Source organism: Phodopus roborovskii, unplaced genomic scaffold (genome assembly GCF_943737965.1).
Source record: "Phodopus roborovskii unplaced genomic scaffold, PHOROB, whole genome shotgun sequence".
Taxonomy (NCBI): Eukaryota; Metazoa; Chordata; class Mammalia; order Rodentia; family Cricetidae; genus Phodopus; species Phodopus roborovskii.
The window spans coordinates 5,344,547-5,488,725 of record NW_026126583.1 but is presented as its reverse complement, the minus strand read 5'-3'; the positions used below and the strand labels follow the sequence as shown (position 1 = coordinate 5,488,725).

General features: G+C 41.2%; 1 protein-coding gene across 1 annotated transcript; it reads left to right on the top strand.

Moving 5' to 3' along the window:
- The first annotated feature begins 34,934 nt into the window (after positions 1-34,934).
- Positions 34,935-96,157, top strand: Cdh20 (cadherin 20). The gene is made up of 11 exons (XM_051203912.1): positions 34,935-35,206; positions 44,042-44,336; positions 44,854-44,973; positions 47,206-47,373; positions 51,461-51,648; positions 56,238-56,491; positions 67,595-67,731; positions 73,045-73,166; positions 78,127-78,244; positions 85,003-85,254; positions 95,634-96,157. The coding sequence occupies exons 1-11, from the start codon at positions 34,961-34,963 to the stop codon at positions 96,155-96,157; spliced, it is 2,424 nt and encodes an 807-aa protein (XP_051059869.1). The 5' UTR covers positions 34,935-34,960.
- The last annotated feature ends 48,022 nt before the right edge of the window (positions 96,158-144,179 follow it).

Genomic DNA, 144,179 nt, shown 5'->3' with positions numbered 1-144,179 from the left:
ACACACACATATATATTTTCGAAACAAAGCTCCCACACTGAAAGTTGTTCATGAGTCAGTAGGCCCACCGTCAAAACATGCTAGATTCACTGCTTACAATCATCTGGTGAGAAAGTGATCCACAACGGTTTGGGGTAGAACATTATTTTCAGCTGTGTGGCTTTTGCTTATGCTGCATTTCTTTAACTCTGTGAAGCTGTGTTACTGTGCCTGTCTAAGACACCTGGTGGTCCCAATAAAGAGCTGAACAGCCAATAGCGAGGCAGGAGGAAGGATAGGTGAGGCTGGCAAGCAGAGAGTATAAACTGAAGGAGGATGGAGGAAGAGGAGGAGCAAGGAGAAAAGAAGGGAAGGAGGAACTCAGGGGCTAACCATCCAGCTACACAGCAATCCACCATGGAGTGAGAGTAAGAGTTACAGAAACAAGAGAACAGGAAAAGCCCAGAGGCAAAAGGTACACTGGATAATAAAAGTTAAGGAAAACTGGCAAGAAACAAGCCAAGCTAAGGCCAGGTACTCATAACTAGCACTCATAACTAAGAATAAGCCTGTGTGTGTGATTCATTTAGGAGCTGGGTGGCAGGCATCCCCCAAAAGAGTTCACAAAGCCAAAAGAGAGAAAAATATCTCACATTAATATTTCGAATCAAAAACATCTTAGATGGTATCTTCACCTACATCGGGCCACCGCGCAGCTCCTTCTCTTTCAAAGGCAGCTGGCTAGGACTCAGCTCTGCCAAATGGCAGACAAGCAGCTGTCTCTATAGTGCTGCATACAGCAGGACAGCCTCCCTCAGGATGGAGAAATCCTACTACAAAGCTCAGTGTTAATAGACCCAATGGGTCCTTCAGGGTTAGCCAGATGCTGAGGGGTCCATATACAGGAATTTACCTTGAAGGTACACCATGCATAAGCATCTAGGAGCAGAAGTCAGGCTTGAAAATACATTTGAAGTAAGGAAGGCAAATTAGCCTGGAAGTTGTGTTTGTTGTGTGGGAAGGTGATGGCAGAGTAAATCTTCTAAATTTAAGTATATTTTATGTTAATTGCAGAAAGTACATAGATGTGTAGCTTTAAATCTCACCCATGGGGAGCTGGCTTTCGGCTTGTTGGTTTCTTTTATTATGCTCTCAAATGACTCCATTCCTTGTTTGTATTTACTGGGGAAGCACAGATCTATTTCTGAATAGGTTTACAACTTTAAGTGTTTTAAGAAAGTTCTTTTTAATAGCAGCTAGTTAATTGTACCATGATGGCTCCTAAGTGGAACGTTGTATCTATTGGTCTTAAGTGCTGATCTGGATAGAACATGTTCAGCAGTGCTACTATAATCTTTTTCATTTAAAGCATATGGGAAGCTGAAAATTAAATATGCCTCAATCTACTGCCCCACTGCTACATAAAGACTAATGAAAGTCTATCACTTCCAATGAAGTGCAGGTCAGTGTAGGACGATGTCTTCCTTCTCTTGAGTCAGTTGCAAATGTGTTCTGTGCAGCAGGGAGGTTCTGTGTGCACTTAAGAGAGGAGGCATTTGAAGTAGAAGGACAAAGGAAGTGTGACAGCCCTGGGTGAGTGACTAGTATTCAAAGGGAATCCCAGCAGCCCAGCCCATGTGGGAAATAGCCAGAATCACTTTCCTTGTTGATGTGACCTAATTTGTGACAAGAGGCAACCTGAAGGAAGAAGGTTTATTTTGGTACAGTTCACGGAGGTGCGGACAGATGGCAGAAGGAGCAGCTGTATGCTATGCCTATGTGGCTGCTTGCTTGCACCTCACTGGATCAGAAAGCAGAGAACAGGCAGGAAATGCAGCCGGGGCGGGCTCTGAACCTAAAGGATCAACTCCAGTGACTCACTTCCCCCAGCTGGGCCTTGGCTTTTAAAGGTTTCACAGCCTCCCAAAATAGCACCAGCAGCTGAGGAGCAAGTGTTTAACACAGAGCCTGGGGACCAAACCCCAGCGTCCGGAAATGAGCAAGTATAGACAGAAGGACTAACCAAGCAAATAGGCCTGAACTACAGTAGTCACGCTAGCCCTGTGTGCTCACCACAGCCTCCACCATCTGACAGCATTTGTGAGCTCAAACTGCTTCTTGGAAATACAAATGCTGAAGGCCCATCCCAGGCTAACACTGACCTAATAAAAACCCGCATGTTAACAAGAATCTGTAGGTTTTGCACATGAAGTCTGAGGGACTCAGCAACACCACCCCACAACCTTACTGGAATGAAGAGAGAGCCCTATTTAGCCCCAGGGAGTGCCTAGGAATGTGGTGGCAGCCCTTCACCTCAGGGGAGGGTGATGCTATAGGGATACTGCAGTGGAAGACTGTGATTTGAAAGACCCAAATCAACTCTTATCTGGGGCCTGGAGCAGGGGAGAACAGAAGGAGGACCAAGTATTGCACACTCCATCCCAGCTCACTGTGGCAAAGAAAAGCTCTCCTTGGACTCTTTACTTTCTTCCCTGTGTGATGTTATTGGATTGGATTTCTTTTCTTCTAGAGGACACACTGGTTTCAAAAGCAATGACCTAAATTCCCGCTTCTACCCAGACACTTTCCATTTGGCAGCCCAAAGCAGGGTTTGCACAGACTGAGCTCACAGCTCGCTGAATGGGATTAGAATTTTGAGTTTGAAATTCTACAGGCATTTTAGAGTCAAGAGAAAGTTTAGGGAAATAAATCAACAAACACAGGTGACCTTGTTATAATTCTGCTACAAAATGCCCATGGCAGAGCCAATATGGAATAAGCTCTTTCTTCTGGGTACCCTGTAACTTGTCTTCCTGACACTGGGTTCAAAACAACAGATTTTATGCTAAATTTCAGCTAAGTCAAATGATAAAAATAAGTACACAAAAACACAAAATACTTGTAATTTAACTGAAGGGGCAGATATAAACAGTAGTGTAACCGTGTATAAATAAAGGGGACACCTGTACTAGCTTTCACCTGCAGGACAGGTCATTCTGTTTCCTCTGCTCCTCACTGCATGCCAACCATCTCTTCTGCAGGGGACACCAGCTAGGGCTTTTTAATGCAGTTCAAATTCTGAGACAATCTATCTGGAGATGTGTCAGATGCTGAGGTTGAGGATTCGGTCTTAGAAACTGCTAACCCTTACCTCAGGTGCTAACTGTGTGTTCCAGGATGCCTTCCATGCTTGTAACCCTCCAGTCAGGGATCTCAACACCCCTCCCCTTCACCAGATTTGACCAATTTGCTCCATGCTGTATAGGAAAGAAACGCTGTTTAAAAGAAAGGAAGGAAGGAAGGAAGGAAGGAAGGAAGGAAGGAAGGAAGGAAAGAAAGAAAGACAAGAAAAGGTATTTAAGAACACAAGAGTAGAGATGATTATGGTGGGGTAAAAAGAAAAGGGGTGTGGCATTGCCATGTAGTCCTTTCACTCTCTGGTCCAGCTGTGCCCTGAATTCTTTAAGATTCTGTAGAGACTTCATTGGGAAAGCACAAGAGAATCATAGATAACCATGTGGAAAGATAATAAGGACAATAAGAGAACAGTCTTGTCCTAGGAGGGACTAGCGTCCCTGATTAGCAATTTTCCCAGTGACAAGAAGTAGCCCAAAACTTCACCAAAATAGCCAACTTTATTCTCTTTCTGCTCCATTTGCCCTTAAAAAACAAGGAGTAGTTGGTAGTCAAGCTAAAGTAAGCTACACAATTAGTATTTCATAAAATATCTATTAGAAAAAATAAAGAGGTACCGAGGGCCTGCCTGTGGTGGCAACCAATAAGAGGAACTAACAACTGGAGACTGTAAGTGGGCAGGGTGGCCATGTCCCACAAGCCCAGCCCTCCAGAAGTGAAGGCGGGAGACTCTCAAGTCTGAGGCAAGCTTGGGCTGCATTCCAAGGTCAGATTTTCAAACAGTAGGAGTGGGCTGTAGAGGGTGATGGTGGAGTGCTGTCCTGGCATGTGAAGGACCACAGGTTTAAGATGCAATGCCAGGAGGGAAGATCCTTGATGTTTGACAGAAACACTTCTGCCTGACTGGCCTGGGACTCAAGGAAGCAAGATATGGTTAAGTTCAAAAGCTTCATCAAGGCAAGAAGATAGAGGCTTTAGTGCCAAAGCCATTTACTCTATAAATATACCAATAACTTACTGTGACATGAGTCATTCTAGATAACATGTGAATTGTTAGATAGCATAATGCATACTAAGCTGCACACCATTCCTGACTGAACATAGTAAACTGTCCTTCTGGTTCCAGATATGTGCAAGTTTAAATAGATCACCAACTTCCCAGATGGAACCTTCCATCTTCCCCATGTGCTGCTCTCACTGCCTTCTTCCTGATTGGCTCCTTCTCTGTTCATTGTGAGCTTTCTAACTTTCGCCAACTGGTCTTGACACCTGTCTATCATCCTAGGAACCAATAGAGCTCCAGGCTAATTGACACCTGTCTATCATCCTAGGAACCAATAGAGCTCCAGGTTAATTACAAGCATGTTCCTGGGAGTGGAGTCATAATTATTATCAGACTTTTGTCAGTTCCCTAGCCCACAAATATAACATGTAATACTGTCAATTATGAGATGGCAGGAACTTTCAATAAACCTGCTTGTGGTTTATATGGAAAGGGTGGGTGAGAGGGCTCTTGACTTCCTACCATCACCTTTATGAGGTGGTGTGTCACAAGAGCAGATAAGACCCAAACTGGAGTTGTCAAAGATCCTTTTATCATATTCCTTCAAAATTCAAAGGATTTGCTTTGATTCTGCCTACTATTATAAACGTGCCCACTCAAACACTGGAGTGTGGGCTGCCTTGCCAACCCTCTCCCCCCTAGTGAAATGCATATGAGACAGCATGTAGAAGAGGCTGTATCTACTCAGACAGCATGAGCTGTAGCTCAGTGGTACAGCGCTTGCCTCACCAATGCAATGTCAATAATCAGTACCGCAGGGGATTTTTTTAATTAAAACATCGGGCTGGAGATGTGCAGCAGAGGCCGACGTCTCTTGTTTCTCTTACACAGGACCAGAGTTTGGGTACTTGGTGGCTCACAACCACATGTAATTCCAGTTTAGGGGTTCTCATGCACTCTTCCAGCCTCTGTAAACACCCATAGTCACTTGTGTATAAGCACACACAAACACTTGCAATAATAAACTAAATCTTTTAAAAAGTAAAAAAAAAAAATACTTTAAAAGAAATGCAAACTCCTAAGGCAAAGATCAGGAATGAAATGGGTACCCTACCAAGAGAGAAAGAGAGTTAGTTATCAATCCTCAGGAAGGCCCTGCAAAATAACCCTTCCCTTTTCCACCAGCACAGACCCCAGAGACTCCCTTGATATGAAAGACATTAACATATGTAAAGCAGGCAGCATGGAGCCCAGCATATATTAGAGATTCAATAAATATTAGTTCCCAGCCCTATTAAAAAGAACAGGAGCTACAGTGTTTGTATGGCTCTTTGGCCATTACCATTGTGTAGCACAGTGAGAAGTGTGTGCATAATTAAATATGTACCACTATGGTAATTTTGGTTTTTAATTTTATCGATAACATCATTATACACATTATGTAAGCTCAGAGTAATTTTTGCTTATGTAGCATGGCTACCCGTTCATAACTTTACAAAGAAAAAAAGTCACATCTGAGAGAAAAGCAGTGTAATAACTTTCTGGAGTATGAATAGTTCCTTCTATCTAAGGCCCAGTGGATTCACCTCTCTCTGGCCTGGACTTTTTCCAATATCTCATTTATACATTTTTCTCCTCTGCCCCCATTTAAAACAGTAAAAAATAAAAATAAAGAAGCCTTCCTTTGTCACTGCCAGCAAAAAACAAAAAAATCTCCAGAAGCCTCCTCTTCCATCTGTTTCTGGCTGCCTTGATGCACTGTGTAATTCAGCCTTCCAGTCAGAACAAGGTGCTCACTATAGGAGCTGATGGGCCCCTGCCAGAGCAATGCTTCATTCAAAATCATTGATCAAAACACTGGCTGGAAGTGAATGTGGACTGTCACTCAAAGCCATAAGAAGCTGAAAGCAACCACACCCATTTACCAATATCTGAGACTAGAAGGAAACATTAGCATCAGATTGAAAAATAGCCAGACCCCTCAAACTTGAAAGCAGACATTAAGGAACAATCCCAGAGCTGAAATTGGCATTGAGCTTATGGAAAAAAAAAAAAAAAAAAAAAAAAAAAAAACAGGTAGAATTCTCCACCATGGTCCAGGTGGGAAGTTTTCTTATATTTTAAACCCAGGAAGGCATAAACAATAATTTAAAATAAATATTCTATGTATTTCCTACTGTTTAATAATCATCTTGACTCATAACTAATGTCAGAAAGTAACAATATCAACACATGGACTCTATCAATGCAAAGTAACCTGTGTAACATATAACGCTGTCAATCAATTCTCTAGGTCAAACCTGGGGAGCGTGTGTATGTGTGCATAATTATCTACACATCCATGTAGTTGTGTGCATGCATGCAGATGTACATGTTCTTGTGCTGGTAGAGTCCAAAGGTCAATATTGGTTGTCTTCCTCAATTGGTTACAATCTTTTTAGAGACTGAGAGTTTCCCTGAAACTAACTCATCAATTCATCCAGGCTAGCTGGTGGCCAAGGAGCTTGAATAGTCCACCTGTCCCTGCCTCCTGGCACTGGGATTGCAGATGGAAGCCACAATGCCCAGCTTTCAGCATGGATACAGGATTTCATATCCAGGCCCCCATGCTTGGGCGGCAGACCTACTGAACAAGTCATGTCCTTGGGCCATAGTTCTCATCACAGAATTCACAGGGGTTAGGAGATAAACTCGGTGGCCTGGCCTGGTTATCCAAGAATATCACTTGATACTATTTTAGTTGAAATGTAAATAGAAAATAGGCTCATTCTCAATAAAAAAAAAAAGTAGCACCATATATATTTCTGCAGCCACTAAGAGCAAAAAAAAAAAAAAAAAAAAAAAACCAAAGCAAAACAAAACAAAACAAACAAACAGCATTAGATCTACTCAATCTACTCATTGCAGTCATTCCCTGGCCCCTGTGATTCCCCAGTCCTAGTTTGACATGTGAGAATGAAAGTCCCATTTCTGTTTGCATGGGCATGTGTGCATGTGCAGGTGTGTGAGCATGAATGTGGGTGTACAGGCCACAGGTTGGAATTGAGTATATTCTCCAACTACCCTTCACCTTGTTTTTTGAGACAGAATACTTGACTGAATCAGGAGTATACTGTTTGAGCGAGGCTGATAGATCTGATGGAGGTCCATGTTGGTTGAGGGGGGCTGATGATGGTCACTGAGTTCCAAGCATCAGCCAGTACTGTCTGCCCTGGGCTAGGATCGTCTGCATACACAGTCAATCTGGATTTTCACATGCTTGCTGGATATGCACACTTAGATTTGCACATCAAATATTTTTACTAACTTAGCCATGGTCCTCAGCCCACACTCACCATTTCTAATTAAGACAGCCATGTTGCCCACATGGTTGTGTGGGCCTTTACCACATATTTCGAAACACACTAAAGAAAAAAACTAGAAATTATGGTAGTAAGAACCCTGTAGTTGGCTAGAGTTACAGGGTGGCAAAAATGAATAGATATTCTAATCTCCAAACAATTTTAAATTTTAACTGTAGTATCTTACAAATAAAGTAATTCTTAACTCTAAAAAAAAATAATGACCTCGACTGGAAAGTCACAAATTCACCAAGTAAATGTTAATAGCTTGCTTTAAAATTAACCATGTAGGGCTGGCTTAGACAATCTGACTTCAAATCTCAGGAAGGAGGGAAATGACTTTCACAAGTTGTCCTCTGACCACCTCAGACACACCATAGACATGCACATATGAACTCATTCACAAGTACACACATACTCACATGCATGCACGCACACGCACACACACAGGAACATACACACAGACACACACACACACACACTAACACTGTAATGAGAAAAGAAGATTTGACAGCATGGGAGACTAAAGTACTAGGAACACATATGGAGGAAGATGACTGTGAAGACAAACTCCTCAGCATCCTCAAACCTCATTCTCCAGAAACCCTTGGGACACCATCAGATATGGACTGTGTCCTGGGAAGCAGGTATAGTGCACATACAAGCAATATAAATCTAAAAGTACACATATTTATTAGCAGAAACTTGCAGTTTATTGCCACTGTGTGAATAGTAATCATTACATTTTTAAAAATAGATGCAGATGTAATATTTATGAGGTAAATAATTCTAAGTGATTTCAGAGTTCCCTTTCAAACAACAATAACCACCCACTCTATCTATGTCGTGAATGCTCAAAGTTCTTTTCTATCATTTACAATGGAAACGTATTTCTTTACAATAGTACACACTGTACATTTCCTTTAAAAAGAAATTCTTTCCATGGCACGATATTCTGGCCACATACAGTAGCAGAATATGTTGTTTGTGATGTCATCGCTGTTTTCTTATGTCTACCTGGCTTAATTCAACTCATTAATAAAGGTCTTCAAAACAACCCAGGGGTTGAGAAGAGGGATCAATTCTATGGAAATCTTGAGACAATACTTTCCATAGATCTACAACTTCCATTGCTCAAGTATTGATTTCAGGGAGCTTATGCTCTCTCGAGCTGACTTTGAGCACAGTGGCCAAAGCAATTCCTAGCCTCTGAGGCAGGAGGCTCAACTCAGACCCCCAAAGGCCTAGAAGTTGGGCAGTGAAACTATCTGCTGTCCCTTGACCCCTCCCGCTACTTACTCCACTCCTTCACTCTTATTCTGCAAAGAACAGACACCATAATCCTCATTGAGTGTGCCGATTTCACCCATTCCAAAACTTGTTCTGACTTGAAGAAGAGGCAGAATCCACTGTTAGCAAGAAGACTGCTGCGGGAGGCCATCCTTTAGCAAGGCAAAGATATGCTGAGTAGGGACCCCCCCCAAAAAAAGTCTCTGTACATAGTGGTGAGTCCATCACAAAAACAGTCTCAGCAGGGTTCTTATGTGAAGTCTACTTCCTAGTCTATCACCAGAGAAACACACACATGAGGCACAACTCCCCCCCCCCCATCCTCCTGAGAACATTAAAGTCACAGTGGAGGATAAGTTTGCGGCATTTGGGGTTTTCATTTCTTAAAAGAAAGTCAGAGATAGTATCCATGTGACAGTCAAGATAAAACTTTGTAGCCTAAAGTGAAAGAGATTCTATTTCCCATTCCTACCCAACAAAGGCAGAGCTTACAACATTAACAGTATTGAGAAAACCACCATTGTTGACCAATACCTGACATGAAATTCTATTTTAGAAGATCCAAACACATGACAGAAAGATCTAGACAATTGTGGAGAACGTTGTGAATCATGGCTTACGCCCTTAGGTTATTGTATTTCCTATTCTGGGGTAGACTGTAGTTTCCACTGCATCTACCGTGTTCAACACACTACACTGGGCTTTAGCAGTTTGTGAGATAATTTCACACATGCAACAACCGTACATTTCTGTGTACTGAAAAACTCTGAGCCACAGGAAAAATTAAGTCACGTTCTTCCAACCACAACAGTAGAGGCTAAGCTGGAGTACTCCTGAAGCCAGAGCCTTGGGTGCCTGCCTTTCTACCACTAACAGTCAAAGCTCTTGGAATGTGACAGTGATCTAGACACAGAGCTTACGCAATGACTTGGGTCATGGCTTATTTCTTCCATTGTGCAGGTGTGAAAGAGATGAAATATTTGTCCGTGATCATGAAGCCTGTGAAGAAAGTAGAAGTTATAGCATAACAATCCAGCTGAAGGCAGCCTGACCAGGATTATGTGTTAGCCTACCCCAACATCCACCCCATCTGTGATCTGCTACAGCACAGGTACGGGGAGGGGGAGGGGAGAGGATATTGCAGCAATGGCACGTCTAGGAAGAGTCCCAGTGAGGGCCCAGTGTCAATGTCAATAGTGTAGCAGAGACTAAGGGCGTCAGACACACCAGTGACTCATTACGGTGAACACCTGTGTGTAAACATGGATAGAGGGGTGGGGTTTACTGTGTGACCCACTATGTCACACTACAGCTTCCATGAGCTTTTCCCTTTATTCCTCTCTTTTCATTTTTCCCTGTTTTTAATCTTAAATTTTACATTGTTTTATTTGGAGTGGAGGGGAGAAGTTGCAAGGGCAGAGGATGGATGTGAGTGGATGGAAGATGAATGGGATCAGGATACATGATGTGAAAGGTATAAAGAATAAATTTAAAAAGAAAGTTTAAAAAAAGCTGCACATCAAACCAAGTTCATGTCTCTTCCTTGCCACTACTCTTATTATTAATCAATACCGACTCAACTGCATTTGCAAGAGCAGTGTCATCTGACGAGCACTCTGTGGAGCACAAGAGAAACTGAATGAGCTCACAGCTTTCACTCTAGGCAGAGACTGCAGCCCTAAGGGTAGCCAGGGTCCTCAGATCCTCCCTTCTTCCCAAACAGCCCATTTCCCTTACAGCTTATAAGGATTCCAGACTTTGACATATGCTAAGGACATTGTGAGGAAGCTCCTTTTCGGCTTATATGTGGAGGGTGTGTGCGTGCATGCATGTGTTCATGTGTGTGTGCTTATGGGTGACACTAGTGGAATTCCTCAAGAAGCCAGGTTTGCATGACTCCACATTTTGCAATATCCCCTTAAAATGTGCTAATAAAAGGGTGGGGAAGGAAATAGTATTAATTTGATCCCCTGTTTTCCTTCATGCCTTCTACAGAGAAAAAACCACTTCCCTTCAAACAATTGCAGCACACCACCCCAAACCAAACACCTCATCCCTCTGAGGGGAAAAAAATCCCAAGAAAACTGTGGTAATTGCCTCCAAACCCGGGGCTTTATATGCAAAGTCGTTATGACATTCACAGAGCTGGGAGGAACAGCAACAGGGCTGTGCTTCTGGAAAGATGAAGCCAATTTCAGAATTCAATTTTCAAAAGGAAATGCCATGTTTGTTTCATGTCAGCCTCTGCTTCAGATCACAACAACAGAAAAGAAAAAACAAAGAAAAAACCTAAACCATTAGTATGGCTGGCTACTTGCAAGCCGAGCAGAGGGCAGATGGAAAGCCTTTTCGTTGGCTGGAGCCCTGTCTTGTCTGTCCCCATCACTCTGGAAGCAGCTGAGCAAACCTCACTCCTGTTGAATGAGAACTAACACTTACGTACACTTCCAAATATTTATATAAATAACACTATTTTAAAAACACAGACTGGCTGTCATGCAGACAGGTGGTCTGGCCGGCTGCCTTAGCAGTTCTGATATGGGCTTGCTGCCCAGTTGGGCAGAAGCCTAGCTTCCTCTCCCCTCCACTCCACTCCCCTCCCAATCATCCTGGAGTAACACAGTGCACAATCACATTTGCACATGTGACCCTCATGCTGATGCAATCTTTCACTAAAGTGGGAGAATTCTGGAAGGGAGCCTGTGGCATGTTGTAGATAAAAGCAATCTTTAGAGTATAGATGTATATAGATGTCAAAGACGAAACCACCCAAACTGATACAGCTCCCTGTGCTTACATTTGCATATAGGTGCATTACTGTTTCCAGCTACCTTGTATACATACAGAATTAGTGAAAGAAAACATGTAGCTGGGGTCCAGGAGATGCTCGGTGCCCTGTGCCCAGAATGAGGCCTTGAGTTTAGATGGTGATGCCCCACATAAAAAGCTAACATGACTTCAAATATCTGTAATAGAAATCAAAACAAGCTTGCTGGCTAGCTAATAACCATCACTAGAAAATAAATGGAAAGTCATTAAGTAAGACATCCCCACATCAACCTCTGGCTTCCACAGATACATGAATTGTGTGTTCCTTCATATATTCATGATATATACCTCATACATTACAAGAAGGGCAACCCCATACCCACCATAAGTACACATATACATAACTATGTACCAAGCACACACACACACACACACACACAATGTATATGTATATGTATATGTATATGCATATTGAGTTTCTTTGGTCTAGATTCAGAGTCCTTACCAAAGATTGTTTTTATCACTGCTACCTGGTGGAAAGCATTTGAGTTTTATGTTTGCTTGTCTTAATTACATTCAAACAACACAAGCACCAGCCCAGTGCATTACTTTGTGCTCCCCTTGCTGGATAGCTATGTGTTTTTCAAGCTGGATATTCAGATATTCAGGGCATATGGGGACAAGGCTGAGTTAGCTCAGTGATGACAGAGGTCATTGCTCACCAGGCCTGCAAATAATCCACCCTCCAACTGTCATCTACAGTGCAGCTGGACAGGGATGCATCAATCTGTTTCTATACTGCATTGTCACTGGTCAAGAATGGCCTGTTCTCTTAAGCCTCTATGCTTTCCAACTGAAAGCAGAAAGGAGAGATGTGCCTGAGTTATGTCAATTATCACAAAGTTCCTGCTGGGATGCAGTCCCTGCCCTTGGGTGCAGAAGCACCCAGTGTTTGGAAGAAGACCCTGCTTTTCTTCCAGAGTGCCCAGGCACATATCCACGAACAGACAGAGATGCCTGTCCACTCATATCTTAATGGGAAGCAGAGAGAAGGACCTGAGAGACTACAGGGCGGTTGAAAGACTGTCAAGCAAAACTGGATTAAATGGGATAAAGTCATAATGTTGCCAGAAAGGCAGGCAACAATTGTGAACATAGGAAAGTAAATCATCTATAAAATGTTGATACTGTTTTATATATGTTTTCATACTATTCAGCTAAATTATCCTTTATGATTAAAGAAGGGGGGGGGGAGTTACTGTTATGACTCTGAAATGTGATCCTGGGGGTTTATACTTGGAGTTTGGCTCTTTTTCTCCCTCCCTCTCTCTCTCTCCCCTCTCTCTTCTCCCCCTCTCCCCCTCTCTCTCTCTGCTCTTGCTCTCTCTCCCTTCCTCCTTTCCCTCCCTCCCTCCCTCCCTCTCTCTCCACCACCACCACTCCCTCCCCACTCAGGCACAGCTGCACATTAATTCAACCAAATTAAACTGTTAGGATGAAATACCACCGAAATGCATTCTAAAGTGTAATTCCTCTGAAACAAGTATGTGACTTTATTAAAAAAAAAAAAAAAAAAAAAAAAAAAAAAAAACAAGTACCCATCAAAAGGTGAAAGAAATATATTACATTATGATGAAAACGAGGTCATTTAGGAAAAGGCTGAAATAGCACTCTTTTTGAAATGGCATAGGGAGGCTTTTCCAACACACGAAAAGGGTGACTTTTTCTTCTGTGCTCACAGCAGAAGGGAGGTGTTTGTTTGCAGATAAGGTCATGTCCTATCCTAGGCCTAGGAACTCACCCTTCTCTGGAGCCTGATGCCCTTATCTTTCACACTTTCAACCATACTCAGTGATCATTTTCTGTCCACTCTGCTGTCGTCTAGAAAAACAACTGACAACTGACAAGGAGTAATCTCACAGTGATATCTTAAAGAGATATCAAATAAAGTCTCCAAGCAAAAGTCACTTATTTGAAAGAAAATGAAATGAACTGGGGGGGGGGGTGTCAGTTTTAAAATCTGTTCTCAGTTGCTTTTCTTTGGCCATAATGAAAACAGAGGATGAGATTACAGATTCAACAACATATACTTTTTCAACTATAAAAAATAAATTACACAGTGGCTGAATCATTAGAGAATGGATAGATGAATGAATGAATGAATGAATGAATGAATGAATGAATGAATGAAAGAATGAATGATCCCTCTGGCCTTACAGAGCTCCCCACACAGAAGCAAAAAGGAAAAGGTTCAGATATATAGCCCTCTATGAGATTCTTGGGGAAAAGTGAACTATAATCCCCACTGAAATTAATCTTATGACAATTAAGAGACTGTTTGTTGGAGCATTAGCAGCCTTAGGCAATCTCAACAAGCCCATTCCTGGCTGCTGGTAATGACAGATTTCTCAGTGAGTATTATTTAATTAAAAATAATTTGAAAGAGCAGTTCAGCTAAGAAACTACATTTACTTACTGGAAACACTAAGTAATGGTAAGTGGAAAAGACATGTCATTTGTTAGTCTACTCTGTTATCTTTCTGAAATACATCACTATCCTATAGGTGTCTACACTAGATGATTTTTCAGCTGTCTGTGAGGTCATCATGCCCAAAGAACTTTAGCCCTCACTGTACAATGCTGTCAATAGTCCTTAGCAGTTGGATTGTGTTAAGAAATCCCCTGAGGCTTCAACTGTTCAAGGCCAGCATCCTTTGTCCTTCCCCTCTCTAGACAAGGACATTGCCAGCTCCGTTTGCTTGTATGTCCTGCTCCCTCCCACCCCCATCCATCATTTGCTGTTGACCACCCCCCCCAGAAGTGATGTCCTTTGTTCTAGCTCCATTCTCAAGTCTGTAAGGTTGCATCAGCTACTTGGTGGCTAGCTGGGTCTAAATCACAAGCCTGACCCAGAAAAACCCACCCAGATTCCATGACACTGACTGCAGGAAAGCAAAACCTGCCTGCCCTGTTAGAAGTCACTGCACTAAATTCCCTGCATCCAAAAGCATCTTTCAGAGTTGACTATAATTTAAAGACTAATTTTAAACTGGCAAGGGATGGACTACCCTAAGTTGCTCTGACATCCAGTGGGAACAGGCAGCAGGAGATGAACTCCACAACTGCAGCAACAACCTTGGGGAAAATGCAAAATTAGAACAAATTCACTTTCTGGAAGGAAAAGTAAGTTACTCAAATTTTCATCTCAACAGTGATTTCTATGACAAAACTCACAAACTGTTCAAGATTAGTCAGTGAAATAGAGAGTGTCTTGAGTAACAAATCTGTCTGTTTTCTTGAGTTCTTTATATATTTTGGATATCAGTCCTTTGTCAGGTGTGGGGTTGCTGAAGATCTTTTTCCATTCTGTAAGCTATTGTTTTCTTATTGACTGTATCGTTTGCCTTTCAGAAGCTTGTCAATTTCAGTGGCCTTTGGTTCCTTTGGTAGCCAAACAAAGCAATTTAAAAATAATTAATTTAATTAATAATTAAAATTATTGGGTGGCTGCTAATTGTAGTCACTGGAATCTATTAAAATTCCTGCCAGAGATGATCTTTATATCTTTATCTTGATGTGATCTGTGATTGACTAAAAATTGAGCTGGATAAGAAACATGGTTGTTAACCAAAACAGATTTTCCTCATAGGATTCTGAAGCCAAGCCTGAAATTTAGTCAGGTCCTGCTTGTGTTTGAGAGCAGCTTAGGGTGGGGTGCATGTACCAAGAGCACAGGCTACCACTGTGGATTAAAACAGAGTGCAGCAGCAGAGAATTCTTCTCTTTGATTCTTCTGAGTCCAAAGTAGCTTTCACTCAAATACTATCAAAGGCATCTGATTAAACTCTTCTCCAAGCAGGGTTCTGTGGTAAGGCATACTTTATCATACAGAGTATAATCAGACTAATAAATGCCTTATTTTGGAACAACTTGTGGAAATAGAATTTTACCTCTTTCTTTAATTCTAATTTAAGGCCACTAGCCAATTCCATTATTTAAACTGACTACTCAGAGTGGAATCTATTTGACTCATCAGGATGTATTTCCCATTAATAAGGCTTTCGTTTTTGCTCCATTCTTTAACCTCTATTTACTTTTAACAATTAGCAGAGAAACATTTGCAAAATCTTTCTCCCTAAAGTGGATCAAGGGGTTTCATTCCTGTTAAATGGTTCTTAGCCTTAGAGTCTGATAACAAAACCTGTGCTTCTGCAAGTTTCCTGAGCGATGCCTTCCTCTAGGCAAGATGAAAAGGACTGTAAGGAGACGAGACAATAAACATACTTTTCATATTTTCTATTCCAAAGAAACCCCAGTTCTTTTCCTGACATTTTAACTGCCAGTGCAGCTTCCACTGGTAACACTGAACATCTTTGTGGCACTATTATATGGTATTTACATATCAGAAAGAGAGAAAATGCCAGCATCAAAGCTGACTATAATTCCCTAATAGCAATCACTGTTCCACTCCAAGGAGCTAGCAATCCTGTCCTTGCCTGTGCGGTGTACGAAGTGTCTTCAATCATCAGGTTGTTAGGGGAAAATTTTTTTTTTCTGTTTAACTGACACTTTACAGCAAGGGCAAAACTAATTATGACTGAAATTTTTAAAAGGATGGATAATTCTTTTTGCCGCGAGCTTGAAACTCACCATTTCTCCTGAGCAAATGTGAGTGAAATGTTATCAGTGCTGACTGCTGTGAGCGCACCCTTGGCTCCTGGGGTTGAGGAGCACCTGAGGCCTCTGTATCTCCATCACTTGCCTATGACTGGCCTTCCCTTTCAGTTGGTGGAAAACATCCCTCTAGTCAGTGCAGCTACTGTCATCCCCTTGCCCAGGAAAGGGCAGGATATTTCTTCATCTTTCTGGGTCAACAGTGCTTCACAGAAAAGCTGTCTTCTAAATATCCACTGCTCTGAGAAGATTGTGGCCCTGTTCCTGTTGCCTAAAATGTGTCTGTCTTCTGTGATGCTATTTTTAAAAACAAATGGACATCACTACTACCTTTTCTTCCCTTTTCTGGGTTGCTTCAGTTTCATCGTTAGGATTTCAAGCTCCTTCCCTCCCCAAGCCCAGGTAAGTTGTGTGAAGAGATTGACACAGTGGTGAGCATCGCAGTATCACTGTCCCACTACTGGTCCCCAAAAGCACCTCTTTCAATACTGCTACGGAAATGACAAGGGCTTCTCTGAAATGGCAATTCATATTGCCAAATTACTGTTCACTTTGTTTTTAAATCTATTCCAAGTTTTATTAAATTCTTGTTTGGTGCTGATAGCCTACTAATTCTGACGATGGAGTGGGGGAGCCCAATGTTGTCATCGGGAATTCACAGGCTAGTAGGGAAGGCAAATCACACATGTGGGCATGCTGATACAAGGGACAGTGTCATATGGAACAGAGCATAGGCCTGGGGATAAACAAATGTTCTGTGGAAGAGACATTGGCAAGAAGAGAGGGGCTAGGCAAGCATTTATGTTTAAGCAAAAGACTGCAGGCGTTAAAATAGTTTGTAGCAGAACAGAGCAAGGACAGGAGGTGAGAGACAATGGCTGACTCCAGGAGTCACATTGCAGGGTTCCTTTATCGTCTGGTCAAGGAACTCAGATTTGATCAGTTATGAAATGAGGAGCCATTAGAGAAACTGTGGGCAATGAGTAGCCAATAAAGAAGAGTAGATTAGGCAGCGACACTAATGAGGAAGCTCATAGTGCTCAAGGTCTGAGGTGTAAAGCATGGCCAGAGAGATGGTACATCTGGAAAGGTGCTTGCTACCAAGCCTCACAACCTGAGTTCAATCTGAATGGCATGGGTGGATGTTGTGTGTGCACAGATTTGTACATACATACATACATACATACATACACACACACACACACACACACACACACACACACACACACACACACACAGAGTAAGTGTAATTAAAGAAAAACTGAAAACACAAGAGTTACTGTCAGGCAGAGATAGAGACAAAAGACACCTCTGATAGAAACTTAGAGGGTACCCTTGACAGAATGTGTCAGGTCTAAATAATCAGACATGGTGAGAGATGGAAATAGCATGAATCAAATTCTAATTTCTATATTTACACTTGGATGGCTGAAATTGCCATTCCTCAGGCTGTGTAAATAGAACCAGTGGGCCACAGAACAACAACAACAAAAACAAACAAACAAACAAAAAAGGAGTTCAATGGGAAAGAAATGATGTACAGTATAAAGCGCCAAGCCTGTATTTGTACAATGATGTAATGGTTACTTTTCTCACTGTTGTGGTAAGATATACCTAACAAAAACAACTGGAGGGCAGGGGTTTACTTTGGCTAGAAGGGGTATAAGTAGAGAACACATAGTCACAGGAGGATGAAGCTACTAGTCACATTGTGTCCTCAGTCAGGAAGCAGACAATGATAAACATTCCACTCACTCTCTTCCTTTTAACCAGTCTAGGACCACAACCCTTAGCATGGTCACAGTAAAGGTGGGTCAACTAATAAACTAATCTCGCTACAGGCATGCCCAGAGACCAACCTAATCTGGCTAATTCTAGATCCTGTCAAATTGGTAGCCAATACTAACCATCACAAATGAGTTCTGGTTTATAGAGGTTACTTGCTGTGTTTTATTAGATTTATCATTACTGTAAATCTCCTGATACTTCTCAAAGACCCAGGTGTGAAGCACAGGCTACATGGTTTCCTCTGATTGCCTTTACTTGTTTTACTCTAGTAAACTCTCAATGTGTAGGAAGCTTGGCTTCCCATGTCCTTAGATGTGAGTGACTATGAAGTATTTGGGACAGACTTACTCCTTTCTGCTGCTTCTGGCTGTCACACTCTAGAAAGAGAGCCACTGAGAGCAACTCTTCAGTCCTTCAGAGCTGGAGTCAGATCTCATAATCTCTCATTTGTCATGCCTGAATGAAAGCTAGCAAAGAACTCCTTCATGTACACCCATCTCTGTCACAACACAAACAGAAATTAGACCAATCTAACATAATTATGTCCCTATTCCTGTCAATGCATGAATCTGCCTTTTCTTTGTGAAAATTAGCATTATTATTTTAAAATTACAGGAAATTCTTCTGCATTGAACTCTTGATCCTGAATAGCCTGAATTATATCCCATGTGTGGCGGAATATGTTTTCTGAAGTTTGCAACAACATTTGTCACTCACAAACTCTCTGGAACATTTGTATGCTTTCATTGAGAGTTGGAGTCTCTTTTCCTCACCTTGGCCATGGTTTTCTAAGGGCTCATAACCAGAAGAATGCAATGGGTGTGAAGGCACTGTGAGGTCACTAGTATAGGGTGGCGCATCTGCTTTGAGAATAGGCACATTCACATGAAATCCTTAATCTCAGTGCCTTCCCAGAAGCCATCATGCTATGAAGAATCCCAAATCAGTTCCTGTGAAAATCATATACTCTAGTTCTAAATGAGACTGAACAGGGGTAGAGGATGGAGAGAGGGAAGGAGAGAGAGAGAGTGCATGAGTGTGTGTGTGTGTGTGTGAGAGAGAGAGAGAGAGAGAGAGAGAGAGAGAGAGGAGGGAGGAGAGAGAGAGAGAGAGGGAGGGAGGGAGAGGGAGATTTGCCCAGAACCCTCAACTATAACAGACCCCAAAGCTCCGGATTCAGGTACCATTTGGCTGCAGATGGCCATGAAAGCTCACACTAGAGTCATTCAAGCAAGACCCACCCAGATTCATGACCCAACAGAACCACAAGACATAATAAGATGCTTATTTCTGTTTGGAGTTTCAGGTTTGAGTGTGTTTTGTTTTGCAATAACAGTCAGAAAGTGGGCTTAGTGCCAAAAAGGTCCAGAACAAGTTCAAATGATGGAGCCCGAGTGGACCAGATCTCGCTTCCCTCACCCCTTGTTGATTATACTTTCAGTCCTTAATTTGGTCCCTGTGCTAGTTGATAACCTTGTGACCCAAACCAGGCTCCATTCAGCCTCAAATGACTAGGAAATCTTTTACTCACACAGTTCTCACTCCTCGTGGTGCTGGCCACTCCAACTTCTCTTAAAAGAAGCTCATTTAGGGCCATTTTATCTTGGGTCATTTGAGAAAAACTTATTTAGATTAATTTTTTAACAGGAGACTTGCCAAAGAAGGGTAAAAAATTCTCTATACTCAATGATCCTATCAGGAGTTAATTAAGCCACATTTTGGAGATGGAAGGAATTCCAACTCACATGTTCAGAATCCATGTTAAGGCTCCTTTATATACTTGAAAGGTGCTTTTAGTTGCCAAGGTAAAGACCACCACTGGGAATAAAAATAGCCCAGAAAATGAAGACATTTCACAATCATTACTCCTTGAGTTTGTTGTCTTATACTTTTATTGACAGGTTATAACTGCAGCAGCTTGTAGGTCAATCAGTAACTTTTCATATTCATATTGCTGGATATGTTTTGGGGGGACATATTCAAGACACAGTGATATCAAAAGGAAAAATATTGAATTGTAGTTGTTGTGGTTTCATTCTTTTGCCATAAGAAATATGGGGAGATCATAAAGCAGTATGGGGGAGAAAAGGGTATACTTGTTTGCACTTCTGACCCATAGTCCGTCAGTGAGGGCAATCAGGATAGAAATTCAAGCACAAACTTGAAGCAGAACCCATGGAGGAATCCTACTTGCTAAGTCACTCACACTCATGTTCCTTTATCATTCTTATACAACCTAAGACCACCTACCTGCTTAAGAAATAAGTCACCCACAGTAGGATGATTTCCTCTACATCAATTAACAATGAAGACCATTAGTCACTGCAGGTAATGATCACTGCTGGTCTTAGACCTGTTAATACTAACATAATGATCCACTGTATTATTTCACTATAAAGTATCTCTATAAGATAGTCTCCTAGTTTCTCACAGAAGTATGAAGTGGCTAACTTTCTGTCCCTCTAACCAAAGGTTCTTATAACAGTATGTTAAGAAGTTGATGAAAATGATGCTTTTCAAACAGTTTGTAAAATAATTTTAACATTCCTTCAAAGACCAAATATCTCATCAAAAATATTTTGACCATCTACTGTTGTATGTCTTGGCTGTTTCCATTTTTGTGCTTTAATAAGAATCCTATAATAAACATAGATATAAATAATATAGGTATCATAATTCCTTAGGATCAATTACATAGTCATTCAAAAGTCATAATACATGGTGTGGTGAAAAATTATCTTCCAGAAAGTTCATTTCAATAGGTACTTCTGTGTAAAGAATATAAGTTATATATATATATATATATATATATATATATATATATACACGCACACACACACACACACACATATATATATGTATGTATGTGTGTGTATGTATGTATGTTAACCTATGTTTTCATGTTTGCCAGCATAATAGGTTGAAATATGGCATCACTGCTGTATTCTTCAACATTCAGGGTTTGTGAAAATCAAATCTGTTTCACTTACAGATTCATTGGTCATCTCATTTTATCTATGCATCTCTGCTTTCTATTCTAGTGATCAACACTTTAACACAAAACATAAGGAAGTCTTCATAGGTGAGGAAAAGTATATCCTTTTTCTCTCACACCTCTCTAAAAATCATTTAATAATTTTCTATTAACTTTGGTAATGAGAGTTACACAAACTGTTTTGTTCTATTTTTACTCTACTGACCTGTATGTGTACTTTTTCCCATTTCAATATTCAGTACATGAGGAACAGATAATTAGTGGACGTCAAATGACTACTTGTTAACTTTTATTTAACTTATAGTTGACTAGCACAGCTGAAAGTGTCTTTCTTGCCATACAAATTAAAGTGGAGCTTACAAAATGTAAATACCAATAAAAGAAGAGGCAATTTTAAAAAACAGGAAAACAAAACGATATTGCAGCAGTTGTTAAAGAGAATTGAGATTGTCTATTCAATTCTGAAAGCCTCATATACATCACTGATCTTACAAAATCACAACTGAAAGATAGCACAGAGCCAGTAAGATGGCTCAGTGAGCAAAGGTGCCAATTGCCAAACCCAGCAACATGAGTTCAATCCCTAGCATTTCTCACACTGAAGGCCTTAAACATTTCTGATCAGAAGCAAGGAATCAATTGCCAAAGCTCTTGGCTTCCTTGCCTTGTCTTGTGATAATGTGTGCTAATGTTGCACTGTCTTTGGTTGCCTTTGCCCCTTAAGATATGCACTAATTGTCCTGGTAAGAACTGGTATTAAAAGGCTGGACAACTAGCTCAGTGATAGAGCATCTGTCTAGCAAGTGCAAGGCCCTGGGTTCCATCGCCAGCAATACAAGATAAATGTAAATACATAAATGAACGTGAAAATACAAATTTTATTGGATTAGAAACATGAAAGGCAGAAATAATACCAAGCTGTTAAATACATTTTCACAGTTGAAAAATTAATCGGCACTATATTATTTGTATCCAATATTACACTGTCAATGGCACATGAATAAAGAATAGTAACTATGTGACAAGCTCATGTAGTATATATTTAAAAAAAGATAAGTGATTACAATACAGAATGAAGCTGTGAATGAGAACATACAAAGAGCTTTAAGAAGACAACAGAGAGGGGAACACTGGGAAAAATAATTTTAAATTATTTAAATAACTAAGTTATTTAAATAATAGTAAGAAGAAGAACCTATAAGATTGCATGATAACCTGCAACAGCCTTTTAAAGGTCATTAGACTCCATCCAGGTTTATAACATTAAGAAAACTTTCCAACTCTTACTTTGAGAGGCAGAACTAAGCCTGACCTTAAACCAAGATTCTAGAATATGTATCATATTCCACAAAAAATCTTTTTATAAAATCATACATTGGACATTTTTTATTTCAATTCAACAAGTAAATAATAAACACCAATTAAGGCTTTATTTTTATTTACTTTTTAGTTTTGCTTTTTAAATTCTTATTACATGTATGGGTGCAGGCATGCCTGGGTGGGGTGGGGCACTTCCAAGTGTGGATATGCATATGCATACCACAGTTCACAAGTCAGAGGGCCTACAGTGCATGGGAGTCTGTTCTGTCATAGCCTTTTGGGTCCAGGGATATCCAGCTCAAGTTGCCAGGCTTAGCAGCAAGCCATTTCAGGCAATGAGCCACTTGTCCACCCTTTGTTTTATTTTCTTTAGGGAGTAGGTCATTGTTTTTCATCTTAGAGACATCAATAATTGTTTCCATGTCGTTTCTTGCATACTAGAGAAAGGAGAGCTAAATGCTGTTCCAGTATGAGAGAGAGAATGCATAGAAGGAACAGCATTGAACAAGCAAGTCCAAAGTGTCTGGCTAAGGTGAAGCTGAAATTTCAGAAAAGCACCCCTAAGGAAGCCACTTGTCACACAGGCAGCCGAGCTTTGGGAAGCTGGGTCAAGGTTAGAGCTCAGGGAGACCCAAGGTGTGCTCTCAGTGACAAGCGCTTACATGACTTATGCCCAAAGCTACTTTGAAGTGTTGGACTAGAGAGAAAAGGAAATTTCTTGCCTCTTAAAATAATCAGACAAGAAATGATGAGTCTTTTATCCTGAAGTCTAATTCATTATCTTGTCTCTAATGAGTGACTCCTCCCCACTTCCTGCCATAGACCAGCACAGAGGCACAGGTGTCTTCTCCCACACTGGCCTTTAGTGGGAAAGTCCTGGAGAGTCTGTCTCCTACAGGACCAGTGTCTAAAGATGCCCTTTCCAGCTTCTCCTAGCCTTCTAGCTGGTTCTCTTGCCTCCTTGCCAATAGCCTTTCTACAGTTTTTGCTCACTGTAGTGTTGGCATGTCAGAGCCTTGGCTTGTTCGCTATAAACACATCTCTATGTTGGAAACACATCAATCCATTTCCAATAGTAGTGCCGTGTGCCCGATTTCCTGCAGCATATCTCATTACACTCTTATTTACTTATTTGTTGATGCATATGTGTGGTACACAGCATATATGTATATGTGTTCTCGTGAACATGTGTGGATTCATACGGAGGCTAGAGGTCAATGGCAGATGTCTTCCTCAATTGCTCTCTACTTTAATTACCTAGGTAGATGTCTCATGGAGCCTGAAGCTCACTAAGTCACCCAGTCTAGCTAGCCAGCTTGTTCCAGGGAACCCACCTTCCCCTCCCAGCACTAGAGTTACAGACAGACTGCCATGTCCTCCCTCATTTATGAGTATAGTGAGGATCTGAACACGTCAGGATTGCACAGTAAGGGCTTTGCCCAAAAAGCCATCTTTCCAGTGCTTATTACTCACTAAAATGGGCTCTGTGCTCTAAGAAATTATACTATTCTTCTCTTGACGCCTTAAACAACACATCTGGCTCAGAGTTTTCTTTACCTGAAAGGTCCATGTGTGTCCTTCAAGACCCAGTCATAATCTCCCCTAAAACCTTCTGTTCCTCATAAAAATCACATCTCCTTCTTCTGACAGGCCAAGCATTTTGCATCCAAGGACCTGTAGCCCTTGTCCCAGTCAGCTCTGTGATAAGTACACGATGGGCTGAGCATGCTGGGAGCAACTCCTGAAGAAGGATCCCAGCTCATCCTTTTCCTAGCTGAGGCTCACCAGCAGTGTCTGTTTGCAAGTCTGTAAAACTGACCCCTGCACACCACTGTTGGTTTCTTTGAAGAGCAGGGAAACGAAAATGTATCCACCGAGTTCTTGAAAAATGAAATGACAAGATGAATGTAAATGCCGTAGCCCAGCCTGGCAGAAGAGAAGCGCTCCCTGATGTCACCTGTTGTTCATGATGCTGCTGATGGCTGTAACACTGGTGTTACTGCTAATAATGCTGCTATGTCTGGTTTTATTCCTACTATTTCTACCTTTAGTATTAATGGCAGCTCCTCCCCCTAACTGTAAACTTCTTAAAGTAGACAAAGCAAAAAACCATTGATTGAGCACCTGTGGTTTTCAGGTACAAGCTTAACCATCTGTCAGACATTATGACAAGAACATCACACTTATTTTCTTAGTGCAAAGGCCTAAGAAAGTCCATGACTATTTCATCTGTATATGACAAACTCAGACTCAGGGAGTTTAGGTCATTGCTCAAAATTATACAAATACTAAGCCGTGAATCTATTTTTTTTTTCTGGCTCATCATTCATTCTCTGAGTAAATGTATTCTATAGTAAAGTCTTACATCTTAACCTTGGGTCAGCAGTGGTGGCCCCTGCCTGTAACTCCAGCGCTCTAGATTCCTAGCATCCTCCAGAGATATCAGGCATGCTCTGGGTCCATGGTGAGACTCTATCTCAAAAGACAAATGAACAAACTTCAATTAGATAACTAATTTATCTGTGCTCAAAATTCTTTTCCCTACCGGTAAATTGTTATGGCCCCTCCACATTAACTTTAACTGTCCACTTGGCACAGCTTAGAGTCACCTGAGTAGGGCAGTTCAGTGAGGGACAGCCCAGATCAGACTGGCCTGTGGAACTGTCTGTGGAGGATTGTTAATTTATGTCACAGTGCCCAGTCCACTATGGACAGCATCATTCCCTGGGGAGGCAGGCTTGAGCTGAGTCTAAAAGCCAAGTATAAGGCAGCCTTCAAGCTAGCCAGCAAACAGCAAGCAGCAAGCAGCAAGCAGCAAGCAGCAAGCAGCAAGCAGCAACCACCACCATTCCTGTTGTGCTTCTTTGGCTGTGAAGTAACACTGTGTGTAACTGTCCCTAATGTCCTGCTTGAGTCCTTGTGCTGAATTTCCAAGGATGGACTGTCACTGTAGGCTGAAAGAAACTCCTCTAAGTGCCTTTTGACCATGGTATTTGTCACAGCATCACAATGAAACAAAAATGTCCTCAATGTCAAAGAGCAGAGGGAAACACTGAGTAGGTCAGTTGCTTGCAACTTTTTTCTTTGCTTTATTGTTTTCTTTTATTTCAGACTTTATGTAACCCTGAACTCACTACATAGACCAGGCTGGCCATATACTTGTCTCTTACCTCTGCCTCCAGAATACTGGAATTACTGATATGTGCTACCACAACTGTCCTCAACTCATTTTCAAAGAACTTTAATCAATAATTCTAAATACATGTTTTTAATAAACAATCACAAATTTAACACAATTATTATTGTTTAATAAGATGAGACATTACTGAGCATGTGGGACAAGTCTCAAAAATCAAAAGTGATCATTCTTGTCTGACTGTAGTCAGAGAAATTGCCCATGGACTGGGATGCGGTTTCATTAGCTTGATTAAAAGTGAAAGGCAAAGGAAGGAAGGGTAAAGAAGGTCAAATCTTCTTGACTCCATGAGGATTAAAACACTTACTAGCTACTGAGTGTGGAAGGACCAGCAGAAATCTATTTGTTGGGCTTATAGGCACTGAAAGGGAAGAAGGGTATCCTCGACTGCATTAACTGTTTATGATGTAGAAAAAAAGCTGGGAAGGCTTGGGCAGGAACACTAGCAGCAGGATTCCAGAAGTGGGAATGCCATGATTCATGACCAAGGGAGGGGAGCCAGGTCAATGTGCTCTTATGATGGGGCCAACTACAGCTTTCAAATCCAGCTCTTAGTTAAATCATTCAAGCTTGCTGTTCTTCTGTTTCTCTATTCCTGTCACCCACCCACCCCACACACAAGTACACACTCATATACTGTTTTAGTTAGGGGTTTTGCTATAAAGAAACACCATGACCACAAAAACTCTAATAAAAGATAACACTTTACTAGGTCTAGCATACAGTTCAGAGGTTTAGTCAATGTCATCATTGTGAGAAGCATGGTGGCATGCAGGCAGACATGGTGTCAGAGAAGGAGCTTGGAGTTATACATCTTGACCTTTGGAGAGAAGAAAGAAACTGGCATACACTAGGGCTGGCTTGAACTTCTGACATCTCAGACTCTGCCCCCAGACCTCCTCCCACAATGTCACACCTACTCCAGCAAGACCACATCTGCCTATAGTGCCAATCCCCATGAATCTGTGGGGCCATTTTCTTTCAAACTATCACATTTCATTCCCTGGCCCCCATAGACTTATGGCTATATAATCAAAATGCATTTAGTCCCTCTTCAAAAGTCCCCATAGTCTATAATAATGTCAACCTTGTCTGCAAGTCCAAAGTTCAAAGCCTCTTCTAAGATTCATATAATGTAATCCCCCATTAAATCAAAAAGGAAACACAATGGCCCAGGATATATATTACTATTCCAAAATCATGGAGAGGGAACATAGTAGGGACCAAAACAAATCTGAAAACCAGCTGGGCAAACTCCCAATTCAACATCTGAAGCCAAACACTCTTCACATCGCCAACCCCTCTCAGCTTTGCTGACTGCAACACACTTCCTTCTCTTTTGCTGGTCTACCCCCAGTTGGCAGCTTTTCTTGACAGGTAACCCACTGCCCTGGAATCTCCAACAACTTGGGGTCTCCAACACAATCCAGACTTCACGTTCACAGCTTCATGCAGTGGCCTCCATGCGGGGACACCCCTGACATATGCCTGACCTCAGCAGTTTTCTTTAGTTGCAGGGAGACATTCTATAACCCCTTCCTTCTATCATTGATGCTGAAACCAGAAACATGAGGCTAATGCTGCCAAGTTCTCTTGCCACTGGGGCTAAAACATGGCCCTTTGTTCAATTACATCATCTCCAGCTTTCTGTTTCCAATGGTGTCCTTCTTTGTCTAAGCTGGGCCATCCTGAAACTTGCTCTGTAGACCAGGCTGGCCTCAAACTCAGATCTGCCTGCCTCTGCCACCAGAGTGCTAGGATTAAAAATGTGTGCTACCAAAACTGACCCTAAACTTTTCACACACTGGAAGCTTGGCTGGGTGGAGTCTTGCCCTGAGGCCACCACTGCTTTATTCCATCTAACATAAGGGTTTTCTTCAATCTGTTTATCTGCTCATCTCCTTGAACACAGGATTGGCTCCTTTCTACTTCCTGAAGCCCCTTTTCTCCTTCAACTGTACACTGTGTATTTTTCCTTGCTCAGCTTGCTCCTTTTCATAATAGATCTGCATAATAGCCACACAACAGAGTCAATACTAGGCTGCTCTGAAATTTTTTTTCCCTGCTGACGCTGTTAATCCAAAATTCTTCAGTTTATCCTCATGCAGGGGGAAAAAAGTAGCAAAAAAAAAAAAAAGAATCACTAGGTCACATACAAATATTCTTTTCCTCTGAAACCTCTTGATCTAGTCCCCCACAGTTCAATTCACCCTCAGCCACCATCTTCCATGTTCCTAAGAGGATGGTCTACTAAGCCTAAGCCTCACTTAAAGCATTCAACTATTTTTCTAATGCAAAATCCCAAAATCCACATTCCTCCAAACAAAAGCATGATCTGGCCTATCACAGCAATATCCCAGTCACTGGTACCAACTTCTGTTTTAGTTACAGATTCTATTGTAGACATAGTTTCCTCTTAGCTGGCTGCCCACAATAATGACTCAATGACTTCAAAGATCGGCCTATAGCTTAGGCTTGTTCCTAACTAGCTCTGATAACTTAAATTAACCCCTTTTTATTAATCTACATTTCATCACATAGCATTAACCTCTTTTCCATCTTGTATCTCCTCCTTCCTCTTTGGCTGGCTGGTTACACCACCTTCTTCTTCGCAACATTCTCTCCCTGTCCAGAAGTCCTGCCTATACCTCCTGCCTAGCTGTTGGCTGTTCAGATTTTTATTACACCAATCATAGCAATACATTTGCACACAGTGTACATAATATCCCACAACATTCTACTGCTTTGAAAAGACACCATGACCATAGAAACTCTCATAAAGGAAAATAACATGTTACCATTTAACTCTTATAAAGGAAAACATTAGGGCTGGCTTACAGTTCACAGGTTTAGTTCATTAGTAACATGGTGGGCAGCCTGGTGGCATGAAGGAGGAGCTAAAGGTTCTACATCTTGACCTTCACACAGCTGGAAGAGATGGAAACACACTAGAGCTGGATTGAGCCTCTAAGACCTCAAAGGCCACCTCTAATTACTTACCTCCAGCAACAAGGACACATTTCCAGAGAGTGCCATTCCCTATGGGGCCATTTTCATTCAAACTACCACATGGCCTCAGCGACACATTCTTTATAAAATCAAAGCCTACTCCTAACCTTCAGGTAAGCGCTCCTATGCTTTCTCCCTACCACATCAATCCCACAGGTCTGTGTGTGAACTTCTCAGTCACATTTGCATAGACTGGTTTGGCTGTAGGGAAAATGGAGAAAGCTAGAAGCCTAGAAGCCTAGGAAGAGAAAGAGAAGTGATAACAGTCTGAACCAACACCAGGAGTACTTACATAATGTGTAACCAAAATTAGAAGATGCAAGCATGCTGCCTACTCACCCCGAGAAATTCCAGGGTTAACTGGGTATCTGCTGGTTTCTTTTTCTGTTCATTTTTTTAATGCCTCAATTCTGTATACACCATCAGTTTAACAACCATTTCCTTGAGGGGTAAAAGAGGAAAATATGTCCACATACTGGTTTTAAGACCCAGCCCATCTTAGAAATGTTAACTGGCGAAAATGAGGTGTTGTGGGGCAGGAAAGGACTATAGGGGTGATAATAGAGTTAAACATCCAGTAAGTCTTGACCATGGAAGTCCTGTATCCATTAAGAATTAAGGGATTCACCCTCTAAATCAATTGAGCAGACCTCATATGAACACACAGAGACTAAAGCAGCAAGCCCAGGGCCGACACAGATCTGCACCAGGTCCTCTGTGTATATATCATGGCTTGTGGTACTCCTGAGTGTGTGAATGGATGGGTCTCTTGATTCTTGTGCCTTCTCTAGGGCTCCTTTCCTTCTGCAGGATAGCCTTGAACAACTTTGATGGGGTGGGATGTGTTTTATCTTTTATATTGTTTTGTTTCTGTCTCTTAGAAGCCTGTTCTTTTATAATGAGAGACAGAACAGGAGAAGAGATCAGGATGGGAGGGGGAGAGGAACTGGGAGGAGTGGGAGGGACTAATCAGGACATACTGTATGAGAAAATATTCTGTTTTTAATAAAGGGGGAGACTGCAGGTTCAATAACAGAGGACTTGAAATAGGTTGTTGAGTTCAATGTCATGAATGCTGGAGTTCTTACTTACCTAATGGCTACTGGTAAAGAAAGGTATGAGCGGATCCCCTACAGATACTGGAAGTGCCTTCTGGGCGCACAACTCTCTTTTCTCAGTATTTGAAATCATGCCATCCATCCTTCTCCAAATGGATTCCCAAGGTGGCAAACAGATTGAGGAATGTCCAAATATGATTGACAAACTTACTGAAAATATTTTCTTTGTGGAATTCCATTAAGGAGCTATTGTTTGTATATTGTGGTTAAATATATGATCACCATATGAGCATTTCAGTTATATCTGTCTCAGGGACCACACATGTCATTTTCTGGAAATCCTGTAGTTCATACTAAAGGAGCCTGACTCCTCAGCCTCTCAAGAGACCCTTGATTGAGACAGGGAACAGTATGGGACTCTATGCTACGTCCTGATTTATTGAGAGGCACCTTATGGCATACTGTCATGTTTCATTGTGATCTCTAAGATCTCCATGAAGTTCCTCTTCCCTTGTTTGCTTTCAAGAGCATTTTTGAAACTCATGAGTCAGAGTTGTTTCAAAAGAAGTACGGAAACCTAAAGACAGCAATACTGAATGAAAAAAGGAAATAATAAAGGAAGGACATGACTGCTCGTAGGTATTGTAGAGGAGGAAGTTTGTAGATCAAAGGAAGAACATAGCCAAAGGCAGGGCCATCTAGTAGAGTCTAGAGTGAAGATGACCCTGCGCCAGGCACATGAGGAAAGAGAGGAGAGAAAGAGGCAGGAGAATGAAGCATAGATGAAAAGGGGAAAGGGGGCTAGGACACCAAAATGGCTAAATTATTTAGGGAAGGGCAATGGGGGGGAGAGAAGCTCTGCTTCTCAACTGGAGAAGTTTAAGGTAGGGGCATGGTATGCCTGCCATACCCTCCAACAGGTAGGAACTGATGGACACTGAGAGAACATGGTTATCGGGTCCACTTTGATACGTTTATAGACACCTTAGTTAGACATTTGTTCCAGGGTTGAGACCTAAGACCCCAGACTTTTTGTTGATAATAAATGATAAGGAGAAATTCAGTCTTTTCTTTGACTACTTCCAACTGACACTGTGGAATTGTTGTTGGGTACCCAAGAAAGCTGAAATGCTGGCCAAGCCCAGAGGAGCAAGCTGTTTCCCTAGCTGTCCAGGTGTTGTGGGACAATCTGGGGTAGGAAAGTGCAGGCCATGTTGGAGCAGTTTGTGAGGCTGGATTACCACCCAAGGTTAGCTGTTTTGAAGTCCTTTGGGATGTAGAAGCCTAGGCTGGTTGAAAATTCCATCAGAGGTACCAAAGGCTGGTGAGTTTGGAATAGTTTGCAATCCTTAGTTGATTATAAATCTACTGGGACCGATATACATTAGACAGAAGGTAAAGTTAAAGAGTTTAGGGGAAAAATTATCTTTGGTATACATTCAAAACTCCCAGGCCCTTTATCCTAGTAGTATGAGGAGGGAAGCCCCAAGACCAGGGAAGAGAGAGGGATCCCACCCTCAGGACAGGGAGGTGGAGAAACTTTGGGATTCTTATCTGGAATCCATTTGACTGCAAAAGGTAGATCCAAGATGACTGCCTGAAGTTTAGATGATTTTTTTATGTTTACAAACAATAAAAAATAAAAATCTTAGATACTTTAGCAAATACCGCCATCAACACATACTTAACCTCTTCACTGAAGGCATTACACCAGCAAATCAGCGCCCAAACACCCTCCCTTCCCACAGAAAGCCTCTAACAGTCAGCAACGTCTGCAGAGACCTCGTTGGAGGCTCTCTGAGCAGCACTGCCATTTCCATGAAAAGCTCAGGAAGACTGGAATAATGAGGAGAGAAATCAGAGGAAAACCATAAAAGCCAGTTCATTTCGAGGAGAAAGCAGTAACCACCCTCCGATCTACATTTTAAATATCACAACGAATTTAAGTAACGAAATAAACAATTCACTGAGAACACACTTTGAGCACAACTTTAATTTCCTCCTACTGTGATCATTACCAAGCTGTTTGCTTTCTTTCAGAAGAGTATGGGGTGGGGAACTTTTTAAAGATTCATTAAATGCAGAAGTCAATTTCCACTAATGTAGCTTTCATGTGGCATGGGTATTCTAAGAGCAGACCTGTGTATAGATATTCATGTCAGCATCTTCATTTATATGAACAGTAAGTAGTCTCAAACAAGCAATCTATTCATTTTCTTTTCAAAAAAATATGTATGTGAAAACCATATTATTTATAATAGCAAAATGGTGAATAAGTCTAATATGACTGGTTTTCCATTCTTTTGTAGAAAACAACTCTAGTTGTGATAAGAACAAGTATTACTATTGTACAGCCTGGTTTTTAGTTTCTGAAAATTTCGGCAGGGAGTATGTGTCATGTGTTTTACCCCTAGGAAACGGAAACAATATGCTTTCCATCATCCGTCACTAGCCAGTTCCTTAACACAGAGGAGTCTACAGGCATGGAAATCTTTATTGACTGAATCTGAGAGCACCCAGGGACTACCTGCTTTCATAGTCACAGAGGGCCCCACACACCCTAGATACCCCACAGTCACTTTTGTGCATATACAGTGAAAGGAGAGAAAAAGAACTTTTACTCATTTGTAGGGGTACCAACTAGGCAACAGGGGAGATAAAAGCTGAGGCACCTGAACTGCCTACAAAATATCCATCACAATACTTCCACTCGGTTTTTTTTTCCTTGAACTCTTCAGATCATACATTTAGGTAAGGACAGGAGAGATTAATTGGCAAGAATACCTGGCTGGTTAATGAGAGATGGAAGAATATAATGGTCACTTCTTAAACTCCTGCAACATTCCCTCAATCTTGCTCTGTCCATGACATTTAATCAGTGGGAGCAGAGTCGGGACCTTTAAACATGCATTACACATGTATACATGCACACTCAATCCAAAGCAATAAGGGTGCTAGGGAGAAATCTTGTATGAAGTACAGACATTAGCCAAAATGCACATATATATGCACACACATAAAGCACATTATATGTTGATAATACTATCTCTAATAAAAGAACTCTCTTTGTCATTACAGAGTTTTCTAGTAGCTGTCCCTTTAGTAAATATCTTCATAAGGAAAAGCCATGAATAGTTACTGTACAATTGTACTGAGCCAGAATCTTCTATCAAATAGTACTCACCACACATTAGAGATCAGTGTGGTTATCTATGGTACAAACCTTGGAGGATTTTATTCCCAGTTGTACCCATGAAATATGTTTTATGCTTGTCTTCATTATTTTCACACATGACCCAGGCAATTTATGTGATTCAAGAAATGCCAGCAGTCATTTTTGTCATTAGCCTGCATTATCCCATCATCTCCTCAAGAGCCCTGCTGAGTAGACAGGAGAATTACTGTGCCTGCTTAACAGATAAGGAAATTAAATGGGGGGGGGCACTCACAGTCAGTCAGCAGAGCTCTATCACTGTCTTGATAACTTGAGGTAGACAAGTCAGAGGCAAAAAGAGAACCAGAAACTGAACTGTCTGAATGAAACTGTTTGTCTTGGGGAAACTCTAAGTGCCCCTGTGTCTAGATAATGCATAGACCATTCATATTTTTTTTATGGTTTGCCAAGCATGGTAATCCGGCTATCAGTTTTGTGGGGTTAAAACCCTCTACTCACCTTATGTCCCCAAGACAGAATTCTGGGCATCAGCAATCTTGTCCATCAGTCTACTTCCCCATTGAAGATCCTCCTTCTGAAACACCTCCCCTTAGACGGGAACTAGAAAAAAGGAGTATCTGGTTTCTGTTGCTGAATCCATGGAGAGAAAGAACTGCTACTATCTGGGAACTCACTTTCTACCACAAGTGAATCAGCCTAAATAAGGCACACATAGCTCATGTTTTCCATATAACACACTGTCTTTACAGTCAGAACTCAGAAGAGGCACCCTGTTCTGTTACAAAACCAGTTTCCCCAGACTTCTCCTCTTCATCATCTCTCACTTATGCAACTTCTCCCTGGCTGAAATGACACTGTATGAATGATCCTATGGAACCTTTTTGTGCATCTCAGTGGTATTAGAGAGGATGCTAAAACCTGTCCTGAAGATGACAGGTGGAAAGTGGGACATGAGGTAGCATGAGAGCATTCTTTCTAAGTCACTCGCAGAGCAGAATAAGGATCACTGTTCAGTTGTTGTACTGATCTGAAGCCATTGGGTGCACACACTTGTTCTCGGGCATGGCAGCAGTTTTTCAAGTTATCCATGAAAACATTAGGCCCACAGAATGCACTTCCCTTTCTCTGATGAGTAGCCTGAGTGCAATGCTACAACTTCATCAAACCCAGTCATGGAAGGGAAGAAAAGGTTGATGAGGTCAGAGCCCAGCAGTGAGGTCACAGGTTAAGGCTGACTCCACAGCCACAGAAGAAGTGTGGCTGATGAAAAGGTGTTTGCCAGGTAGAAGTTAACAATCCTTTGCCTAAATGAGTCTTTCGGGTCAGGAAAGGAAATCTATTAGATCAACTCTTAGCTTACTCACAGCGGCATATGACTAATAGCACTTTAAAGTCCCCTGTGAAGGACATAATGATTAACTGGCCATTCACATCCTAGAAAGGTCACATTAGCAGCCCCTATCAGCACTTCACAGCTGAAGCAGTAGAGTGTGAAACTTGATTCTTCTGAGTTCAGAGAATGATAAAAGTCAGAATGGTCCATGGCTGCTTAAAAATGAAGCCCAAGATTCATAGTATCATCAATAGCAGGGACAGGTATAAGGTAACTGTCAGTGGCAAAAGAAAAAGAACTCTATTTTTTTTCCTATTTTTAATAAGTCAAGAAAAGCAGTTGAGCTAATGGAAAATGTTAGTTGGTAGATATAAATTTTAGAAGTGAATGCTATTCTGAAAAGTTCAGGAGGTTTTCTGATTTTAAAGAACATACTACTAAGTTTTCAAGCCAATCAATAACACAGTCTAGCCCTAAATGTAAGCTACTACTGAGAAGAAGGGTTTTTTGTTTTGTTTGTTTGTTTGTTTGTTTTCTTTTTACTGGTTTTATTGTCTCAGAATCAAGATCCAAATGTTTTGGGCTGATTATAGCAAGATGCATTATCTTTTTATAGTCAAATATTATTTATAAGGAGACATTTCTTAAGGGATAAACAGCTGACTGACTGAGCAGAAAACAAAATATTCTGGAAAACTTGCAAGCAGTCCCCAGGAAGAAATGTCCTGACAGTGTTTTCCCTAACTTACAGGCCTTCAGCTCCAAGCAGATTGACTTGAATGGGGACCTCCTTTGGAAAGCCATGAATCTCCAATAACCTGAGGTGTGGCTTGCTTTATCTGGAAACTACTCAACTCCAGTAGTCCTACTTGACTTGTGGAACCCTTGCAAGCCCATGTGGACTACGGGTAGAATGAGCAATGCAAAGAGCCGGCTTGGACTTGGCACATCCTTGTACTTCTGGGCACTGATGGACCTTACAAACACCGTTCTCTCCAGTACTGCAATGCCAGGAGTTGAACTAGAAACACCCTTCTCAGACAGGGCACAGTCACATCAGCGAAGCAAGAGGAGCTGGGTTTGGAATCAATTTTTCGTGCTGGAAGAGTATACTGGGACTGACCCTTTGTATGTTGGCAAGGTGAGTAAGTTATGCCCAGTAGAAAGAGACATTTCCAGGGCATCTGATAACAAAATTGGGTATTAATGTGAACTGAATATGAATGATCACGTGGTCCGAGGTCCAGGATGCTAATAGGATGTTAGTTGTTAGCTGATCACTAGCTAAAATACAGCTCTGCTTTGGGAGAGAAATTCAGAGGGAAGACTCCTTTGCTACGCCTCTATTCGGTGGGAAAAAACACAAGCGTGTGTGTGTGTGTGTGTGTGTGTGTGTGTGTGTGTGTGTGTGTGGCACACGCGCGCCATTTCTAAGTGTCTAAAGCATTTTTATCATTCTAGCTTGAGACCTAAGTTTACTGAAAATCAACAACAGAAGGAAAAAACAACCTTCTTTCAAAATGTCTAAGTATGACTGCTTTGGGGTTAGAGACAATCAATTAATATATTTATAAGTCCCATATTCAAAGTTCCTTAATTTATCATCGTTTCATTTTTAATCCTAGCTTTCTCTTCTGTTTGCCTTATTTGAATGTTAATCAGAGATCATCTTATGAAATTAGCCAAGGGAGAGAAAAGGAGACAAAAGATTAATTAGAAGATAAAGAATTCATTCAAATGATAACTGAAACACCTGTTTAGCACCAAAGCTATGTTTCAGATATAAACACATGTGGTTCTATGCCCAGTCCTGCCAGGAGTTTCCAGGGAGCACTTTGAACCAAAGTGTTCAATAACTCAACAGTTATCTACTCCCTTACTTTTTAAAGATTCTTTTAATGCTTAAGATTTGCTTTTGTGTGTGTGTGTGTGTGTGCATGCACGCACACGTGCGCATGCCCATGTGTGCGTGCATGCATGCACACCCATGAGCCGTCTGAATGCAATAAGCCAGAGAGAGCATTGAATCCCCTGCAGCTGAAGTTACAGCCAGTTGTAAACACAATGAGAAGTAAACTCAGATCCTCTCCAAAACTGGTAAGAACAAACTGCTGAGCCATCTTTCCATCCCCTTCTTCCCTTTCCCAGTCCAGGTACCCATTCCTGTTCCCATCACGATTATGATGCTGTTTCCACCACTGCTCAGAACTTCCGTACTGCTTGCTTAGAGTTTGTGTTCTATGAAAATTCCCAGTCATAGCCTTGGGCACTACCAATCTCCTTCTGGACTATCTCAACACCAGTGTCCATCACAATATGGTTTCAGGTTCAACTGCTGGCCTTGTGCCAGCTGACATCATCACTAGTAAACTGATTTGCTTCACCCCACACCATTTCTGCCTCCTAGCAGATTTGCTGTGTTTGCTTATGTGCTGTTTTTTCTTTGCCTTAAAAGTTTATCTCAGTGCATTGGAAGACCTCTTTTGCCATAATTGCTTCCTTACTCTGGTTTGAGACTATGAAATGGTTGTTAGGACAAAGTTCAATGTCCCTCAAGATTTGCTTGTTTTTCTTTTATGTGAATAGGAAGATTACGTGCCTGCCTGTATTCACATGCACGGTATGTGTGCAGTGGCTACAGAGACCAGAAAAGGGTGTCAGATCCCCCAGAACTGGAGTTACAAGAGGGTGTGAGCTGTCTGTTGGGTGCTGGAAACTAAACCTGGGTACTCTACAAGACCAACAAGTGCTCTTAACTCCCGGTTCTCTCTCCATTCTCATGCAGTCATCTCTGGGTCAATAAAAACAAAACTTCCATCTCTGTCTAAAACAACTCTATAAGGCTTAGATTCATAAATCCTAGGGAGTATGTGGTATCTTTGTGTTTATGATCCATGAGCCTAACTAAATATAGTATATCTCTTAAGAAACTCTTATCTTTTCAAATTTCTCTTACCCAATCGTTCTTCTCTGGTAGGAGAATGGCTCTGGGGGTAAAGTATCTGCAATGTAAATGTGAAGGCCTTAGCTGGAGTCCCTGGAACCCATGTAAATCTAATGAAGTACATTTGCAATCCCAGTACCCCTACAGCCTGATGGGAGGTAGAAGCAGGAGACTTTCTGAAGTGGCCAGCCGTCAGAGCATACACAGTGACCAACACCATAGAAGATTCTTTGTCTCAAACAAAGTAGAAAGAGGTTTTCCTCTGACCCTACTATATCATGCAATGTATAAATAAGCATGGCCACATTCACACATGCATATATAAGCACACATATACGTAAACTTCACAGTACAAACACATGCACACGCCCCAACAATTTAACAGCATCTTTTTCTCTTAACACTCTTCCTTCTCTCCACATAAAATTCTGTTGTTCCTGTGCCAAAATAAATCCCAAACCCTTCATCTCTCCAGTCTGTACCTCCACCATTATCTTTCACCTGAGCAAATGCCAGCCTGGTTTCCCAACCACTCTCCTCATATCCACCTGCACCTCCAACATATGACGTGTGACCTTTGTGAAAAAGCAATCAGATTGCATCACCCACCACTCAACCTAAACTCTCTTCCATGTCTTTGCATTAAAGTGGAAGGAGGCCGTACAAGTGTTCCCCTGTAGCCTGCTGACCCACCTGCCTCTGAGGTCCCTGCAGGCACATGCTATTCTCTGTTTGGTTCTTATGTTCTAGCAACATGGCTTTTCACAGTTCCCGCAATTCACAAGGTGTCAATGGATAATACCCCTACAGTGAAATGCCAATTCAATCCCCTTGACTCTTCCATAGTGTGTACCATTTCATCTGCCTGTGCTCCTGTGGACCCCAAGCTTTCCTGGGCACTCCTCTAGGGTAGAACCCTATGTAAGAGTCTATCATCACCTAGGTCTGGGGGGATGCTCTTCCCAGAGGATCCAAGTTCAGTTCCTAGGAATCATATTAGGTGGTTCATGGATACCCATCACTCCAGCTCTGGGCGATCTGATACCTATTCAGGCACTATATCTATATGTATATCTATATCTATATCTTTATGAAATAACAAATAATTTTTAAGCCTCTTACCAATGCTTGTTTCACAGCAGTTCTCACAGCCTACAATATTTTTGACTTACTTGTTTAGTATCTGAAGCTTCTAACTAGACTAGATGGTCCATGAGAGCAAGAATTTCACTGTTCTCATTTTATCCTCAACACTAAAATTGTCACTTGACACACAAAAGCTGGGTAACCAGATGTTTAGTGATAGTGAATGGGTAAATAAATAACCACCTCACAGTATATATGGTAAGGATTCCATAAACTGAAGCACATAAAGTACTTAGCACAGTACCTTTACTCATTGTGACTTGAGCACTTAATAGTAACAATAGCGTTACAGATTCATTCAGAGAGTGAGGCACCTCTATGCCATGCTTAATACTGCTACAAATCCCCAGCCTTCAGGTTCTCCTTCATCTTCTTTACCCTTTCTGTACAATTAATCACCACAGATAGAAGTATTTCCTTGCCAGTTGCTCTGGGATTCACTTATTCCTCTCTGTGTTTCTTCATTAGCATGATTCTCTGCTCCTTAAGGTCAGATTAACTGAGTAGGCACCACCAAGTCTCCCTGGAGAATGATTCCTCTGGGGAAATTTGTCCCTTGAAAGCACCTACTCCAGTATGCCAACCTTCTGAATCAACATGTGATTCAATAACATCCTCTTCATCAGACTCTCTCACACTTTCAGAGATCAAGGACAAGAAGCCTTCTTCTAGCGTCTACCCATCACTTAACACTCTGGTGTGTGTTTATGCTACTGTCCTGACAGGTACATCCAATGGCTACCTCTCTAAAGGGGCATTCAAATTCCCCAGGGTCTACTCTAAAAATTACTTATATAATGAACATTTCTTCAGTCTATTCAGAGTTCTTAAGACATCCAACACCTTGACAGTTGTAAAACAGTAGGTATCTGTGGTTATTACTAAAACACATTTAAGAAAATAACATACTAATATTCAGTAATTATTATATATACTAATATAATCTAGGGCTGCCTTGCCTCTATTTGAAGATAGAAATTGGAGTGCTATTTTCTAATCTTGTCCATATTACCTCCCAGACTCAGTACAAAAGTGTCTAAAACAAGAGTACAGAAGGAAAATGCCAATTAATATTGTAGTGGACTACCCTAGTTCATTCAGCCACATTCACAAGAAGCAGACCATTATAAAGGCTATGAGGTAAATGTAACGTAAGGAACTAGGCTTGGGGGAATGGATTCCATTAACCATCCAGGTCTCACTAGAGATAAGTGAAGTGCAGCTCTCCATAGCACTTACTTTTGCCTCACAGTCATGGGTTTCCTTTCCCTGAACTCTGAAAATAGCTGGCCAGCAACTTAAAATTTAGCCATGGCAACAGGGGACAAGTACAATAGTATCAGGAACCTAAAGACTTGCTTCCTCAACACTCACTGATGCTGGGCAGTATGTAAATGTGCTATAGCCTCTAAGAGTAAGCATGCTCCCACATCCCCAGGACACATTCACATGCCACACAAGTCACCTGTCCCAGTCAGCACACTAGGGTTTACACCATACTGTTGTATCACTCTGCACACAGGTGCTTAAACATTCATCCGTCTACTTTCCTCCTCTACTTTAAAGAGCATCTTTCGCTATCTTTACAGCAGAGAGAGTCAGCTTGTCACCTAAAGCCCTGGACAATGTCTGTTTAGGGAGCCTGTCTAGTGTTTGCTTATTTCAAGAAGGAATATGGCAATAGTGATCAGCTTTAATCAGTATGGCCTTATACAATCCCCACCAGGCTTCCCGGGATTATGGCAGTGTCCAGGGAAAGCTCCATTATATTAACACATACAAGGAGGGGTACGGACAGATACACTTGGGCAGGGGACCTGTAGTGACTAGTCATGCAGAGGCTAAGGATTACAGGGCCACTGTCTAACAACAATTAGAATCACTCAGTGCCTTTCTAGAATATCACTGAACACGCAGAAACTTCACTGCCAAAGGCTCTGAGAAACATCTGTTCCCAAAATCCTAAATCAATTGAGTATTTTTTTTTTTGTCATGTACTTCCCAGCATTCATTCCTATACTGGTTAATAACTTAAGGGCTGGATTTGTAGGTATAAGAGATATCCATTTATCTGTCTAGAAGATTTCTAGAGGAAAGATGTCTTCCCAGAACATACTTAAGTGCTGTAACTGAAGTTCACTTAGTGTTAGCTGGAATAAATATGAATAAAGGTAAAACATTTTAATACCATTTTTCCAAGTGCCTTAGAGAAGAACTTTGCATGTCCTCTTTTGCAATTTTTACAACCAAATGGATATTCTGTGGCTCACAAACTCAAATTATCCATGTACATTTCTTTGTTGACTTTAAGTTTCCTAAAGTGTCCCTCACCTCCATAGTCACCTGTCCAAGATCTACATTGTGATGGAGCTGGGAATTCTCTTTTTCCAGCTGGATTGTACCAAAGAAAATGTAGGAGGCTAGAGGGAGATGAGACTTGTTCTTTTATTTTACCATCAGTTGGTCTAGCTTGGAGGCTTTTACAAACATTCATCCTTATCAGGCCCCCTTAGGAATACTGGCACTAAATAAAATAACTCTCTGTTTCAGAGAAGGTAGTTCCCAGACTTACTTAGTAAGGAGGGCTCATCCAAGCCCCTAAAACCATACCTAAGCAATACTCTCTTCTCTTTCAGGCCCAGCCTGAAGAGGGCCTCCCACATTCAGATGCTGGAAACCCCTAACTTCTTCCCCTAACCTGTCACTCCTGTTGGAAGATTCCCTGGCCACTTCCCAGAGTCACTGCAGATCTGATACCCCAGTGTCTCCTCATCCTTTACTGTTATTAAAATAACTGGTAGAGGACTTGTCTCCAGAGAAGATCTTGAAGACATACAATTATATTCCTCAAAAATCAGTTCTGTCAGCCCATCTCATAGTTAATATGTCTCCTGTTCATGAAAGGTCCTTCCTACTTCCCTGTAGGAGCCCCTCTCCCACACCTTTATATTCTAGTCTGCTTTCTGTTGCTATGATAAAACACCATGATCAAAAGAAATCACCTGAGGAAAATTTATCCCATATTATGCTTCCAGGTACCAATCCTTCACTGTGGGAAGTCAAGGCAGAAACTCAATGAAGAGCAGAGGCATTAGCCATGGAGGAAAGCTGCTTACAAGCTTGTTCTCCAGTTCCAGTTCAGTTACTTTTCTTATATAGCCCAGGCCCACCACCACCAAGGGGTGGTACCACTAGTGGTTGGCTGGGTCTTCCTGCAAGAGTCAGCAATCAAGACAATGTCCCCAGAGATATGCCTATAGGTTATCCGATGGAGACAGTTCTTCAACTGAGGTTCATTCTTCTCAGAATGTCCAGTTGACAACAAAGCTAGTCAGGACACCCAGAAGCAACCTGAAAAATATTATCCCTTAAAAGAAGGTAATGGTCACGTAAAGTTCCTGCCAAAGCTTTAGCCTGAACCTGTACAATCTGCTACAGGCCAGGGCACATACCTGGATGACTGCATAGCCTTGACCTCCAGAGAACTGTCTACATAGGTTGCTCAATATCTTCTCATATGGAGGGAAGTAGACAAGGGATATGAGCTTCAGCACCAACTCCAATAGACCTTAGCCAGCCTCATCAACCTCAGGAGGCATGGTTGCCCATCAGCAGTGTGAGCTTTGCTTTATGTTGTTTATTATGCCTGTTCTAAAGGCAAGCCAATTACATTTGCCCTGTGATGGTATCAGTGTACTTAATGTGTCAAGCTCTGTGACCAATATTACTTGTCATAACTTAATCTGTTTTATTGCATGCCAAAGGCCACATGCCTTATAGTTATATATGTAAATATACATATGTACAGTTTTTTAATCTCATGATTTAAGGAGCTCCTGCAACTTTTCTCTTTGTCCTCCCATGGTGCTGGGGAGCATATTTCCAGTGGGAATAGTCTTTATTTCTTTGTGCCCAGTTCCAAAGTAAATGTCTTTTACTTCTACACAATAAGTGCTGGGCTTTTTTCCCTTGCTCTTTAAACTGCATAAAAAGAAGATGTTAGTGATAATAGTGTATATGGAATAAAGAAATGTGATACTGTCATATTCTATATAGAATACTTTTGAGCAGAAAGAAATCCAAAGCATTTTGGGGGTGATTTTATTCTTTTATTTCCCTATTGTAGATAAGACACACTTTCATTCCCTAGGCAGCATGACTTGGCCAGGAATAAGTTTGAGTTAGCTCAAAACCAGTTCCAACCTCTAAAGCCATCCCTGCCTGAGGAGACTGTGACTATACTTTCAGGTGTGCCCTGAGTGTCCCTCCACATTAATCCTCAGAGGAGCAGCACAGGGCCCCTCCAAGGCTTCAGGGGCCCTAGCTATTGTGCTCCTCATCATGACAAGGTCTCTAGCTCTAGCAAGGTTTTACTTCTGGAGTGTTGAAGGGAGCAGATAAGAGCTGGGCATGTTAATATCCCTTTAATATCCCTTTCTCTCAGCAGGTATGTCATCACCATAATTGTCCCCTTTTATAGCTTTCCTACTATGAGAAAGGAACATTGCTCTGTACTTTACATACATTAATCTCTAATGATCCCAGTAAGCCTGAGAATAGATGCTAGTCTCCATTTATAATATGAGGAAATTGGGGGTTACAGACAGTATATTTACTCATGACAAGGCCACTTAGTTGATAATTGACACAGGTCATATGCACATCTATTGGGCTTGCAGCATTAAGCCTAACAATTGTTGTCTGCTTTATGATTGAGTCTTTGGTGCTGAAGTATACAAGTGCTGAAACTTAGGCAGCAGCAGAGTTAGCAGTGCTTGCCAAACTTAATGATTTTGCTGATTCTTTTGAGAGAGGCCTAGAGGATAACACAAACTCTCAGCATTCTTGCTGTCCATACACAATAATAAAGACAGATATATTTCTAGGCTGAGGTAAAATGGTGCTCCCAGATGTTTTTGGAGAAATCGTTACAAAAGAGTATGAGAAGATGGGGCTGGAAAGACAGCTCAATGGTTAAGAACACCAGCTGCTCTTCCAAAAGTCACTGGTTTGATTATTAGTACACACAGTAGCTCCCAGCCACCTGTAATATCAGTCCTAGTATATCAGATGCTCTTTTCTGGTATTTGCAGGCATATAAGCAGTGCAGAGACACAGACATAGGCAAAACACACATACACATAAAAATAAAATAATTTTTTTAAATTGAGAAAAATACAGTCAGATGAGCAGAGAAGCAAGTACCTAGTGCAACCATCCACACATGAATTGTAGTGACTGAATTAAATTCAAGAATGAGTCCTACCAAAAGAGGAACACTGTTGTAACACACACACACACACACACACACACACACACACACACACACACACACAATCAGCACTTAAAGCTCACTTGATACCTGAAACATAAACCAACACAGTCCTAACTAGGAAACAAGGAGGTAGGGGGGTCTCAGAACTTGAAGCTTTGCAGGAGTCTATGAAAGTCACATTCTACTTCCTATATATAAAGGCCTTTACCAATAAGTTTAGTGTGTGTGTGTGTGTGTGTGTGTGTGTGTGTTTACATATATGGGCACATGTGTAGAAGGCAAAGGACACTTTTTAGAAGTCTGTTCTCTCCTTTCATTATGGGGTCCCAGGAATGAAATGTAAATCATCAGGCATCTTGAGGTCCTTGGTCTTAGTGGTGTCATGAGTCACTTCATCATCTTTTAAGCCAATTTGAACTTTCATAAAATTTATGGCATTCCAGAAGTTAACCTATTCCTGTTAGTTAACTCTTTACAGAAAGATTTTCTAAACACTGAGGTAGAAAGAACATTCCTATGTAAAGGGAGGTCTTATCCGTACAAAAGTAAAGAAAATTTATTCCCAATACCTGTGCAAATCCATAATGACATTTCAGTGCTTTTGTCCCCAGCTTCACTCAGATATGGACAGGGGAGATGGATCCATCAAATACATCCTTTCAGGAGAAGGAGCAGGCATCGTGTTTACTATTGACGACACTACTGGAGACATCCATGCCATTCAGAGGCTGGACCGGGAGGAAAGAGCCCAATATACTTTAAGGGCTCAAGCCCTAGATAGGCGGACAGGCCGGCCAATGGAGCCAGAGTCAGAGTTCATCATCAAAATCCAAGATATCAATGACAATGAGCCCAAGTTTCTGGATGGACCTTACCTTGCCACTGTGCCAGAAATGTCTCCAGTAGGTAAGGTGGGGATACTCTGATTTCTTACAAACAGTAGATGCATTGTAGGAGATCCTACTATGTACACAGAGAAGAAAATGTGCAGAAATCATAAAAATGAAACCAAAATGATTACCACTCCTTCAGCATGTAGGAAGCTTTGTAGATATTGGAAACAGCCACATTAAGCAATAATAAATCTTCCAGCATCTTCGAATCATGATTACTTAAGAATAAACTATGAACTAGATGGGTGATAGATCCTATCTGATTGTTTAAGGTAAACAGCGGCTGTTACCAATGAACAGAGAAGACCACATAGGCAGTGTTGCTTTCACTGGTTACTAGAACCTTAAACACAAATAACTGTCATCCTCATTTTATAACAAGATAGACGTTATAGAAGATGATCTAGAAAGGGAACTCTCCCAGAGAAGCAAGCATAACATCTGCAAAATGTTTTAAGGCTGACCGATAAGGATTATACTGGCTTTTTATAACTGGGCTTGAACAGATTTCTTCCACTTCTCTCCCTCAGGTACCTCTGTTATCCAAGTGACAGCCACAGATGCTGATGATCCAACCTATGGCAACAGTGCCCGAGTCGTGTACAGCATTCTCCAGGGCCAGCCATATTTTTCTGTGGACTCCAAAACAGGTACATAGTGCAAGAGTCAACTCAGAGGTGATTGCTTATTCAATAATCCTCGTGTTTCCTACTTAGGGCGGACCCAACTCTTCTTTTCAAAGACTCTATAGTATTACACAGAGAAGACTGTCACAATGTGTAGGATTGGGAGAGCTCATTATAACTGTCAGGGGCATGAGACAGTGTGTGTGTGTGTGCATGGATTGCTGAGAAACACGAAAGACCTACCTACAGAGAAGTCTCCTCACTACCTCCCCCAAACTCCCATGTCTATATATGTTTAGGTTTAAGGTCTTCTATAACTCCAGCAAGACCAAAGAAGTTTGCCCCATCACCTGGGCTTCTTCTAAAGCTAGAATCTCAGAGCCTTCAGCTGACCATCAGGATTCATTCAGATGAGGAAAGTAGGAAGCTAAGTGCTAACCAGTTCCTGTGATCACTGATATGTCCCTGATGTTATCTCTGCTGAGCCAACCCTTGTTAAGCAAAAGGCAAGGCCAGAGGGGATGGCAGCTGGGGGTAGTTGGCAAGGAGAACAAAACTGATAAGAAGTAACAAGGCAGAAAAGGAGAGACTGCAGAGCCTGGCGGCTTTGCTTGTTTCCGCCGGCTTTGGCTACAGGATTCATGTGCTTTATCCCGCCAAGGGAAACCACTTTAGTCCCTGTATTGGGCAGAGTAACCACTGTATCATTGTTGCCTTCCATTTGTGCCAGCATCTCTCCTCCTCTAAGCACTTTCACACACATTACCATTTTTAACCTCTCAAGGAAAATATATAGGAAGGATTACTGCTCCCACTTTACACAGGGAAAAAAGCCCTAAGACAAGGAACTTGAGCAAAGAAACAATCACAAAGGTAAAGTCACTGAGGAACAGTCAAAGTCACCTTTTTATTTGAAAGAAAAGAAATACATCTCTATCATTACTAACCTGAGAGAATTTTTTTCCTGTCTATCCTCAAGGTAGCCAGGCATTTGGAAAATGGTATCATAAAGGTAGAAAGTGAGAGAGTATAAATTAGTGGGAGGAAAGAGAAAAGATCACAGTTAGAGAAGTCAATAAAACAGAAGCTTCAATAATCCCCCTTTCGGGGGTGGGGGAAGGAGGAAGAATGAAGGGTTGCCTGCAGGGAAGAAAACAACAGGCAGGAACAGGGTCGCATGTCCTTCGTATCCTCTGAAGGACTTTACATTATTCTGACAATGCCCATGAGGGCCATCTATAGTGTTAAGGTCAAAAATACATGAAAAGATTGTCATTGCTTTGGCCAAGAGGCATTTACAAGAAGAAAATGCTGCACATTTCATTTTAGAATGGTATCGGTGACTTGGTACATACATCATAGGAGGAAACTCAGGGAGGGTGGGTGCTGTCCCCACATGCTTGAGTTTCCATGCAAAATGCCAGTTTAACCAGAACCTGTAACAACAAGCCTTTAACCTTCCCCTCAAGTATATGAAAGCCAGATTTTCTAAGCTGAAGGTTTAAAAAAGGAGATCAGAATCTACATTACTATGAATCTCCTTTAGACCCCTCTTCTTAGATGAAATCTGGATACCACACCCTCCAAGCTGCTTCTACTCAGAACTGTATGAGGAAGTTAATTTTTTGTGCACAGTAAAAATAAGCAATACACATCGAGTCTCTCTGACCCTCTGTACTTAAGGAACTCAGTAAGGCACAGAAGTAAGCAGAAGCAAACAAAGCAGAGAATGTAAACAAAAGGGGAGTCTAATCAAGTCTCATCCCTACTTCCAGGTATAGGGAAGCAGGGAAACCATACTAGGAGCCAGTGTCTAAAGAGTCATTCACACTGCAAGGGCGTTAGTGCTGAAGGCTGAAGGAGCAGGGGAATTACCTAAAGTTACAGATTTGTAGACATACAAAGCTTTCTTTTCTGTACTCAAAGCCCAGGTAAAAAGACAGAGCAGTCTACAATCGCCATAGACTACACATCCTGGAGTCCATAAGAAAACCACTGCTGCCCCCTCCTGTTCGGTCTCAGCAATGTTGCCAAGGACGCAGCCTCTGGGCTCTTCCTGATGGGTGCCTATTTCTTGGCCCTTTGTTTCACACAGTGCCTTCCTGAAGATGGGATTTTAACCACAAGTTTAATAAACACAGGCGATGTGCATCTCGGTGTTAGATATTAACAATACACAAGGGAGACAATTACAGACAAATCCTCAGAAAACTAGCTTTGTGGTTTTGCTTTTCATAAACAATTCCTATCCTGCAGGTGTAATCAGAACAGCACTCATGAACATGGACAGAGAAGCCAAAGAATACTATGAAGTAATTATCCAAGCCAAGGACATGGGAGGACAGCTTGGAGGATTAGCTGGGACCACAACAGTCAACGTCACCCTCTCAGATGTCAATGATAACCCACCCCGCTTTCCCCAGAGTAAGTACCAACCACAACACACCTCTCAGAGCAGAGGGACCACCCTTACTGAGGTTCAGATGTAAGGTCAGATTGTATTAAAAATCATTTACTTATACCTTCTTGTGTTACAGCCATCTTCTCAGCACTGAATCAATGCTTCTCGACCCTTTTATTTTCACTATTTCATTCCTGTTAAATCTTTTTAGACTTTCCCCCCGTTTTTTTAACCTGGTGGCCCCATTGCCCACCTGTACAAAGTTGAATACTATGAATAATATTTGTCAGATAGGGTTAAACTTTCATGGGCCATGAATCACCATAATGCGTAAAATTTGTTTTTAACCACTAACTCTCCATCAAGTCCTCATTGAAGATAATTTTTGGAATAGGAAAGAGTCCAGAACACGTTTCCTGAAACAGTCACATCTGTAGCTGAACAGACAGGCCACCATCTGAACACATTAACCAAGCAATATACAAGTAGGTGCCAAGTAGTACATAACCTATAAGGACACCAGGCATGGGACACAAGGTACGAACCCCTGCCTCTCAAGCTTCAAATCCACCCAAGGAGCACATGTCCTGCTCATAGAGGAAAAGTGTTTGGTGTGCCACCTGGAAGTTCATAAATTGTGAGAATTAAATAGATTCCTATGTTGGTTCATGCTACACCTTGGAAAGACTAAGTAACGTATCATGGAATGGTTTGTGAAATTGCATGTGAGTTTTCTTCTTGGTCTCAACAAGTAAAAATGAAAGAAGTTTTCACTTAATGAGACTTAAACAGAAAACTGAAGAATAGAAAGGATTTGCACTGGCAGAAAAGGGAGCATGCCAAGATAAAGAAGCCATATTCATTCAAGCACTATCAATTTGAGATACTATCTAGGGATGCAATATACAGTCCTGTGCAAAGCCAACAAAATCTTTGCCACATCAGAGGTCATATGAGTTGGAAGTTGAATGCAATAAGAATATATACATATATACCATAAGATATATATATGTGTGTGTGTGTGTGTATATATATATATATATATATATATATATATATATATAGAGAGAGAGAGAGAGAGAGAGAGAGAGAGAGAGAGGGGGGGAGCAGGAATAAATAAAAATCATGGACTCTTGACTCTCAATCTCCTGGCTAGAGGGACCACAGCTGACAACATATTTTAATCTGGGTGCAGGGAGCAGGGCTGAACTGCTGACAGAAAAGAGGATGCATAATGGAACTGGTGGCAGGCAGGGGAAGACAAATTCAGATCTGAATATGAAGTGACAACAAAACAATCAGGTTGAATGTCCTTAAGGAGTGGAGATGTGACTTTGAAAAGTGAGGAGTCAAGACAGCAGGTACAATTCCAGGTTGAACACTTACCCAGGAAAAGGGGAAACAAACAGAAATGAAAACAGAGCTGAGGGGTAACTACATGCCAGGGATGCTGGTACTCATTTGTAATCCCATGCTGGGATGATAGAAAAGAGTGGATCCCTGGGACTCCCTGCTCACATTCTAAACATAACTAGCAAGTTCCAGAAAAGTGAGAAGCCCTCTCTCAAAACATGGTGAAAGGCACCTAAGGAACAACACATACAGTTTACTTCTGGCGTCTACGTGCAAGTATACACACATGCACACAAGAGTGCACGTGTGAGCACACACACACACACACACACACAAACCTAAAGTATAAGCAGAATGAAGCCAGACTATTAGCTGAATAGCTTGCATTTTGAACTAGGCAGATCAAAATGACTTTTTTTTTTAATTTCAATCACATAAAGAAGATTCAAATAGTCATGTGCAACTGGTATACACAAAGTCACCATGGCCATTTATGAAACAAAAATGGCAGAATATCAGGCAAGTATTTTACAAGCAATTAAAGTGATGAAGTTATTAAGCTACTAGTCCACCAATCAGGATGCCATACATCAAGAAATAGTTGTGAACTTCCCTACGGAGTGATTGGTGTAACTTTACTGATCCTGGGTTCCATTTTAGTTCACAAATGTCAAATGTTGTGCACACTATATGAACACTGTGGGTAGCTGAATATTTTGAATTACTGGACTTTTCAAATTTGACACTAAATGGATATCCCTGACTAAGGTGGATGGAGAAGCAGAACATCCAAGGTATCCCAAAGCTCAAACATTTAGAGATCTGAACACTTGTAGTCAAGTCTCATGTCCCTGCAAATATGGAAGTTTGTCTAGAATGTGACACAATACAATGACGGGGCCTTTAGTCTTACCCCAAATCAAAATGCTAACACCATTCTAACACATCCACCTTGAGTAGTCTCTGTTTCAAATTTAGTGATAATCAAAACTTAGGATGAAATAAAATATGGAATGTATTTCATAGAAGACAGAATGGAACCATATGAAATAATTTATGTTTCTAAACATTCACCCATTAACCCTGTTTCCACTACAATATAGTACTTTTGCACTTTTCAAAAGAAATTAACTCATCTTTAAATATTTCTCCATTTACTTGTAATAGCTAAATTTGAATGATTCCATTTTTCCTTAATCTCACCTTGACTTAAATGTTTCTACTCTACTATTCTTTCTATTCCCTATAGCAGAAATTCCATTCAGCTTCTTTTTCACAAATGTTTTCATAACTAGCTGTGGGATACTGACAAAATGGCGTGCCTTCTCTTTTTGTTGAACAAGCTTAATCGCCTTTAACTAAACTATATGTAAAATAATACTACGATCTCAAGATATGATTTCTAATACCATGTAGAAATTCTAACACATGCTAAAATTATAACTGTGCTCAAACTTATAGCACAGCTTTCCTTCTGTGGAAAAGATTATAGGTAGATGCACATTTTTCTTAAATTTTTTTGGGGAAAAGAGTAATCCATTGAGAACTTAGCATGGCACAGTACAGAGTCCATGGCTCATACTTATAAGGCACAAACATTGCTTCTTCTCTGTCGAACATAGAGTACAGTAAGCTGTCAGTCTCCCACAATCCTGCTGAGATAGCATCTCCTGGGTTTCACTCAGGCTTCCTTATAGTTTACAATGTATAATTTAAAAAAAAAAGGGCTATTGAGATGGCCCAATAGTTAAGTGTGCTTCCTGTTCTTGCAGAAAACCCAGGCTCAGGTCCTAATACCACATCAAGCCACTCACAACCCACCACTGTAACTCCAGCTCCAAGGGATCTGATGTCCTCTGTACCCTTCAAGACTCTGAATGCACATTATGCACACAAATTCATGCAGTCACACACACATACACATACAAATTGATTAATTTAAAATGAGACCACGATCATACTGAAAATGTGTGTGATTTTTGTTAGTCAGCCAGCCTGTGACTAATAAAGCAAGGATATCAAAAAGATGAGTCCTAAAAATTGTTAGTTCTCAAATACACAACTTCACAGAGGTGAAAACAAATAAACCAACAAAAAAGATTAATTATGAGTCAGAGCATCAAATCAAAAAGGAAGACATTGCCAACACTGAGATTCTTCTATGTGCGGGATCTGGCTTGGGTGTTTGGCTTAAGAACTAGAACAAAATGCCCATGCAGAGGCATCCAGATAGTCTCAGCTATGAAAATCATGCTGATGGACCACATGGGGAGCTCAAAGGGCTTTCTCTCTGTTTCTCCTCTATGCTTGTTGGCCTCCATCCACTCTGGGCCATTGGCCACAGGGATGGGACCACAGCACACAGGCCAGGACATAAATGAAAATTAGGATATTTGAAATTTGATAGAATAAATGTGCTTTGTGATCCCATGCTTCCCAGGAAAAACATGACATTTGGAGAAATGTCACCATTCATGTGGCATACTAAAAACAAAGGAGAAATGTGCTTTTTCCTGCACTGAATGAAGAATGACACAATGAGCATTCCACCATTACCCTGTCTTAATCTTGGGCTCAGTAGAACTGTTAGACTCCTCCTTATTAACATTTAGCACAGTCCATAGGCCGGAGGGCTGCTTTAGCTTTGATTTATGAAACACATAAAAAGTTTTGCATGGCATGCCTGATACCATGTGATAACAAGACATGTTTTTAGTGGCAGATTATCAAGAATGTATGTTCCTGCTTTCTTCACAGAACATTATCAGATGAGTGTGCTGGAATCAGCTCCAATTAGCTCCACTGTGGGAAGAGTGTTTGCCAAGGACTTGGATGAAGGGATCAATGCAGAGATGAAATATACTATTGTGGATGGAGATGGTGCAGACACTTTTGATATTAATACAGATCCAAATTTCCAAGTTGGCATCATAACTGTGAAGAAGGTAATCCAGTTTCCTTTTCCAAATCATTTTCAAGTGTACTTTGCACATAAAATGCTAGTGAAGGGTGGTTATATATTAAGATATGTTTTATTTTAAGTCCCCTAATAAAGTCTCTTTCCTGAACTAATGAGATGGCTCAGCAGGTAAAAGGAATTTCCACAAAAGTCTGACAACCTAGAGCCCACATTGCTAGAAGACAGTCAGCTCCCAAAAGTTTTCCTCTTAACCTCCACACTGCAACATGGCATGAGTAAAGCCATATTCAGACGAATCACATCACACACACACACACACACATGCGCACACGCACACTCACGCATGCGAATTTAAAATAACTCTTCCTCATTAGCTTAATAAATGCCTCTTATTGCTTGGGCTTACATGCAAGAACACTGGCTGTGGCATTATTTTATAGAAAAGGTTATTAAAAATGTATTGCAATAAGCCACTTCTACTTAGCCACTTAAAACTGCTATAGCTTGATGCTCTAATGTTGTTAATGACTTAATCAATATTTGAGTCTCACATCTTTGCATCAGTTTACCATAAATAGCTAAACGAGCTATAATCTTATTATGAATCAATAAATAAAATATAGCATTTTTAATTGCTTTTTGAAGCCCCATACATGCAAATGAAACTTGGGAAAGTTTTATCAAACATAAAACATCTTTTTTCCATCTCAAAGCACCAAGTTCCCTAAAGGGAAATGTCTATTCTCTATATGCCAGAAAGAGCATACAGATCAATTTAATGAATGGAAGGTAAACTTTTCCTATTTTAATTTTCTTTTATTCTTGTATGTGAAACATATGTATGTACGTGGGACATGTGTTTATGCACATGCGCATTTGTGAAGATGTGTGTGGAAGAAAGAGGTTGATTAGTGAGCCCTGAAAATCCTCCTATCTTTGTTTCCTTAGCACAGGGATAGAGACATGCAATTGACTTGGCTTTTACATGGGTACGTGGGATCCAACTCAGGCCTTCACCCTTGTATAGCAAGTACTGTTGTTGCTGAGCCATCTCCTAACCCAGATTGAACTTTTGTAAAACTGAATTTATGGCATAAGGAGCTGGATCAGTGGATAAAGCATGAAGACCAGAGATCCCCAGAACCACCTTAAAATGTGGGCAGTTGTGGCGGTCTATGTTTAATCCCACCACAGGATTTTAAAAAGACACAGGAACCTGGGGATCCATGTTCAGTGAGAGACCTTGCCTTACTAAATATAGAACAGAGTAATTAAAGGAACATGCCTTCATACGCACATAAACATGCCTACCCATATGCATGCATACTACACACAGAAATAAATCGAATCTGATGCCTTACAAATTAATATCTAATTTAAAACATTAATTTATAAAACATTGATTTCTTTTCTAAACAAAATCTTAACCTGCTGCCTTTCTGGTGCCCTTGCCCAAGCAGTTTCTCACAGCTAGTGCACATGGTAAGACTCCTCAATCTACCCACTACTGCACCCCATGACCCTTCCCAAGCAGCCACTCACAGAGCCACTGGCCACTCGACATGCCACCTGCCCGGGGACTTTCCTTGAGAAGCCACACACCCAATTTGTTCTTGGTAAGATCTCCTTAGCCCTACACAGAGACCTTATCCAAGCTGCCACATAGGGGGCCTGTGGTAGTAACCTCCCTTGTCCTCAACACTACCCTCCACCTGCCTGGGACAATACCCAAACAGCAGCATGTGTGGCTGGTGAGACCCTAGGACCTTAGGTAGTCACTAAACTGGAATCCCTTCCTACCTCTTCACTCACAAATCAACACCAAATGTCCAAAGGCCTGAACTCCAGAAACCTCCTACCTGATCCAAAGACAGCCAAGTCAGGGTCACAGCAAAAATACAGCATAGTAAACAAAGAGACATAAGCAAATTCCTCCAACCAGAAATCTTCATGTCCAGCACACAATGCCTTGAAACAGTATAAAATGCTAAGACTGACTTAAGAATCCTCAAACTCATTTATATAATTGAAACATTATAATTTACTATTTTTAAAAATTAACAATATATGCTAATTTTACAGAGTGACTAAAAACAATCCCAATTTGTTACATGGGAAAGGGTTAAAAATGTCTTCCTACTATGTATTTTGTTTCAACTCATGACATAACACTAACCACAAAAAAATGCCCAAAGATTTAAATAATTTTTTTCTTGAATGCAAAAGTCACATATCCAAAAAATTAATCATAAAACAGTACATCTATTAATGATACAATATGAATAAACTAAAAATGTCTTTTTCTTTACCTCCCTTATCAGGAAAAGATTGGGCATTGCAAGCCAGAACCATGTCTCTCAATGTCATTATCCAAACAGAATCCATGTTCAATCAAAACCTACATAAATTTTTCTTAGGCTGTTTAAATTCTTTTTCTGAACATATGAGCTGCCAGACAATATAATTAAGAGCAAAGACCAATAAGTTGGATCGATGGACTGGTCACATATAGTAAACACTTTAAAGGCTATTGACTGTTAAATCCATATGTCTGGAACAACTCCCAGATGTCTAATCTACACCCATCATCTTCCTTTGTCATTAATAATGTCATATAAAATTGAAACAAAAGTTGTGCTTTTGATTTATTTCCCTTAGGTCTATTATTTGTCTAAAAAGCACATATTTTTTTTTCAAAAAAAATTAAGCTGAATTGAAAGAATTGGGTCTTCATACAACCATGCTGATTGCTACACAGGACATGTGTCATTTTGCTTTTAAGTAATCAGTCAATTGATTTTCAGTCTCTTAAATGCTTGAAATATGTAATTTTCAGAGTGTTCTTTGTTCTGTGGTAGCATGATCTTGTGCCATTTTCTAGTCTTCAGCTTAGCTTCCATCTGCCAGCAAAAAAATAAGTAATTGTAGAGAGTCCTTTCTCCTCTGAGGCAGGTCACAAAACATATAAATTCTATATTTCTCAAATTTTAATAGGCTATGGATTACAATTGTCATCACTATTTCATATACCCTTTACAAAGTTCCAACTGTATGTTATGCAGAGCTGTACTTGTAATTATCTGAAGAGCTCTTCAAGACACAGTTGGACATATTTGCCTCACCTGTATCAGGTCCACTCCCTGCTGGTGCTTCAGTACCCTTTATTTTCCTGAGCAGCAAACTCCAGTGTCTGCAGCATCAAGCCTGTGCAGATCCAGACTCGCACGCAGTGCTAATGCCTGTCACTGCATATGGTTTGCATGGGCACTAACAACAGAGCTCATCATTGGCTAAGCACCTGGCAGTTATGATGTAACATTGATAAGAAAACAACTGTACTCTGAAAGTATAAGACACAATGAGAACCTATACCCCAGGAAAAGATATTAACACCAAACCCTTACATGCCATCATGTAAATGCTAACACATAAAAAGAGGGCTTGTGTCACTACTTAATGCAATAAGACTTTTTTACTACATTTTGGGTCTTTGGCCTTGCTACACACTGGCGGAATAAAAACCTATCCAGTCTTTGCTTTTTGACCTCGAAATTTTGTAACAAAAAAATGACCCTCCCTACATGGGTGCTATGACCAGAACGTGGGTCCTCTGGAAGGCAGCAATCACTCTTAACCACTGAACCATCTCTCTTCTCTCCCAATTTTATATTTGATAATATGGAATCATAACAGATAAAACTGATTTCTTAACACTGAACCCTGGTCAAAGGATTTTGGGTCAGATCACATTTGGGCCAGCATCTTAACTAACACTATGTAACCAAATCACCTTAGTCCTGTCTTCTGAGCTTTCTGGATTCAAAGTTAGATGTCGGACAGGCTTTTAAAGTGAAGTTTAAACGGGAACATCTATGATAAACCAAATACAAAAGTTGATATGGCATAGTGTGATGAGAATGCTTGTGAGGCACGCAACACATTTCCTTAGAAAGAATCACTGTCGCTTTGAAGTCAAAAAAAAAATCTACTAATTTTTAGCTAGCATACAAAATGATGGGTTTCACTAAGAAATTTTTGTGCATTTCCATGTCATTTTATCTTGCTCATACTCATTCCGCCACCACTCTCTCTCATCCCTCCTCCTCCCTCACTAGCCCTGTTTCTCCCCCAAAACAATTCACCTCAAAAAAGAAAAAACATAAGAAGAAAACAGAAAAATCAAAAGCCTAATCACATGCACATCCTAGGACAGAACACAAGCTCGGTCTTAATCGCCCAACATCTTTCCAAGGGAGAAACACCTCTGAACAAAAGGGCCACCAGCAGCCATCTTGTGCACCTGGGACAGAAGGGATCTCAGGAAACAAAATTTTCTTTTTAAAATTAGATGGGACAAAGGAAGTTCCCCAAACTTTCTTTCCAGACCATGTTGAGTAAAGTTAAACTAGTGAAAATTGAGCTTACCAGACATATTCCTTCCTTTTTAACCTTTTTAATCTGATGTTGTCACCAAGAACTTCAGAACAAGACAAAGTGTCCCCCATTTTTACTTTGTTTCTCTTTTTTCCATTTCAATGAATTTGGGGGTTGTCAATTAATCCCCAGGATTACATGCATGCTACCTGCTGACCATTTTTCCTCATTGCCTTTCAGCCCCTGAGTTTTGAAAGCAAGAAAAGCTACACTCTGAAGGTGGAAGGAGCCAACCCTCACCTAGAGATGCGTTTTCTGAACCTTGGTCCATTTCAGGACACGACAACAGTGCACATCAGTGTGGAGGATGTGGATGAGGCCCCTGTGTTTGAACCTGGCTTTTATTTTGTGGAGGTGCCTGAGGATGTGACGATCGGAACAACCATACAGATCATTTCCGCCAAGGACCCAGATGTGACCAACAACTCAATCAGGTTTCCCCATAGATTTCACTTTGTCCTTATTTCCTGGAATTTTCCTTTACCATTATAGAAAGTGCTGGTGTTTTTACCCTTGTTTCTTCCCTTTTAAATCCCATTTCTGAAACTTGTTTTCTGAGATTTTTTTGTTGTTGTTCAAACATGACAACATCATGTAATTGGAAATTTAAGTGTTGTTATATCCTAAACTCATGTTCATTTAGCTCAGATGTGCAAATACACACACCCTTAATTCTCAATCAGGGCTTTGCTGTCACATGGGACTCTTATCAGTCTGCTGATTTTGGGGTCTGTCCTGGGAAATGAAGGCTCTAAAGCCAGAATCTCTGGTCTTCACTCACAAAGTGCTCATCATATCAGCCTCCAAGCTTTACCAAGGCAAAAGTTGCCCAGATACTACCATAGGTCCTAGAGCAGAGATGCAAATAGCCTGAGAGCAGACCCGCCATCACTCAACAGCCAGTCACACACAAAGGCCAAACCTCCAACACCACTCCTCTTTTCAAGCTTCACTAGCATCCTTTGTTAGCATACAAAGAAATGGGTTTGCTGTGGCATTTTTATGTCTTTATACATTGTTTATTCACCTCCCTCCACAATGACCTTTACCCCATTTTCTGGTTCCCTTCTTCCTCCACAAATACTCATCCTTTATGCTTTCACATCACAGGGATTCCATTATCCCATTTTCCCTTCCTTTAAGATATCTTTTCACTCTGGTCCCATTTCTATTTCACGTGACACACACACACACACACACACACACACACACACACACACACACACACATGCACGCATGCACACATACACGCGTGTGCACGTATACAAACTTAAATCTAGACTCCACAATACCACATATATGATAAAACATGATGAGTCTGGTTTATCTTGCACAGCATGCTGTCCTATTCCAACAACTTTCCTGAAAATGCCTTGATTTCAATTTTCTTTATTCACTTACTCTTTATCTACTCATCTGTGGATAGGTGTATAGGCTGGTCCCACAATTTAAGCAGCGATAAACACAGTTGTGCAAGTATTTCTGCTGCCTGTTTGAGTCCTTTGGGTGAATAACTAGAAGAGATACAGCTGGGTCACATGGTAGTTCTATTTTTGGTTTCGAAGGGACCCCCACACTGACTTCCATAGTAGCAGTAGCAGACTCCATTTCTACCAGCAATGTCTAAGGAATCTTATTATTTCCCTGCATCCCCACCAGTGTTTTATCTTGTTTTCTAGAGATGAGATGCAATGTCAAAACAGTTATAATTTGCTTTCTCTGATGGTTAAGAGTATTGAGCACATTTCCAAACAGTTATTGCCTACTTTTATTTATTTCTTCTTTTCAGAACTGTCAGTTCAGTTTATTAGCCCATTTTCCAACTTGAATGATTTGTAGGGAGCACCAATGTTTAATTTTTGCAGTTCTCTGTGTATTCTCAGCACTGATCTCCTGTCTGATGTATGGTTAGAGCAGATTTTTTCCTTTCCATGTAGCATGCTTTGCAGAAGCTGCTTGGCTTCATGCAATCATATTGGTCAGTTCTCAGAATTATGTCCTGTTTTGTTGGATCCCTTTCTAAAATGAGCTTTCCTATACCTGTATCTTGAAATACACTGCCTGTATTTTCCACCAGCAGTTTCAAAATTTCAGGCCCTATGTTAAGATCTATGTTTGATCCATTTGATGCTCTTTTTTTGTAAGGAGTGAGAGACATGACTCCAGCTTCATCGTTCAGTGTGTAGAAATCCAGTTTTCTTAGCATCATTTGTTGAAGAGCTTGTGTTTTTTCCAATATATGATACTGAAAACTTTTTTTGAAAATGAGGTAGCTATATCTGTTTGTGTTTATTTCTGGGTTCTACTTTGTACTGCATAGGTCTAGCATGATTATTTTGTTACTATGGCTCTTTAGTATAATTTAAGATTGGGAATTGTGATACCTCCAACACTGCTCTTTAGTATCGCTTTCCCTATTTAGGAGTCTTTGCTTTTATTAGCATATGTTATACATAACTGCATAGTAACAGGCTTCAATGAGCTGTTTTATAATGTACATGATGTATTTTTATCACACTCATTTCCTGTTACCCTCTCTTGCCCTCTTCCCTTCTCACTGGTCCTCTTCTCCTTCCCAACTCGCCCCACTTCTTGTGGTATTTTTGTTTGTTTGTTTGTTTGCTTAGTCCATTAGTCACTTGGTGTCAGAGGTTTTCTCTGGTTTGGGAGTACCCGATGAGTTTTATGAGAGTTGCTTACTGGAACACAGGCATCTCACTAGTTAGTGGTCAAACCTCTGAAGAAAAATGTTTCTCCTTACCCCAACAATCATTAAACTGCTTCTTGATTTGTAGAGAGAGGTGTGGCCTCATGAACCCTCATGAACCACTTCCATGGTATGATGTAGACAGTTTCAATCTTCAGCAAGTAATCATAGCTGCTGTCACTCAAGGATGCAATAGCCATACCATGCGTAGAGGTCAACATTGCTCAATACTTCATCATATCTTCCAGCTCTTAAAATCCTCCTGTCTACCTCTTCCTTAGTGTTCCCTTTGCTTTGGAGAGTACACAAAGATGCTTTCTTATGGCTGAATATTCAACAATCATGTGCTGTCCTCATTTTGACCTGGTATGAGCCCCTGTAGTTACCACAGCAGCTGAAAGCAGCTCCAATCTGTGGGCATAAATATTTTGCTTTAGGAGGCAGAGGCCGGTAGGTCTCTGTGCATTCCAGGACAGTCTGATCTACAAAGTGAGTTCTAGGAGAGCCAGAGCTACACAGAGAAACCATGTCTCAAAAAAAAACAAAACCAAACAAACCAACAAAACATTTGCTTCTACAGCTCTGTGAAGAGCATAATTGAAATTCTGATGGAGCTTACATAGGGTCTTAGATCTCTCCCTGTATTATGACCATTTTAAGGATACTAATTCCACCAATCTGAATATTTTCCACCTTCTAATATCTTCTTCAGTTTCCTTCCTCATTATTTCAGAGTTTTCATGGTAAGGATCTTTAACTTCTCCTAGTATAGTTTTAGTCCTGGGTATTTTTTAAGTGGTTGTGAATGGAAATTTTCCCTTGCTTTCTTCATCAAAAACTTTATTACTAATGTATAGAAAGACTACTGATTTTTGTATTTTGAAAATCACTCACATTCTTTCACATGTATTAGCCTTTGACAATTTCATGTTTAAAGCAAATGGAAAAGACTAAGTTTAAGGTCAGTGGCTTTGATGACAGACAGATTGGCCAGAGAATCCTCCATTCTACACACAGCCCCCCATCTCTGTCCCTCCAAAGAATGCCTCACTATTGAAGATTCCAACTGAGATGCTTCTACCTCAAGGCTAAAGAAGTACTCTTAGAACCTCAGCTGTTTCCAGTCAACTCTGGAAGCAAGTGCAAACAGCTGGTAGATAGGTTGACACTTCAACCTCCCCAAGCCACTGCCAAGCCTATGAAGCCAGATTCACAAACAATCAGAATTCCAAGGCTGTTTGAGGCCATCTGTCACATTAATTGTTGAAAGACACACCGTGAAATGAATCTGGATCCTCGGTACAGATAAAACATTTTGAACACACCCCCATTTATCAAAAGCCTTTTCTGTCACCTGGCTGCTTCCCTAATCTGATGCAGTTTTGTATTTAATGAAAATGTGCTTTTGGAGTTTAACAAGAATGGTTTTCTTCAGAGAATAACTCTACCAGGGGAAAACCTGCTCCCTCTGACTAACTAGTAAACACATTACATGTTCAGGCATCAAAATGGCTAAAAGTGATTTTAGTTCATTAATTTTTTTTAAAAAAATAAGTTCTTCTGAATTATAAAAACTTAATAAATTTATATTTCAACCTTAGTCTATGCTGTAAGAAAACATAAGTGAAGCCATAATGTCCCCATGACAATAACAACAAAATGGAACAGATGTATCATAAATTTCTATTTTCAGAAAAACATGATTATATATTCTATGATGAGGACTTGTTGATTATATATCTATTATTTTATGAGATAGTAGTTAGTTTCCATGTCAAAGAAGGTAATGTGGGACTACTGTACAGAATAAAGCCTCATGGAGAGAAATAAAACAAGCATAAATATAAATGAAAGCAGATCCAAGTTCTAAAATAAAATATGGACTGGATAGTATATTTCCCAGGTTCTGACTGTGGAACTCTGTGTAATAACCACTGGAAACAAGGTCTGATTGGGAGTGACACTAATGAGTAACAAATAAATCAAGAGACTGAATGCATTCAAATACACACACAGACACATACACTCACACATGTACACACTCACATACACACACACCCTCACAAGATATATCTGGGATTAAATACTACATCCATTATCTCAAGACATCTCAGTGGGAGCAGTGCTGAGAGAAAACCATTCATGGTTCAAGATTCATTTTTGACTGCAGCAAAATGAGACAAACAAGACGAGGGAACCTGTCTGGCTAACAGAAAACAGCACTTCAGACGGGCCCTTTGAAGACAACCCTCAGTGTGCCAGGGTTCTAAGGAAGCCCCTGGATGTTCCAAAGAGCCTAGACAGAATGAATACAAGGACACACAGGCTGAGGCTAAAGCAGTGTCCACTGGCTGTTGGGAGGCAGAAAACTGGCAAACACAAGGTTCCAGACATAGAGTAAGAAGACAGGTGTCACATACACAATTTCCCCTCTGACTTTTGTAGCAAATAATAGAGTTCACACTGGCAGATACAAAGATCTTGACGTGGTGCCATCCCAAACAACACAGAATGGCCTCTAGGTCCACAAAGAACATGAGGGCCCTAGGTTCTCAGAGACCTCAAAGGGCAAGTATTGAAAATTCAACTCTGTGGCTCTTACTTACTAAAATATCTGGGATTACTTTCCTACTAATAGCTCTCCACAGCAAATCCTCATTGTTTATATAAAAGTTAATTTGAGGAGCTGGAGAGATGGCCCAGCAGTTAAGAGCTCTTGTTGAGTCATCATGAGCACCAGAGTTCAGACTCCATCACCCATGAAACAATTTATCTATAGGCATCCTGCAAATGCTTGTTATCTCCAGTTCCCAATGGATCTGACCCCCCCTTCATGAACACACATATGTACACCTGCACACAAGTGTACAAGCACACACAGACCAACAAACACAAAACATGATTTTTAAATAAAACTGTTTTTAAAATAATTTGTATATTACATTAGGTAGCTAACTCGTGCATTTTTGTTATAAATATTTAATGATTTGGATTAGTAAAAGCAAAATGCATACTAAATATCCTCCAAAAAACTACAGATTAAAGGCCATTTAACATTTTCAGAAGATTATTAGGACTTCTATAATATTCTTTCTAAAAGGGTGAAACTGTGCTAAGATATAAGCACTGGGAATCCCCCAAAGCACTGTAAATTTAGTTATTTGCATATGAACACTACAATGCTTATAACCCTTCTATCATTGATAAATACTCAAACAATAATAATAATAATAATAATAATAATAATAATAAACAACTCCAGTTAGGAGGATAGTAAGCAGTTTAGCAATGAAAAGTGCCTTCTGCTAGTATGAAAACAGCCTGACCTCCTGTGCCATCCTGGGTGTGTGTGAATCCAGTAAGCCTGCACAAGACAGAGAATGTCCTCATCCAAGCAGACAAACAAGGTCAGTACTATCTGCTCAAGGCAGCTTTGCATGTGTGTGTTAAGCATATTCTGCTCATAGTAGGTGAGAATGTTACAGATGGAAACAGGGAAACCACATATAGGATTCACTACTAGGTCCCAATTTCCTTGTTTTCCATCTGTATCTGTACTTTCAATTTGTTCTCTTGCACCCTGGAAATTGGCCCAGTGCCCCATTCAGAGAAATGAAAGCCATTATTCCCTCACTGTGGCCTCGCTTGGGAAATTGAAAAGGGGATTCTACTTGATGAGAGATGCTCCCTAAGGCAGACTCCTGCTGTGTCAACCAGGCAGTGCTGTCAGGGGTCCTGTGAGTTGGTTATTTCTGTCACTCCATTTCCCACACCATCTGTGGTATTTGCTGCGGTGAGGTATGTTTCTGGTTCCTCATGAGCTATTCTCCCCCAGCAATATGCTTACAGCCTGGAGAGCTGCCATTGGGGTTACGCTCTGTGGACCAAATGTGGGGCTTTTCTCACATCTAAGAACTGATAGATTAGACTATCATTAGCCAACCAGTACTTCTATTCCCTTAAAGAAAGTTCAACTCTTAAAGTAGCTGATGAACTTTGAAGCCAAGTTACAGGTATACTCAGAAGAAAATAGAACAGTCCAACTCATTTTAGATGAATCTTGTAAGGCCATGGGTGTTTTTATTTAAAAGTTAACCATTTGTTACCATTCCTCATCTTGAAGAGGTGAAGCTGTGTTCTTGGGCAATCCTCTACAATCCATAGGACAATAAGGCACTGGTAGGTGTTCCTGAGATGCCAGACCCTGATGATGAAGTCCCCGGATTAGATTCCCAGGAGTATGACCTTGGACAAGTGACTTAATCTCTTAAATATCCAGATTGTATTATCTATAAAACAGGAATGATAGTGATGCCTACCAGTGGTATTATTTTGAGGATAACTGACTCACTACATTTGATGTTTTAAGCCAACTCTAGCAAATAATAAATGTTTGTTACACAGGGATTACAGCTGGAAGGTTAATTGTCTTCCTTAAGTTCCCTAAGACATAGGAAGTTCAAAGAGTAGTTCTTTCATCTGAATTCATAACTGAAGTTACTCCAGTTTCTCTGGCTCTTACTCATCTGCTGCCCCTTTAAATCCTAACTCTCTGAATAGAAATCATGAATCTCTACAAAAATGTATACAGTTGAAGCAAAAGGTTTCATATACATTCAGATAATTAGATAGATAGATAGATAGATAGATAGATAGACAGACAGACAGATAGATAGATGATAGGTGACAGATAGTTTTATTTATATCAGTATTTGTACTCACTACATGTGATAATTTGGCATGCATATATTTCATTTTATTTCAATGCTAATCATAATCAACCATATTCATTTCATGGCTCACCTAGCTGAAGTGTGCAAAACACTGCACTTAAAGTTATTACTATCAAAATTACAGTTTCAAGAGAAAGGTGCTTCAGTGGCTAAGATCGCTCACTCCTCTTGAAGAGAACTCAAGTTTGGCTCCCAGCACTCACATCTGGCACCTCCCTACTGCCTGATAACTCCAGCTCTGGGAGAGCCAATGCCTTCTCCTGATCTTGGCAGTAACTTACTCACATGCACATTCCCCCCTGAACACACACACACACACACACACACACACACACACACACACACACACTTACTTCAAAATAAAAATAAATTCTTAAGAAAATGGTAGTTTCTCCATCTTGGCATCTTTAAGATAAAGACTGCCATTTCTGTTAACTTTTATTAAAATTTTGAACTGAATATTTTTCCTATGTCTCTATTTTAAAACAATCTGTAAAAAGACTACAAGACTTGGCAGTGGTGGCTCATGCCTTTAATCCTAGCACTCAAGGTAGAGGTGTGTGGATTTCTGTGAGTTTGAGAACAGCCTGGTCTACAGAGCTAGTTCCAGGACAACTAGAGCTGTTATGCAGAGAAGCCCTGTCTGGAAAACAAAACAAACAAACAAACACTACAACTATAACACCATATAGATGGTTTTAAATCTTAGTTGAAAGTGACTTAATTTCCCTAAATTTTAGTTTGCTTACCTGATGATTACGATACAGTTCCAAAGATTTAAAAAAAAAAAAAAAAAAGCTGTGTGTTAAATACACAGCAAAAAGTGACTGCTGTTAAACACACATTGGCTATTACAATCAGATGGTCTTTATTTTTTATATTTTCAGATGGTCTTTAAATAACAAGCTACTTCTTTGAACACTAGCTCCTTTTTCTTTTTCCCAATCTTTGCCTTTTCTTTCATTTTGTGACTGTTTCCTTTGCTATGCAAAAATCTTCAGTTCCATTTGTTTCTGTTTGCTCTTTCTGCTTCTGTTTCTTTGGGGTTGTATCCAAGACAACATGGCCCATACCAATTTTCTTCTAGTATATTTAGTTTCTGATCTTAAGTTACTACTTTATTTGAGCTGATTATTGTGAAAATGGGCCAGGTAAGGCTCATCTGTACGTAGACAGCCAATCTTCCAAATAACAGTCATCAAGGATGGTTCTTTACACCATTATGTATCCTTGTTATCTTTTTTAACAAAATCCAATGAATTGATCATACATATATGTGAGGGGAACCCTGAAGGTGTTCAGGCTGGGAAGCAAACCTTGAAGAGGTGAAGCTGAAAACTCAGAGCAGATTGACTTCTCAATCTGGATCAAAGACTTGGGAAAGTCTGATGCCATGTGGCTCACTGTCAGTTTATTTAAAACACAAGCAATCTTTTTTTTTTTAAATCTTCTTGTTGTAATACAATCCCCAATACACAAGGAAGTATAGTTACATCAAAACTTGTCTCATGGTACATGTCATTTCTTCTAAAAAGATGGGTTTTAGAGATAGGCTGCCTGTACTAGCTTAAGGTCCTAAGGAAGGGTCTCACCTAGTGTTGGTCATAGAGATATTGTAGAAGTCATTTGGTCTATTAGACACTTCTGTTTCTAGTGTGGAAGCTTGGGGAGTCCCTGGATGTATGGGTCATTTAGATTATTAATCACCCCTATTCCTGGCTATAGGAGCTTGATATGACATGGTCTAATTGATAATGCAGATTACCAGGCTATTAATCACCTCCAAACCCCAGTTTTTCTCAAAGAACAGATTATATATTCTTCCCTTTGAAAGAAAAATCCTGGGTGTGCTAATATTCCTGGGTTCCCTGCAGTCACAAGGACCTTTGCAGTCAAATGCTCTACCCCTGAGCTATACCCCCCACAAGGACCTTTATGCCCCCAGCATTTGTGCATTTATTTCTAGGCTTTCACTCTATTCCATTGATCAATGTCTCTATTCCTATGAGCATACAACCATTTTAATTACTTTTGTTTTGTATTGTAATTTGATGCCAGAACAAATAATCTTATTTTCAGATGTCAGAGTGCCTAAACAGGCACTGTTTCAAAAGAAGACACAAAAGAGCCTTGCTAATGTATGGGGGATGGGGGAGAAACTCAACATCACTAACCTTCAGGGAAATAGTTAAAACCACAACAAGATGGCATCTCACCTATTAAAATGACTATTTCCCCAAAAGATGAAAAATAACACGGTGTTCAGGAAAGGGAAATTTGTTACCTTGTAGGTGAGGATATAAGTTAGCACAGCTATTTTCAAAAACAGTGTACTGATTATTCAAAATACTGGAACTATAATATGATCCAGCCACCCCATTTCTGGGCATATATCCAAAGGAATTACAATCGGTATGTAGAAACATCATCTTCATTTCCATGTTAACTGCCACATTATTCACAGAGCCAAGATGTGAAACAACCTAAGTGCTCATCAACAGATGAATGGATTTTTTAATCTGGCATTTATACATACACAAGAGAATATCACTCAGCCTTTAAAAAGAAATTCTGTCATTTGTAGTAACACCGATGAAGCTAAAGAACATGATACTGTGTGAAATGAGCCAGGCACAGAAAGGCAAATACCCCATGATCTTACATAAATGTGGACTCTAAATGGTTGCATTGATAAAAAGAAAGAAAATGGTGGTTATCATAGGCAAGGCCAACAATGTTGATGGACAGAGAAAGGGAGTGGTTTGATCAAGGGAAACAAAGTTCTAGTTAGACAGGAAGATCTGGTGATCTATTATACAGATGGCAACTAGTTAATTTAGTGTTGTATATTTCAAAATTGTAGGAAAATGGATTCTAAATGTTCCTGCCACAAAAAGTAGTATGTGAAATTATATGTATGTTAACTAGCCTGATTTTTTAATTCCACAAAGGCATATACACAGTGAAATATTACACTATATCCTAACATACATAATTTCTCAATTAAAAAAAAAGTTGTTAACCTTTACCAAGAAGTACATGAAATTCTCAGTGATGGTCCCCAGTACCAGCTGGTTATCAAAATGTCTTAAACTTCCTGGTGCATGAGCTTTCCTCCATCTCTCAAGATGGAGAACAGGTGAATTGAGGGAACCAGATTGCCAAATCAGACTGAGCAAGAATTACAGGTCTTACAGCTAAACTCACTAAAGACTCAAAAGATAAAGCAACAACAAAATGAGTCATGTAAGTTTTCCTCTTAGAGAGGTCTAAAACTGTCTGGTATAAGTGCCTATAACTACCATTCTTTTCCTACATACAATGACATTGGTTCAAACTGAACATACATGGTAGAAACAACAGGTATGGCTTGTGACCTGAATGGAAAAAATAAATAAATATCCTTTCTTTTACAGAACAACTGTTTGTGATTTGTGATGCCCTTCAGATTTCAGTTTTCAGAAGGTCATCCCCCATAAATGAACAAAACTCAGAAAACTCAGTTTTATTTACAACTGGCAACCTAAGTAGACCTGCTCTATCCTGCTAAAAGCATCCTATATAAGAAGCCTTCAGCTAATAGAGTCTGTGTCAGTCAGGAGTGAAGTCATTCATGTTTGTGAGTGGGAGGACCTGGAATAGAGCTGCCCTTCACAACAGTGATACTCACATGACTGTAGAACCACATGACTGTAGCTTTGCTTTTTTAAGTTTCAGGTAATCATTTAAGAACTTAGTTGAATTTCAAACACATAAAAATAGAGGCTGATGTTGAGGACACCTCAAAACTCTTGAATCAGTTTCAATTTTTAAATGGTATAATTTGCTTTCTAAGTACAGTGAAACTGCTATAAGGTCCTGAGCATTCTGTTCATTTCGTCATTTTTAAGTAAGATACTTGAAGTAGTACAAAAAAAAAAAAAAAAAAGAGTTTCTTTTGTTTCACTTGAGCATGATAAAAGCCACGACATTGCACACATTCACAACTCAGGGGTGACTGAGTCACCTTTAACACTGTGTATGTACTCCCTTCCCTGAAGTACTGTGTTCTCGAGTTGATCCAAGTGAAAATAATTACATAATCCACATCTTTGCAGATACTCCATAGACAGAAGCAGTGATCCTGGGAGATTTTTCTATGTTGACATTACAACAGGAGCTCTAATGACAGCAAGACCACTAGACAGAGAAGAGTTTTCTTGGCATAATATAACAGTCCTCGCTATGGAAATGAGTAAGTAACAATTTATTTGTCTCTACAAGGTTAAAAATGTTCAGGTATTAAAGTTTCCAGGCCTTGTAACAAACAGTATGTTCCAGAGGAGAAAACGAAATAATACAAATAAATGGTCATGTGATGTGGTCTAAAGTTCATGTCAGTAAGTTCTGGTTTGTTGTTGTTTTTATGTAAATACTCAGCTATTGTTCTGTGTCAGTCCAGAGGTGAGTCATTGCATGTTTAGGACTCAAGGCCTGGAGCAAAGCTGTCCTTCCCAACGGCAATACCAGTTCTCAGAAGCAGAACCATGCAACTGTAGTGTTGCACTTTTCCTCCTTGCAGATAAGCTAGAACATTCCATGTTAGAACTACCTGTGCTGTGTCCTGGAAGTTCTAAATTTTCTTTCCAATCTGTTTTGGTTCTAGCGATTTTTTTTTTCAATTTCCTCTCTGATTTCTTCAATAACCCAGATTGAGATGATTGAGGGATCTATTATTATTTTCATGTTTCTATAGCTTCTTTTGCTATTAATTTTCAGGGTTTTTTATTACAGTATGACCTGATAGCATAAATTACTTTGAGCTTATTGTGCATTTGTTAAAACTTTCTTGTAATATAACTTGATTTTAGAGAAAGTTCCATTGACTGCTAAAAAGATTGTGTAGTCTACATTTGTTGGGTGAGATATTACATAGATATTTATAAGTTTCATTTGATCTATGGGGAGGCTTAACTCTGAAATTTCTCTGATTTCTTTTTTTTAATCTAGATGATCTATAACAGTGGGATATTGATATCATTCACTGTTATTATATCTTGGTCTTTCTGTCCTTTTATGCCCAGTAATGTTTTTGTTTTTATAAAATTATGTGTACCAATATTCAAGGCATATGTATTTACAGGCATTTTTTGAGGCAATGTCTCACTGTGCAGCCCCATCCTGACCTAGAACTCACTAGTTGGAAAAGACTACCCTCAAACTCAGAGAAATCTGACCGCCTTTCTCACCTACATGCTGGGATTAAAGACATTCACCACCATAACTAACACAAAAAAAGCATCTTAAGATTTTTCTTTTTCCTCACAGGTGGTGAGCCTATTTACCTCTTTTAAATAATCCTAAAGTATACTGTGGCTAGTCCTAGTTGTTTCCAGGCTTCATCTGTTAGGTGTGTATTTTTCCATCCTTTCATTTTTTCAGTCTGGTTGCCTTTTCCCATGAGGTGTGTTTCTTGAAAAGAACAAACAGTCATATCTTGTTTTTGATCCAATCAGCTAGTCTCTATCTTTTAAAATCAATCTATATTTATTTCTTAGAAAGATTTTCTGACTTCTATAATTTTTCCCCTGTTTTCTCACTGGTTTGATTATTTCTTGATTTTTCTTTCTCTCCTATTAATATTAATGGTTTTCTGGTTTACTGTGATGGGCATGACTAGTTCTTTCCCAGCTCATTTCTGCTCATTTACTCCTATCACAAAATGTATCCTTTGCTGAGCTCTCTGTCCCATGTCATATCCCTTTAGGAATCTTCTGCAGGTGGGTTTAGTGGTCAAGAACTGCATTAGTTTATGCTCATTATGCTCATTTTATTTGTTTTTAAACAATAACTTTATTGAATCTGGATAATCTTGGTTGGCAGGTATTTAGTTTTTAGGCTCAATGACTATCATTCTATGCTTCCCTGGCTTTGGGGATCTTTAATGAAGAGTCTGGTATAACTCTGATCGGTTCATATCTTTTGAGTTAGTGTTTCCCTCTAGCAGCCTTCACTATTTTTGTTGTTGTGTAGATTTGGTATTGTAACTATGATGGCAGGTTCTTTCTGGACATGGACATTCTGTGTTCTTCGTATCTTTTGAGCTTAGATGTGGATTTCTTGGAATGTTCTGCTATAATTTCATTGACTAGGTGTCCTATACCTTTAGATTGTATCTCAGCTCTTTCTAATCATAAATTCCCAGGTTGCTCTCTTCTCCATGTCTGAGAGTTCCTTGAAAGTTGTGATTGTGTTCATTTATTTCACTGTTTATAACTGAATACAGTATTTCCTTAACTTCACCTTCAATTCTTCTCTCTTCTATTTAATCTAGTTCACTGGTAATGCTTTTCACAGTCTTTACATATTGAGGTTTTCATTTCCAATAACTGCTTATTAATTTATTTGTTTGTCTTTACTTTTACAGGGTGGGGTAATTTTGAGACAGAATTTCTCTGTAAAAAAAAAAAAAAAAAAAAAAAAAAAAAAAGTCCTAGATGTCCTGGAACTCCCTTCATAGACCAGGCTAGCCTTGAACTCATAGAAATCCACCTGCCTCTGACTCCTGAGTGCTGGGATTAAATGTGTGAGCCACTACACTGGACTCCTTGTTTTGTCATTGTTGTTGTTTGTTTTGTTTTATTTTATGTTGAGAATTTCGATTTTCTTGCTGAATTCCTCATCCATGGTACTTTCTTATCCAGGCTCTGATCTGCTTTCCTTGTCTCATTCGCCTGTTTGTTTGTCTCTTCCTGCAAAGCCCTGATCAGATGAAGTCTTTGTTTGGAATTTCAAACGTTTCAACATAGTTGGATTCAATTCTTAACACATGATATTTGGCAGAGGCATGCTACCCACCTTTGCATATTTGTGTTTCTCTTTTGTGATTTGTCCATCTGTCCCTATAGATATATTTTCCAGTTTATTATTGGGTTTAGAAAGCAGTCTGTTCTTGAGAGCTCAATTCCAATACCACTCAAGAGAACAGGCCACTTTAATAATAGCGAGATTAAATCGAAGCAGACACAAAAATATTCTCAAAATAGTTGTAGTCACTGATGACCATAGACAAGCAAGTGAAAATAAAGCAGAGTAAACTATAAACTTAGAAAGTAATTTGGTTAAGGTTAGCAAAATATCTTCACCAGTAAAGACATTTACTACAAAATACTAAGTTTGACCCCTAGAGTCCACATAAGTTGGGAGGAGAGAACTGAATCTACAAAGTTGTCCTCTGATGTCCACACACAAGTGTACCATACACATATCATGCTCACACAAACATGCATACTCACACAAACCCACCCAACTCAATCACCCCACAAACAATTTTTAATTAATTAGATAAAAGAAAAAATAATGAATGAATGAATGAAATGGAGATAGAAGATAAACCAGTGAGGTTAAATAAATGAAAAAGGGAAAAATGTTAGAAAGAGATACTTGAAATTTTATTATACAATAAAATCACTGGAGAGAGAGCTGGGAGTTGGCTTAGCAGTTAAGAGCACTCTTTCAGAGGGCCCAGGATCTAATCATAGAACCCACATGATGGCTCACAACCATCTGCAACTCCAGCCCCAGAGGATCTGGCAACCTCTTCTGACCTCCACAGGCACCAGGCATACACATAGCGCACTTATATGCAGTAAAAACCACTCATATGCATAATAAGTTTTAAAAAAGAAAAATACACAAACAAAACTAGATATGCAAATAATAAAAGCTTCTTTGAAAAATATAAATAATAACGGGCTGGTGAGAGGTCTCAGCAGTTAAATTGCTTGCTACAGACTTGATGACCAGTGTAAACTGAAGCCCACATGAAGATCAAAGGGCAGAACTGACTCCACACAAGGGCAGTGGTATGGAGGTCCACTCACACACACATGAAATACTATACTTTTAAGAAAATCAATAATCTGGATCGGTCCTATGCTGGGGCCTCTGGTAGTGGGTCAGTATTTATCCCTAGTATACTAATGGACTTTGGAAGCCCATTCCACATTGAGGGACACTCTCTCAACCTAGACACATGGAGGAGGGCCTAGGCTCTGCTCCAAATGACATGACAGACTTTGAAGACTCCCCATGGAAGGCCTCACCCTCCCTGGGGAGCAGAAAGGGAATGGGATGGGGGCTGGTACAGGGAACAGGGGAGGATGGGAGGGTGCAGGAACTGAGATTGACAGGTAAAACAAATTGTTTCTAATTTAAATTTAAAAATTACATTAAAAGAGAAAATAAATAAATCAAGTACTAACAGTATAGCAAAAAGATGAAAAATTTAATGAAAGGAGAAGAGAAAGCGAAAGAGGAGGAGGAGAAATATTTTTTTAATAACAAAGTGTTGAAGCAGCCTTTGCCCAACACCTCCAATTTTGGAGTCTGCAGCTGGAATTTCCTATCCTTACAAGGTTCACAGTGTTGTTGAGTCTGAACCACAAACTGCCAGTTATCCCAGACAGGGATTTGTGTTAGGAACATTCCTTCTTTCTGTAGCAGGAGCCACTGCCGACTGCCTGTACTTAACTCATATGTAATCAGGTATACATGCAACCTGCGGAACCAGGTAGGTTCTTACTCCAAAGATACATTGTTCTTCCTCCCTGAAGGGCTCCAGCTACAGATAGTTTCCCAGTTTTCATCACACAGCCTTTCTGCTTCTGTACTTTTTATCTGCCTCTCTTTCTCCTTTCATTAACCTTGCCCTTCAGTCAGGGTAAGACCATTAGACATAGAGCCAATGTCTAACTCATCACCTTTCCCCTAGGACAGCCTAATCCATGCAGAATTATTTAGGGGGAAAAAAACAGCAAAACATAAATATTTTTGAGAAAGAAAGAAAAAAAGATGAACTGGAAAAGCGATGTATTGTGGGATTTTGTAAAATTCTTCACATTTTTGTCTTGTAATTGCTGCTGTCTCTCTGGGGTGCAGATCAAAACAGGAGAAATAGAGAGTATGGGAGCTGTGCATTTGTCTCCAAATCTCAATTCCAAAGACTCAAACCAAAATACACATTTCCCCCATGGCTTCTGACCCAGCTAAGGCTGTGGCTGTGAAATGAGATTGATCCTATAATATCCTTTTGGTCCCTAGAGAGAAATAAATGTGCAGTGTTTCATGTATCCCAGTGTGTAACTTGAAACTGTTCTGAAACTTAAGTCAAAGAAGGGATTATTCCACCTAAGTTAAGCCTGATGTTCCACAAGCACACATCCATATCAGAATGGGCTACTTGACATCCTAGAATATAGAATTGACTTTTAATTCTGTAGACCAAAGTATGAACCAAGCAGGAGTCAAAACCTTAAGTTTCATTTTGTAGCACTTGCTCCCCATTAAGTATTGCCCTTTCCTTCATAATTCCTGATGTCACACCCCAGAAGATGCTTCTTCCTTCTGTCCTAGCTGGTGCATGGCCACACTCTTAACAGGCAACACACACCCTATGACCATGTTAGAATGTCCATGTATTTTACCTGTTCCTTGATTATCCAGTTTGGCAAGATACCTTTCTGCCTTACTGAGCTCTCACCATCAATGTCCCTTATGTTCTCTTTAGACAATCCCTCCCAAGTGGGAAGTGTTGCTGTCACAATCAAAGTCTTAGACGTGAATGACAATGCTCCAGAGTTCCCCAGATTCTATGAAGCATTTATCTGTGAGAATGCCAAAGCCGGACAGGTAAGGTAAACCCCGGATGTTCAGAGGTAACACTTATCTTTAACTGTCTTAGTGAGGTTTTCTATCACTGTGATCAACAGCCATGACCAAAAGTCATTTGGGGAGGAAAGGCTTTACTTCATCCTATATTTCCAGGTAATAATCCATTACCAATGGAATTGAAGGCAAGAATTTAAGCAGGGGAGGAACCTGGATGAATGAGCTAATGCAGAGGCCATGGGAAACAGCTGCTTACTGGCTTGCTCCTCATGGCTGAAATGACCTGCTTGTAGAATCCAGGACCACCTGCTCAGGGGTGGTACTACCAAGAAGGTTCTGGGCCCTCCCATATCAATCATTAATCAAGAAAATGCTCTGTAGACTTGCCTATAGGCCAATCTTATGGAGGCATTTTTTTCAGTTTAGGGTTCCTCTTCCCAAATGGCTCAAACTTATATCAAGTTGACATAAAAAACTAACCAGCACAATAACTTAATTCATGATCAAGAACATGTCCACACCAGAAATTATGGGTTAGAAAACAGAGTTCCCAACTTCTTTATATCAGGTGCCAATTATTTATTTGTTAAGACAACCACTTGGATCCCAAAATGTGGTCTGAATAGTGCTTTAACAAGTTCTTGGCTCACCGAATAGTATAGTTATGAAAGTAACCTCAGTTCTAAAACATATTTCAGAAGGCATCTTTTTAAACCTAACCTTGTATTTCATCAGTTTCCAAATGGCCTGACTGAGAAACATACAGAACTCCATTTTCAGTGGCCACATATGAATGTATTTGTCAGGTACTTCATCTCCTCTACCTGTCCTTCCACATCCTCCGTTCTACTCCTGCTTTTGTATGCTTCTTTCCTCCATTAACAGTCTTGATGTCCATCTTAGAGCATACAGACTCTGTGGTGCTATGAATTCATATAGAGCAGATGGATCAAGATCATTTTGATAAGGAAATCAGGGGCTTGGGAATTCCGCATCTGACCTGATGGTAACTCAGACTCGGACAGCAATAACTCTTCTACTACTCACCAGGAACATCACCCCTGCAGCCTCTACACAAAGCTGTGTCCCTAAGACCAACACTTACTGAAGATCTTTCAACATCCTTAGCCTAATATGTCTGTCTTCTTTCCAAAGAAAGTGACTTTGTTTCTGTAAATCAAGGAGCCCTTTAGTGACTCAAATACAAACTGACCTCAACACCAATTCTTAAAATTTAGTGCAAGTCTGTCTCCCTCCTAACAGATTTTTCTTAGTCTAAGAACTTCAATGTTCACTGACTCTCTAGTCTAAAGGGGTCTAAAATAATACCAACCTAATAACAATTACAATGAAAGCTTTATTGAACAAGGCAGCATCCATGGTAATAGCTGTAAAGAACCACATTAACAAGGTCAGACAGAAGACACAAGGCAGCCGAGCTACTGTGTTGAGGCGAACACATTGAGATGGGCAGGTTGAGCTTTTCAAGTTCTGACCAGGTGGTTTGGGCTTTTAAATGATTTTTTTTTCTATTTTACTTTTTGATTATTATACATAATATAGCATAATTTTTGTTTTACTCTAAAATATGACTTAATATCAGTATATATATATATATTTATGCCATGACAAGAGAGGCTAAATGTAGCCATGAATTTAGAGGAGACTAAGTAGTACAATGAACGAAGGCCTTCTTTCCTCTTGAAGGCTCCAGAAAAAGAAGCTGCACTATGACAAGAAAAAAAAAACATCCTAACCACCTCTCTCCTGCTTTTGGAGCCATGGGTGCCCCCCCCCACTTCTAAGGACTGGAGTTATGTTCAGGAACTGGGCTCCTGTACCAATTTGTTCAAGGGTACCTCCTACTTTCTCTTCCAAGAGGCTCAGTGTGACTGGATTTATGTTCAGGTCTTAGATATATTTGGACTTAATTTTTGTGTTGCAATAGACATGGATCTACCTGCAGTCTTCTACACACCATCATCCAGTTGTGCCAGCACCATTTGTTGAAGATGCTTTCCTCCACCCATTGTATACTTTTAGCTGTTTTGTCAAAAATCAGGTGTTCGTAGGTATGTGGGTTAATATCAAGATTTTTGATTTGATTCCATTGGTCTACTTGGCTATTTTTGTGCCAATACCAGGCTGTTTTCAGGACTACAGCTCTGTAGTAGAGCTAATGGTCCTTAGTGAAAGTCTTTGAACTGCAACTCATCCGTGACTTGGAGTTAGGAGCCAGTGTAACAAGCCTGCTACATTTGTCATCTTCAGCACAAGACATGGGCTCTGGTTTTGAAGGTTTTCAGCAGCACCCAGCTAAGGCGACCTTATTGTTATATTAACCATCAGCTCTTGCCCAACACTGGTCATTCTCACCTCTGCCAGGTGTGTGTGTGTGTGTACACGTGTGTGCGCGCACATGCACACGCTCACACACTCTCCTCCTACAGTGGATGAAAGCCATACAAAAGTGTATTGCGTGCCTGATGATTAGAAAGTAAAGAGTGGAGAGTGCTGAGCAAGACATTATGCAAGTGGTGCTAAGGACTGTCAGGAGAACAGAGGCCAATAAAGTCGGCCATGATGCTCCCATTGTGATTCCTACCACACTGTCTACCCACCCTTCAAAGTCCCATTTCAACCTATACACACAAGGTGTAAGACCTGTCTTAAAACTTTTCCCACTCTATTATCTATTCAAAGCATCCCCTATTGTTTTTGGTTTTGTTTGTTTGTTTTTGTTTGTTTGCTTGCTTGCTTGCTTATGTGGGGAGGCATGGCAGGGATGAGGGGAGGATACAGGGATCAGGAGGTATATGGAACTGGGATGCTGGGGTGCACAATATGAAATTCCCAAAGAATCAATAAAGAAGCTATTTTTTTTTAAATCCCCTAAGAAACATTTTTGTTCTGGAGCTTCCCGCAGCCATTTTACCCCAAATAAACACACAGATACTATATTAGTTATAACATTGTTGGCCAATGACTAGGCCTTCTTATTGGTTAGCTCTGTATTAATTATCAACCCATTTATATTAATCTAAGTATTTCTACCTGGCCTTATCTTAATGGAGAACACCTGCCATGTCCTATCCTCCCGGTCCCTCATGGCAAATCTGTCTGCCTACGTTCCCCAGCATTCTCTTCCTCTCCTAGTCCCCCATCTCCCTGTCTCTATTGGCCACAGTGTTTTATTCATCAATCAATAAGAGAAACATATATACAGAAGGCCATCTCCTATCACATTTTATCCCTTTACACTTGGCAATCAAAATAAAAAGGTACAGAATTTGCTTCTCCACGGGGACAGGGCAGATGGTGCCCTGGGTTGTAAGCAGCACTGACATGAGGCTGAGCTTTATGTGGCGGTTGTAAGCAGCACTGACATGAGGCTGAGCTTTATGTGGCGGTTGTAAGCAGCACTGACATGAGGCTGAGCTTTATGTGGCGGTTGTAAGCAGCACTGACATGAGGCTGAGCTTTATGTGGCGGTTGTAAGCAGCACTGACATGAGGCTGAGCTTTATGTGGCTATGTCCCCTGCTCCCCTGGCCCCAGCTTTATTACTACTCCATTCCATCCACTTTTAGATTTAACAGTCAGGCATTCCAGTAGGCTTACCCTGAAGCAGAGCTCTAAAATATGACATTTCTGAGACTGATAAAAAGGAAAAGCAGAGGGACTAAGTAAAATAAAAATTTTAAAACGTCTAGCTACAATAAAGATCCATTAGCAGCCTTACAGAGATCTAGAACTTTCCCAGATTTGGGGGGCTAGTGAAGCCCTTACACTACCCTGTGTCAGCTCATAATTGGTGCAGGTTTCCCTGAAAGGGTATGCTGACCATGGGTAAGGTATCTGTCTACACTGAAGGTGGTCCCTGAAGACACTGGAAGGTAACAAGCAGGGAAATAAGTCCTGGGAGGATCTGAACAGTATGCAGAAATCCCTCCACCCTTTGGTATCTTGTAACACTCTGGGTCCTCAAGCTGACTTTTGATGTAGTCATTTTTGTCCTAAAAAAAAAAAAAAAAAAAAAAAAAGGACAGCTTTACCAGCAGAAATGGCAGATTTACAGGCCAGACCATCTGTGCTACAGGGTATACAGGGTATTACAGTGAACACCAATGGAAACCAACTCATCAGAACTTGGTCCACAGCCCACAGCCCACAGCCCACAGCCCACCAACTAATGCTCCAAATGTCTATTTCACCCAGCTTTTTTAAGTGTTTTCCATGAGTTTCTGTAGCTTCATGAAAGGTATCCCATTGACAAACACTGTGGGAAGGAAAGAGCAACAGAACTTGGACTAAGGACAAGGGGAAGTCCTCTTGCTCTCCCTGCCACTGAGCTTCATTTTTTATTTTATTTTATTTTATTTTATTTTACGTTACTCTTCCCAACTGAGCCACATCCTCACTCCTCTGACTCTAGTCTGTGTCCCACAATGGTGAGCTTCTGCTCTGCATGTTTTCTGATTCCCTTCCTGAGCCAACAAAACATGACGGTCCTGTGGTACTTCCCTCCCAACCACATTCCATAGCTTAACAATACACTGCCCTGTTTATTTGCCTCTAGGTACTGGTTATTTTTAAACAGAGACATCTCAGAGATGGCAGTTTAGTCACAAAATACTTAATGATGGGATATAGACCGAGTGAGAGGGGGACCTTGGGGACAGGCAGGACCTTGTGACACTCCATAGTTCTTTCATTCCTTCTCTTTAACCATCCAAGCTGGGAGACTATTATGCACCTAAAACATGTAGGCAACACTTGTTCTTTACCTGCTACATATTCAAAATCAAGATCATGCTTAATTAATCCTAAACTGTGTGATGGCATGGAGGGTTTCCAGGTTAGTCTCAGGACATCTCCTCATTGGGGAAATGACTTAGTGTTGAACTCAAAGTTTAGACTTCCACTAGCCTTTGCCTTTTACTTTGTATCCAACTCACCCTGAACCTATGCCCCTCCTTCAGCTCATCCAGACAGTGAGTGCCGTGGATCAAGACGACCCTCACAATGGTCAGCATTTCTACTACAGTTTGGCTCCCGAGGCTGCTAACAACCCCAACTTCACTGTCAGGGACAACCAAGGTAAGCAGTGGACCCGGGGCTATCTGTGCTTTTCTACCGCTCAGGCTGGGCATTTTCACTTACTATACTACACGGTTTGAGTCTTCAGGCTTTTTTTTCTAATAGCAAGATGATATTAATGCTAATTTGTAGTCTACAAGGTTTTGTGTCATAACATCAAAGACAAAGAGTGCCCTCTGCTGTTTCTCAAATCCTCGTTCCTCCATCAGTTGACAAATACCAATGCTTGTTCTGTGAAAGACTCGTCAAGGCACAGTGGTGAATTTCCCTTCTTTAGTCCAACTCAGAGCAACTAGGTTTACATCTGAAGACAGAAAGAGCCTAAGGAAAAAGGGCCCAGAGAAAGAAACAAACCCCAACTGACATTTCTAATCAAAGATCAAAAGGGAGGGTGAGTATAAAGCCCCACAACAAAAGAGGCAAGGTTAAATTAAAGGGTACTAATAATAATGACAACAATGATATTAAAGGTAGCAAAAAGCAAATACAAGAACACAAAAGTATTCACAGAATTCAAACACTTTTTCTATGAAGACAAGCTTGTCTAAAGTAACCTGCCCTGGCCTGAAATGCATTATCCTGCTGCCCAAGCCTCCACCATTCCACCTGGCTTCAAACAACTTTAGGTTCAGAGAAAGCTACTGAGGTGGCGTTCCCATTGCAAAAGGTGCTTGCTTCCCGGTATATCTCTATGGAATTAGACATCTAGGATCTTTCCAACAAGCACCCATGGGAAGAGGGGATCCCAGACATAGTGCATTCTTGCGACTCAAATAGGGAGAAGAGGGACTTTTATTCTCCAGCTGAATATCAGGATAGTTGAAACCAAGCAGTTAACTGTCAGATGGATCCCTTGTTAATTCTGTCAACTCACTCACTCACTTGGGCATCCTCACTTCTCTGGGCTTCAACACCCTCATCTTAAGGGTGGCTTTGTAACAATCTAAACAAAATGTCATGACCAGGTGGCTCATTTTCCTCTCAAACATTATTTTTAAGAATTTGAATTACTGCCACAACCTCATAAATAGAATTATCTCCAACCTTTTAATTACCATAGTCTATGGAAGGAATGCTTACAAATAAAAATCCTGAGATTTCTGCATGTTTATGTGTAGTATGTGCTATGTTCACACGTATGGGCACATGTGGGGACGCATGTGTCAGAGGTTGACATCAGGTATCTTCCTTTAGATTTTGATGTATAATAATGGGCACATGTGAGTACAAGTACCCAGCACAAATACAAAGGCACCGGATTCTTTGGAGCTGGAGTGGGTACTGGGAACAGGTCCCACAGGTCTCTTCCTTCATCAGCCTCTACCTTATGTACTGAGGCAAGACCTCTCCTTTGAACCCAGAGCTTGTTGATTCAGATAACCTAGCTGGCCAGCTTGGCCCAGGGATGCTGTGTGTACCTGCTGAGCACTGGGATTATAGTAGGCCACCATGCCCACCTGGCATCTGTGTGGGTGCACAAACTCTGGTATTCGCCTTATGCAGCAGTTTGCCCAGCAGCCATCTCCCCTCCCCATACCCCTACCCAAGAATGCTATTGAGTCAAACTTCTGAATATCACTTCCCGGTTTCTTAGGAAGATCCTCCCTATAAAAAACAGTTTCACCCCCCCCCCCTTGGGGTTGGCTTCATGAAGGAAACCCTATGGTGAGAAGAGCTGGCCATTAAGTCTTTTCCTCGAATTTTAACTAGGTGTTACTCTTTTCACTCATACTTGCAGAGCTAACACAGAAAAATAACAAAACACTGCAAGTTTCCTAAAGGTGTCCATAGAAGCAATGTCATATGAAGATGGGCTACCAGAACAGGTCTGAGACAAAAGGAGATGAATCATATCTTGAAAGCTTTCCCAAAATAGAAGCTGGTGCATCTTTAACAGAAAGTGTGAATACCTGATCTCCAGATGACAATTTATCCCTCAGATACCTTTCCTAAGAGTGATTAAAAATAGACCCAATCCAGTACAGTGTGCCAATCATCCAGTGTCCCCACTTTTTATAATAAATAGCAAGTACTTTTTTATTATTACTTAGTATATATTATTACTTATGAGTATATAGTTTTTATATTTGAAGTATTATTTATTTTGTTTACATATTTTATAAATTATTAATAAAATATTATATATTAAATACTACTTAGTAAGTACTTAAATAAATGTAAATACTTTTACAAATAAAAGTAAAGCCTTTTTTAGCAAGGGTTTGTGAGAACCGTAGACAAACCCAGGGCTTTGCACATGCTGGGCAAGCTCTCTACCACTACGCAATATCCCCACTCTTTCTCTCTTTATCTTTTTATTGGGTTTGGATTTCAGAGGTCAAGTCTCACTATTACCTACTCACTAGCTTGGAACTTTCTATACAGACCTCCACTCGCCTCAGTAGGCCTACTGCCTCTGCCTCCCAAGTTCTGGAGTTATAAGAGCATACCATTATGCACTGCCTTTTTGTTTTTTTTCAGTCTCAAAACATGAAAAGGAAACTATATATATATATATATATATATACATATATATATATATACATATATATATATATATATATACATATATATATATGTATATATATATATGTATATATATATATATATATATATTTTAAAGGTTTGAAATCATTCTCTCATCTTTGTTTTATTTGGTATTTATAATGACTAGTGAAGTACCATTCTCATAGCCCCACGCAAATGACAGAAGATCAGAGAGTAAAGAAAGGGGGGGCAGAATGAGGATGCAGGTCAGTGGTAGAGCACATCTCTCACATACAAGGCCTTGGGTTCTGTCCCAACACTGCATAAAAGACATAGTGGTACCAGGAAGTGTTGCTTAACTTCCTGTTTTAGCACATGCACATGGTTACACACACACACACACACACACACACACACACACACACACACACACCACATACCCAGAGCATTCTGTTCTGTCACCTTAGAAACAAATACTATTTGCAAAATAAATAAATAAATGAAGTTATTAAAGTCCTAATTATCACTTTCAACAAATCATTCCAAATGGCTAATATATGCCAGTCCCAACAGGACCAGACTTAGCCACGTGATATAAAGTTCTGGGCGTGTTTTCTGTTGTATTGCTGTTGTTGTTTTGTTGTTGTTCCAGCACTATGTCAGCCTTTCTTATAATCCTTATGTTCTAAACTAAATTAAAGCAAACTAAAAAAAAATAAATACAAGTTTTGTTTAGAGAAAATTCGATTTTTGAAAAAATTAAAATTGCAACGGCTAATTAGCAGTACTTTGTTACTAAGTCAAGTGAGGGATGCAAAAGATTGGTTGTGTGTTATGTAGGCATATAAATATTGTCTAAATTAGGGTTGCTACAACGAAACACCATGAGCAAAAGGTAAGCTGGAGAGGAAAGGGTTTATTTGGCTTACACTTCAGCAATATTGTTCATCACTGATAGGGCAAAAAACTTGAACAGTGCAGGATCCCAGAGGCAGGAGCCGAAGCAGAGACCATGGAGAGGAGCTGCTTATTGGTTTGCTTCCCATGCCTTCCTCAAACCACCTTCTTATAGAATGCAGGACCATCTTGCTCATATGGCACCATCCACACGGGCTGAGCCCTCCCCCCCATTGATCACTAAATGAGAAAATGCCTTTCAGCTGGATCTCATAGAGGCATTTGCTCAGCTGAGGCTCCTTCCTCTGATGATTCTCACTTGTTTCAAGTTGTCACACAAAACCAGCCAGTACAAATATAATGTTCAGACTAATAACTGATTGCTGTCATTTCACGCTGACAAGAAAATAAGATGAAAGTAAACCTGTGTCAAAGAAGGAAACAATTACAATTATCTGAAAATGTTTTAACCACTGTCTAAGGGTTTCTATTGCTGTGATAAAACACCATAATGAAAAACTACTTGGAGAGGTGAGATTTTATTTCGTCTACGACTCTCAGGTCACTCCATCACTGAGGGAAATCAGGGCAGGAAGTCAAGGCAGGGCCCTAGAAACAAACTGGAAGGGGTCATGGAGGAACACTGCATACTGGCTTGTTCCCCTCCACCTCCTGAGCCTGCTTTCTTATAGCACCCAGAACCACCAGTTCAGGGATGGCACCGCGCACAGAGAGCTGGGCCCTCCCAAATCAACTGTCAATCAAGAAAATGCACCACAAGCCTATCAGGTGGGAGCATTTTCCCAATTAAAGTTCCCTCTTCCTAAACAACTCTAGCTTGTGTAAAGCTGACATAAAACCAGCTAACTCACCACTAATGCTATGACACTAAACAAGCAATTGTATGGCATTGTGGGAGGACTAGATGGTTTAGAATCTGAGAAACCAGAGTTCAAACGCCTGCTTTGCTACTATCTAGGGTAGTGACTATAAAGAAATTGTAATTAACCTAGGTCTTAATTCTTTCAATGTAAAGGGATAGAATCATTAAGTAACACAACCAATTGTCACAACGATTAAATGAGACACTACATGTACAAAATACAGAAACTTGTGCTTGAGTACAATAACAAAAACAAACAAACAAAAACAAAAAAACAGTGAGACAAGTAAGCATAAAGTAAGGAGTAATGCATTAGGAAGGTTTGAGCTGCACCTGACAGCTGGCCACCTCACTCAGCTGTGCCCCAGGCAGCACGGATCTTGTGTTCTTTCAATTATGGCTTCATGGCAAAAGAAGAGGGAGAGTCAGACACCAGCTCCTACCTGCTCATTTTCTGTCAATTAAGGCAAATTATTCTGCTATATCCAACTTACAGAGTGTAGGAAAGTAGGGTCCTTTACTACATTCAAGACGGGAAAGAAGCAGAGATCTTAACTAGCCTTGTGTGCTTTACGCTTTTAGACAAGTTGTGAAATTCTAGTCCACCTGAAACTTACCCAGAAAGTTTTCTGTTACTGGTGTGGACTTTTCGTTGTTTTAAGGTTTTCTTGTTCGCTTGTTTAGCAGGGCCTGACTGTGGAGAACCTCCTGGCCTCAGCCCCTGCCCCAGCTCCAGAATTACAGGCGTGTGCCACCATATCCAGCCTGGTTTTGCTCTATGTGCTACCCTGCCACACCTCTCAAGTATTCCTCTGCTCAAATGAGCACAGTATGCAAAAGCCAGCTTTGCTTTATAGCTCAAAGGCAGTCTGGGTAACTTAAGAATAGGAACTTCAAAATTCTTAAATCTAAAACTATATACTGCTTGGCAAATATCAACATCAATACACCTGCCCATACAGAGAACTTTGAGAAATATACACAACAATTTAGCTAAAGAAAGATTAGATTCTGTTACCCAGAAGTGTTTAGTCAGCAAGGTCACGTGGCTACAGGAGATGATTTTCTAATGCTCTAATTGCAGAGAAATGAGACATGTTTGAGACGATGCACAGGAGGCCAGGGAGGTGGCTTTGTCAGGAAACTACTTCTTGCACATGCATGAGCCAGGTGTGGCAGTGCACGTCTCAAAGCCTAGCTCGGGTAGAGGGAAACAGGTGAGTTTCCAGAGCTCACTGGCCAGTCTGTCCAACTGGAGAGGTAGGGCCAAGTTCAGTGAGAGACCCTCTCAAAAAATAAAGTGGAGAGCAAGGAAAGCACCCATATCAACCTCTAGCTTTGTCACATGTGTGAACATACATGTGCACAAACTTACATATACAAATATCCCCCACACAAAAGATACGGGTTGCCTGAATGTCCTGAGTTCATTATTACACTATATATGTATGTATATGTATACATACATATATATACATATACATGTATGTATATATGATATACTTCATAAAGGTATACAATTATCTCTTAATTAAAATTCTTATTTTTAAATAGAGGGAAAAATAATAAGTTCTTATTTTTTAAACAGGAAGAAAAGTAACTAATACTTTTCACCGAGGCTGAAAAGATGATTCAGCAGTTCAGAGCACTTGTTGCTCTTCCAGGTGACCTGTGATGAATTTGCAGCACACACATGACAGCTCACAATCATCTGTAACTCTAAGTTTCCACACCCTCTTCTGGACTCTGCAGCCACCAGGCACACAGGCGGTATACAGACAAGCACACAGCAAAACATCCAAGCACATAAAATAAAAAGCACAGAACTTATTGAATCCAGAGTAACTGTCTGGACATCCCACAGACCAGGAGAAGTTAAAAGGTGTGTCATATGACCAAGGCTTCAAATGAGTTGTTAAAATGAGCAGGTTCTTCAGGAAGCTGGTGATGCCACTGAGAGGCATAAAAGAAAATAGCAAAATACACGAATCCCAGCCCGAATAGCAAAGATAAGCAATGTTCTAAGGCCCATGTGGGCTCCTCAGCTTTCCTTTCCTGGAGGCAGAAAGCCATGCAGGACCTTGGCAAGCTTCTGAGTAGAAACAGACAGGCCTCACAAATCACCAATGACTGTTCATTTCTGTCAACTTTCCCAGCAACACTTCTGTTAGATCTGAAGGCTGACAGTTCGCCCTGGGAACTTTATGTCACAAAGGGTAAGAATGTCTCTCACAAAAGGGCTCTCCTAGGCCTTAGGGTTTTGCATGAGAGCAAATGAAAATCTTGATTTCTGAACCCAGGTGCTGAGGTACACCAATGGACCATGGCTGTAGCTGACACACCTTCTAACCTCTGTCCCTCCTCTGCCCTGTCCCTGCCCCCCTACTTTCTTCAGTCCAAGAAATTCATCCAGTTGTGGGGCTTCCCTTTCCTTCTCCATTCTCATTTTCCTTTTTCTCCTGTTTAATCCCCTAATGTCTTACTCCCTCAGATAATACCGCTCGAATTCTAACCAGGAGAGCTGGCTTCCGGCAGCAGGAGCAGAGTGTCTTCTACCTGCCCATCCTCATAGCCGACAGCGGACAGCCAGTGCTCAGCAGTACGGGCACACTCACCATCCAAGTGTGCAGCTGCAATGATGATGGCCACGTCATGTCCTGCAGCCCAGAGGCCTATATGCTCCCAGTCAGTTTGAGCCGGGGAGCTCTCATCGCCATCCTGGCCTGCATTTTTGTCCTCTTGGGTGAGTTGGTGGCTCCTTTTGTATGTGTGTGTTGGGAGGGACCACATGTTTTTAGACATGAGTCAGTTAAGCCCCTATCTCAGCTATTCAGCACTGGTCTTCTTGTCTCAAGATTACTTCACAGGTGGTAGAGTGAAGCTTGGACAAAAGTACAGAAGTTGAAGACAGTCCCTTCCCTCATGGCCTCTTTGGCAAGATTAGAGCACATAGATTTATCAAGTGTCTAGTATGGCCTGAAGACCATACTAGGCCTGGGATTACTAACACAGAAACACCCTGGCCTTCATAGTTTATCTCAGGTGATAGAAGTTCATATAGACATGACAGAACAAATTTACATGGGAGAGGATATGATAATCATGTCTTCAAATGCATTTCCGGTAAGTAGCAATTATACCCTGCAGACTGAACAGAAGGCCCAAAGCCAATGTCAGAAGCAGATCCAGGCCTGACATGCAGGCAGGCCATGCACTGGTCACCTTTCCTAGGTGACACTCTTTCCTAGCCGGCGCCTGTCTCACCTCTACCCTGTCTACTGAGTCAAGCCACGGCACGTATTTCTTGCTTAGAGAAAAGCAAATGGGATAGACAACATTCTTATTCGATATAAATAGACCCCCACAGCTGCTGTGTTTATACCCTGTAATCCCAGCACTCACGAGGCTAAGGCAGGAGGACTGCTACAAGCTTAAAGCCATCCTGGTCTGCAGAGAGAGCTCTAAGCCAGCCTAGAAATCCTTGACTACATAATCAGACCCACCATCTCAAAATAAATGAATAATGAAAGAGAAAGAAATTTCAGCAACTTAACCCGGAAGAAAAATATAAAGCACTAGAAAGGAGTGGAGGGAGGGGAATTCAAATTATTTAGACTTGCATTTCTAGTTTACCTAAACACCAAGAGACTGAGTCACACGAAAGGAATATTCACTGTGGAAAATGTCAGTCAGCATTGCACTGAGTTTCTACATAGGCCTGTGGAATAGATTCATCAAAACACATTTTACAATATGACGTGGGCTTTGGTTGTATTGGGGTGGTCTGCCTTATATTACAAGAGAGGAACATAATCTTCCAGAAAGAGTTATGGTTCTGCCCTTGGCTGGCTGTACAAAGCAAAACATGCCTGCAATTCCTTATATTTCCACAAGGTGGCACAAGGAGACCTTGAGCGGGGAACACGGAGCTTTCCCCCTAAGTAAACTGCTCCTAGGAGAAATTTCCCTGTGTGTGTGTGTGTGTGTGTGTGTGTGTGTGTGTGTGTGTGTGTGTGTGTGTGTGTACAAATCAACCGCAGTGTAAACCTGGTAGTTGTGTGAATTGTATTTAACCTGGATTGTGTACTTTGAGAAGTAAACAAGTGTGAAACTAGTGGGATTTTATGACACTCATGCTTATCTTGGCTTCTAGAAACTTCTTATTCTGTACAGTTTAAAAGATGGGTCTTAGTTTACAAACGAATTAGCTCCTGCACAGCACACTGAGCCAATCTCTTTAAGTCAGTGCTTCTGTAATGATGGCTTTTTGTGGGCCAGAATGAACTTACCGTCTTTTCCAAGAACAGCCAGCTTTGATCATGTTGATTCAGAGAGCCTTGTTCTCCTGATGTCCTCCCTCTCCTCTGGCTCCTCCTCCTCCTCCTCCTCAAAGTTCCCTCAGCCCTGGGGGAAGAATTTGATGAAGACATCCCATTTAGAAACTTTAGAACTGAGTGTCCAAAACTATCTTTCCTCCCCCCCCCCCCCACCGGTTTCTTTCCCGTCTGGCTGTGGGTCTCTGTGTTTGTCCCCCATCTGCTGCAAGAGGAAGCTTCCCTGATGATGGCTAAGCAAGGCACTGATCTACAAGTATAGCAGAGTGGAAGTCATTTTACTATTACATCCTTTTACTAGAACAGTGGCATTTGGTTTTACCCTTGGTCCCTGAGCCATCTAGTCTTAGTGTCAGTCATCTCACAGAGTGCATCTTAAGTCATTAAGCCCCTGGCTGGTTATTTCCACAAGCTCTGTGACACCATTGCACTAGCATATCTGGAAGAAACACCATTGTAGACTGGAGGGTTTGTAGCTCTGTTCCTTATCTTTCTCCTTTGGTAGCATGCAGAGTATCAAAGCCACTAGTCCATAGGGTTCTTTGTAGGCACCAGCTCTATTTCTCCATGTTCAAGGAACTGTATTTGTATTGCCTTTGGAAAAGAGCCTTTACCTTCTATTTGTGTAGAGTAGCCTATAGTCTTGGCAACATCCTGTGTTGTTTGGAGATTCCTCAATTAGATGCAGCACACTCCCAGTACTGGAAGCTTCACTTGGTGACAAGGAATAGCTAATTGAGACCCTGTCTCCTGATTTTTTTGGCCATTTTGTTTAGATCACCTGTATTTATCTATATATTTTAGAAAGTTTCAATTGTATTAGGTTTCCATATCGTCCTTCAATTAGCCCTTATCTTAGCTGTCTTACCCCATATTCCCCTCCTTAGTCCTCCTTTCTTCTCCCCTTCCCTACTTGACTTCTCATTCCAGTCTGCCCCGCCCCCATATCCAACCCTAACTATCTAATCTATTTCCCTTTCTTTAGGGAGATCTATCTGCTCCACCTAGTTTCTTATTCTATACCTGACCTCTGTGGTTCTATAGATTGTAGCTTGGTTGTCATTGACTTGACAACTAATATTCCAAATAAGTGAATGCATACCATATATCTTTTTCTGGGTCTGTATTACCTCATTCACAATGATTTTCTTTTCTTGGTTCCATTCATTTACTTGCAAATTTGTTTAATGGTTGAGTAATACTCCATTGTGAAATGTGTCACATTTTCTTTACCCATTCTTCTATTGAGGGATTTCTTGGTTGATTCCAATTTCTGGCTATTATGAGTAAAGCACCAATAAACATGATTGAGCAAGTGTCTCTGTGGTGGGATGAATTCTTTTGGTATATGCCCAAGAGTGGTACAGTTGGGTTGATCCCCATCTCCCCCTAGGAACTGGGACAGTGATTTCCATAGTGGCTGTACAAGTTTGCACTCCCACTGGATAAGCATTCTCCTTATTCCACATTTGTAACCAGATACTTTTCTTTGTTCCTCCCAGTCCCACTGGACGAGTTTCTCTCTGACTTGGCAGTCCCCATGGCTACTTATAAAATACTCACTCAGAGGCTTAATATTAATTATAATTGCTTGCTTAATGGTTCAGGCTTATTATTATCTAGCTCTAATGCCTTAAATTAACCCATTTCTATTCATCTATATATTGTCACATGGCCATGGTGTTACCTCATTTTCTACATGTGTTACTTCCTTGCCAGCTGGCTAGCATCTCTCAGACTCCACCCTCCTTCTTCTGTATCTCTTCTTAGATTTCCCACAAACTAAAACAGCTTTATTCACCAACCAATAAAAGCAAAACATATTCACACTCTACATAACATTGCACATTCTTGCCAGCACAAAGTGTCCCTTGATTTCTTGATCTTAGCCATTCTGATGGTTGTAAGATGACATCTCAAAGAAGTTTTGATTTGTATATTTCCCTAATGACTAATGGCATTGAACATTTCTTTGTTTCTCACCATTTGAGTTTCCTCTTATACCCTATATTTTAAGTAAGCTATTTTCTTTATATACAGTCTATTTTGTCCTTTATAATTTTGGATATTGGTCCTCTTGGGAAAAATCTTTTCCCCTTCTGAAAACTGCCACTTTGTTTGAATGACCTTGTCCTTTGCCTTATAGAAGCTTTTCAGTTTCGTGAGTCCCATTGTTGATCTTACTGTCTGTACTATCTGTGTTTTGTTCTTGTGTTGTCTCCTGTGCCAATGCATTCAAGATGATTCCCAACTTTGTCTTCTATCAGGGTCACTGTGTCTGGTTTTACTTTGAGATCTTTGATCCACTTAGACTTGAGTTTTGTACAGAGTAGTAAGTATAGAGGAGTTATTACAATTATTGTACATATAGTTTGGCCAGCACCACTCACTGAAGATGCTATCGTTTTTACATAGTATAGCTTTAGTTTCTTTATCAAAACTCAGGTACACAGGCATCTTCACCTGGGTCCATCTGGGTCTTCAACTCAATTCTGTTAATAAACTCTATCTCTTTTGTGTTAGTATCATGAAGTTTTTATTACTATAGCTCTGTCGTACAATTTGAAGTTGGGGATGTTGATATCTCTAGTGGTTCTTTGATTATTCAGGATTGTTTTAACTATCCTGGTTTTGTGTGTTTTATATGAAGCTGAAGAGTGTCAATCCAAGATTTGTGAAGAATTTTATTAGTATTTTGATGGGATTGCATGGAATCTGTAGATTGGTAGGATAGCCATTTTTACTATGTTAATCCTACTGATCCATGAGCATGGGAGATTTTTCCAGCTTCTGATGACTTTTTCAGTTTCTTTCTTTAAAGACTTGAAGATTTTATCATACACATCTTTCACTTGCCTGGCTAGAGTTACTCCAAGATGTTTTATATTATTTGAGGTTGTCGTGAGGATGCTATTTCACTGATTTCTTTCTCAGTCCATTTGTCATTTGTGTATAGGAAGGTTACTGATTTTTCTGAGTTTCTTTTGTTTCCAGATACTCTGCTGAACGTGTTTATCAACTGTGGTTTCTCAGTGTAATTTTTAGGGTCACTTGGGTATATCATACAATTTGCAAAGATATTTGACTTCTTCCTAATTTGTATACCCTTGATCTCCTTCAGTTGTCCTATTGCTAAAGCTAAGACTTCAAGTGGTATACTGAATAGGAATGGAGAGAGAAGACAATCTTGTCTTGTTCCTGATTTTAGTGGAATTTCTTTGGATTTCTCTCCATTTATTTTAGTGTGGCCTATGGGATAGATATAAACTGCCTTCATTATGTTGAAGTATAAGCCTCTTGCAGTCTTAAATTTTCCACAGCTTTTTACCATGAAGGGGTATTAGATTTTGTCACAAGCCTTTCCTGTGTCTAATGAGATGATCTTGTAGTTTTGGTTTTTCCATTTATTTATATAATGGATTACATTAATTGATTCAAGTATAATGAACTGAATCTGTGAGATGAAGTCAACTTGATCACGGTAGATGACGTTTTGATGTGTTCTTTGATTCAGTTTGCAGGTATTTCCCTGAAAATTTTTTTTATCAATATTCACAAGTTAAACTGACCTGTAATTCTCTGTTTGGTCTCTATGTGATTTAAGTGTCAGGATAACATGGCTTTGTAAAACAAATTGTGTGATGTTTCTTCTGTGCCATTTTGTGGAATAATTTTAGAAGTATTTGTCTTAGCTCTTTTTTGAAAGTCTGATAGAATTCTACACTAAAACCATCTGGCTTTAGAATTGTATTGCTTGGCAGGCTTTAATTATTGTTTTCATTTCACTAAGAATTATAGGTCTGTTTAAGTTACTTATCTGCTCTCAATTTAACTTTTGTTCAGTGACATCTATTGAGAAAATTTTTCATTCCTTTTAGATTTTCCAATTTGTTGGAGTACAGGTTTTTAAGGTATGTCCTTATGGTTCTCGAGATTTCCTTAGTGTCTGTTGTTATATTCTTCATTTCAACTCTAATTTTGTTAACTTAAATATTTTCTGTGTTCATTAGTTAGTTTGGATAAGAATTGATCAATCTTATTTTCTCAAAGGACCAACTCTTTGTGCCATTTGGTTTTTGTTGTTGTTTATATCAGCCCCGAGTTTGATTACTTCTTGAGCTCTACTCCTTTGGGGTATAATTTTCTCTTTTCATTCCAGAACTCTCAGGTGTTGCTAACTCACTAGCATGAAATCTCTCCATTTTTTTGTTTATGTAGGTACTTAGTACTATGAACTTGCCTTTATAACAAGCTTCATTGTTCCATAAATTTAGGTATGTTACATATTCATTTTCATTCAATTATAGAAAGTCTTTCATTTATTTCTTGAGTTCTGTTTTGATCCATTTTTTTTATTCAATAGTGAGTTGTTCAGTTTTTATGAGTTTGTAAACTTTAGTTGTCTCTGTTGTTGTTGACATCCAGTTTTAATCCATGGTGGTATGACAGAATGAAGCAAATTATGTGGTCAATATTAGAGTTCCTTGAGCTGCTGAAAAGAATGTATATCCTTCTGTAATATTCTTCTGTAAATATGATGGGTCCACTAGGTTTATGATGTCTGTAGCTCCAGTATGTGTAGAAGACCTGTTTGTTGGTGAGGATGAGGTACTGAAGTCTCCTACTATAAATCACTGATGGTCAATATGTTATTTAACCCATAGTAGCTTTTTTGTTTTTTTTGTTTTTTTGTTTTTTAAATGAACTTGGGCGCCATTATATCTGGTGCACATATGCTATAAATTGCAATGTCCTCTTGGTGGATTTTTCCTTTAACAAACATAGTATCTCTTCTGATTAGTTTTGGTTTGAAGCCTATTTTGTCAGATATTTAAATTATTATACCAGGTTATATTTTGTATTGTCTTTTTCCACCATTTTACCATGAGGTAAATGGATTCTGTTTTCCATTCACTTTGCTAGTCTGTGTTGTTTTATTGGGGATTTGAGATCATTGGTGTTAATATCAATGAACAATGTTTGTTGATTCTTTTTATTTTGTAGTTGTGTTGTGTGTGTGTGGGGGGGGATCAGTATGTTTCCCCTCTGGATTTGTGGTCTGAAATTATTTATTCCTTGTGTATTCTCCTTCTAGGAGCTTCTACAGGGTTGTATTTGTATATGAGTACATTTTCTCCATCTATTGAGATTGAAAGTTTTACTAGGTATAGTAGTCTAGGCTGACATCTCTTTAGTTTTTAGAGCATCTATATAGGGCCCTCTGGCTTTTAGAATCTCAATTGAGAAGTGAGGAGTTATTCTAACAATACTGACTTTATAAGTTACTTGGTCTTTTCCCCTTTTGTCTGTATAGTTAGTATTTTTTTGTTATGTGCTCAGGGTAATTTCTGGTCCAGACTATTTGGTGTTCGGTATGCTTCTTGATCCTTGATAGGCATCTCCTTCTTTAGGTTGGAAGGAAATTTTCTTCTATGATTTTGATGAAATTATTTTCCATGTCTTGGTTCTGTATTTCTTCTCTTTCCTCTATTTCTATCATATTAGATTTGGTCTGTTCATAGTATTCCAGCTTTCCTGAATGTTTTGTGCCAGATTTTTTTTTTCCTTTTAGATTTAAGCTTGTTATGCTATCCATTTCTTCCATCTTGTCTTCAATGTTTGAGATTTTTCTCTTCCATTTCTTATATTCTGTTAGCAATGCTTTCCTGTTCAAGTCCTTAAATGTTTCATTTACAGATTTGGATTTTCTTTGCTGATTCTATTTGCACTTTGAAATCTTGAACATTTTTATTCATTTCCTTCCACAGCTTGTGGTTTAGAAAATTTATAAAGGGGATTCATTCATTACCTCCTTAAGGATCATATTTATAAATGTTATTTTAAGGTCTTTGTCTTGTGCTTCAGTGTCTCTCTCTGGCCTACTGGAGTAGGGTTGCTGGGCACTAATGGAGACATATTGTCCTGGCTGTTATTGTGTTTTTGCACTGGGATCTAGGCATCTGGGTTTTATATGATAGTAATTCTATGTGTTGAAACCTGGTCCTGTCTTTGCTAGGTGGGTGTTTTGTCCCTTGGTTTCTGTTGCCCTCTTTATTTCTTAGGAGGTTGTATTGGTTACATGTTGTTCTTCTGAGATCCTGCCATGTGTACCACTGAGATTCCAGGTAAAATGAGTTTCTAGGTATTGGTATTGGGAACTGACCCTTAGGAACGGAGATGGTCTAGGAGGTTAAAGCTGAGGGGTTTCACTGTTGGGAGGATAGTAGGGTGTTCCACCAGGAATGGTTTAGTCCCCTGGGTCAGGGTAGAGATTGAGTAGAGGCCACAACAGGCTGTCTGCTGCAGAGCTAGAGACAAGACTACAGAATTGGCTTTGAAGAAGAGGGAGAGTGAAAATCTGCAGCTTGCCTACCTTTTTAGATAGCCTAATTGCTTCCCTGGCAGGCTTTCCTGGAGCATTCCCAGGAAATGTATCCTTAAGTTGGAGACTGGGATAAAGCAAGAGGGATGGGGAGGAAGGCTAGAGGCGAGGTCTGTGTGATCCACTGGAGATGGGGAAGAGAAGGAAGGGAGGCTACAGCTGGTGGTCTGCTAATCCTGGGGGTGATATTGGGGGACTGGATCTAAATGGAAAGCAGGAGAGGTGGAAGTGAATATCCAAAGTTGACTTTGACTTCTCTGGCTGCAAATATTTTCTTTTTTAAGAAGGTGTCTTTCTATGTTGCTCATACTTGCCTCAAAATCCCAAACTCCAATACTTTATGATGCTCCAGACCCAAACACCCTTTTAACTGAAACTAAACACACACACACACACACACACACACACACACACACACACACACACCAATGCACACAAAATGCCTGGACACTTTAAAACTTTTTTTCCATTTTCTTTCCCAGTATTTTCTAAAATACCTATCATTATCATTACCACATGACATGAGTGACTTCCTTCCCAGTATTTCTGGCAGAATTCAGTAGCCTCACCTCTGTACTCTATTAGCAACAGTTGTGACTTAAAGACAGCCTTTACTGGTTTATATCAACATTAATCTCATTAACAATGCTACTCTGTAAGGACAAGTTCATGTCAGAATTGTTATAATCAATGTTGTTTCAGCGTTGTTTAGCAGAGCCTTTTAAAATATATGTTTAATGTTCACTTAGAAACCCATTTTTTTCTATGCTATTTTAAATTCAAATCATGCTCCAATCTTTTACCCAAAGTTCAAACCTCCCACCAAATTCCTTAGAATCCTTAGTCACTTTTTCCCACAGTTCTGGCCCAAGCCTCATATTTTTACACACAGAGAAAATATTCAAGTGCATGTCATTACTTTCTGTGCTTGCATTTTGTCACCAATTAAGTACGTGTTCACAAAAATATTAGGTATTATCATCATTAACTGAAATTTGAACCCATCAAAAACTGTCAATCTGTTGTTGTGAGCTTTCTTAGTCAGTCAGTAATCTCTTAGTACACAGATGACAATACCCCACCATCGCCACCACCCTTGGATAAACTGGGGCTTATTTTTGCAGTGCTGTCAAACTGTCACTGTTCACTGGCTGTAACAAAGCACACCAGGAAAAAAAAATCAATAGCACTTCAATAGCTGAAACATCAACATACTTCCTGGAAAATGTTTTCAGTTACAAAGATAAACAGTTCAATGGCTCTCCCTCTCTCTCTTTCTGTTCCTTTCTGTGCCCCCTCTCTCTGTGTCTGTCTCTCTCTGTTTCTCTCCTTTAAACTCCAATGAACACACCGAGGGAAAAAATGCATTTGTTGGAATAAAAATTCATCCAAGCCCCCGAGGTACATCTAACAATGTGGCACTTCTTTTAACTTATTGAACTGTATAAAACATTACCACTCATTCCTTCTCTTCCATGAAAACCCCTGGCTCTGGAAAGTCACAAATACCTCTTTTTGAGGAATCTGAGGTTACTGGACCTGAAGGGTCACATATGCTTTAAAAATATTTTTATTAATATTTTGAGAATTTCATACACTCGTATTCACACCTAAACTCCTTGTAGATCCACCCACATCCCCACCCCACCCCCAATCTTGTATCCTTTTTATAAATAAATAAATAAATATCCAACCACTCCAATTTGTGCCACCCAGATACTCGAGCGTGGAGCTATCCACAGGATCAGGGTTAACGTACAGGGAGCCAAACTCTTGAAGAAATCGCCAGGACCGATCAACTGTACAAAGCTCCTTCAGTTAGATTTGGAGTCTGGTAAACTCCCTCCCACAAGGCTCTTAGTTTTTGAAAGAGGCACAAAAAAGACAGTTACCTTTGCTCTACCTCACGTGCCCACATTCGTTAGTTGTCAATACACCATTGTGTTTACAGTAAAACCCTATGAAGATGCTGGTGCAAGAAAGCAGAACTTGTGCATCCCTACGACCTCGCCTACTGGAGATTTTCGGGACACTGTAAGAGTGTGCTGAAGCCATCGTTCTGTAAGCAGGGCGCACGGTCTGACCCTGCAGCGTATCCTGCGCACCGGACTCTGTGTTGTCTTAGTGCGCCGAGTCTGCACCCAGTTTCAGGGCAGCGGGCTTCCATGAAGCCGTGCGGCTTCTTATGGATGGACGGAAATAGGGAGCCTCGTTTGCCACCAGCTCTGGCTGGAACGGGGGCGGGAGGGGGTGACGATCGATCGGGCTAGCTTCGTCCCTGGGGTGTGGCCGGCCCAGGGCTGGGCTGGCGGGCGCCCCGGGGCCCTTCCTGTCCCCCCCGCCCCGCCCCGCCCCGCCCCGCCCCGCACTGACCCGTGCCCGTCTGTGTTCTTGTGTCCCCGGCAGTGCTGGTGCTGCTCATCCTGTCCATGAGACGGCACCGCAAGCAGCCCTACGTCGTGGACGACGACGAGCACATCCACGAGAACATCGTGCGCTACGACGACGAGGGCGGCGGCGAGGAGGACACGGAGGCCTTCGACATCGCGGCCCTGTGGAACCCGCGCGAGGCGCAGGCGCAGGCGCAGGCGCAGGCGGGCGCCGCCCCGCGGACGCGCCAGGACATGCTCCCCGAGATCGAGAGCCTGTCCCGCCGCGTGCCGCAGGCGTGCGCGCTCAGCAGCACGGTGCACGGCTACGTGCTGGCCAAGCTCTACGAGGCCGACTCGGACCTGTGGGCGCCGCCCTTCGACTCCCTGCAGACCTACGTGTTCGAGGGCGACGGCTCGGTGGCCGGCTCGCTCAGCTCTCTGCACTCGGCCACCTCGGACTCGGAGCAGAGCTTCGACTTCCTCACGGACTGGGGGCCCCGCTTCCGGAAGCTCGCAGAACTCTACGGGGCGGCGGAGGGGCCTGCGCCCGTGTGGTGACGGCAGCCCGCAGGCTCACGCGCGTCCAATCCCAGACGTTCTCCCGGGCTTGCTTTCGCGTGCGCGCGAGCGCGCATGCACGCACGAGGTGTGGCCGCAGCGGGAGCAATGTTGGGCTGGTCCGGGAGGATGGGAGTGGGGGGAACCTAGCGGAGCTCTCTCTGGATCAGCTTTACTTGGTTAGACTCACTTAAGTAATCAGAGGGAAACCCAGGAAGAAGAGGGCAGGCTCTCCAATTACCGTTTCTCAACTTTGTTTTTCTTTTTCTGACACTGTGTTCAAAGGCTTGGAGTATTAGTATAAACGAAAGTTTGGCGTTTTTGTTTTTTAACTATGCACCAAGGCCTTTGACATTATGCCACCACGAAAAGTAGGGAGATGGCGCTTGAAAGCAGGGAGCAAGTCCTACTCTACAATCTATTTTATCAGTATTCTCCATTTCAGAATTTCAGATGGTGTTTTCTGGATCATCAGATCTGCAGGAATCAACACACACGCACACGCACACACACACCCCTGAAAAATATTGCTCAGTGAAATTGTCCTACTTGCTCTAAGATGGAGGGTACTTCATTTCACTCATTGGAGACAAGGTTAAGACTGACCGGGCCTTGCATGAGGGTTGGGTGGGAAGGTTGGGAGAAGAAGGCATTGGTTTGTGCTCAAGTTTAACACCTGAACCAGGAGTCAGCATTACAGCTAATCCAGCGTCAGTAAGTCAGAGTGCACTGTTCTCTCAGCTATTTATGCCCTGCAACAGTCAGAAGGAAACTGGAAAAAAGCTGCCTCTTTTGCACAGTAGATGTCTCTTCCGTGTGCCAAATGTGGAGATTAGATACAACAAACGGAAGCCAAATAAAAAGAAGTATCTGATAAAAGCATGGGTTAGAGGGCTTTCCTAATCTGTGTAAAGTCAACCCAAGGGATGTTTACATACTGTAGATAACCTACTTGAACACAACCAGGATTATAGAAAAGAAATGGATGTAAGAAAATCACATGTACAAGTTTTGTATATTTGTTAATAATTTTGTTAATAAATATGATGTACTACATCTCAGTACCTTAGCACTTCTTTTAATAAAAGCTAAATAGAAGGAAAGGTAACCTTCACGTGTGTCTCCTTGTTGAGCTCTACAATCCTGGTTTACCCTCAGATTGCCTGGATTGGGACTGGTCCATCATACAGAAGCGTGGGGCTGTGCGTTCTTTTTTGATAGCTGACCAGGTTAATGACAGGGTTCAAATAGTTAATGTTTCACCACAACTTTAATTCTTATATCTGAAAAAGGCCAAAGAACCACTGGATATTAATGACACAAGCATGAATTTGACCTGTATTTTTAATTTGGTGAGAAGGCATATAGCAACAAAAGGTAAAATAATGTGTTGTTTTCAATTCTTTCATTGTCAAATCCAATACGAATGAGCTTATTTGTTTTGCAAGAACTCACAATTGGTGGGGAGGGGACATATTTTATTCATCTTTTTTCTCTTATAGTAGTTAAAATAAGTAATATATACTGAAGCCTAACTGTATCCTTTATAAACATTAGATGTTTAACACGTGCTTAGTTAACAAAATTGTTACTGAAGAATTACTACACTGTTATTGTTAAAACTCTGAACAAAACAATCTTCTACTAATCTGGATTATAGCAGTAGCTGTTGATTTTACTATATATCAGAATCAAATGGAGGACTCACTGAACAATGCCACCCTCAGAATTTCTGATACAGTAAATATGAAGCAATTGTAGCAAGTTATTAGGTAACACTGATGCAGCTGATGCAAGGACCACATTTCTCTCTTCTCCCATCTCTCCTTCTCCTTTCCCTCTCCTTCTTCCTCACCAGCTTCCTTTTCTCTCTTTGTAAAATTTTATTATCATCCCACTTGATATCAACCCTATAATCTCCTCTAATAACAAAACTCATTTTTCAGAAATGTAGAAGAATAGTGATCAAAGACTTAAGAAGGCAAATGAGAGTCTTGCAGCCAGTGAGGTGTGATCCTGTGCACATCACATGCTATGCTAATGGCCCAAGTCTCATCTGCATCTTTTTGTAGATGAACTTTTACTGCCCGTGAAAGGCAAGCAACTCTCCTGAGCCTCCTCGAGGGTGAAGTGCAACTTAAAAATAGATTTAAAAAGCAAGAGAGTAAAACAGAAACTTGCTCCCAAACTAGATTCTCCAGCATACTGATTTTGTGAAGTTGGGCAAATTAACCTCAATAACATCCTTCCTTTCTTCCATAGCTCTAAGGATAATTTTACTACGATTTTACTTTATGTTGCATGCTTTACAACTGGGTACAGCTGTTACCTTAACCACAGGGGGTCATCATGCCCCACATCCTGCCAAGTCAGTCCCCATGATAATAGGCATGAAGTGATTAAGCAATCCCCAGTGCCTTTTAGTTCCTGGGAGGATGCTTAATAGTGCAATACAGGAAGTTTGAAAGAAACCCACACTAGGATATTCACCGCAGCTCCTATGGGAAGCTGAAAAGAGATTCCAGCCCTCCAAATGGATTTGAAGACCTCCTTCTCCATCCACAGTGAGCCATTTTCTTGTTAGCAGTGAATACAGCAGCCTGTGCATGGCATACTGAGGGAAGCAGAACGTCTCTATGAGTCAACTGATTTCATACTTGTTCTAAAACTACAGTCCAGATGGGAACACAAGCAAAGGTTAAAATCACAATAATGTTTTTAATGAAACATGTTTCAGCATAGCAGACAACAAAACGATGAAACGGCTCACACAAGAAAGAATCTATAAATTCTGAAAACAGAATTCATAGAAGTAAAAATGAGCGTAGGTACACTGAATAAAGATTGATATCAGCTCACCAATAATGGACAACTAGACCTTGACATCAGAATGCACAGAACATTGAAATAGCACTGGGACTCTTGCTAACAGAAGTCACGTGACACAAATAGTTCCCACTATGGATCGGTGCACTAGGAAGTCCATTTATTGTTTCCCAGAAGATAAAATACATTTTAAGATGTTACTATAGGTGTTTCTTAGTGAAGGCGGCAGTGAGAAATGAGTCCTGGAGTACAGCAAACCCACGTGGGAGTTTATTAATAAAGATGGGAAAGGGAAGAAGGGGGAGTGCACAGGCCTGACTGGAAGAAAAATGGTAGAGAGAGGCAGATATGTCTGCTTTTAAACATCACTCAGTGAGTGCACTTGAGGGTTTATGTAGCCACAGCCTGCATGGGAATAGATTATGCGTTCATGCTACACATGCTCATAGAATAAGTAAGGCCCTGAAATGACTAGGCATTTTGCCTCAATGCTGATGGTGCCTGTGTAGCCAGCCGTGGGCTCCCGGAAATGCTAACACCTGGGGTGACTAAGCATTTTACCTGAATATTGATGGCCATGTGTGCAGCTGTGGAACCCCAGATACCCTGGAAATGACAGCATTCCAATCTTTTGTTTATTATAAATGTGAGAGGTTAATGGTAGCAGGAATGGAGGTATTAGGTCCCTTGAAACTACTTCAAGCTGACTTGGTGGGCGTGGGTCATCCCCAGGGAGCTTGTCCTGAGGTGGCGCTTTGTCTTCCCTATTGGTTGAGCTCTGTCCAATCATCCAGTGCCACTTGGACCTGACAACTTAGAAAGACCTGACAGCTTGGCCCCCACAAGATGATGGCAAGGCAGAAGATGAAGGTTAGAAAATTTTTTCTTACATCCTAGTAATTGAGGGTGGAGGATCCCAAGATAGTTCCCAAGGTTCCCAAGATTGGAGGAGGGGTGTTGCTGAAGGGCCCTAAGATAGGGGAGGATAGCTCCTGAGAGATCCCAGGATGAGGAAAGGGGTCCTGGGACCAGGAAAATGTTGAATGATACTTATCTGGAAGGAATCTGATCTGATTGAATGGGTCCAATTCAGCTCCCTGGAGCTTACAAGGATTTTTAAGTTTATAAAAGAGATCATTTTTAGACACATTAAGAAGTAACCAAAAGAAATTTAAAATCCTAAGTGTGTGGCTATGCTAATATTGTAAGGATTCAGCCATTATGCTAACCTGCCCCTGTCCCCTGGCAGAATACACTCAGGCAGTTGCCTGGTCAGCCCAGGATTCCATAGTTGTGTAGTCTGCACTCAGGTGCAAAGGAACCTTTAAAAGACAGACCCCTCCCACATATGCTCTCTTTCTGCTCTCTCTTCCTACTCCCTACTCTCTCTTCCCCCAGTTCCCCTGGGGCAGACAGGACTTTTCCTGTCTCCCTCTTCTCTTCTGTCCTTTCTCTGCATCTCTTTACCTCTTTTCTCTTTCCTTCTCTCTTATTCCCCTTTCTAATAAAACTTCTCACTTAAACTCTGTCTACCTGGCGTATTTGTTCACCCTTCTCCACCCCTACCTTGGTCACCTCACCTGCCATGGAATCTGCCATGGTCCCCCAAGCAAGGTCCCATCTAGCTTTATCATAACAAATATAGTGGTGGAATGGAGTATTTAGCACTCTGTTAGAGTTGGATTAATAGCTTGTCAGAATTTTATTGGTTAGTGTTAAAATTGTGGACAGTCACATAGCAAGAGAGAGAGAAAAATAGCAAACTTTCCAATTTCTACCTGCAACAAGCCTTAAGGTACCTGTTCCCTTTCTATCATCACGGTATCACATTAATATTCAAGAGACACAAGTGGTTGATTGCTGAGGACAGTCACTAATAAACTTGTTATATTAAAACCTGTTTTGTGAGTCTCCCTTTTGAATCTGGGGGTGTGAATCTCTCTGGAGTGTTACTGTTCCTGACCACCTGGGAAGGTCTGATAGTCTTCCCGTCTTCAGCTCTGTGGGTAATGGTGATCCCTGTAACAACAGCTGTGTAGTTAATTAGAAATTTGACACAGAAGGGAAATTGATGAAGGAAGGTTTGTTCAGTGGAGACAGGAAAACAGAGAGAGAAGAGGGTCAGGAAGGAAAACATATGAAGTTCCCAATCTGGCAGAGTACGGTTGTGGGGTGAAACTGGAGACAAGGCAGTTGACCTCAGTGTCCTCTGAAACTTAAGGGAGTGGGGTCCTGTTTGGGTTGCTGTGTATGAAGAAGGATGAACTTAAGCTGGAGGGGTTTGACATGAGACAGGTGAACTCAATGAAGAAGGCCCTCAAGCTTAGTAGCTGTTGGAGTTACAGAGATTAATTTGAAGGGGCCCTGCCAGTTATGGGAAAGGAGTGAGGTGTGTTGGTCTGAGGGACAGAGAAGAACCTGGTCACCATGATGATTGGAGATGGACAAGGGTTGGTACATGGTCAAGGAAGGGAGTAGTCAATAAAATGTTGTAAGAGAATGATACAGTAATGAAGTGAGTAGGTGATCGGGGAGAGGCAATTGTTTAAGTGAGGGACCTGGGGTTAGAACCAGCTGCCCATACATGAATTCAAAGGATGAGATGGAAAGGGGTCATTTGGGGAGAGCCCTGAGCCAGAAAAAAAAAAAGCCAGAGGCAAGAGCTTTACCAAATCAAGGTGATGTTCCCGTGACATCTTATCAAGAGTAATTTTTAAGATGTTAGTTTATTCTGTCGTTCCCAAGAACTGGGGGTCATATGGGATATGAAAACGCCACAGGACGTTGAGAGCTTTAGATAGGGTTTGAGAAATCTGAGAAGTGAACTCAGGACCATTGTCTGACTGAAAAGAAGCTGGGATTCCAAATCGGAGGGCAATGTCCCCAAGATGGAGATCAGAAACTGTCTGAGCTCAGTTGTTAGAGGTCAGAAATGCTTCTATCCATCCTGAGAACAAATTCACTAGGACTAGGAAGTGTCTGCTCGTCTGACTGTGGGCATGTGGGTCAAGTCAAGTTGTCAATCAGTCCCAGGGAGGGAGGCCTGGTTGGTAGGAAAAGGGAGACTACAATACTTGGAGTTGAGGTCTGACATCTGACAGGTTTTACAAGAAGCAGTGATCATTCTTAAGAAATGTAAGTTGGCAGAAGTAGGCTGGAGGTGAGCCTTGACAAAATGAGACAGAGCCTGAGTGTTAGGATGAAAGAGCTGGTGTAAATAGGACGGAATTTGTTGTGTATCAGGGGGTGATTCTGGGGATGAGTTGTAGTGTATGAACTCCCTGTGGTTCGTGAGGTGAGTCTGAGCCTCAGAGGGCTGCAGTGTTAGCGGCCTCATCAGCCATGTTTCCCTTAGATATAATGGATCTGTCAGTCTGATCAGACCCACAGTGAATAACCCCTATAGCTTTGATGAGATGGGAGCCTTTTAGCATGGTCATAATTTGACCTGAGTTAGTTATGGATCCTCCTTTTGTAGTAAGTAGCCTGTACTCTTTCCAGACGGTATGGGACAGGAAGAAGTGAAAATAATGTTTGGAGTCTGTGCCCACGGCTAGGGACTGTTCCTGTGCCAACTGGAAGGCACACATGAGAGCTAATAACTCAGCCTGTTGGTTAGTAGTATGGGCATGGAGGGCCTCTACCACCGCAGTATCTGATGCATAGCCTTCTCTTCGGGTCCCCTCATGTAAAAAGGAGCTGCCATCTGTGTACCAGATGTAAGTGACCTGAGGTAGTAGGTAGTGTGCCCTCGTGTATGTGTGAAGGATGGGGCACTAGATCTTCCATGGTTTCAATGCAAGAATGAGATGGAGAGTGGTTAGTGTTAGGCTGAGGAAGAAGATTCGAGATATTCATGGGTGAGCAAATTTGGAAAGTAAGTGTGGAATCTACTAGTGACGCCTGGAGAGAAGGAACTCTGGAAGAAGATAGAGTTTGTAAGCTTTTATAAGTTAGGAGATAGGACAGGCTGTAGGAAGAGAAGATAGTGGTGAGTGTCCCAAAGGTTAGTTTTTTGTTTGTTTGTTTTTGTTCTTGATTCATGAAGGAATTCAGCAGCTGCTAAAGCATGTATGCAGGGTGCCCATCTCTGGGTGGTAAGATCTACGTTTTTTGACAGGTGTGTTACAGGTGAAAAGGAAGGTCCCAGCTGGTAGCCTAGGACCCCAGGGCACATCCCTCCTTTTCTGTTGCATAGAGGAAGGAAGGACGAGTTAGAGAGATGAAGGACTGGAGCCTCTGAAGAGGCTTAGTAATTGGGTGGAGGACGGGTTCATGTGGAGAGTCAGGAGCTGCCTCATATAAGGGGTGAGCAAAGAAAGAAAAAAGAGAGGTCCAGGAGCTTAAGAAGCCAGCTATTCCTAGAAACTTTAAAAATCTCCTCTTTACTAGAAGTGACTGTGAGAGACTGGATTAGGCCCTTTTTTCCATCTAAAGTAATGGACTTGTGGGCTGGGGTAAAGGTTAGTCCCAAGTAGGTGACCTGAGGAGTAGACAGTTGGACCTTGGAAGTGAGTCTCTATAGCTCCTGTTGGACAAGAAATTTAGAAGAGCAGAGGTGTTAGTTTGGCTAATTTCTAAGGGCAGGCTACAGTGTAAAATATCATCCATGTACTGTGTGAGTTTAGATTTGGGAAGAGACAGAGACAATAGGTCAGAACCTCAGGCCTGGCCAAGTAAGTGTGGACTGTTCTGGAATCCCTGAGGTAAGCTGTGTAGAGGCGTAGGTGTCAGGGTCAGTACAGGTGAAGGCAAAGATAGTTTGAGACCGAGAGCTGAGAGGGATAGAGAAAAGAAGCATCCTTGAGGTCCAGAAGTGAGAAATAAGATGTCCCTGTGGTATAGTGGAGAGAAGGTTGTAGGGATTAGGTTCCATGGGGAAGAGTGGGCCACTGTAGAATTAAGAGCCCAAGGTCTTGATCCAGGTGGTAGGTTCCCATCAGATTCCTTAACCATGCATAGTAAAGGTGCTAAAAAGAAAAGATGTAGGACAGAGAAGTTTTTCCTTAGGAAGTCAGAGATGATAGGTTTAAGTTCCCTAAGGCTCTGGAGTGAGAGTGGGTATCAGGCTTGGATAATGTACCAGGTTGGGGAATGGTGTCCAGCCACAGAAGAGTTTTGGGGGCTCACCGGGGAGGCTGGCAGAGGAAATAACATATTGGAACCAGTAATGTGGGTGGCAATGAGGAGAAGAGAGGGGCCACTGGCAAGTCTGTGGTCAGGTGAACAGGGGCAGCAAAAGAAATACAAGCTCCTGTTTTGGCTAAAGGATCCCTTCCCAGGAAGGGCACAGGACGGGTTGGCACAACTAAAATTGCATGAGTGAGGGGAATACCCCTGAAAATACAATTGAGTGGTGGGCTCTGATGAGGTAGTGAAGGCTATCCCCCTACCCTGATAATAAGGAGACAAGGAGAGGTGGATCCCCAAAATTCCCTCAGGACTGAGAATGTGGCACCGGTGTTCAAGAGGAAGGAGATGGATCACCCTGATACTTTAATGTCTACCGGGACTCTCTGTCAGAGATGACAGTGGTCAATCAAGAGAGCCTGGGCTGCTTTAGTCGCCCATAGCCAGGCCTAGAAAGTCGGCTGGAGGACAGTCTGTGTCTGATAGCCCCATGCCACTAGGTGCATGGGGACAATCGACTGAGCAGTAACCCTCTTGATGGCACTTTGGGCATGGTCTAAGTGGCCCACAGAGATAAGGGCAAGCCCAGGCCTAGTGACCTTCCTGACCACACTTGAAGCAGGGACCTGGTGGTCCTCGAGACCCAGTAGGCAAGGGAACCTGGACAGGCTCCCAGCAGTTGGTATTTTTGTGTATTAGCTTTCTCATCTCGCTCATGGTACACCCCTTAAAGGTTAGAGATAAGACTTCTGCCTGTGGGGTTAGAGATCCTCTCCCCAGGTGCCTAAGCTTAGCCTTAATGTCAGGAAAGCCCTGGGAGATAAATTAGGTCATAATTTACCTATCTGGGTTGTCATGGTCTAGATTAGTACATTGTAAGAGAGCCTTTGTGAGGCATTCTAGGAAATCAGATGGATTTTTCTGTCTGTCCTGAACTACTTCTCATAGTTTACCGGCTTAGGAGCAGCCTTAGGGAGCCCTGCCAGGAGGCAGGAAGGTCATAACTCTAGCTAGAGTGCCCCTTGTGGGGTCTCGACCTAGGAAAGCCTCCATACCATCAGGAGGAGCTGCATTTGTTTGAGGAACTTCATCTGCAGGGGCGCTACCCTGCTCCCAAACTCCTGCTTTCCTCAAGGAGCAGGTCGTTAGCTAAAAGGCGAGACATAAGAGTGGATAATATACTGGACTTCTTTCATGAAAGTGGTAGAGTTAGAGGTATAAGATCCCAGTTTCTTTTCTATTTGAGAGAGTTCTGCCAGTGAGAAGGGGACATTTACTTTACCCAATCCATCCACTCTGGCTACCTCTCACAGAGGAAGAATTGTAGCTGGATTGGTTTGGGTAAGGTAGGAGCTTGTATCATTGCAAGAACAGGTGGGGGAGGGGGAGGAAGGGGTGAATGTAGGTGCGAGATCCAGGCAGTTGGAGCAGCCCATTGCTGGAGAGGAAGAGGAGGCTGGAACGGGCAGAAGGAACAGTTGGATGTTAGGAAAAAATGGTGGGGTTCGTTAGCAGGATCTAATTTAGTGCGGACTTCTCTAGTTCAGCTAGGACACGAGATAGGGAACAGGAAGTCTGGAGAGGGAGTTTGGACCTAAGAAGAAAGCTTTTATGTATAATAACTCCTTCCATCTCCTATAAGCTGGCAGAAATTATAAAATTCCTCTAAAATTTCTGACTGCAGTTAGTCAGTCACTTTGTTATTGTCTAGGGAATAATTGGGCCATTTCTTAGTACAGATGTGAGTGGGTCTTGGGGCCTTCACAAATGACAGGTTTTCTAACAGGTATCCCAGAGGAGTGGATGGGCCTGTCGGAAGAAACATGGTGGAGAGAGAGAGTGGGGTGGGCCTCTCTGCTTTTAAAGGTCAATCAGCAGCACATGCCTATGGAGGCCTATATAGCCACAGCACGCATGTGCATGTGCATGTGCATAGATTACATAAGGCCCTGGGATGACTAGGCATTCTGCCTGAATGCTGCCAGCAACATGCATGGCTGTGAGACCTGGGATGTGCTAGGAATGATAACAATAGGTGTATGCCAGGATCACACACACTTGTTTGTTCTTAAGAAGATGCCCATCAGATAATAGATAAACCTGTGCTAAAGCATCCTCTGTTAAGATTATCTACTAATGGCACACATGCCTCATAATTAAGATGACATTTTCAAAATGCAAATTTATAGCATGTATAAAAACTAGGTCTGGTGGCAATTTGGGAGAAACAAAGACAGGGATTCCAGGAAGCCTGTCCCATTCTGTGAGCTTCATGTTTCAGAGTCAGTGGGAGAGTCTAGTCTAGAACAACTAGAAAACACTTGATGTCATCCTCTGCCATACACAGAGAGAAGAGACACACAGCGACAGAGAAAGAGAAAAGGGAGAGAGAATTTGTTCTCAGACAGACTTGCTCTTACACACAAGCACATGCAAATACAAAATGAATTAACAAATAAAAAATCATTAACACAATACCAACCCACTTGGGAGAGCTGGTCCCACCCTTCACCTGAGGGGATCAGTCTCAGCAGCCAGGATTGAAACAACTCAGCTACCACTCAGGCACATATCCAGGGCTTCTGGTTGGCCCACCCTAACATCTACGCCATCCATAGACTGCTGAGGGTGTGAAGAGACTGGTCCTGTGGAACCATAGCTACAGGACCTCCATGACCTATAGGATATCAAGGAAGAGATTTGGTGAGGGTCCAGTATTGATGGTGGTGTACCAGAAGCCAGAGGCCTTGAAGCAGACCAGCAATTCATTACAATGAACATTTTGCAGGCAAAGCTGTTTGGACAAGTAAAGCTATTTCGATGACATACTATGGTTCCCAGCACCACCAAGACAAATAAGAGGTGAGTGATGGAGAGGCAAGAAAGACATTGGAGTAAAGAGTTTGGTTTTATTTTTAATTAATATTTTTATTTTTTAATTTTCATTTGGAGTGGAGAATGCTGCAGGGGTGGATGGCAGATATGAAGGGCCTCAGAAATGAGTAAGATTGGAGTTTGTGATTTGAAATTCCAGCCCCCCCAAAAAAATCAATAAAAATTATGACCGAGAAAGGAAGAAAACCACTATCTTATATCATTGCATTATACAGGCACACATTTCTTTCCTGTTCATCTACTCCCAAAGAGCTGACACAACAATTTAATATTAATTACAAATGCTCAGCTGATAGCTCAGGCTTGTTATAAGCTAACTCTTACATTTTAAATTAACCCATCTTTTTTTTTTTTTTTTTTTTTTTTTTTTTCGTTCAATGGCAATATCAGAATGCCAAATGCCAAATGCCATTAATTGAGGGGAAAGAACTTAACCCACCTTTCTTATTTACCCTCTGACATGTGGCTCATTCCTCGTTACCTCATTTTCTACATGGCTGCTTTCTCTATGTCTGTTAGCATCTCCTGAGCTCCCCCAGAATTCACATAGTCTGTCTTTTCCACCTAACCTTATTCTGCTCTGCTATTGGCCAGTCAGCTTCCTTATTAAACCAATCGGAGTGACAAATTTTCAGTGTACAAAGGGATTATTCCACAGCAGTATTGTTTCTGGGATGTGCTGTGGATTAAATTGTACACACACACCTAATTTTCCATGGTTGTGAACTTTCTTGGAAATGGGAGTTTTATTTATGAAGGTAACCAAGATAAAATGAAGTCACACTGAATTCAGATGGGTCTCCAACCTGTGCACCTATGAAAAAAACAGGAGATTTGGATGCTGAGACAGAGACACAGAGAAGAGAGCACATGAAGATAGGGACACAATGGAGTAGTGTCTCTTCAAGCTAAGGGATGCCAAGGTTTTGTGGCAACCACTCAATGTTGTGAGAGAGGCAGTGTATCCATCTGAGGACCAGAAAAATAAAAATAGCTTCTGTCAGCTCCTTGATCTCCTCTTTCTGGCCTCTATTCAGCAAGATAATAAAATTATGTTTTTTGTTTTTGTTTTGTTTTGTTTTTTTAAGTAAGCCAGTTTGTTCTAACTTCTCTAGTTAGAGTTTCCTAGTTGGAGTTTGTGATTTGAAATTCAAAAAAAAAAAAAAATCAATAAAAATTATGACCAAAAAAGGAAGAAAGAAAACCACTAAGTTTTACCACTCATTGTATAGGCAGATAGGCAGACTTTCCTTTCCTGTATTATCTGCATACATGTGTAAATATATATTGCACATTTTAAAATCCATTGTAACATTAGCAAGAACAAGCCCTTCACCTCTTGTCACTTTGAATCACAGCATAGGTACACATATATACACAGCAGCTTACCTATTAATTAACCAGTGTGCTCATTTTGTAGGATTTTTTTCCCTCTAGCCCTGACATATGGCTTTAGCGGAGCCTCTGGACATGCCACTGTGATCTGGCGGGACACCGAGGCAGTGTCTGGGCAACATTCTCAATGCTTCAGGCAGGGAGTAGGGTGGGATGAATCACCAGATGGTTCCATTCACATGACTCCACCGGTATGGACCATGGGGGCGGGGCACAGAGAGTGGAGAAAGGATATCATGCTTGCAGGGAACGGCGCTAGTGTCCATGGGAACTCAGGTACGGCCAAAAGGCAGTGTTCAGAGGTACCCGGCACATATGGGCCACACACTGCTCATCTGTGGGCCAGATGTGCCAGGGCTGCCAGTTCCGCCTTGCCATGACTCTCAGTAGGTAGAAAACTGCACTGCAAAGTGAAGGAATTAACCTTCAGAACCCAGTCTGTGGGGTTTCCTTCTGTCTCACACTTAGCATTTCCTTGCTGCCCCAGGAGCCTGATGTAATTAATCCTCAGCTGTTTTCCTGCCTGGTCCATATGCAATGAAATCAGGTCATTCTAATCATTATCCATCACTATTGTCAAACTCAGCATGTGCCACCTTCCTGATACCAACGGATGGACTTCATGACGGTTGCTGCACAATGTCACTCTCTGAGAGGCTGTGTCTGTAGGTGGATACTGATTACACTCAGAAACCTCAAAGGGTCTCATGAGCATGCTCCAAGCTGACTTTCTATTCCTTAGCTGCATGGTTTAAGGAGAGCAATGCAGAAAGAGGTTGGCCACTATTGTGGACCTGCAGTAGGGGTGCATGGTGCTAGTTGCTTTTACACACAGCACTATGTTAAAATGAGTGAGATGGCTCACTTATTACTTGATGATGTAAATTCAGTTCCAGGATCCCACAGTGGCAGGAAAGAAGCAACTTTTGAAACTTGTCCACTGATATCCACAGCTATATTAGAATACACACACACACACACACACACACACACACACACACACACACACAAGGAAAACAACATGTGAATCATTTACCTTGGATATCAGACTGCTCGCTCTTCCAAGAATGGTAACAGGGAAGGTGACCTTGTAAGCACTGAATATTGGTGTTCTTCCTACACTTGTAACTGTGAGGAACCACAAATCGACTTTAACAGTATGCAGCCAAAAACAGGTAGAGATGCCTGCCCCAAATCATCTAAGAAACAAGTAACCATGTTTCCATTCTTACATTTTCTTCTGAACATATAATTTCACTACATTTTTTGTTCGGGTTAGCTTTGGCTGTCAACCTAGAGCCACGGGACAAGGGAATCTGCATTGGCCTGTGGGTATGTCTGTGGAAAACTGACTTGGTTGCTGATTGCTGTAGCAGGACCCAGCCCATTGTGGGCAGTGACATTCTTTGGGCAGGTGGTGGTCCTGAACTGTATAAATAAGCTAAGTAAGTGTGAGCCTGTGCTGAAGCTAGCAAGTAGCCTAGCATTCCTCTGTGACTTGAGTTACTTCCCAGACTCCCCTCAGTGATGGGCTGTGACCCAGAAATGTCAACCAAATAAACCCTTCCTCCCTTAAGTTGCTTTTGGTCAAAGCATTTTATCACAGCAGCAGAAAGGAAACTGGAGAATAATTTTTAAATGGATGTTTCTGAACAGGGCTTTCCTATCAATACCTTACATCACCCTAGACAGCCTCCTCTTGAACAAGTAGAAAGCTATTTCTGGAGGGTACTGGCATACTGCCACATTACAGTATTCCCCATCCCTACTAACAGGATACAAATGCTCTGTAAACTCAAGAGCACTTGCCACATCCAGCTCCTACATGGATCTGAGCATATGCCATGAGCATCTCAGGCACATTTGGCAAACAATTCCTTTTGGGCCTTGGCAGAGAAGTCTTCCTCGGGGGTTTTTAGTCATGGTCTCTCTGACGGCACCCACTGTGACACTGAGCAGGTAAAGTGAAAATAACAAATTCAACTTGGAAGGTCAATTCTGCTCATATTTCTGATTATTACACACACCATTGGCAAGGAGCTCCCTGTAGCCGTTTCCCCGCTGTGTAGGTAGACTGTTCACTACTCAGGGTTGGTCTTTCATTTTGGAAATGCATGACAGCATCACAGAAGTAGAAATCCTGGGACTGCTACTAGCTGAAGCATTCATTTTCCAAAGGAAAGAAGGCACGTGTGTTTGTCGTTTTGTTTACTTGACTTCCTGGAACAGAAAGCTGCTGTTTTGCTGTCATGGCAATGTCATCCATGCTGGTAGAGGTCACCTGAAGATCCTAGGGACTCCACTGAAGCAGAACTTTATTAAGCCTTGCCCTTTCATATCACCTTGATGTGTTTCTCTTCTGAGGAGACTTTTCCTGTGGGAGAAAAGAAAACAACGGAAATTTGTTTACAAGACGAATCCTGAGGCCATAGAAATAGAATCTCCTTGCAGAAAAGTCTCCATAGTATCTCCTCACAAAGCACAGACTAGGGTTTAAAACAGGCCAAAAAGGGACCATCTACATGGGATTCTAATTTCTAATAAAGCGTATTACTTGACTGTCCTTGTCAAAGATGTCTAATACGCACTAAGTGAATAAACTAGAAAGCTAACAAGTATAAGTAGGTAAGTTATTTTTGTATTCTCTATATTAACTAGTATATTTAAGAGCCTATGTTATTGAATACTATTCTTAAGAGTATTCAAGGCATGGTCATATAGCCTTTGTCTTTCTATTCTGTGATATTGTTCATAAACAGTATTTTTTAGACTTGACCATGTTCTAAAGGTTTGATCAACACTGAATTCACTTGTTTGGTTAACATTCTGTATCTCAGGTGAAAATTCTTCTCCCAAACTGAGTGGTGGTAAATGAAGTATGTATGCATTCTTAGCTAAAATACCTGTAACTGGAGAGGTCTTGAGAGTCATTAAATCTGTTCACATGTATCCCAGAGGTTCATATTTGCACCAGCACCATGCCCAAAATTAAACACAGCCCAACTCCCAATGGCATTCAGATTTAAGTGAGGAAATAAGAGTGAGTGTCCCTAAGAACAGAGATTATCTCGTGTGAGAGAGAACACAGCAGTACAACCGTATGTATAAGCCAGAGGAAACAGTCTCATCCTAGGTCCTTACTGAAAGAAAACAATGTCCCCTTACTTGAGCACTCAGCCTATCATAGTCTACAACATAGCCCAAAGTGACTAAGTCACATTTTCACTGTGCTGTCCATTCATGGGTGAGCATTTAGCTAATGAATACACACGAGCATCTTAGAAGCCAATGCTACATGGTCTCTCCTCCCACTACAGTGACCTCTGAAATCTGTCACAAGATGGAGTCTCCTTCCGCTTGAACCCTGAGATCTGGACCCTGAGATAAAAATGACAAACATTTTAAACCACTGAGCTTTGGGATTGCACGTTGCCTTCGTGTAACTTGGCTCGTCCTGACTAATGTAACAGTTGTTAACTTCTCAGGAGAGGGCTAACTCTAGTGACTTGTATATATAGAATTATAGCTACTTATGTAGAGCATGTTCCACCACTGTGGTGTTTTCCCCATGAAAAAGAGTGAATTTAATTGTCAATTCACTTCTTTCATTTTTTTCTTCAAATTTAAGAGTGTTTGAGATTGGAGGCATAAAACAGCACTGTAGTCTCTGGTCTTTCTCTAAAAGTATATTTACCCACCAAACTCCATCTCATTGAAGCCTTCTGGCCCACAGATCTCTGCTGCTTTGGAGCTCCCATATACAGACTTCATATCCCTTGTGGAAATCAGTACGTGCACTGGTGTTGTGATTTTCTGCGCCTGAATGTTTGGAGTCCTCTACTCTTTGGAGACAACATTTTCAGCATCCTAAAAATTCATGGAAGTGTATTCAAATGCTCACCACTGCTCCATGGCAGATGCATGCCTTTGACTACTGGCTTTTCTTGTATCCAAGTGTTTTAGTCAGGTTATCTAAAAGAGCAGAACTAAGATAGGAAAAATGCACACTTACACACACACACACACACACACACACACACACACACACACACACACACACACACACACACACACACACACGATGACTTGTCCCTCTATCCACAAAGAAGGGCATCTTAGTAGTCCCTATCTGGCACCTGAAGCCCAGAAAGTTCTTGGAGAACCACTAGTTCCTATTCCATGGAGAAAGCTTGGAAGTGCTGATTTAACTCAGATGACAACAGAGAAGGCCAAGGGAGTAGAAGGTGAGCATAAACTTCTTGCTGCCATACCTTTGAAAGTCTGGGATACTTCTTTAGGTTCCAGGAGTTCAGCTCAGTGCTTAGCTATGGATGTCAGCTTCTGCTTCCATCAACTACTGGATGAAGGCTCTAGGATGACATTTAAGGTAGTCACCAATCTCATTATAGGAGAAGGGTATTTGAGGGAGCCTCTCCAATATTGTTTAGATTGTTAGTTGAGGTCATCCTTGTAGGTCTCTGGACATTTCCCTAGTGCCAGATTTCTCTTCAAACCTATAATGGCTCCCTCTATTAAGGCATCTCTTTTCTTGCTCTCCTCTATTTTCCCCAACTCAATCTTCCTGCTCCCTCATGCCTACCTCTCCCCTCCTCTTCCTCCTAACTACTTCTCTCCTCCCCTCCCCTCATGCTCCCAACTTGTTTGGGAGATCTTGTCCCTTCCCCCTTCTCCAGGGACCATGTATGTATGTCTCTCTTAGAGTCCTCCCTGTTTCCTAGCTTCTCCGGTGGTCTGATTTGTAGGCTGGTAAACCTTTGCTCTATGTCTAAAAACCATATATGAGTGAATTCATAAAGTGTTTGACTTTTTGTGACTGAGTTACCTAACTCAGGATGGTTTCTTTTAATTCCATCCACTTGCCTTGGAATTGCAAGATTCCATTGTTTTTTTTTTTTTGTTTGTTTGTTTGTTTGTTTGCTCCACCCCCCAGTAGTATTCCATTGTGTAAATGTACTACATTTTCTTTAGCCATTCTAGGTTGCTTCCAGGTTCTGGCTATTACAAATAATGCTGCTATGAACATAGTTGAACAGATGTTCTTGATGTATGAATGTGCATCCTTTGGGTATATGCCTAAGAGTGGAATTGCTGGATCTTGTAGTAAACTGATTGCCGTTTTCTTGTGGAACTGCCATACTGAGTTCCAAAGTGGCTGTAAGAGTTTCCACCCCCATTAGCAGTGGAGGAGTGTCCCCCTTTCTCCACATCCTGTCCAGCATAAACTGTCACTGGTGGTTTTTATTTTAGCCATTGTGACGGAGTAAGATGGTCTCTCAGAGTTGTTTTGATTTGCATTTCCCTGATGGCTGAGGATGCTGAGCACTTTCTCAAGTGATAAGCAAAGAGGTCAAGACCAGGCTGGAAAAAGCCACAAAACACAGAAACAGCTGACCTCAACAAGGGGTAGGGTTGGGGGACAAATGTACACCTGACTGATAGCTGGGAAAAAAACCAGACTGGCTGAAGGTGGGTGTCAGGTAGGAGGACTGAAAAGTCTGTGGAGCCTCTGGTAGTGAATCAGTGTTTATTCCTAGTGGATGAATGGACTTCAGGAGCCCATTCCCTATGGAAGGAACTCCCTCAGCATAGACACATGGCGGAAGACCTAGGCCCAGCTACATACAAATGATGTGACAGACTTTGAAGTTCCCCCATGGAAGGCCTCACCCTCCCTGGGGAGCAAAAAGGGGATGTGATAGGGTATAGGAGGGGGACAGGAAAGGGTGGGAGGGAGAGGGAATGGGATTGACATGTAAACCAAGATTGTTTCTCATCTAAATTTAAAAAAAAAGCATAGAAATTCAAAACCAAATCTGCGCTGCTTCTTGAAGTTGTCACCTACAACAGTGATGCGCTTTCTTATGGCGACATATTATTTATGGGTTGTGGTACACACCTTTAATCCTAGGACTTGGGATTAAGAGATAAATGGTTCTCCCTGAGTTCAAGGCTACCCAGATCTACACAAGAGTGAATCAGTCTAACAGAGAATTATAACTCAAACCTTTAATCCCAGGACTGATGAGAGGTATATAAATCAATATCAGGAGTGAGTGGAGGCATTCATTCTCCAGCCACGCTGAGGAGAGGCAGCAGTCTGAGGCTTGGGGAGAGCTTGGGGAGACAGGATCAGCCCATTCTTCCTGAGTCAAAGGTAAGAAGCTAGTGGCCAGCTACTTTGCTTTTCTGACATTCAGCTTGAAGTTTGAACCCCAACATCAGTCTCTGGGTTTTTTATTTATTCATGTTACACCTTCCCACATCAATCAGGGCAACTGGACAGTTCTTTAGATAGGGTTCCCTAACCCTGAAGAAAACTGAATAAAGCCTTAAGATTTCTGTGCCCCATGCAGTACTTCAAAAGATTTAGCTGGGTGTGGTGTCACACACCTTTAATCCCTGCAAAATTTGGGAGGCAGAAGCAAATAGATCTCTGTGAGTTCAAGGCCAATGTAATCTACACAATGAGTTCCAGGGACATTGAGACCCTGTCTTAAATAAAATAAAGTATTCCAAATCAGAATATTCTTTGTCCATAAACTGCTGACCTGAACTACATCACGAAACAGGAGAGACTGCAATTTGTTACATGTAGCTGATAGTAGCTTGAGCAAAAAGTTTTCTTTTGCCTCTTACTCGTGACCTCCTGTGGTGCTTCTGTGACTGGGTTCTATGAGGCTAGCAGCCCTGCATTCTCCTGGGCTTCCCCAAGAGGTCAGCAAGGACAGCTTCTGGATTCAGAGCTCATACTGTGTACGGAGGCATGGAGATGAGCGAAAGGCCTGAGGTCCTCTGCACATCCTTTTAACCAAGAAATAAAGATCTTCCCTGGGGATGCAAGTAAACTGCTTACAGCCTTCCTCTCTTACAACATAGTTCTACAGTCTGACAAGGGACAGAGTCCATATTCCTTAAGATCAGTGAAACCTCAACTGACTCCTATCCAAAATGGCTTATTCTCACTTGCTTTGTAAGGATGGAAAAATACAGCCTAACTCTCCAATGACCCCAGGAAGCTGGAAGTTTAAAAATACTATCTAAAAAGCCCTAAAAACCTCAAATTCCAGACCCTGTCCTCTGCCAGTAAATAGGCAAGGTCACACTCCTTGCTGCTTACGACAGACAGGCCCTTGAGTATGAAATCCTGGCCTAGTAAGATAACAAAAAAATGAGCTGACAAGGTCAGTAAACTGCTTGTGAAACCTCTGTCCCAGTGACCTATGTGTGGGCTTTGTTGTAACCCTATAAAAAATGGTCTCAATTTTGCCCTCGAGGTCCTCAGTCCTTTACCCCTGCATGGCGTAGGACTGTGGACCCCAGTGCACTTGAAATTAAAAGTCCTCATGCTTTTACATCAAGACCGCTTTCCTGAGTGGGAGCGTGAAGGTCCACCCTCCGTGGGTCTTTCAGTTTCTTCCTATGCTCAGAGAAGATGAGTACGAGGTCACCGTGTTAGGAATGAGGGGGGCTCTAAGTTGTATATCCTCTTAAACTATCGGTGGATAGAATGCTGCTACATCAGCACAAATCCACTAAGACCAGGTGGAGCAAAAAGACGTGGAACTTCTAATCAAGAGAGAAGCATCCACCTCAGGTGGGCATCCCTTTGAAATTCAGAAGCAAAACTAGCTTACCCGAGGCTCCTCTGAAACTGTTAAGAAAGTATCTCTAAGGCTTTGTGCTTCTACTAAGCCTTTCATCCCAGGAGCTCAGGGCACTTCCCTGCATCCGCTCATCAATCTTCACGCCATCCAAGGCAGCTGGCATCTACTGTCATCTTTATTTTCAGGATGAAGGAACTGAGATGTGGGTACAGGTTAATGGCTTGCCCAATGTCATCTGCTCAGTGAGTCAGCACCAGCAGGGGAGGAGACCAAAGCCTATTCACTGAAGACTCTGGGAGTGTGAGAGCCTGCAAAGCAGCCTAATGGAACAAAGTCTTGGAGCTCTGTGAAAAGATGGGGAAAGGACAGAACACAAGCCTCAATTGTGCCGGGTGGAAGCTTGAGCAAGATTTTCTTCACCTAAGAATTACGGAGTGTGATGTGAACCTGTCTAATTCAGCACATGAAGTAGGACATTCTGTAAAGTCTAAGTTAGGGTAAGGCATTGTTATCTGATAGGTTGGTTGAACCAGTAGTTATAATGAAAGTTCTGTTATGGGCTGACAGGGACAGTTCTAAAAGACAACCAGACAATTACACAGAAATCTTTCTGGATGCCCAAGAAGTTCCTTTTTGCCATTCAGTGTGTTGAGGACACATTTGCCGCTGCCGGAACTCTATGAAAATTGCTATGTGAGTTTCAGGTATAAAATGGCCCTGGTGCACATCCTCCAGAAAACAAAGTCAGCTTGAGGAACTGGCAATCAGTCTTTTGTTCCCCTGCGAACCAATTCTGTGCCATATTATGAGACCCAGAGGATGGCTGTGTCACCTTGTGTTCTACTGCTAGGAGGAAGCTGTGTGCATGTGACAATGTGATAGGAAAAGAGACTGTAGGTGACAATAATGCAGTGAAGAACTGCAAGCCAAGTGTGCTCAGACTAGCATGGACAGAAGGACAGGTGTGTGCAAGTGCGCTCAGACTAGCATGGACAGGAGGACAGGTGTGTGCAAGTGCGCTCAGACTAGCATGGACAGGAGGACAGGTGTGTGCAAGTGTGCTCAGACTAGCATGGACAGGAGGACAGGTGTGTGCAAGTGTGCTCAGACTAGCATGGACAGGAGGACAGGTGTGTGCAAGTGTGTTCAGACTAGCATGGACAGGACAGGTGTGTGCAAGTGTGCTCAGACTAGCATGGACAGGTGTGTGCAAGTGTGTTCAGACTAGCATGGACAGAAGGATAGGTGTGTGCAAGTGTGCTCAGACTAACATGGACAGGACAGGTGTGTGAAAGTGTGTTCAGACTAATGGACAGGACAGGTGTGTGCAAGTGTGTTCAGACTAGCATGGACAGAAGGATAGGTGTGTGCAAGTATGTTCAGACTAGCATGGACAGGACAGGTGTGTGCAAGTGTGTTCAGACTATCATCATAGGACAGGTGTGTGCCAGTGTGTTCAGACTAGCATGGACAGAAGGACAGGTGTGTGCAAGTGTGCTCAGACTAGCATGCACAGAAGGACAGGTGTGTGCAAGTATGTGTGGTTTAGCATGGACAGAAAGACAGGTGTGTGGATACTGACTGTAGACATTCCATTGAAAAGCTTGACAGGCCAGAATTGGGAGAGGGGTTCATTAATGTTTTCGCTACATGGCAGTTAAAGCCATCAGCAGAGGTCAGAGAGCCCTACTTAAACTAACTGAGAGGACACAGAGTGTGGGCAGTTGCTAGCAGTCCCCCTTCTGTAGAGGGGTGGCTGTTGAGTCCAGCTACCTTGTTTCTTGGGCAGGTGCTCACCATGCTGTATGCAGAGTACAGCTATGCACTCCCAGAAGTGATAAGTGCTGTCCTTTCCAGACACAGCTACTTTATCCATGCCATTGATGCTTTAAAGAATACATTTGGAGAGAGACCAGTGCCTGTTCTCAGAGGTTTCCTCAGACAAGAGGGCACAGAGTTGCAATGTAAACTAACAGAAGAGAAAAACAAATTATAAGGATCTAAAAGAGTCCAGTGGTCCCCAGCACCACATGCACACTAATGTTAGTGGTGGGACACGAGCTGCCGGATGCTTAGGCAGTCACTGAATTAGGGTTGCCAATAATGAGAAAGTGTTGAGACATGCACCACTTGGAGGCCAAATGCAAATAGTAAGATTACACTAAAAAAAATAATTCTCAGAAAACCACAAGCACCAGCCATAGATGGTTTAAAACAACCCACAATAGAGGCCAGCAGCTTGAGACTGACAGTGAAATCAGGGCTGGGCTAGGAGCAGCCATATGTCCACTACTGGCTTCCAACTGCCACCTGTGATTACTCATTTTCCTTATCTTCCTCCTGGATTCCACCTCCCACATACCCAGAAATGTTAGCATGAACCACAGTAAGAAAGATTTAAATTAGGATACAAAACACAGTATGTACCATCCGAGCAGTCAACATCTACTATCATCGCTATTTTAACCCTCAACACAATGCAATGATACTCTGTTATATAAAAATTACCCTGTGATTTGTATTTCATTCTGTTTCTTTTTGGAAAAAAATGCAAATTTTAATGCTAAGTTGATTTATGATCCAATAAATGCTTATAACTTTTATTTTGGGGATGGGGGCTAGCCCAACATACTATGGAAAGGAGAATTCTCAGAACAAGATTGTACATATTCCTTACACACAGGCAGGGAAGGAGGAGCAAAGAGGGGGAGAGGAGCAGAGGAGGGGAGGGGACAGGAAGGGAGGAGCCCTATTCTTCAACCCTAACCTAAGGTGAACACAAAGCATCAAATAGAGCATGACCTGAAATTTTACAGAACAGGAATAAAATATGACTTCTACAAGAGACTTGCTCAGCTGAAATTGTCATGTTGGGAGGAGACAGAAAAGTTGAAAGGAGAAAGTGGAGTTGAAGGCAGTTATCCAAAATTTAACATAAGACCATGTTCTGTGGGCAATCACAGTATAGAGGGTCCTGAATAAAGTCAGGTGGGTCAACACCGTGAGAGCCTACTACAGCAGTGATGCAGAGGGCCTGGAAGGCTGGGGAAAGAAACTACCTGCTCAAAAGTGATAAGGACACCACAAAGAATTGTGGGTCAGAGAGGGACCGACCTCCCACAGTAGAAATGGGAAGACCTGCACATTAGTGGTCATGGCCTCAGCATCTAAATGGAAAGCCTTCAGATCAGAGCCAAAGGCCTCTTCCCATGGAATGTGCTAACAGAGCATGTCAGGAGAAGCTGGCAGCACTCAAAATCTGGAAAGGAAAATCCATTAGCTCATGTCTCAGCATCCATGTCCTTCCTTCTACAGAGAGAGAGAGATGAGGTGATGTATCGGAACATCAGAGGTAGTCCAGTTGCTTCACTGCCTATAACATAAGTTGTTTTCAGAGGAAAAAGTTCACTTCCTGAGGCAGTCAGTCCTATTTCTGTCACAGAAGTGTCTGTCTCCTCCTGGGTCCCCACAGGAAGGGGGAGCCTCAACTCTTACTGCACATGGCTAAGCAGGCAGAACCTCCAACACCTGCAGCCCAACAGCTCCACACATCTACCTGGAGAAAGGTCTGCAAGCACAGTCTCCATTCTGTTTAATAGGGCAGAGGAGATTTTAAAAGGCAACAATCACCCCCCACTCCCCCTTCACTGCATGTCCTGACGTCACGGATCCAAAAAATTGTCAGGGAGCACTGTAGTGCATCCTAAAAAGGGCCAGATTATTCTGAGGTGGAAATTGTTTCCATGATTCCATGACCTTGCTTAGACAGAAGGACAATAAGGCTACCCAGAGTCACCTGGTGTGGTATAACAGATTCTGGGAGAAGACATCATGGCTTCAAAATGGGCAGCACCAGGAAGGAATCAGCACTTTTATTTATTTTTGTTTTGACAACTACTTGTTAAAATAGCTGAAGGGATGAAATTGTTTGGGCTGGCTCTGCATGAGGCTAGAATTCCTAAACCACCCCAGATGGGCTGCTGATCAGAGTCCCTTTGTTCTCTCCACACCTTCCTGTAAACATGCACACCCTCTGCCATCCTGTATTATTTGCCTTCAATGAGCTGGAAGGAAAATATTTAAGAAAAGTCAGGGTTGGACTGACAGGAGCCTTCTACCCAAACCCAGTGCTCAGAATATTAATTATTTTGTGTGTATGTTCTGACCCAAAATTAATTGATTCCAATGATTCTGGTTTGGTCAATTGAGTGGTTTAAAGATTCATAAACTTTAAGATGAACAGGAGCTGTCACTGCATGAAAAAAAAAAAATCCCGGAATTCTTGATAGTCTGAGAGGTATTTGAACCACAATTTTATAAATTGCACCAGAATACTTGCTGAATCACATGTCCACTGTAGGTAGTTACTGGGCTGCTAAAAGCAGGGGTTGTCAACAAGGAGGGGGGCCTTGCCAGGTGGAGAGTGTTAAGCTAGAGTCCATAGTTAGAGATTTCTTTCTCCTTTGCTCAGCTCAGGCCCAGGTACCAATGTGTGAGATAGGTCCTGGGATAGGGATGACTCTCAGTATTACTGCAGGCACCAAAGAAACCCCCCCTCCCACACCAGAGTGCTGCCGGTCAAGACTGAAGAGAGTAATTGTTTTCATCTGTAAAACTGGGCTTAATTGCTCTCCCTCTTCCTGAAATTATTTGTCTGGATCCTATGGATGTGGGTGAGACATAATCCATGCGTTTCCTATGATGGTTTCTGAAAGGACCGGTACAAGGTGCCCCAAGACCAGGTTCTCAGTACAAAGGAGATTTCTTTACCCCAGAGAGATAGAGGGCAGGGAGTAAGAGACAAACACAGGAGATAGAGGACAAGGGAAGGTAAGAGAGGGAGGAAGGGATATTTGCTGGGGGGAGGGGGCAAAGGATACAGGGGAGCCAGAAATGGCCCATAGGCAAATGGTAGTTTATAAAGGTAAAAGAGGAGACTGTATTAGGATGAGAAGCTCAGTTTTGATTGGACAGGTTAATTAGGACAGCCAAAGGGGCAGAGTTAATGTAGTACTTTAATGTCTGAACCTTGGAGTCAGCCTAAGGGGGAAGAACTGGCCGAATAAAGGACTAGACCTTGGTGGCTAGCTTTGGGAACATAATCCAACAGGGTGTTTTGTTCGTTTGGTTTTGGTTTTGGTTGTTTGTTTTGCAAAGAAGAAGGAATAAGGGAAGCACAAGGCCCAGAGCTATTTGCCATGCTTGGGCTTACCAGAGCACAAGCTGGAAATCCTGGGGCATAGCTGTAATTCTAGCAAGACAGGAATCTGTAAGATGACAACATGGCTTCCCCAAGGTATGGTTAAGCAGAAGGTTTACCAGAAGCATCTACAAGAGCCCAGAACTTAGAGAGAAAAGGTAGTAGACTGAGCATGACCAGCAAACTTGACTGGGCCATGAGAGAAGCGAGAAGAGGGTAGAGGGAGTGAGGGTGGAAGCTAAGGAAGAAGACAAGAGAAAGCACATATCTGAAACAGCAGGGTTATAAGGAGAAAACGGATAGCTCTTGAATTGGAGGAAGTTGGGGGAGGCAAGGAGAGATGAGAAGATCCAGGATGCCATCATGGACGCTGAAGATGTGTAACAGGTATTTGTGATACTGAAGGAGCCTGGAGGGCAACATGCACTTTAATAAGCTAATAGACACTTATTTCTGCCAGCAGTAAGGGACATGGGTCCTTTGGTAGAGGGGAGCATGCTTTACAAGTTCCTGGGGAATGCTGTCTTTAGTCTCTTGGAATTTAGGGAAATGGAGCTTTCTTTGGGACTGATAAGGAAGAGCATGACTTTGAAGCCACAGTGGACCTGTCCTGGTATGCTGGACCATCTGGAGCCTGCCCTCACCTCAATCTTGCCCCCCCCCATTCCCTCTGCTTGAGGTGTTTGGCCATCTCAGGTCCAACACCCCATACGTTCTCCTTGGGACTTCCTGAGTCAGCTCTGAACATAGTGGACCCACCCCATCCTGCCAAACGATTTGGAGCCTGCCCTCACCTCAACCTTGGGCCCACTATACCCTCTGCTTGAGACACCCAAGAGGGCTTGGACCACTCAGAGTTACTGACATGGAAGTCCTGACCCAACCACACCCACCAAGAGAAGAGAGTAGAGAGAGACCCTGCCTGCACCTACAGAAAGAAGGGCTAGGAAGAGGGCAGTACAAGAACACATTCAACAATAGAAAGACCAATATGACACCACTAGAATCTAGAGATTCTACACCAACAAGACCTGAACACACCAACAAGACCTGAACACACCAACGCAGATGAAGCACAACAAAACAACTTCATGAAAATGATAAAGACCCTCAGGTGATAAAGATCCCTTAAAAAAATGGAAGAAAAAACAAACAAAAAATGGAAGAAATAGAGGAAAAGACAAACCAAAGAATTCAAGAAGTCAACACATCTCTTAAAGAAAGCCAAGAAAAAACAATCAAACAGATGAAGAAAACAATTCAAGACCTAAAATCTGAAATAGAAACAATAAAGAAAGAACAAACTGAGGGAATGCTGGAAATAGAAAAGCTGTGTAAATGATCGGGAATTACAGATGCAAGACTAAATAGAATACAAAAGATGGAAGAGAGAATCTCGGGTGCTAAAGATAAACTAGAGGAAATAGATTCAGCAACCAAAGAAAATCTTATATTAGACAAATCCTTAACACAAAATATCCAGGAAATTTGGGACCCCTTGAAAAGACCAAGCCTAAGAATAATAGATACAGAAGAAGGTGAAGAAGCCCAACTTCAAAGTGCAGAAAATACATTCAACAAAATCATAGAAGAAAACTTTCCCAACCTGCAAAAGGGTATGCCTAGGAAAGTAGGAGAAGCTTACCAAACGCAAAATAGACTGGACCAAAAACAAAAACAAAACAAAACACAACCCAAACAAACAAACAAACAAAAAATAAAACATTTCCTCACCATATAATAATCAAAACACCAGACATACAGAAAAAAGAAAGAATATCAAGAGCAGCAAAGGAAACATGTCAAGTAACATAAAGGCAGACCTATCAGAGGAAGACCCCCATATGCATATTGCCTGTTTGAACTGCTCTTGCCAACTTGCCACGGTCAAGTTATGAGAAAAGTACAGGAGGGAACCAGGTGTTGCTCTCATCTGACGCCAACCAGATACCTGTGGTCTGCAGCTTGGACCAAAGCAAGGTCAGCAGGACGGTATCCGGGATGCTGAGATAGTCATAACTGAATTCTTTGTATTCTTTGTGCCCAACCCGAATAAACAACTCTGTCCTTGGTTAACTACAATCACTTTATTTAGATGGAACAATGAAATCCCTGTAACCATGCTTCTGCTTCTGTAAGCCTGCTTCTTGCCACCCCAACCCTATATAAACTGCATATGTTTTAACCACGGCACACTCAGTCTCCCAAAAGACTGAAGCGTCCACAGGTACCTGTGTGAGCAATAAATAGCCTCTTGCGCTTGCATCCAGTGGTCTGGTCTCATCTCTTGGAGCAAGGGCTTCTCCTTGACGGACTCTGATCCGAACTCTTGGGGTCTTTCATCAGAATTACACCTGACTTCTCCATGGAAACTCTGAAAGCCAGAAGGTCCTGAATAGATGTTCTACAAACACTAAGAGGTCACGGATGCCAGCACAGACTACCATGCCCAGAAAAACTCTCTCAATTATGGAGAAACCAAGATATCCCATAACAAAACCAGATTTGCACAATATATATCCACAAAACCACCCCTATAAAAGGTTCTGGAAGGAAAATTCCAACACAAGAAATAGGCAACAAATAATCCAACTTTACCAGAAGCCAAAAGAAAAAGAGGGTTAATCTACACACAATACCACTACTACCAACAAATCCAAAACAAACAAAAATTAACAATCAATGGTCCTTAATTTCTCTCAATATTAATGGTCTTAACTGGCTTATAAAAAGACATAGGCTAACAGAATGGATACGAAGACAGAATCCCACCTGTACTCTACAAAATTCAAAAATTCAAAGAAAATGGACAAATTTCTGGATAGCTATCACTTACCAAAATTAAATCAAGAACAGATAAGCAACTTAAATTGACCTATAACCCCTAATGAAATAGAAGCAGTTATCGAAAGCCTTCTAACTCAAAAAAAGAAAGAAAGAAAGAAAGAAAGAAAAGAAAAAAAAACCCAGGGCTAGATGACTTCAGTACAGAATTTGACCAGAAATTCAAAGAAGAGCTAATACCAATACTCCTCACATTTTTTCACACAATAAAAGAAGAAGCTTCATTACCAAACTCTTTTTACAAGGCCACAATTACCTTGGAACCCAAGACACACAAAAACAACTAAGAAAGAGAACTACAAACCAATATCCCAATATCCCTCATGAACATTGATGCAAAAATACTCAATAAAATAATGGCAAATCAAATCCAAGAACACATCAGAGAAATATTCCACCATGAGCAAGTGAGCTTCATTCCAGGGATTAAGGGATGGTTCAACATACAAAAAACTGTCAGTGTAATCCACCATATGAACAAACTGAAAAGGTTAAAACCATATGATGCTGAAAAAGCCTTTGACAAAATCCAACACCCCTTCATGATAAAGGTCTTGGAGAGATCAGGGATAACAGAAACATACCTAAACATAATAAAAGCAATATACAGTAAACCAACAGCCAATATCAAACATGATTCCTCTAAAATCAGGAACAAAACAAGGCTGTCCACTCTCTCCACATCTCTTCAATACTATACTTGGAGTTGTAGCAAGAATAATAAGGCAACAAAAGGAGATCAATGGGATACAAATTGGAAAGGAAGATGTCAAACTTCCACTATTTGCAGATGATATGATAGTTTAATTAAATGACCTGAAAAAACTCTACTAGGGAACTCCTAGACTGATAAACACCTTCAGGAAAGTGACAGGATACAAGATTCACTCAAAAAAGTCAGTAGCCCTACTATATATGGGCAATAAATGGGCTGAGAAAGAAATCAGAGAAAAATCACCCTTTACAATAGCTACAAACAACATAAAAAATCTTGGGGTAATGAAACAAGTGAAAGACCTATCTAGCAAGATTTTTGAGTCTTTATAGAAAAAATAAATAAATAAGATACCAGAAAAGGGAAAGATCTCCCATGTCTTTAGATAGGTAAGATCAACATAGTAAAGAAGGCAGTCTTGCAAAAATCAGTCTACAGATTCAATGCAATCCCCATCAAAATCCAGTACAATTCTTCTCAGACCTTGAGAGGATAATACTCAGCTTTATATGGAAAAACAAAAGACCCAGGAGAGCCAAAATAACCCTGTACATTAAAGGCTGGTATCACCATCACTGACTTCAAGCTCTACTATAGAGCTATAGTCTGTCTTGAAAACAGTTTGTTATTGGCACAAAAATAGACAGGTAGACCAATGGAATCGAATTGAAATCCCTGATATTAACCCACACACTTACGGACACCTGATTTTTGACAAAATAGCTAAAAGTATACAATGGAAGGAGGAAAGCATCTTCAACAAATGGTGCTGGCATTTGGATGAGGGTGTGTAGAAGACTGCAGATAGACCCATGTCTGTAGCCATGCACAAAACTCAAGTCCAAATGGATCAAAGACCTCAATATCAATCCAGCCACACTGAACCTCTTAAAAGAGAACGTGGGAGGTACCCTTCAATGAATAAGTATAGGAGACTACTTCCTGAACATAACTCCAGTAGCACAGACACTGAGATTGACAATTAATAATGGGACCTCCTGAAACTGAGAAGATTCTGTAAGACAAAGGACACAGTGGACAAGACCAAATGGCAGCCCACAGACTGGGAAAAGATCGTCATGAACCCCTCATCTGACAAAGAGCTAATCTCCAAAATATACAAAGAACTCAAGAAACTAGTCACCAAAACACCAAATAACCCTTTTAAAAAGTAAAATACAGAACTGAATAGAGAATTCTCAATAGAGGAATCCCAAATGGCTGAAAGACACTTAAGGAAGTGTTTGACATCCTTAGCCATCAGGGAAATGTAAATCAAAACAACTCTGACTCAGACACCCTGAACATGGGTCTCAGTTAGAAGGCCTGGACAGTCTAAGTGACCTCTGACAGTGGAACCAGGATGTATCCCTGGTGCACAAAAGGACTTTGGGAGCACATTCCCCATGGAGAGATACTCTATTAACCTAGAGGCAGGAGGGAGGGCTTAGTCCCTACTCCAAATGACTTGACAGATTTTGTTGATCCCTCCTGGAAGGCACCACCCTTCATGTGGAGTGGGGGGGGTGTGATGGGAGAGTGGTTGGGGGATATGAGAGGGAGGAAGAGAGGGAGGGATGGAGAGGGATCTGGGATCAATATATAAAATAATATAAATAAATAAAACTCTAAGATACCATCTTACTTCTACCAGAATGGCTAAAATCAAAATTACCAATGACAGTTTATGCTGGAGAGGGTATGGAGAAAGGAAAACATTCCTTCACTGCTGGTGGGAGTGCAAACTTCTACAGCCACTTTGGAAATTAGAATGGCAGTTCCTCAAGCAAATGGGACTCAGATCCATCAGTTCTACTCTTAGGCATATACCCAAAAGATGCACATTCATACAACAAGGACATGTTCATAGCAGCATTATTTTTAATAGCCAGAATCTGGAAGCAACCTCGATGCCCCTCAACTGAAGAATGGATAAAGAAGATGTGGTACATTTACACAATGGAATACTACTCAGCATAAAAAACATGGAATCTTGAAATTCGCAGGCAAATCTATGGAACTTGAAGAAACCATCCTGAATGAGGTAACCCAGTCACAAAAAGACAAACATGTATGTACTCACTCGTATATGGATTTTTGACATAATAGCAAAGGATCACCAGTCTACAATCCACACCAGCAGAGAAGCTAGGAAACAAACCAGGAGGACCCTAAAAGAGACATACATTGTCCCTCACAGAAGGGGGAAGGGACAAGATCTCCTGAGCAAACTTGGAGAAGGGGGGAAGGGGTAAGGGAGTTGGGAGAAAGAGAAGGGGTAAAGAGGAGGGGAGAGGAGAACATGGGGGAGAAGGAAGTTTGAGTTGGGGGAAGAATGGAGATGAACAAGAAAGGAGATACCATAAAAGAGGGAGCCAGGTTTAAAGAGAAATCTGGCAGTAGGGAAATGTCCAGAGACCTACAAGGATGACCCTAACTAACAATCTAAGCAATAATGGAAAGGCTCCCTTAAATTCCCTTCCCTGATAATGAGATAGAGGCCTCATCTAGTAGCTGATAAAAGCAGAAGCACACAGCCACAGCTAAACACTGAGCAGATCTCCTGGAAACCAATTGCAAAGAGGGAAAAGACCATGCAGGCCTAGGAATCCTATAGTACTTCTGACAATGGATCCAGGATGTATCCCTAGTGCAGGATTGGACTTAGGGAGCTTGTTCCCCATGGAGGGATACTCCCTTATCCTAGATACATGGAAGAGGGCTGTCAAGTGACTTGACAGACTTTGATGATCCCTCATAGAGGGCCTCTCCCTCCCTAGAGACTGGATGGGAGATGGAATGGCAGGGGTATGAGGATGGGAGGGAGAGGACATGGGAATCGACATGTAAAATAAGAAAAAAATATTTTAAAGGAAAAAAGGATTATAGGATAGAATTAATGTAATATTAATGACTGGGCTGGGTAAAGCTAAGTGGTTGAGTGCTTTCTAGAATATGTGGGGCCCTTGTTTGTGCACCAGTGCCATACAAAACAAGTATGGTTAATTTTAAGAGTCAGCTTAGATAGATGATGATTTCTAGCTGTTTGGCAAACATTAGTTTAGATGTGAATGTATTCTCCAGATGGTGATTAACACTTACACACCAACGATTTTGAGTAAAGACTAAGTTCAATGGTGTTGACATGGCCTGTCTAATCAGGTGAAGGCCTTAACAGAAAAGACTGGAGTTGACTGAACAAGGAATTTTGCCTCAGAAATACACCATCAGCACTTCCCTGAGTTTCTAGCATTCTGCTTTTCCCTACATATTTCAGTTCTGCTGGAGTCTACAATGGTTTGAACTGGTGCTTTGAGCTAATTCTGTGACTTTGTATGCTTCTGGTTCTGTTTCTCCAGGGAAGCTGATACAGTTTTTAAGTAAGTCTATTTCACTTTTGTACTTTCTAGATTAAAACAATGATGAAACGCTTTTGCATAATATTAGACACAGCACAATACTTATGTTTATGTTGGGATCTTCATTCCTTCTTCAACAGGCTGTGTTTCACAGGAAACTGATCTGGACAACGCCCTTTTGGATAGTCCTTCTTTATCTAACAGGAGCCACTGATGGCCATTTCCTTAGTAAAGACCTCTGAGAAGAACTGAACTGCTTGTTTTTGCTCTTCCAGGAGACTTTTTCAGAAGGAAATAGTGTCTCCCTCCCTCTAGCTCTTTCTTTTCTTGTTCCTGCTCATCTTCTCTCTCCCTTTCCATCTTTCTTTCTCTCCTCAGCAGATAGCACCACCTGTATAGGAATACCTTAATATTAGCAGCTGCCTTTTGGTTGGAGGAAACGAACATGAATCTTCATAGTGCTGTTGTCCTGGCCTTGCCCGACCCAAAGGTCAGAAATTTCCACATTGTCTGCCTGTTTGTGTCTCACTTCTTAGCTACAGCCAAATAACCAAGTTTCTTTGCCCTTGGTTTCTTACCTATAACAAAGCAGAGCAGAACTAGGTAATTTGTGCTCTCCTCAACTACTATCTGAATTGTGCACTTATATGCTGGCACTAATCTACTGAATTATTTGTCAGTGACTGTTCAGGGAAGCTATCATTGCAATGTATTTCTAAATATATCATCTATTTAAATGCTGAAAGCTTGCAAATCTTAATTTCATAAAATGTTGACTCTATTTGTGTTGTCCAAGCTTGCTTTGCTTTCTGGCTCAAGTGATCCTCCAGCCTCAGCCTCCCAATCTGCCAAGTAGATTTAAAACATAATTTGATTCTTTGGTTGTTGTTTTTGTTCTGCTGGCCCTAATGGACTACTCTAATCAACAGTAATTTCCATGATTTTTTTTTTTTGTATAAGATGTTCTCACAAATGAACAATAAGCAGAAAAAGAGACTGGCAGAGAAATGAGGAAAGAATTATGGCCAAGATCCTAGCAGATACAAATGAATCCCAAACCTGTAGAGAGCTGTTCAATCTCAGCTAACTTAAGAAATGCTATGATGGATGATCTACAACATCCCCACAGACTCATGCACTGAACACTCAGTCCCAGCTAGTGATGCTGCTTTGGAAATTGTGTAACCCAGTGCCTAGTTGGCATACGTATGTCAAGTAGTAGGGATAAACCATTTAAGGGCTGTAGTGCAGTCTCAATACCCATATAGCTATTTGTTTCTTGGCCTGGCCACCATGTCATTAAGAAGCAGCCTTACGATCCTGCCTTCATGGAGAGGACTCCTAGCACCATGCTTTCCCAGCCTTGATAGACTGAAACCAGGAGCCGAAATGAATCCCTCCTAAGTAACTTCTCTCAGATATTTTGTTATAGCAACAGACGTGACCGATACAAGTGCAAATTGAAGGTTGTCACTGGCAATTTATCAACATTTAAAGATACTTGAAAAGGAGAAAATAAAATAATTTTATAATAAAGATGAAACAAAATAATCTAGAATGAGAACTGCCACCAAACGTGGCAATTACAAGTAAGGACTCATTTTTCAAGAAAGGTAATTTAGCATTATATAACATGCCTATACATTTTGACTCAAAAATTCCCTTTTATATTATTTAACATTTTGTCATTGTGGCCAAATATCTGACATAAACAATATTAGGGCTCACAGTTCAAAGGGTCCAATCTGTCACGGTGGGAGCATTAGAGTTCATATTATGGCAGGCTAGCAAGGAGAGAGGGGAAACAAACACACTCACCTAGCTTGTCTGCTTTGCTGCCTTTGCTGGAGGCTCTACAGGGCCTCCAGCACGTGTGACGGCATTGCCTGGATTCAGTCAATCCTCTCCGCAAACTCCTTCACAGACAAATTGACAAGTCTGCTTCACCAATCTTTTAGTGATTCTAAATCGAGTATAGTTGACAGAAAAGTTTAACTGTCATACCCTTCTCAACTGTGTCCTACAATTTTACTTACTCACATATAAAACACTGCTTAAAAGTGCAGTATTTGATATATATATATATATATATATATATATATATATATATATATCCACAATGATTAAAGTATCATAAATTTCTAGAAGTTGTAGAAATTAAAGAAATTAGGGTAAATCTCTAGATAATAGAATTAGCTGGTTACTGCCTCCGCCTACATGGGCTATTAAAACAAAAGGTCATAAACTGGGTGGCTTTTTTTTTTTTTTTTAACAACAAATCCTTATTTCTTCCAGTTCTGAAGTGAGGGAGTACAAAGCACAAGTAAATATGTCACCTGCTTTTGACTTGTCCTAAGATGGTAAAAGAGACTCGTGAGTTCTTTGGGATCTTTTATAAACACTCATCCAAACCTTGAATGCCGAGGCTTCAATCCAATTACCTCCCCAAAGTCTAAGACCCTGAACCATCACCGTGAGGAGCAGAGTTTCATCCTATTACTATGAGAAGACAAGATGAGACTAGAGCACTCTCTAAACTGCATGTTAAATCAGAATGGGAAGGTGAAGGAAGAACAATAAAGGTATTTTGCAAGAAGAATGTCTGAACATATGTTTGTATAGAGAAAAACAAGAAAACTGCTGAAGAAAAGGAAGAATTATGCTTTTAGTGAGGGGTCATAACGGGACTACAAGGTAGGGCTAAGAAAGAGACTGAATTTTTTACTAAATATCTTTACATTTTTTGACCTATAAATATATGTCAGTTGTTTTGAGAATTTTAAAGAAAAAGCTTCAGGGGAAGTAAAGCTATTATTACAAATACATTTGGTAATTTGCTATAATTTGTTTTCAGTAACTCAAGCTAAATTACAGGGCTTATGCTTTGGATAAGTGATGATTAATGATCAGATGTGAAACAATGACTTGGTACATTTATTCTCATTTCCCTTCATGTCTAAATAAGGGCAGTAGAAAATGGATTTTGAATTAAGGAGAGGGAATCAATCTTATGTATAGCATTTTAAAAGCTGCTTCGCTGGGCACTTGACTTTCTATGCATTATACCCTAAAGTGCCTCACAGAGATGTCCCCACACCATCACAGTGTCCTACTGAAATTTACCAAGAAGCTTCTGAGAGGCCAGCACAGGACAAGTCAAGCATAGGCATCATCTTCCTGAGCTCACAATTTCTCACCATTGTCATTTAAAAACAATGATGACACCAATAAGCTGAGGGCTTGAGCTCCTTAAATTCAAAGAGTTCAACAGGATCACCTGCAGCTGCCATCTGGGAAAAGAAAATAATGGGAACTCATGGGCAAGACTTTGGGGCCCCAGGGAACAGTTTCGAAATTAGCCTTGGGGATTTGATAGTGCCTCAATAAATGTTTGTCTTGGGAAGAAAAATAAGAAAAAAGGGAGGAAAGGAAAAAATAAAGGGCCCAGCTGACAAAATAATCGAGAGGGAATAACCTATGAGCCTAATAAGACTGATTCATTCACTCATTATTAATCTATCAACTCCTTTAACACAAGCGAGATGGGGGTGTTAGGACCACAGCCCGGTGATACAATGTTTCCCGAGCACCCCAGGCCTGTGTGTTGGTTTAATTCCCAACACTCAAATGAGGGAGGGGATAAGAAAGAGAAGAAGGACGTGTATACTATACCCACAATGTGCTTACAGCAGGGAGAAGTTGTGCTGAGAATAAAGGAAAAGCAGAAGTATGAAAACAACGGGCTGTGACTGCCATTGCAGATGGGTGATAGCGTAGAACTCTTCGAAAAAAGGACATTTGAGCAAAATTACGAAAGGTGAGCCATGTAGCTGCCTGGAAGAACTTTCTAAGCAAAGGCAAGAACCGTGTCAACCAAAGCCCTGTCATGGAAATGTACTTGGGGAGCTGAAAACTCAGGAGGCAAAGAGGAGAGAACATCCTCGTGGGGTTTAGAAAAACATAGCTGAAAAACAATGTCAGCATTTCTTCCAGAAAACACACCCAGGAGTTATATAATTCCACACAAACAGTCCTGTGGCTCTAAAGCAAAAATAATCTTATTTATAGAGAAGACAGGAGTCTGCTCACACGGCATATGGTGTTAGTAATACCCACCAATGGCCATCTGACCAAGAAATACTTTCAGAGCTGGGAGTATAGGCCAGTAATAGAACATGGATGCACAAGACCCTAGGCTTAATCTTCATGTGCAAAATAAGAACAAAAGCAAGAGGAAAGTGGAGGAGAGGAGAGGAGGGGAGGGGAGGGGAAGAGAGGGGAGGGGGAGGGGAGGGGGGAGAGGAGGGGAGAGAAGACTTGGGTCTAGACCCACTAATCTATGGATTCCCTTTCACTGAAACATTTGTTTGGGGAGCCCTTATTTTGGGGTGATCCTTAAAATGTAAAACACCTTGGAGAAACGGTGCAGAGAGTTTAATTCATAGCAAAATAGAAATAATTGTCCACTAACGTTGCTGTGAGCAGTACAGGTTTTCAGATACCACACATTGAAAACGCAAACACATTCATCGTAAACTCTGCGAATGCGCAGATCCAGCTTCCCCTTGCAGACAGCCTCTGCTCTGAAACAGCCTTTCTCTCTAGAGAGAATGCTATCTCTGTTAAGCTACCACAGCTTGTTAGAAATGTCCCTTCGGGGCTGCTTCTCCTTTGGAGTCCCATTATGTACTCACCCAGCAGTGTTTCGATCTGAATTTCGTTTTCTGAGAAATACCTGGGAAAGGAATAGCATTAGCAAATAGCTACCCTCAGTAATCACATTGTAAATTTTAAAAGGGGAAGCTTTATGTAATCCCAACCCTGATGACTTTTGCAGGTGCATTAGAGCCAAAGACACAAACCTGAAACAGTCTAACGAAGAGCTGAAAGCATTGTTGGACTTGAAATCTGTGAACCCCTTGCTTAAACCTTCTGAGCCCCAACCAGTTTTGATAATTAAAAAAAAAAAAAAAAAACAGTTTTATTTCCTGGATATGGACCATGAAAGGAAAAAGAATCCATTCATTCTACAAAAGATGTGGGTAAGTGGACGCATTGGGCTTGGTAGAGGACTAGTAAGGGGAAATAGCCCCGACTCATTCTGCAGGAGACGATCATGTCTAATTAGAGAGTGAGACCAAGCTGCCCAACGGCCAATGTTCAAGTTCCAGATACTAAAAACTCCTGTTGGGACCAGCATGGAGAAATTCGCACAGGAGAAAGCGGACTCCTGAGAGTTCAGTTGAGACCTCTGTCTTTTCTTGCTAAGAGCCAAGAATGATCTGAAAGTGATGCGTTCACTCAGATCTTCAACTGAGGGCTGGTGCCGGGAAGAAAAGTAGAGACCCCCCCAAAAGGCACGAGGCTGTATAGGTGCAATCCCAGCACTGCGGGAACACAGACAGGAGGCTTCTTCCAACTTTGATGCCGGCCTGGATTACACAGAGAAGACTCTCTGCCTTTTTTAAAATCCAAAGGCAAAGAAAGGCCAAATGGCTCAGTGGGTAAAGGCACCTGCCGCCAAGTTTAACTATCAGCATTCAGTCCTCAGGACCCACGTGATAGGGGGAGAGAAGTGACTCCCACAGGTTCTTGCCTGCTCTGAGCCATGTGTGTGTCAACACACTACACTACACGTTCACACACAAAATAATAAAGAACAAGGAGTGGAAGACAGGAGAGGAGGGGAAATAAAAGAAGAGCAACAGGAAACGGAGCTTCAGGATGGCAGTCTCGGGCGGGGCAGGAGAGCCAGCTCTAGGCCTGGGGCTGGAGTCTAGACACCAGGGATCTGATGTTCAGACAAGGAGGCGGGGTCTAAATACGGTACCACTGATGTCAGTACTTTTGTGGGCTCAGCTGATCTGGCAACAGTCGTAGCTGTATCACCAACGAGAGACAGGGTGGAGAGAATGGAGAAAGGAGGAGGGTGGGGTAGGAGGGAGGCATGGATGGAGGAGGGAGGCAGAGAGAAAGGAGGGAGGGAGGCAGGGATGAAGGAGGAAGGGAGGCAGGGATGGAGGAGGGAGGGAGGCAGGGATGGAGGAGGGAGGGAGGCAGGGATGGAGGAGGGAGGCAGAGAGAAAGGAAGGAGGGAGGGAGGGAGGGAAGGAAGAGAGGGAGGAAGGAAGGAGGGAGGGAGGGGAAAGAGGGAGGATAAAATACAGGCTCCTGAGAGTCATGCTTCACCCTCTGAGACCAGGCATCCCTCCACTCCTCATGAAATGGTGTACCACTTCCTGTACCAGCTTCGACCCTCCAGGGTCCCTACCCCACAGCAGAGAGCTGAAGGCCACAGACACCAGCCCAGACTAACTTGAGCAAAAGGAGAGTTACTGGAAGGATGCCAGCAAGCATGTGCAACCATGGGAACGACAGACTTGTTGAGTGAGTGGCCAGGAGCCCCGTAAGGCCGCAGAACAGGAAGCATGGCTCCAGGAAGGAGTTGCTGACACAACCTTCTACCTAATTCTGAAGACCACAGCAGCAGGGACTCTGAGCACAGGAGGGCGTCATTTTCCTCTTCCCGTGCATCTGCCATCAATTCCTGGAGATCCACAGCCCCTGGCTGAAGTAGGACTCAGCTCAACTGTTCCGGGCCAGGAAGAGGACTCTCCAAGTCTCCAAGACTTTATGTGGCGAGTGGGACTCTGCCTCTCCCCATCCCCTATGAGACTCATATCATAGGAGAAAGCAAGTAAGTAGACTTTAGGACACCTAGTAATAACACTCAAATGGCAGTGGGCATTGTACATGAGAGAAGGTAACAAGGAGAAACAAGAAATAGAACCAACAGGCAGCTGATTTCAAAAGACACGCGTTTTGTAGAGTCTGTCTGAATATTTTCATGTGAACCTCAGCAGGAGAAATATGTTCAGAAGCTGTGTTATTATGTGATTTGTCGTCATACAAACATTCCAGAGAGCATTTAATCTGAGTGCAGCATCGCCAGGCGATTTGAATCTTTGGGACTCATCTTACACATGGTTAAATCACTGTGGTGTGATGCATGGTGTGTGTAATGATGCTGCAATGAAGACAAGACTCCAGCTTGGAGTATAATTCTGACAATGACTCACATTTTATCAGTTACACGACATACCTCTATAGGTAATGGGGGGAAAAAACTCAAGACAAAACCCAAAACTTCCTTTGAAAATAGTGAGACATTTTGAGGAATAGGCTTTCAAAATCAGACTTAAAAATACTTCAGAATTATAAATAAAACACATCTTATGTTGCTTGTCTGTTTGCGGATTGTTTAAATGTGAGTCAGATTCACGATGAAGTTTAGTTTTTAATATAACGTGGGCATATTTTATGATACATTAGTGTCTATTTTCTAATCCACATAAGCAACACATTTATGTCTAGTTGATGAACTCAAACACAATTTTACAACTTCTATGATTACAAATGTTTATTGATACTGTAGTTTCACAGATGCTTTCTTCATAGTCCCTAATTACCATGAAGCAAGAGTGTAACTTCCAAGGCCATTCAAGATTGACCTAACCCTCTACCATAATGTGCTTTACAGCCTATTCTCGAGTGGCACAGAACAAACCTGAGGCCTGATGATGTGGCATAAATGCTTCCTATAAAAATAAAACAGAGTTTGGGAATAGCTGTTCCTTGAACCGATACTTACGTATAACTATGCTTTGTTCTGTTGTTTGCACTTTCAAAGTAACTTGTCTTAGGGCTAGAATGGTCCTCATGAGTACGAAGGAGAGTAAGGGGAAGATGGAGAACAAGAGAGTGGTCTGCTACTCGCCTGGGCTAATAGCTTCTTCCAGGAATGTCTGCAAGGAAACGTTCAGAACTGGACTTTCCCCAGCATGACTCAGTCATCTCCCAACTCCCCAGATGCCTGCCTGCCTAGGCATATTTATCTAGGAGCTCACTGATCTGTCCAGTTCATGCCAGGCCTTTGATATGATCTGATGACAGAAATAATCTGGAAATACAAATCAAGCTCATGTAAAAGTATGATTTGTGCTTTCACTATCTCGGTAGTATGAAGTCTACAATCTGAATCTTTTAGGCTGGATTCTAATGTCAACGTCCCAGCCTCCCTCCTAATGTGACTGCGTTGAAATGTGGCCATGCCTTTAGAGAAGTAATTAAGTTAAGTTAGGGTCATGATGGTTAATCTTCACTGTCAAGTTGGCTGGATTTGGAATTACCTAGGTGACACACTCCTTTGTGTGCTGAAGATGCTTCCCAGACAAATTAACTTTGAGGGATGACCCACCCTGAATGCGGGTGGCAATACCTTGTGATGGCCTGAACAAAATGGGGCAAAGGAAGAACCCACCACTGCTTCGCTTCTTGCCTCACAGTCTGTCCCCACTAGAGCCAGTCAACTGCCTTGCCTCCCCTGCCTGATGAGTTGTGCCTCAAACTGTGGAACAACAGCAATGAGAAAAGAAAGGAATATAAGGATCAACTTCTGGAGACCACCCATATTTCCTGGATTGCGGCCACCTTCCCTTGTCCCAAAGGCCATGGAGTCATATCTCACGGATACTGCGTCTCTTATCACATTCCACCCTGACATCACAGAGAAAGGTTCATTGCTTCCCAGGGTTTCTGTGCTTGGCTGCTTCGTGCTGTAACTCCGTTTACTGTTTTGATTTCTCTTTCATAGAATTTAGCGTAGTCACAGTTTCTGTAGATAAGTATTGGGATAATTTTGACAGGCATCAGGGGAAGGTAGAGTTCAGAAAATTTGGAAGCTTTGTATGATCAAAGTGTACTCCTCTCTGACCTAAAATCCATTATGACTCAAGTGCTTTCCCCTCAGCACCTCTCCCTCACATACTGGAGGAGGAGTCTTGTTCTTTTCCATCATCATTTCCATCGTTTGGGATCTCCCTTGATCAGAAAGGTTTTATATTCATTATTACAAAGGAGAAAAAAAGCAATATTGTACAAACAACTTTTCTTGTCACAATAGCCAAATACCTGAAAGGGAAAAAAAAAAAAAAAAAAAAACAAAAAAGAGATCACTTTAAATGAGGAAGTACTCATGTTGACTCCTGTCTCAGAGGAATACTCTCCATCACAGTAGGGGAAGTATGGCTACAGAAGCAGTTTAGTCCCTGGCACCTACCAAAGAGCAGAGAAAGGACAACGGTATTATTGTACTTGCTTGATTTCTTCCCTTTTTATTCAACCTGAGACCCAGCCTATAGGATACTCTCTTCCCCGAGGAAAAATCATTTTCTTCCTTGGGGAAGAGAAGATATTTGCACATTCCTGGATGATCCTTAGTTAGGCTTCTCAAAACAAGTTCAAAGACACCCAGAGGTATCACTCTGAGATTACAAATTCAGGCAAGTTGTCAAAGAAAATTAACCATAGCAAGTATCAGGAGATCTGTTAGGAACAGGCTTAGAAATGAGGAATGCTGCTTCTACCTACATTCTGTTGGTCAGCAATTAGTCACAGTGAAAGGACCCACCTGCAAGGAGAATGGGATGTTTAATCTTCCTGTGTGCCTAGCAAGATACATCAAAAAAAATATGTGGACTGGATAAATGTTTCTGCCATTGCGTCAGAACATGGTTGGAGAAAAATCATTTCCTCGGGAAGAGAAGATTTTTGCAAAGTCAGCCCTGTCTGATGTCAGTCAAGTTTCCTAAGAGTTTTTTTTTGTTTTTTTTTGTTTTTTTTCTTTTTGCTTCACTACTCCCTCTATCATCACTACGTATGGGCTCAATCTACTTTGTAAGCAGCCTCTGAGGTCCAGCATAGCCATGTTCATTATTGGTATGCCCTTGATTGGATATCCCAATTCTGACGGTGACCTACAAGTTCTAAAAGTCAGTTCTGTCACTGTTTTAGCCTCCTTTGCCAAATCAGACTTTTTATGTCTAACGCTAGGTGGCCCTTAACACTTCTTCAAAATTAAACCTGCAACTAAACTCCTGCCTAGTGTCTAAAATTTTAGTGCACTGTGTATGCCTGGTGTTCAGACCTCTTTTTGGGGGGCTCTGAGTCTATATATCCACCTCTATAGATATCATCTGTTCTTTGCATCCTATGGACCTGAGTTCATGGCCTTGCCCATACAAACTCACTTGCCCAAAGTGTCTGTGTAACTACCTGTGCTAGCCTAAGACCTGGTCGTCACGTTCACGCTTTGCTTCTCCTTTCTACCTATGGAGGTTTGGATGAGACCTGTGACCCCACCCCCACCCCACTGTCCCCTGGCTCGAGTATTTGATTGCTTTTCACCAGTTGGTTGTGCTGTTTGGAAAGACTATAAAACCTCTAGGGGATAGAGCTTTGCTGGAGGAATAGTCACTGGGGGTAGGCCTTGTGGGTTTATGGTCTTGCCCAGTATCTTGTTTGTCTGTCTGTCTGTCTATCTATCTATCTATCTATCTATCTATCTATCTATCTATCTATCTATCTACCTATCTGCCTGTCTTCTTTCTGTGTGTAGATGAAAATGTGATCATCCACCTTCCTGCTCCTGTGAACATGCCCTCCCTGTCATGATGGACTCTGTCCCTCTGGAACTGTAAGCTAAAATAAACCTTTTCTTCCTCAAGTTGCTTTTGCCAGGGTACTGTATCACAGTAACAGAAGAGTAACTAATGCATTACCCAGATTTCATTACTAGGGCCTTGTTAACTTAGGGAATGGTGTAAATGTGTACAACATGAAATATATCATCTTAAGAGGCTTTATCTCTGGAACACTATCTTGACTCTGTCTTCTCTACACAATAATCCTACACATTCAGGGCACAGGTGTTTATTTCCCAGCCCACAATAGATTATATTGGATACACCATAATCAGCTCTTCCCAATCAGCAAGAAATGATTTTAACACACACCATAATGAGAGAGAGAGAGAGAGAGAGAGAGAGAGAGAGAGAGAGAGAGAGAGAGACTAACTTTAGGGGAAGGCAAGTGCTTTCCTGATGATCTCCACTTTTTACCATTGTGATTGAACTAAAGATAAGTTTAGCCCCTGACTACAGCATGAAGCCTCATCTTCACGCATTTAAAAAAGGAAGACTTACATAGGCATATGGGAAGCCTCCAAAAGGCATCAGCCAGGAGAAGCTGCCAACCAGCCTCACTCAAGTGTAGCAAGGCTCTGTGGATTAGCTACAGAAGGAAAGGAAAAGCTTGTGTGCTTCGACTATGACTGCCTTATAAAGTGCTCTTTTTTATTAGGCAGCAGTCCATTAAACTAGATTTAATTAAAGTTGATTTGATTGATGAACTAAGGCTTCATAGACTTTTCAAAGATAACACAGTTTTGCATCAGTGATCCAAAAGAGCCCTCGCATTTTGGCAACCTTGTGGCAAAATGATTTATGTCCTCAGTAAAACCTGGCAATACTATCGACCCAAAGAAACGTCACTTCCGTCATTCCTATGTGGCTGGGGTTCTTAACTGTTAGGAAATCAGCTGCTCACTGGCTGACACAACGCAAATTGAAACTACACACACAAATCACATGGCTGAACTTGACAAACCAAATCTGTTTTTATTTTGCACTAGAAACTAGAAATGGGATTCCATTCTGCCCGGGTAATCACATGGAAATTTTTTTTAAAAAAAAAATGCAAACACTCCTTCTTTGAAAAAATAATGAATGGCATAAATCATGTCTCAGCTGACTGTTACACAGTGATAACTCCTGTGAGCTGTGCACAAGCAAGAAGCTGGATTAGGTTAATAATGACATTCTCCTCAACACTTGCAGGAAATTAATTTAGCACCTCACATCTGAGCAAACGCTTTGAAAATATTAACTGCCGATGCTAATCTCCAAAGAGCATTTCCTTTGGTCTTGTTCGCACTTGGGCTTTGCTAAGCACCTTCAGAGCAATTCAAATTGATGGACTACAGAATCTACAAATGCAGTTTTGCCATTAAAAAGACAACCTGGAACTTGTTTACTTAAGTGCTGAGCAGCACTGACTTATTTTTTTGTAAATTGGGTTATTACTGGTTATAAAAATGCAAGGAGGTCTTATTTCATACAAAGGATACATCTTGCCAGATACTGTATAGTTTGAACGTGCATAGTTCAAGGATGAGCTCCTCAAGGGAATAAATATAAAACCAGACAGATGTATTCTCAGAGCACATTTACAAGTTCTAACATGTTCTCGCTTTAAAGCTACAGCCTTACATCTGACATTTCGTGGAGTGCTGCCTCCCATATTAACTACCCCAGGCTGCATTGTGGCTGTTTGCCTCCTGCTCTGGGACTGTGCTTTTCCATGCGAAAATGTCTGTGACTACTTTGTGTACAGTTGAATGGCATTGTTATGGCACGTAACAATATTTTGTGTGCTAATAGCGAAGAATACTAAACCAATATCATTGTGGTCATCACCATTACTTGCAGGGTGTCTCCATCATGTGCTCAATAGCAGAGCTTCAAGAATCATGCCAAGATATTTGGCATTCCCTTTCCCTTGCTGAGACAAGATATCTGATGTCTTTGCTTCATTGCCTGTAATAAAATACCTTGACAAAAGCAATTTAAAGAAAGGGGGCTTGTTTTAGTTCACAATTTCAGGTGTCTGTCCACCATAGAAGAGAAGTCACATAACAAGAGCTTAAGGAAACTGGTATATGACATCTGCAGTTAGGAGCAGAGAGCAGTAAATTATAATGCACGTAGCCTGGTCAGCCTGTTTTCTCCTTAATTATACACCCAGGACCCAACCCTAGGGAATGGTGTCACCTGTGTCCAGGCCAGATCTTCCCTTATGAACCAAAGTAATCAAGACCAAAATGGATGCATTGGCCCACATGTCAACTCGTGTTCTCTAATTTTCCTCAAAGTGAATTTGTGGGCATGAAGATCAAATTGTAGACTACACCCAAGGACTCAGTGATACACGCAGTGTATCTCCTCTTCAAAGACAGTTATTACCTCAGAGTCAAGTGTTAGGATAAGATTTTCTAACCTAATGGACCTAAGAAACAAGTTGGTGTAGGTATCCTAATATCTAACAAAATAGAATAAAAGTAAAATTAATCAAAAGAGATGATGGACATTATTCATCACAGGAAAAAATTCATCAAGACGAAGTCTCAATTCTGAACATCTATGCTCCAAATAAAAGGTCACTCACATTTGTAAAAGAAATATCACTAAAACTTAAACCACATTATCAAACCCTACCCACTAGTAGTGGGAGAAATCAACACCCCACTGAACAAAACTGCCAAAAGTAACATAACAGAAATAAAGGAACTAAGAGATGCTATGACTCAAATGGATTTAGCAGTAATCTGTAGAACATTCTACCCAAGCACAAAAGAATATACCTTTTCCTCAAAACCTCATGGAACCTTCTCTAAAATTGACCCCATAATCAGTTACAAATCAAACATCAACAGATTTTTAAAAGTTGGAATGACCCCCTGTATCTTATTGAATCACCATGGCTTAAAGTTAGAATTTAATATCAACACTAATTGCAGAAAGCCCACAAACTCATGGAATTCGAACAATGCTCAACCCATTTACCACAGGGTCAAGAAAGAAATAAAGACAAAAAATTTGACTTCCTAGATTTCAATGAAAATGAACAACATACCCAAACTTATGGGACACTATAAAAGCAGTGCTAAGAAGAAAGTTCACAGCACTGAGTGCCTATGTAAAGAAACCAGAGAAATCTCACACTAGTGACCTAACTGCACACCCAAAGCTCTAGAGTAAAAATAAGCAAACTCACCCAGAATGAACAGATGATAGGAAATAATTGAAGGATGAAATGAATAAAATAGAAACAAAGAAAACAATGCAAAGAATACATGAGACAAAGAGTTGTTTCTTTGAGAAAATCAACAAGGTAGACAAACCTTTATCCAAACTAACCAAAAGGCAGAAAGAGAATATCCAAATTAACAAAATCAAAAATGAAAAGGGAAAAATAACAATACACACTGAGGAAATCGAGAGAATCATCAGGTCATACTTAAAAAACCTGTACTCCACAAAATAGGAAAATTTAAAGGAAATGGAGTTTGCTGGGTGAGTGCTATATACCAAAATTAATTCAAGACCAGATAAGCAAATTAAATAGACATACAACACCTATGGAAATAGAAAAAAATATGAAAAGTCCCACAACCAAAACAAGTCCAGGGCCAGATTGATTTAGCACAGAATTCTACCAGAATTTCAAAGAGGAGCTAATACCAATACTCCTCAAATTGTTTCACACAATAGAAACTGCAGAAACATTGTCAAACTCTTTTTATGAGGTTACAGTTACCCTGATATCCAAACCACACAGAGACACAACTAAGAAAGAGAACAACATACCAATCTCCCTCATGAACATTGATGCAAAAATGCTCAGTAAGATACTGACTGGCAAACCTAATACAAGAACACATCAGAAAAATAATCTACCATTAATCAAGTAGGCTTCATCCCACATGCAGGGATGGTTCAACATATGAAAATCCATTAATGTAATCCACCATACAAACAAACAGAAAGAAAAAAACATGATTATCTCATTAGATTCTGCAAAGGCCTTCCACAATATCCAACCTCCCTTCATGATAAATGTCTTGGAGAGATCAGGGATACAAGGAACATCCCTAAACATAATAAAGGCAATATACAGCAAGACAACAGCCAACATCAAACTAAATGGAGAGAAACTCAAAGTAATTCCACTAAAATCAGGAATAAGACAAGGCTGTCAATTCTCTCCATATCTCTTCAATAATATACTTGAAGTTCTAGCTATAGCAGTGAGAAGACAAATTAGAAAGGAAGAAGTCAAACTTTCACTATTTTCAGATGATATGAAAGTATACATCAGTGACCCCAAAAATTCTTCCAGGGACCTCCTACAGTTGATATACACCTTCAGTAATGTAATGTGTCAGAATAAAAGATTAACTTAACAAAACAAACAAAAACAAACAAACAAACAAACAAAACCCAAAACAGTAGCCCTCCTATATGCAAAGATAGATGAGCTGAGAAAGAAATCACAGGAACAACACCTTTCATAATATCCACAAACAACATAAAATATCTTGGGTTAACTCTAAGCAAACAAGTGAAAGACCTGTAGGATAAGAACTTTAAGCCTTTGAAGAAAGAAATTGAAGGAGATATCAGAAAATGGAAACTTCTCCCGAGTTCTTGGATAAGTAGGAGTAACACAGTAGAAATAACAATCTTACAAAAAGCAATCTACAGATTCAATGCAATCCCCATCAAAAAAAAAAAAAAAAAAAAAAAAAAAAACCAGCACAATTCTTCACAGACCTTGAAAGAACAATACTCAACTTTATGTGGAAAAACACAAAACCCAGGATAGCCAAAACAATCCTGTACAATAAAGCAAATTTCAGGGGCCTCTCCATCCCTAACTTCTAGCTCTGCCGTAGAACATGGTATTGGCACAAAAACAGAAAGGCGAACAAATGGAATTGAATTGAAGACACTGATATTAATTCACACAACCATGATCACCTTATTTTGGAGAATGAAGTCAAAATCATACAATGGAAAAAAGAAAATACCTTCAACAAATGGCGCTGGCATAACTGGATGTCGACATGTAGAAGAATAATGCAAATAGATCCATATCTATTCTCAAGCCCAAAACTCAAATCCAAATGGATCAAAGACCTCAACAGAAATCCAGTTACAACGAATCTCATAGAAAAGAAAATGGGAAGTAGGTTTGAATGCAATGGCACAGGAGACCACTTCCTAAAAATAAGACCAGTAGCACAGACACTGTGATCAACAATTAAATGGGACCTCCTGAAAATGAGTATCTTCTGTAAGCAAAAAACACAGTCCATAAGACAAAATGACAGCCTACAGAATGGTAAAAAGTCTTCACTCACCCTACATCTGAGAGGGCCGATCTCCAAACTATACAAAGAACTCAAGTCCTGGAAATCAAAATACCAAATAATCCAATTTAAAAATGGTGTACAGCTGGGCAGTGGTGGTGCATGCCTTTAATTCCAGCACATAAGAGTCAGAGGCAGGTAGAT

Coding starts and splice junctions, on each gene's coding strand:
- Cdh20 (XM_051203912.1), top strand. CDS start 34,961: ATGTGGACTACGGGTAGAATGAGCAATGCAAAGAGCCGGCTTGGACTT. Junction 47,374..51,460: donor CCCACCCCGCTTTCCCCAGA/GTAAGTACCAAC, acceptor CTTTCTTCACAG/AACATTATCAGATGAGTGTG. Junction 67,732..73,044: donor AGTCCTCGCTATGGAAATGA/GTAAGTAACAAT, acceptor TGTTCTCTTTAG/ACAATCCCTCCCAAGTGGGA.